At 32.2% G+C, this 125,475-nt stretch overlaps 10 protein-coding genes and 1 non-coding gene across 25 annotated transcripts; 5 read left to right on the top strand and 6 right to left on the bottom strand.

Moving 5' to 3' along the window:
- Positions 1–14,754: 14,754 nt before the first annotated feature.
- On the bottom strand, positions 14,755–17,052 carry LOC100500413 (uncharacterized). The gene is given in 2 exon segments (NM_001250745.2): positions 14,755–15,205; positions 16,798–17,052. Coding segments are annotated over 2 exon segments (510 nt in total). The 5' UTR covers positions 16,988–17,052; the 3' UTR covers positions 14,755–14,885.
- Positions 17,053–18,010: 958 nt separating this feature from the next.
- On the bottom strand, positions 18,011–18,083 carry TRNAR-UCU (transfer RNA arginine (anticodon UCU)). The gene has a single exon. It is a non-coding gene; the product is annotated as a tRNA-Arg (tRNA).
- A 41-nt stretch (positions 18,084–18,124) lies between these two features.
- On the top strand, positions 18,125–20,658 carry LOC100305889 (uncharacterized). 2 transcript variants are annotated; one of them, XM_041005585.1, is made up of 3 exons: positions 18,125–18,318; positions 18,892–19,199; positions 19,675–19,979. In XM_041005585.1, the coding sequence occupies exons 2-3, from the start codon at positions 18,922–18,924 to the stop codon at positions 19,739–19,741; spliced, it is 345 nt and encodes a 114-aa protein (XP_040861519.1). In that variant the 5' UTR covers positions 18,125–18,318; positions 18,892–18,921; the 3' UTR covers positions 19,742–19,979.
- Positions 20,659–27,033: 6,375 nt separating this feature from the next.
- LOC100817126 (pentatricopeptide repeat-containing protein At2g03880, mitochondrial) lies at positions 27,034–37,827 on the bottom strand. 11 transcript variants are annotated; one of them, XR_005889671.1, is made up of 5 exons: positions 37,549–37,817; positions 32,350–34,830; positions 31,052–31,157; positions 30,119–30,957; positions 27,034–27,446 (listed from the first exon to the last, which is right to left on the bottom strand). XR_005889671.1 is itself a non-coding variant. In XM_014766252.3 (4 exons), exons 2-3 carry the CDS (start codon positions 34,824–34,826, stop codon positions 31,070–31,072), a joined length of 2,565 nt encoding a protein of 854 aa, XP_014621738.1. In that variant the 5' UTR covers positions 34,827–34,830; positions 37,577–37,827; the 3' UTR covers positions 27,649–30,957; positions 31,052–31,069. The 11 variants fall into 11 exon arrangements, 6 of the variants coding, with proteins under 6 accessions (XP_014621738.1, XP_014621746.1, XP_040867896.1 ...); XR_005889672.1 differs by lacking the exon at positions 27,034–27,446 and having other exon boundaries at positions 27,649–30,223; positions 30,393–30,957; XR_005889674.1 differs by lacking the exon at positions 27,034–27,446 and having other exon boundaries at positions 27,649–30,975; positions 31,052–31,226.
- Positions 37,828–43,417: 5,590 nt separating this feature from the next.
- On the bottom strand, positions 43,418–47,282 carry LOC100808561 (piriformospora indica-insensitive protein 2). 3 transcript variants are annotated; one of them, XM_041011958.1, is made up of 3 exons: positions 47,095–47,282; positions 45,336–45,568; positions 43,418–44,719 (listed from the first exon to the last, which is right to left on the bottom strand). In XM_041011958.1, exons 2-3 carry the CDS (start codon positions 45,543–45,545, stop codon positions 43,529–43,531), a joined length of 1,401 nt encoding a protein of 466 aa, XP_040867892.1. In that variant the 5' UTR covers positions 45,546–45,568; positions 47,095–47,282; the 3' UTR covers positions 43,418–43,528. The 3 variants fall into 3 exon arrangements, with proteins under 3 accessions (XP_040867892.1, XP_006574887.1, XP_040867890.1); XM_006574824.4 differs by lacking the exon at positions 47,095–47,282 and adding an exon at positions 45,778–46,268; XM_041011956.1 differs by lacking the exon at positions 47,095–47,282 and having other exon boundaries at positions 45,336–46,268.
- Positions 47,283–49,283: 2,001 nt separating this feature from the next.
- LOC100816589 (protein CROWDED NUCLEI 3) lies at positions 49,284–57,801 on the bottom strand. Of its 2 annotated transcripts, none has more exons than XM_006574823.4 (8): positions 57,284–57,801; positions 55,763–55,972; positions 54,880–55,133; positions 54,506–54,776; positions 54,309–54,392; positions 51,312–53,422; positions 49,799–50,012; positions 49,284–49,715 (listed from the first exon to the last, which is right to left on the bottom strand). In XM_006574823.4, exons 1-8 carry the CDS (start codon positions 57,557–57,559, stop codon positions 49,500–49,502), a joined length of 3,636 nt encoding a protein of 1,211 aa, XP_006574886.1. In that variant the 5' UTR covers positions 57,560–57,801; the 3' UTR covers positions 49,284–49,499. The 2 variants fall into 2 exon arrangements, with proteins under 2 accessions (XP_006574886.1, XP_003520054.1); XM_003520006.5 differs by having other exon boundaries at positions 49,799–50,009.
- A 4,202-nt stretch (positions 57,802–62,003) lies between these two features.
- Positions 62,004–68,653, top strand: LOC100808030 (protein decapping 5). Its single transcript, XM_003518647.5, has 8 exons — positions 62,004–62,278; positions 64,590–64,690; positions 65,029–65,100; positions 65,179–66,174; positions 67,297–67,371; positions 67,746–67,940; positions 68,059–68,169; positions 68,242–68,653. The coding sequence occupies exons 1-8, from the start codon at positions 62,131–62,133 to the stop codon at positions 68,392–68,394; spliced, it is 1,851 nt and encodes a 616-aa protein (XP_003518695.1). The 5' UTR covers positions 62,004–62,130; the 3' UTR covers positions 68,395–68,653.
- Positions 68,654–77,078: 8,425 nt separating this feature from the next.
- LOC100815531 (uncharacterized) lies at positions 77,079–85,149 on the top strand. The gene is made up of 4 exons (XM_026126985.1): positions 77,079–77,144; positions 81,212–81,245; positions 83,492–83,794; positions 85,001–85,149. The coding sequence occupies exons 1-4, from the start codon at positions 77,079–77,081 to the stop codon at positions 85,147–85,149; spliced, it is 552 nt and encodes a 183-aa protein (XP_025982770.1).
- A 5,566-nt stretch (positions 85,150–90,715) lies between these two features.
- LOC113000391 (uncharacterized) lies at positions 90,716–91,063 on the top strand. Its single transcript, XM_026126983.1, has one exon. It carries the CDS (start codon positions 90,716–90,718, stop codon positions 91,061–91,063), a length of 348 nt encoding a protein of 115 aa, XP_025982768.1.
- A 3,574-nt stretch (positions 91,064–94,637) lies between these two features.
- LOC100806432 (protein decapping 5) lies at positions 94,638–100,916 on the top strand. Its single transcript, XM_003518644.5, has 8 exons — positions 94,638–95,132; positions 97,305–97,405; positions 97,744–97,815; positions 97,894–98,904; positions 99,573–99,644; positions 100,015–100,209; positions 100,320–100,430; positions 100,502–100,916. Exons 1-8 carry the CDS (start codon positions 94,985–94,987, stop codon positions 100,652–100,654), a joined length of 1,863 nt encoding a protein of 620 aa, XP_003518692.1. The 5' UTR covers positions 94,638–94,984; the 3' UTR covers positions 100,655–100,916.
- A 2,431-nt stretch (positions 100,917–103,347) lies between these two features.
- LOC100805904 (clavaminate synthase-like protein At3g21360) lies at positions 103,348–107,757 on the bottom strand. The gene is made up of 3 exons (XM_003518643.5): positions 107,372–107,757; positions 105,734–105,987; positions 103,348–103,868 (listed from the first exon to the last, which is right to left on the bottom strand). Exons 1-3 carry the CDS (start codon positions 107,735–107,737, stop codon positions 103,523–103,525), a joined length of 966 nt encoding a protein of 321 aa, XP_003518691.1. The 5' UTR covers positions 107,738–107,757; the 3' UTR covers positions 103,348–103,522.
- Between the last annotated feature and the right edge of the window lie 17,718 nt (positions 107,758–125,475).

The raw sequence follows: 125,475 nt of genomic DNA, 5'->3' as shown, positions 1-125,475 counted from the left end.
GACTGGGAGGTCTTGGTTGAGGGTTGTTATTGTCAAATTACTTGGACGAAAAATAGGGTTTAAAGCCAAGGTTAAAACAAAGCTAAGACTGGAGTTATAAGGTTGGTTGGTTAGATAGAAAAAAAAAGTGTAGTTTTATCTGCTAATAAAAAAAAACTACATTTAAGTGTCGATAAAAATAAAAACAAACAAAGCTAAGGCTAATCTATGACCATTATTTGGTGGCTCGGGAATGGAGTACAAATTTTCATCTGCCATGTGAAGCTATTGAAAGGGTGGTTGTTTGGATTAGGTTTTCTGGGTTGCCTATTGAGTACTATGATGTAGGGTTCTTTGTGCTGTGGGAGATCACAAAGGGATCGAGGAAGGCCAAGAAGACCTAGTAAGTTAAAAAAAATAATCAGATAATAAAAAAAATGAAACCTAGCTATCTGATGTAAGATATATTATTATTATTATTATATAAATAGATAATAAATATTATAGTTTATCAATTTTCTTTAATGTTACATTGCATTATGATAAATCATATTTGCTTTTTTAAATGTTTCAATATCGATATGAACAATGATACCTATTAAATAATTATATTTAATTTATGATAATGCCATCATTAATCAATAGTATACTATAATGTATTAGGATAATAGTTATTTTGTATAGATATTATATGTAATTAAAACTAATATTATATACTTATGTTGTTAAGAAACTAGTGTCTTTTCCTCCCGTTTAATTTTAAAATTTACAAGAATATAAGATTATATAAGATGAATTTAATTTATAAATAAATAATGACAGTAAAATTATATATTTCTGTTTTATACTTTTATTCTTATCAGTATATCTAATTAACATTAGTCGGCCTTAAACTAATGAGTAAGGAAAACAAAACAAAAAAAATTAATAACATTACTTGTTTAAATACTATTACATAAAGTTAAGCATTTTGTTTGGCACACAATTCATACCATCAGAGTTATTTTTTATATGCCTTTCGAAGTTCAATCTTGTGGAAGCATGACAACAAGGATTCCAATTTAAAAATTAGTATCATTTTCTTCTCAGACCATTTTGAAAAGGACTGTACAACAAGGTTTGAAACTTCACATAAAAAGTAATTAAATAAAGAGTATCTACTGAATGAATGAGTATATCAGGTACATAAATTTTGGCTTCAATCTTTTGGTCCACACATTTCAAACTTAATAAGATGTGTTGAAGATATTGAGTAATCATGAGACCAAAGATCCTCAATTGGTACAATTGTTCAAGAACAACTAGAAGGGTAAAATACATAGGCTGTCCTCTTTCAGTCTTGAAGCACTATGGAAAAAAGGACTAGCAGTTGATAGACCTCCTCTCTTCAAGGGTCAACACTCAACACTATGAGTAACAGAATTCTTTGATGCTTGTCATATAGACGTGTGGGATGTAGTGGAAAATGAGAACTACATTCCCATAGATAAGAAAGGTTAAGAGAACCCTCGATCTGCATGGACAAATTATCATTAGACCAAGTATCTTCTACACTCAAAGGCTAGGAACTCATTCATGTATGCTTTGTCTGAAGCGGAATATGGAAAGGTTCATAGTCCTAAATTTGCTAAGCAAATGTGGGACACCTTAACTCTTGCTTATGAAGAAACCTCATAAGTTAAAGACTCTAAGATATTCATGCTAATTCACCGATATGAATTGTATAAAAGGGAGGACCCTGAAACCATCGAACAATATTGTTTGGACAATTCCAAACCATTATGAACAATTTAAGGTCCTAAGTAAAACTTATGATAATCTTGATCATATAACAAAAATTTTGTGAAATTTGCTTAAGCAGTAAAAACCATAGGTGATAGCTCTATGTGCCTCAAATGATTTTAAGTCTGTACCTGTGGAAGAGCTTGTTGGAACTCTCAAAGTTCACGAGTTGGAGCTGATGGAGGATGAAGGACAAAGAAAAGGCAAGTTTATTTCCTCAAAGGTCCAAAAAGCTTTAAAAAGGTCCTTCTCCAAAGCAAATGGTTATTTTCAAGCAAAATAAATAATTTTTTATTCTACTTGCTTATTAATTGGGCAGGGGATTTCAAAGACCTTTGCTTGTAGAGATTTAATATATTAATTACATATTTATCCGTAATCATATATATGTAAATTTGTCCTTTTTTAAACTTTTGGTTGGTAAAGGAATTGAATTTTTTGGCTTTTGGATTGAGATTTTCCGATTAATGTATTGGTTCATGTCTTTCAACTTAGGGATATTTGATGAATGTATTTAAAGAAAAATATCATGTTATTGATGCTATAATTTTAAAAGTTTTGTTGTTTTTAAACTATGCAATTTAAAAGCCTGTGTTGTTCTGTACCTTAGTGTGAATCAAACGCATTCTTTAGTATTGGAGAGTAGCAACTACTGCTCAAATCAAGCAGCAAAAGATCATTCAAATTCACTGTGTCCGTGATACTCTTCGTGGCTGCAAAATGATATTTCATAAAAAAAAAAAAAAAAAAAAACAACAACAACAACAAATAGACTTAAGGCTGATCATTAGCGGTCTCGCGCTATTATGGAAGTATCTTAACAAAATATGTACAGTACTCAGTAATGTTCAATAGACTGATAAAGTCCTCAAAATTCAAGAGCAAATGTTTATACCCATTTCTGTATTGATCCACGTTTAGGAGTTCAACACCCTCTCATCTCTCAATGGCGGCCAAATTAAACTATATTAGCATGGTATCACATACAGTGTAACTGTAACATCTCCAGTCATTTTTGAAAAACAAAACCATTGGTACAGCCTTAATTTGCATTTCAGTGTCTGTGTTGAGAACATAGCACCGACTTTGCCCAGGGTGATCTGTTGCAATCTCATCAATTATGGTCAGAACATGGGTGCCTGAAGCCAAGGAGGAACGAAGGGCGGGAAAGGGGAGAGGGATGTCAATGAGAAAGAGTTGCAGAAGTAACTCCAACTAAGGTTATGTTTGGATTGAAGTTTGGAAAGTATTTTTGCGAACTTCAATGTAAAATAACGAAATGAAGAAAGAAAAAGTTGTTGCTTCTAGAGTAAAAATATTTTGAGCTCTCCCAACTATAATCCAGACATGTACTACATACAAGACAACAAAATAGGAGAAAATTGTTTGCTAGTAATAAACTAGTCAGGTGTTGAGAACAGGAAGCTAAGTAGACATCATTTACAAAATACTCAGCAACTCTAACTAGAAATCGATAGAATAATCAACTAGCCATCACGCAACTGCTTGGAGATTTAAATGAGCAAAGGACAAAACCATTAGAGGGATCCTGAGTTTTAGTTCTCCTAATTTGTAGTAACAAAAGTATATAATCAAGAAGGGACTTGTAAACTGGTTTTGTAGGTCTAAGCATCACAAATTTAGGTACCAAACCATACATAATTAGTAACCTGTCATTCCATTCATACGGTTGGTGTCATTTACAGTCAGCAGGGATCAAGTTTTGCATAATTTAGCCTCCAATTACCAAATCCTTGTTAACTGCAACTCCCATGCATTGTGTGTGCAGTCTGCAAAGCACAATTTCTCATATTGAAATTTACACATTCCATCAATCTCTACATCCATCATCCCACAGAAAACCCTGAAGAAATTAAGTAAAACCAAAACTAAGGGCAACACAAACAAGTTCAATTGTCTCTGCAATTTGTTGAAAATAAAAAAGATTTGTCACATGGCAATATCAAATGGTTGCAAAGCAATGATTAATGAATCGAGAATGCACTCTACAAGCAGTCGTGGTTTTTTCTTTTTATTCTTTCAAGCAGTAGTGGTTTGTCTAAATGCTAATGGGGCCAACAAAACTAAAAAACTACGGTCACAAAAGGTGAGAAACACTTTCACATAAGCCTAGTACACCAAAGTTGGGTGCACTGTGATTCCTTTTGACACAAATTACCAAATGGGCAAGACACAACTAAACAACAGAAAACTCTGAGTTTGATCACTACTCATCAACCAAAACCCAACATAAACGATTAAAACTATCCATATAAACACCATGTCCATGTAAATTGAACCCAAAGGTGTAAGTAAAATAAAAAATATAAATCAATGGCCTCAGACATTGTAGACGCGGATCAATTCACTGAACCAAAGAACAACAATTTCTCGAGTAATAATTAAACAAAAAACCAATGCTCAAGAGGCAGTGATATTTACACTCCCCACGTCCACTCTAACAACAAATTGAGCCCCAAAAAAATCGCATACACCTGGAAGCATCACCCATTCACCAATCTTTAAACCAATCAAGAATTCTTCGAATCGCGACAAAACTCCTTGGCCATGTTAGCCAAATTGTCACGCAAAGCCAAAGCCACGGAAGACACAGCCTCACCCTCAAATGCAGCAGCATTACAAAAACCTTGATTACAATCCTCAAACTCGGAAGCCAGAGCCGAAAAATCCTCCCTCATCAGCAAACTATTATGAAGAATGGAGCAGGCGCCAATGTAAGCCACAGCCATCTTAAGCTCCTCAGTCACGGGTTTCCTCAGCACCCCCCAATTCCTCAGACTGGCCGATGCCCTAAGCGCGGCAAGCCGCATAATTTGATGAGCAGAGTTGAAATTCTCTTCAGCAGAGCCAGGAGCAGGGTTTGTGTAAGGAACCATAAGCCAGGGAAGCAGAGGATACTGTGAATCGCCGATTAGATACTGATTAAACGGTGCGTTTGGGGCGTTCAGGAGGGTTCCTTGCTGGATGTCGTTGTAGAGAGAGGAGGCATGTAGAATTTGGGAATCAGATTTGTGTCCAAGGAAGCCAGCGACGATGGTGAGGATCCGCGAGGAGGAATCCACGACTATTTGCGCGGCTACTTGAGAAATCGAGACTTTGTTGTTAGGGATGTTGGCGTTGACTAAGATATTGAAGCGAGAGCAAAGAATGGAGCCACAGCAATTGGGGAGGCCGGAGAGGGTTTGGAAGGACTGCGAGACGGATGGGAGGTCCGAGGGAGAGGGAAAAGAGACCCAGAAGCGGAAGTTGGTGCAGAGGACGCGGCAGAGTTGTTTGACGCAGAATTTAGCGACGGGGACGGAGACGGAGAAGCGGGAGGAGATTTGGGGGTAGTCGGAGCCTTCGGCGAGGCGGGAGAGGCCGATGGCGAGGCGGGCGCCGGAGGAGAGGTTGAGGGAGTGGAAGAGGGCGGCGGGGTCGCGGCACTCGAGGAGGGGATCGAGGAGGCCGGAGAGCCACTGGAAGGAGGAGGAGGACATGAGGAAGGTGTTGCGGAAGGAGTCAGGGGTGCGGGTGAGGGGATTGGGGAGTTGGAAATGGCGTTGGCGTTTGCGTTTGCGTTTGCGTTGGAGGAATTTGTGGGGTTCGGGGGAGAGGGTGGCGGCGAGTTGGTGGGAGAAGAGGAGGAGGGGGAGGATGGAGTTGTGTGGAGGGAAAGGGAAAATGTTGTGGAGGAGTAAGAGGAGGAGTTGGGAGACAAGGGAGGAGAGTATGGCGGCTAATTTGCGAGATTCCATAATCAAGAAAAGGGAACGGGAATCGAGGTTGGAGTTGGAGTGGGAGTGGCTTTCTTAATGTTCTGACACAACTGCCCTTTCATTGGCTCCAAGCGTATCACGATGAACCTTCCATTTCGGCGCAGGTCTCAGCTTTTCGAACCTTCCATTTCTGCCGCACGTGCCACACCTACGATTCTCAATTCACTATACCCAGATAGATACATCATTTCCACAATGTCTGTGCTAGTTGTCTAACCATTATGTCAATCTGTCGGATTCTTGGTGGACAATGCTATTTTTTTTTAGAAAAATGTGTTTTATTTGCGAATTTTTTGTTCCACTTGAGGAATATTAGGCAGAAGAAATTATGTTGGAATCCAATATAATTACTGTATGCAGCAAATTTTTATTTTTAAATATTTAATATAATTATGTGTTTTGGACTTTAATTCAAAACATCTAATATGTGACTAAACTTCTTGAGAATGAGGATAGTCATCTTGCTCCCACAATTTTCTTGTTCCCTTTTAGTAAATATAGATTTTTTTTTTATAAATGCATTTATTAATATTATTTTTTAAGTATATTTTTTTAATCAATTCCCCACCCTCCTAATTTTTGGCCAAAATCCATCGGTGTCTTTGGATAAGCTTGAATAATTGCATGCCAGATAATCACGTGCTTAAAGGTAACTTTATTTTTTGTTCCTTATATTTTAATATTGATGATTTTAGTTTAACTTTTAAAAATATGTGAATTTAGTTCATCTTTTAATTTTATGATGCCAAAAAATAGCCACTAAATGCTGAGTTTTAATTAATATTATTTCTCTTATTTAAGTTCACTTGAATCTTAAAACTAATTTATTCATTTGAGTTATCATTAAAAGTTGAAATTAGACTAAAATTGTAAAAAAAATTAAATATGAGGGTCACTTGAACCCTATTGTACAATTAAATGTTAATTTAATCTTAAAAAATACAAATCAAATTGATCCTTGAATAGTATATCACATTAAAAAATGATCTTACAAAACTTAACAATATAATATAATTATCATACTTTTATATATTGAGTGACTAAATCAGAATTTTTATTGGAATCAAAATAGTTATTTTACCAATAATGAATACTTTCAAATCATAATACCATAAATATCAGTGCTACATGCCCTTCTGCCCTTACCGACATCGAATAGTTATGTACTTATTTTAGTCCTTTTATTATTTATTTATTTTTGAAAGAGAATTATATTAATAAGGGTCGAGAGACTTAGCCCGATCCAAAACATCTAGTATTTTCTTACTATATATAACAATATTTGTTTTTCAAGAAAAAGGAATAAACACGAGTAAGAATTCTGTCATCTAATCCGTAATATATTTATCTATTTATCTTTTTTTTACAACATCTATATATATATATATATATCATTCATATTAATAAATCTAACCATCTCCTGAATACCCCAAAAAAAAATCTAACCACCTCCTGCCACATGTCAACTTCTGGCTTTTTTTTGTCATTTCTCTATAAAAACAATGGCAATAACTTGAATGAATTTGTTTTGTTTTTTGCCTCGCACTTTTTAGACTAAACTATTAGCTAGTTATAATAAATATGTCCTAGTATTTGTTTGATACGCATCAATTTCCTTAATTCATCCAATTATGATCTATATGTAATTTATTGAAAAGTATTTTATGTATAATAAATATAACCATCCTCCTGCTAAATGTCAACTTTTGGCTACTTGATTTCCTGCCAATTGAATTTGTTGTCATTTCTCTATAAAAATAATGGTCATTACTTGATTGAATTGCTTTGTATTTTGCCTAATGTTTTTGCTAAGAACTAGTAATAACTAGTTATAATAAATATGTCCTAGTAGTTTTCATGCACCAACTTCCTTAACTTGTCCTTTAAAAAAAAAAAATTTCCTCCTTAACTTATACGAGTAACAATATCAATGTCATGTAGGGACAATTTATTTATATATATAATACTAATGTTTTATATATATTTATTAAATTCTTATCAAAATTTATGCTTGAATATCATAAAAATAATAATATAAATTTTATATTAATTAATAATATAAATTTGAATTCATTTAATAAAATCGTAAACATATTAATGGAAATAACTTTTTCTAATCGTAGACTATTAACTTTATAAATGATATAATATTTATGCAGCGCAGATCATAAATGACGTATTGGCATATCAAACAATTTTTTTTTTATCAAAATATATAAATCAATAATAAAGTTATTTATTCAATATTATAACAATTACAAATTTTCAATATTTAATTTATTTGGAAATTATTTTATTTGTAAGAATTAAAATACATTAAAACGTCACATAAAAACAATAGTATAAAAGAAAAGTTTCTGGTGTATTTAATTTTCATCCAAAATAATCTTTACTCAAAATCTCTCTCCCAACTTGGGATGAATATATGGGCTGACTCCATGGATCGACTCATCTGGCCTGTGCTTTGTGCAAATACAAGCCTAAAAAAATAAACTCATCTATTTAGAGAGGATTTCAAGCCCAAACTTGTTTAACCCGAAGACATTGTGGGCTTAATTCATGAAGCCTGCGAGCTGGCCCACCTTAACACTTACTCTAAAAAAAGTTATTTTTCTATACATAGCATTGATTACATATTAAATTATCATTAATATCCTTTACAAATTTGTAATTTCCAAACTCCAATTAATCCAAATCTTATCATAAATCGTTCTCTATAATTTTGTCTCACTACTAAAAGGTAATGAATAGTTTATCTTAAATTATTTTTTCCAACTAAAGCAAATTAATGCTTGAAATTAAAAATATTTTTCACCGTAGGTAATTTTAATTTCTTTGAAAGAGGTAGCTGAAATTTTTTTACATACCTAACAATCATGATTCCTAAGAAGGTATAAAATAGGTTTGGTTATTCAGAAATAAATATTTTTATATTTGGTTACATTATAACTTTTTTGGGTATATAAGATTTTTTGCAAATATACTCTTTATTAAAAAATGCATCTTAAAGATTGAATCATCTCCTCAATAACTTAGGACGTTTTTTATTGTATTTTTGGCTTTATATTATAGAAGTCAATGATTAACTTTTATCGTCAAAATTAGTATGACAATAGGAAAATAAACGCAAGTGATGTATATGGTATAATGCTTAACAAAGACAATGTCAAATATAAAAACTTTAGACAATGAGAAGTTTAGAAAAAAAAAATTAAAATACACATACCATAAACAAAGTGTAACAATAGTTAAAAACTGAAACTTTTGAATAAACAACATACCATGACAAATTCTAATGTAGTTATTTTGCATAATTAAAATTTTTCCTTCACTCAAGAACTTGGATTCTAGCCCCCTCCCTTGGGAATGTTTTTGTGGGAAGTGAGCTAAAATTGATTCCCAAGAATCATAATGTCTTGGAAACCTTTTTTATTAATTACATACCAAACTTGGGAATCATAATTTTTTAATGTAAGATTCCTAGAAAAGTATAAATTTCCCAACAACCAAATGCTTCCATTTAAAGTTTCAATTCTTACCAAAAATATAATCATGTACTTAATAGATTTTTCTTCCTTTTTTTATAATTTATTTTTAGGTATTAGTTTTGGGAATGTTCGATATTTTATTTAAAGTTAAATGTTTAATATTTAGGTCTTAAATGGGACAACCTGACCGGGAAACCCAAGCCTACCCATAACAATATTTTTTTTCTCATTCAAAATGTTCAAGATCATGGTTAAGGAGATCAAATTGAGTACTATTGGGATCAATAATTTATTGGTATTTATGATACTTTATTATTAATGTTATTGAAAATATTTTAATTATGAGCCATTAAATGTTGATTTAAAATACAAAATTGATTATGATTTACTATTTATTTAATAAACTTCAAAGTAACTACAAATTAATATATTAATCATTATATACTAAAATATTAATAATATATTCAGGTTGTTACGTTCCACCTTTGCTACATAACTTCTTTTTTTATCCGTACAAATCAAAGATATGTAGTAAGTAATTTTTAAACTCACATTTATTCAATCAAATAGGTTAAACTGCATTCGTTACATAATGAAGCTACAAAGTTTATTTTATTTAAAAACTCTCTAGGTATTACAATTGCATTTTTCTCAATTCCAAAGCTACAAGGTAAAATTAAAAACTTAAGATATAAACTACTCATACACAATTTAACTAATATTTGGTAATACAATGCACTTCATATATATAGCGCAACGTATTATATATCCATACATATTTTTACAAAGTAAATTCTTAATACTCTTAAGTTGGTTCATTCTATACATAAGACTAAACAAAGGAAAATATTATATCTTTAATTTCTACATGCTTCATCTATGATGTCTTTAAAAGGAAGATTCACCTAAAAACTATTTATTCCTCCAAACAAATAGGTCGAGATAATCACAATCACAATTCTATGTGACACATGCAAGGATAAACTTACTAAAACAAAATTATACCTATAATATAAACAGATTCAAGCACAAGAAAAAAAGGAATAAAAGTAAACTTAAAAAAATACTATGTATAATAACTAGAAATTCACAATAAAATTTAATTTATAAAAAGTCATCTCATGTATGTACATTTATAAACACAAACAAACAACATCATCCTAGTTCAATCACCAACTAATCACCATAAGACATCGTACATCTTGTTTTACATTTAAACATTAACTATAAAAAATCTTCATCAAAATTCATCACGACATAGTCTTAATTATCATCATCACATCTAACTAAGACAACATCATCCACAAAGACTCTATTCCATGGAATTTTCTACATTATATGGATGGTTCCTATAGATCCCATCCCTTACCATGGTCACACAATTCAAGGAGTCTCCTAAGCTAATCATATGGAGGAAAAGTGGTTGTATCAAAATAGACAAGCGTAAATATTTCACGATCTTATATCTATAAGAACTCACTGGCTCATCTATTTTATAAGTTCATTCCTATTAGCCATTACAAAAACTCATAATTCTAAGTTGAGAGCCCACCAAGCATTGTCAACTTATGTGTTCACCCATAATCAACACCAATTGTGCTCATACAACATACCAACAAAAAATCATATTCAGAATCTCCTATGACCATAGATACGATACTCTGTACCTGTCATCTCTAATGACTTGATTTAAGGGTCCAAATACATCTCACCAATAATTATCTCATTGCTCGCGCATTTAAATGAGTCAACTAAGCCTTTCATAATTTAATTTCATCACTTCGACACACTAATCAAAGTTAAAGACATAGGGGGTGAATACTTAGGATGATATTCACTGAGCAAAATCCCTAGGTCACTTGAGTGGATCAAAGTTTTTCATTTAACTCTCTCTCCCAAAGCAATATCTTATTAAAATCTTATAAAAGGGCAGAGTTAGCTCATTTTTACATGTACAAAATAGCTTTAACATCAAAGTTTATTCACAAATACATATATCATCAACTTCAACAAATAACAAATATATTTCCTCATGGACACATAAACATCTCAACAATAACTTAATCATCTTATAATTAAACATATTACATTTATAACATCATTGGTTGAATTCACAACTTATCTAGGTTCACCTTATCAATGAATGATATTTCAACAAATTATATCACCTCAACCACAAGTAGATATCTCATGGATAAACTTACTATATTTGTTTAAACATGTATAGGATTCCTAATTATATGGATTCATCTTTTCATGACAATACTTCAATTAAAAGAAATAATCCTCATTTAGAGGTTTGGTATGTGCAAATGTAAGCGTTACTTTTTGTGGTGCTTATACTCCCTCTATTACTTTTTAATTGTCAAATTTTTTAAGAATTTTTGTTTTTATTTATCTTTTAGTTGTAAAGATCAAAATCACATTCATTATTCTTTTATCATGTCTCCTAATCTTTAACTAATTTGCACATGCATATATGATGGAGTGGATAGAAAAGAGGGTAAAATAGGAAATTTCACAATTATTTTATTAGAATAAATAAAATTGATTGTACTTCTTTATTTTTACATAACAAACTTAAAAGACAGATAAAAAGGAACAGAAGTAGTATATAACATTTATGAGCTCCAACTCACTAAAACACTATTGCTTGATGTTCTTCGTTTTTCAATTGAATCACAAATTGATCATCAGTATTGGAAAGTATAGGAGTAAAAGGGGAAAAGAAACCTTTTGTTTAAGTTTAGCCACAACTAGCAGTGCTAAATCAAGCTTAAGGTTTTTCACGTTTAATAAGGGTATTGAACCAAGCATTATGGAAAACTTCAAAGCATGAAGTATGAAATTTCCTAATATAAAATGAACCGCCAAAAATTAGTTAGCAGAAAATAATATGGGTAAATATACAAGAATATGCAAATATTGATCATCTATTTAGATATTTTGTTATGTTACTCTTATTTCATTTCATTAGAGTTTGTCTTTCTCTCCATGTGCATGTGTGTGTGTGCATGCATTATTCATTTTTTAAAATTTTAGACAAGTTTGTTGAACATTTGTGTGTTTGATGTGTGAGTGTGTTGCATGTTATTCAATTTTTAACTTTGAAAAAGTTAGTTTATGTGTGTATTATGTTGGGATAAATGTATATACCTAAGATCCAATCTATCATGTTATCAATTTTAGTAAAGAATTATTTTTTATTTTACTATCATGTTTATTATTTTGTTAAATTATTAATTTGACAAGTTCTTGATTAAAATTAAAGATTTATTATCATGATAGAGATTATGATAATGAGAAAAAATCCTTTATAATTTTAATATAAATTATTTTTTATCGTAGGATTATTGTAAATATGATATCAATACTTTGGATAAAGTAATATATATGTAACATGTGCATGTGTGTGTGGTGTGCACATTTGTTATTCATTTTATTATTTATGTGTTGTGTATATGTGAATGCATGCATATGCCTATGTGATATTCATTTTTTAATTTTTTTGTATTAAAAATTGTGGAGAAGAAACTCTCTAGTCCATGGAGTTAGAACAACATGGATAAACTCTTTACCCAAAAAGAAATTTTTCGTAGGAATCGAGCCAAGGACCTTCTTGTGAAGTATTCTTGTAGACACTCTCAAGTCATGCATACCTAACATATTTCCACAAGACCAAAATGGGTTCATTTTTAAATCTTTAGAAATGTTAGCTATGTGTCAGTCATTTTCTAAACTTTAGAAAAAGTTAGCATAAAATATTATTTAACATTGTATTTTAAACTATGGAATTCATATGATAAATGTTTGTTTTATATGATTTTAATTTAAGATAAATAAATGTCGTTGAATATAAATATATTATAATTTAATCCATAATAAATAAATATATTTCAACATATAAATTATATTTTAAGTGATTAAAGGATCTTATTAGATGGGACTATGTTATTTTAATTATTTGATTCATTTATTTTAAAATAATAAAAAAACTGAAAAAGAATAAATAAAGAAAAATGGTTAGGATAGTTAATAAAAATGTTATTTTTCTTCCTATATAGAATAGAATAGAATAAAAAAAAACAAAAAAGTAAAAAAATAAGATAGAACGTTACAAAAGAAGACAATTTTTTTTATTAAAAACAAAAAAAATTATAAAAATATTAGAAAGAGTTCCATTAGTAATTGAGGATACAATTTAAATGAATTATCTCAATATTTTTCTTTTAACTTTTATATTTTCTAGGTTTAGGTTTTGAATTTTTACGATAGTTATAGTTCATGTCCTCTAATTCTTCACATGTTTTATTTAAATATGTTAAAGTAAAATGAACATTAAAATTTATTTAACAAAAAATAATATGGGTGAGGTTATGTTTAAAGTAGGCGTTGGATACTGAAATAAAATAAAATAGTAGATTATAGATTTGAAACCATGCTACCACTTTAGATTTGTGAAGATTTGTGAAGTGATCATTGAACATAAAAAGTTCGAATCGAAGGATAAAAATGTGTCATGCAAAAGTAAGATTAATGAAATTGATTAACATTGACATCAATCTCGTAGTTGGTGATTCTAAAATTTGGCATAATCATTCAATTACTTGAAAATCAATGATGCATGCTCAAAAGTTAAATTAATATTTTTCTTATACATGGGTTACTTTAATATGATGTAGTATTATTAGGATCACTTAAATTAATATAACATAAATACTCAAAATGATAATCTTAAGTTGAAAGAATTAGAAACGCTCTTAAGAAATAACTACTACAAATGTTAATGTCTTTCATTTTTTTAGAGACTCATTATCATAGAAAAAAACATAGAAAATTAGTTTAAGAAGATAAATATATCTTTTATTGAAAGATATAACTTTCTTAAAAAATTTTGGATTATTTTATAAAAAAACACTAAATATGAAAGAACATACAAACATTCTTTCATATGTGTAGTGTCTTGCTATCCTATATTATTAGTCGTGTTAAGAGTGTCATGTTAGAGTGGAGTCCTCCACTCATTTCTTTCATACACCTCTCAGCACCATACAACAAATATTTCAAGTTACCGAGCTTGCTTTATGAAATATTTTTTACCATTGCCTGCTGCCACTAACATAATTCTAGTCACTAATATTTTTTTACATACAAGTTCTACATTCATTTGTTAAGTCTTCCCTCGAGACGCCTAACACAACAACTTGAGTAGCTGAGTTTAAGTTAATCTAATTCAATTTCAATGTTAGGAATGCTATCAACACATAATACATAAATTATCCTCCATCAGAACTCAATCTAAGACCTTAAGTACAAGTCCGACTCAATGTTGAATAAGGCTTAGCAAACTATAAAAAAGACTTTTTTTTTTTTTTTTACTTATGTTGAGTCTTTTTGTTAACATGTGTAATCTTCAGCATGATATTTTTTTTTTATCTTTACTGCTCTTGTAGCACCATGATATTCAGCATTGGATATAGGCTCTACATGCACGTTATTCCTTAATTAAACAGGCGAATTTGAATATATACAGCTATTACTATATAGTCAAACACACTAGGCTGATCAACGGACATAGGTCACAAAAAATAGAACAACGGTTTAACAAGGGAAACAAGCACAAGGTAAATCAAATCTTAGCTTCCGAATAACAACTGTTCGAATCAAGTACCAAAGGAACACTTAAATTTCAACTATGATATTCTCTATAGCTGAAGAAGATTTTCCCTAGGAAATATAGCTATTGAAAGTGGAACATTCATTACGAAAGAAGCAGTCTCACTTGACCATGCCTATTATGGGAAAAAAGGAAACAAAATATGTACAAGAACTCATCAATGCCTGCACTGATCCATGACTAGGGCTTGAGCACCCCCTCTATAGCAGCCACATAAAACTCCTTTGGCATGGTACCAATTACAGAATCACATTTCTTGCCATTTTTAAACATCAAAACCACTGGTACAGCCTTAATTTCATAGTCCTCAGCAATTTGCATGTCAGTGTCTGTGTTGACTATAAAACATTTGAGTTTCCCAGCATACTCTGTTGCGATCTCATCTATTATCCGGTGAACCATCCTGCACGGGCCGCACCAATTTGCATAGAATATAACAAGGACTGGGATTTCACTTTTCAGAATTGAATTATCCCACAGGTCTTTGGTAACTGGAATAGCTGCCAAATAACAACTCCACATGATTAAAGGGAAATCCTATTGATTCAAGCCACAATAAACACTGGCATCCCATAAATGATGAAACTGAAACCAGGACCAGCTAAAAGTAAGAAATAAACAAACAAAAAAGCATGAGCCTTGAATCACTGAGTGAAATATTTCAACAGAAATTCCCTCCTTAGTCAGGAACATAGTTACATAGAGAGGAAAAACTTTCTACTCATTAATAAACGCAAATGATTTCAGACGCCTTCTACATGGTTGACTTATTCTTTTCTTTTTGTGTCAGAGGGGACATTATGTATCTTATTCCATAGGTTATTCCATCATCATTATTTAATTCAAACAAACTAGCAGTCTGAAAAGGAAACGATTTAAATATATTTTAATATACAGTAATGAGATCAGGTAGCCCAAGCAATAGCATCCAAGCCTATTGATAAAATAGCCATCAGAAGGGGAAAAACATGGGGGGACAAATGAACTTCTCAAGCTCTTCAGATGAGAAAACAAATATGACAAGTCAAAATTGTCAAATTGACCTCAAAGTCCTAAAAACGAGAAGAAAAAAATCAACTATTACAGTAATGCTAGCAACTCAAACTAGGAATCAATACAATGATGAATGATAAACTAGGCTACACAATTTCCTTTGAAATTTAAATAAGCAAGGATAAAAAGATCAAAAGGATACTGAGGCTTATAATGCTTCTGATCTGAAATTACAAAAATCATCATTGTGACAGGTCCTGTATGCTGGGTTTTCTAGTGGAAGAAAGATAATCACAGGTAACAAACCATATGTTACACGCCAATCCTTCCATCATTCCATGCCTCTGCAGGTTATTTGGGGCACAAATGATTTACAAGGAAAAGTTTTGCAAAACTTAACCACAATTCAAAAGAATGAATCTATTCCAACTGCAACTTATACTTTGTGAGTAGTTTGGACATTTTTGACATATGCATTCATTCTGAAAAAATAAGAGTAAGAGAATACAAAAGGAGAACTATATTCTTATTTTTAAGAAGATCCAAAATGACCGTTTCAACATTTCCAATGTTTCACAGAACTAACATTTTTTTCCAAAAGGTTTAATTAAACTTTCCCAGAAATACTTTTAAGGACATTGTTTGAGTTTATTTCTTCAAACTTGAAATGGGTACCAAAACAACACCTAAAATTGTTTTTTTCAGTCACTCCAAATCTATCATTCAGCTAAACTCACGAGGTAACATATTATACACACCTTAGTAAAAACCTAAGCTGGAAAATGCTAAAAAGTATGAAAGTTAAGCGACAAACAACACACTTTAAGTCTAAAATGATTAAAGGAAAAAAAAAATACATTAAAAAAAATCCCAAATGTTACCAACATAGACACCAAAACACAAAAGACAAAGCATCCAATCGATCAATAACAATCCAGAATTCCACAGCAAGAAAAACATTACCAATGAAAGATTGAAATCCAAATCAATAAATCACGAATGCGCTCTATAACACACACAAAACACAATCTTGGCCTCGATCTCAAGAGCTTAAAACAAGAAAACCCCAGAAGCGCAAAGAGGGAAAAAAAGAAAAAACCTCTAGTTTCGTTGCGCAAAGATTGAATCTTGGGCAAAACAAGAGGAGTTTGAGGGCGATGGGGTTGGTGGGGCATGCGTAAAACGAAGGGAGAACGGTGAGGGAAGGCGTGGGAAGAAGAAGAAGAAGGGTCGGTGATAGTGGCTTTGTGAAGGGTGGGAGGCGAGGAGGTGATAGAAAATGAAGCCATTAGAGAGAGAGAGAGAGAGTGACAAGTTAAAGAAGACAAATGCAAAACAAAGAATGGGACCGCACGCAACAACAGCAAAATGAAAACTCAGAAACAATAAAGGCACGAGGGAGAAAAAACGGTGGGTGGGTGGATGGATGGATTCTTGTGACTACTCACTACTCAACTTTTGAAGATTGGATTCTTTTTTTTCACTCTCAACAATCTCTATTATCCAAATGTTTAATAACTATGTTGCTATATTTGTCTTATATCAAATCAAAATACTAGTAGTATCAAATTATATTCATTTATTGCACCTGTACTAGTATTTAATTATAATTACATGATGATGCACTTCTAAGTCATAATAACTCCTGTTTTCTCCGTACATTTTTATCTTAAAACAAAGTCTCTATTTAAATCTTATTAATGAAAAAAAGTATAATTCAAAAGAAAAATCTCGTGATCATTTAATTTTTTTTTATAAAAATTAATCATTAATAATATTATGTAGCAGTAACATTTTTTATAATAATTTTAAGAATTTATAACATTGACACACATATTTAACCAATTTAATTTCATCTCTCAATTTTTTAACCAATAATGTGATAATCCAAAAATATATATTTCTAATTTAAAATATGCAAAGTGAAAGGTTGATGCGTAATGTGTTTTTTACTATTTTTTTAAAATACAAAAATACTAGTATTTTTGCATTGCATAAAATACATTTTTATTTTATAAAATTAAAATTTATAATAAGCAATTATTACTACTTTCTAAATATATAAATTATATCACAATTAAAATATGTAATAAATAAATGATTTATATTGTGATTTATTGTTAATTTTATTTAAAATATTGATACTTAAGTTAGAACTAAAGATATTAAAAATGTAGACCAAAAGATAAAATATTAAGTTAAATCATTTGAAGAAAAAATATATAGTTGAAATTAATTTCTGCTAGTCAATCACAAGTTTACAACTTGTTAAGCAAAGCTGGATATTAAAAAGTAATAACAAAATTTTAAAACACGCCCAGTGGGACTCGAACCCACAATCGCTTGATTAGAAGTCAAGCGCCTTATCCATTAGGCCATGGGCGCTTCTTAATATTCAATTCTTTAAAGTATTATAATAATGTTAAAACATTGCTCCCACAAAAATCCTTCTTGTTGTATTTGCGACCGAACAACATCATCCATTCAATTCTGATCTTGCAGTAACGAATAAACTGAAAAAGAGTGAAAACCATCGCACTGTACGTCTGTACCATAACTTCCACCACCGCCGCCGGCGCCGATCACCACCATTTCCGGCGACTCCACGCTACAACAACCGGTGACTCTCTCTCTCTTTTTCTTTTCTTCGCCTTCTATTTCGGAGGACTCTTTGTTTCCCTTCATACTTATTATTATTAGCGCGAACGTGTTTGTTTTCGGTTCTTCGCGTTTGCGTTTCTGCCGCAGAGAAAGAAATTCGTGTTGCGATTCCTCGAAACGGTGGCGTGTGGTTGCTTACTTGTTTGTGTTCTCAACAGTTTTTTTTTTTTTTTTTCTACTGAAATTGGTTACTTAGAATGGGACAGTGGCAAGCAAATATTCACGCGGAAGCATTGGATTTCTAGATTGTTTCTCTGTTAGGTTTTAGAAAAAGGTTAAAAAAATTTAATTGCTATGGCCTCAATTAGGACCTGTCGCATTTTAATTGCCGCGATATCAGCGAACGCAATAAAACCGAAATGTGACCGCGATCGATATTTAAAACCCTAGAATTTTATAATTGCAAATATCTGCTGTTTGTTTTATGACTCTTCTAATCTCTAGTAGGTTTCATAACTTTTTTAGTTTGAAAAGGATGAGGTGTTGATTGTTGAGGCAGAATTTTTAAAAAAGCCATTAATGAATTTTGCAGTGTTTGAAGGACTACAAAAGTGAGCATACCATGGCTTTGTCCCTTTCTTATGCAATCACAAAGCCATTTTTGAGGGTCCAAGACAGAAGCAGCATGAACTGTGAACTTCAGAGACCCAAAAATGGTGTTGTAGCTTTGATAAGGTGTGAATCAAAAGAGTCATCATCAGAGTTGCCAGAAAAACATTCCAAGTTGGAGATAGGGTCACCCATTATTTTCATTGAAGCTCCCAAGATGATCAAGACTGCAGCTACTATGCCCTGCCTCAGGGTCAATTCTGGTCTAGTCAAACCTGGTGATGTTGGAAGGTATTTTTTTCACCTCATCATCCACTTATCTCTTAATAGGAAAATTCAATTCTCCAAATATTGTGTCAATTTAATTCATGGAACTAATAATAATTGAATCAGTAAAGTCTAAAAGTATATCCAAATACTATTTGAGTTTAATTTTTATAGTGTTGTAGGTTTTTACATTGTCAATAAATTAAAAATTATGATAGGTATAAATTTTAAGTAACTTTTGTAAAGGTCAATGAAATTACTATATACGACGAGTATACATTATTTATTTACGTTATCAGTACGTTGACTAGTTTCTCATATCTATTAACAGTGTAAATCCAATTACAAACCCCTAAATTTATTGTTTTTTATAAATTAAAAGTAACTTTAAAATGTGTTTGGATAAAAAAAAATTAAAATTATGAGGGTGAAAGAAAATGAATGCAAAGAGAAGAAAGATATGTTTGGTGTGTTTCTAAAGAGAAAAATATTGATGCAGCATGAGGAGTCACATGAGAACTGGGACACGATGGTGTACATCACCATACCTCGACCACGACATTTAGTAACGATGCAAGACATGGTACAGGCTCTCTGCACCGACGAGCACTTTCATCGCGTGATAGGCAATGGCGACTGCTCCCTTGATCAACGGGTGCAGTTCTATGTGCCCTCCTACGCTCGCATTTGATCAACGTTCCGCGAGCTCAGACGGTGTTTCTTGAAGTAAAGGATCATCAGTGTAAAGGGAAAAGTCGCGAGTTCGAGAATGAGATTTCAAAAACTTATGAAAGAGAGGATGAAGGTTATAAAAGAAATACAGTAACGTTTTGGAATGATCTTTTATCAAGAAGAGAATTTCAATTTCTTACCTTTTAGAAGGAAATTAAAATTCCATATTTTTAGTTGTTTAAAATTCTGTTTTAAAATTCTAAAAATTTAAATTCTTCATAAAAAATATCCAAACAATGAATTTTAGATCAAAGAAATTTAAATTCTCTGATAAATTATTTTTCTCAGTTAAAATTCTCTATCCAAACACACTTTTAAACTTATATTTAAGGTTTCACTGACAGTATAGATTTTCTTACAACAATAGTGCGTAGAAATTAATCTGATAAGTTCATGTAAATTTAAATCATTGAGGTCCGAAATGTTAGTTTAATTCACTACTATTTGTTTAACTCTGGCATATAAATTTGTGAGCATCAAATGCTTATAATGGCAGTTGGTTTATTACTTGCTGCAGGATTGTTTCAAGAAAACCCAAAGACGTGTGGGCAGTGCGGCTAAGAATTGGAACTTATCTTGTAGATGGAAAATATTTCAAGCCCTTGGATTTGGCTGAGTATAGCTGAATAATGACTGAGAAATTGCTCCCAAAACACAAAGACTCAATGCCAACTTGTTAGATGACCCGTGGCATACCATATTTTGTATATTTTTACTGCATTGTGCAAATTAGTTGAGCAAACTACATGAAATTAATGTTTCTCGTATTTCTTTTAAATTTCCTTATTTTATTTATTTATTGGTAAAAATGTTTACGTAGAGAAGCTTAATAATGTGTATAATGTCTAAATGACCATATTAATATTAAGCTGTTTTTATTTGGGAGTTGGTTGTAGAAAACTAGAAATCATAGTATTCTAATATTCTTTGGCGAGATTATAAATTTTAGTAAACAGAATGTGACATCCCCTGCATTCTATTTAATAACTTGCAAAGTTAAGTAAAATGACATTTTATTTTGTGTGCTATTGTTCCAATTCTTACACAGTGAGTTTGCTTTGGAACGAATCCGCATGCAAGATTTTGTTGTGAATACAAAGTGACGTGCAAGAAACATTTTTATTATAAAAATATATGGTGCACCACTCAGCTTGTTCCCTTTCATATCGTTGTCTTGCCCTTCATTTCAACAACGCGCTCACCATTTTTCTTCTTATTAACAGTAGATAACCACATATTTTAGGGCAGAATAAATTTTGAGATATGGGGCTATACACCGAAGGCAGTCTACTCGGTAAAGAATGCGTAAAAAGTGATAATGAATTAGCTAGTGGATAATGAAAACCTAGCAATGACTATTGATTGGAGGTTGATTTGGAAAGTGAATGTTCCACCATGAGTAAGAAATTTGATGTGGATAGTATGTATAAGTCGTATTCCAACTAGAGAAACTTTGAATTCTATAGGGTTGTAGTGTTCCATTATTTATCTGCTATGTGAAGTTGAAGTTGAGGCAACTATTCATGTGTTTTTTACATGCACAAAGAATGAAGATTGTTGGCCAAAGTTCAACCTAAGTCATTGCCTGGAGGAGGTTGGTCTTGTTACAGACTGAATCATGCAAGGAATTCTTCTTCACATTGTGTTTGAAACTGCAAGAAGAAAGTAAAGATCAAATGGCTATCTTGTCATTGAGCATATGGAGGAGGAGGAATGACAAGGTCTGGGAAAACAAGGATGTCCCAAGTTAGTTTGTGGTTAGAAAAGGGGGGAGTTTTGCCAGAGTTGAAAGTGTGCAAAGACAAAAGATCAATCGGAGAGAATTGACACTTGAAACCACGTCATTGAAAGTTGACGAAAACCAGAACATGGATGACTCAAATGCAACGTGGATTCTAACTTTCGTATGATTTGCAATACCACTAGAATTGATTTGTGTGTTCGTGATGATCAAGGAAGATTGGTTTCAACAATGACATCATGGAGACAACCATGCATGAATGTTAAAGAAGGTGAAGCATGTGGTCTATTAACAACTTATTGTTTTGTAGCTACAATGAATTTTAATCATGTAGTGTTTGAATTAGATTGTAAAATAGTAATTGAAAAAATAAATACTACATGTTAGGACCTCACGGAATTGGAAAATATTGTTGTTGGGTATAGAAAGATTTTAGTTACTTATTCATACTATGCAATAGGATTTGTTAAGTCACAAACTAATGGAATTGCTCATAAGTTAGTAAGGTTGACTCCATTATTCCCTGGCCTCTACTCTATTGATAATACAATTCCTTGTATTGAGTATTTGATTCATAATGAAATGAGATAAGTACTATTAAGTAAAAAAAAAATCAAATCTAAAGAAGTTATATTTTTTTGTTACTTGTATTAAGAGGTAGTGTTTTTTTTTTTTTTAAATTATACTTACGTATTATATATATATATATATATTATGTTTTTAAAAAATTCTTATATTATAAATTAGAATACATAATATGGAAAGTGAGACTCCTTTTTTTTTTACTCTCTTAATTAGACATTATGAATATTCCCACTTTTCTTCCATTTAATTTTAATATTTAAAATAATAATTAAGTAAAAATAACATTATATTACAATTTAAACTTTTTATTGAAAATGTAAAATATAATTTATATATATATATATATATATATATATTCAAATATGTTTATCTATTATAAATTTTAATTACAATATGAGTTTAGTATACATGAATTATAAATATTATTTTTTGCACTACTAATAAAAATATTCTTAAAATTATTTTGAAGATAATTATTATAAAAACAATTAATTTATTATATTTGAAGTTTCCAACTGGACGATAGTATAAAGAGCTTTTATGTTATTAATACATATATTATTTATTTATCAATATAATGTATATGCTAAAAATATTTTCTAATAAATTTTAATCATATGAAATAAATATTTATTCTAAAAGTACTAATAATCTACTCATCAATATGATGTGAAGGATTTTGACATTTGTGATACACAAAGTAAAATGGAGTGTTTGAGAATGACTTTTCCTTATAATTATAATTATAACAATTTAATAATATTACATTTTTGTTATAATTATCTTTATATGCTCAACAATTTTGTACTTAAGTACTTCTTCTGATTTTAAATATAAGAAGAAGAAAAATATGTCATGTTAATTAAGAAAGTTAGTTAAATAATTTAATTACATTAATTTCAATTAGAAAATATTTTTTTTTTCAACTTATCTTTCTTTGAAACTTGGTATCAAGAAAGAGTCATTGAAACTAACAACTCAATTAAATGAAAGGTATTTTACATATAGTAACATTAAATAAGATAAACTTAATTGAAATTTTCTTATATTTAAAATCAAGAAAAAATGTATTTTTTCTTATATTTTAGACCAGAGGGATTAGTTAATAAAATGTTTAAATTTTACAAACCAAACAAAAACCATTGATATAGGTCTCCAAGGATGTTGGTGAGTGGATGATAATGTGAGAAAACTATAAGTGTAAGGTGGTTGTCAAGTAACAATTATCACAATTCAAATTGAAATTAAACTATTGGGAGAAGACTAAGATTTGATTTGGGAAAGATTTAAAAATTATGATTAAAAAGATAAAGATTAAACAAAAGATAGAGTAAATATTCAAAAAGGTTAAAATCAATAATAATAAAACTTTTAGGATTGAGTTTCACACCAAGACTTCCTATTGACTTCCTATTAACCTAAGCTAACACTTGTTCACTCATAGTATATAGAGATGTATCTACTTGAATTAACCTGTCCTCTTGTGTTAGTTATATTCAATTAAACTCATTAACTTCTTTGTCTATTCATTGATTCCTTGAAGGGTTAAACCTACTTTCCTGATTTAACTCCTAAGTTCCTCCTTGTGGGTCCAATTATTAGGTTTACTTTTCAGTTCTCCACTAAACGTCTATAATTATGAAACGTCTATAATTATGAAAACAATGGTCATACGCTTTGCACATATGGAATAATAGACGAGAAATCAAGAGGAGAATCCAAAGGAACACAAAGATAAATTAATTATGCACCATTAGTTGTTAAGTGCTAAGCCTCAATCCTAGAATAAAGAAGCTACCCACAAATAGTCATGCAAGCAAAATCAAGAAAAAGAAAGAACATCAAACCAAAATAAAGAGAGAAGAAATATGGTGAATCTTATGCTCTCACTCTATGCCGTCAATGCATAAAGATTTGGATTGTGGAACACTTTTCTAAAGTTCAGACGGGTTCTTGAAGATAATGGGCTAAAAGGTTCAGTCCCAATTAGGATGGAGGCGCTGGAGCTCCGAGTGGGAGGTGGTGATGTTGAGAGGGAGATCGAGAAGAAGAGTGTTAGGCATAGATATTTTTTCTTAATTTTAGTTTAAATCAGTTTTTAAAAATTAAAAAATATAATGATGTGAAAAATCATAAGAGAACAACTCATCATCCCAACTTGATGTTACAATGATGACATAACACTTCATCTATCATATCATTATTTAACATAATCAAATTAATGGTGGGTATCAAATGGAACAGATTAGAAATGTTAAGTACCAAAACCAAAAATATATTTTTTAGGTAGTAAATTGAAAAAAAGAATATTTTTCAAATATAAAAAATATTTAGAGAGAGAGAGTAGGAAAAACAACAATAAATACTAAAAACAAAACTTGAAAACTTTTACAAACTTTTTTTACTCTACTGACGCTGTATTGGAATAATATCAAGATTGTGGAGCAAACCACTTAAAAGAAAAACAAACAGACAGAAAAAATGGCATAGAATCTCTTAATAAAAAGGACATAGAAGAAGAGAATAATAAAACTTTAGGGTTTTGAGAAATAAAACCTTGCGTTTTTTTTGGGATGAAAATGAAAAACTTTTCAATCAGTAACTTAATTTATGAGTCCTATAACAAATTTTAAAGTAAAATAAAATATTATAAATTGGAATGAATCGTATAAGGATTATTAGTAGAAATCAATTTTATGATATTTTCCTTATTTCATTATATTATAAAGTATACACGCAAAAATCAATTTAAAAGCTTAATTGAATTTGTAAGCAAAATAAAATATTAAAATAATTGATTGGATGAATCGTACAAATATTATTAGTGGAAATTAATTTTTAGTTATTTTCCTTATTTTTTTATATTATATATTAAAAACTTGAGTGATTAAAAATTTATTCAATGAATAATTTTTTGAAACCATCACTTACTCCTTCAAACCGTCACGTTAGCACCAATTTATGCGCCAACTCCTTCATTAGGGGTGGTTTCAGATTCAAAATACCTATCCGACCAAAATCGAAAACTCTTATTCCAGAGCCCGCATCACACGAAATGGTCAGACACAGTGAAGCATTAGAGATGATAGAAGAAGGATGGCTTGTGGAGGAGAAGATGGAAAGCTTTGCAAACAAAGTGTATGACTTTTAACAGAAAAAAAAAAAAAAAAAACAAAGAAACCTCCACTCCTCTCGCCTCTGCTTCGTCCTTCACGAGCAACCAACAAGTTACACTAAAACACTAATAAACTCTGCAATGAAAATAAAAAATTTAGTCTTTAAAAATATAAAAATTATGATAAATATATTTGATTAATAAAATAGTCAAGATTCGAATAAGTGAAATATGAGATATATTTATCTTATATTTACAGTAGATTGTCACTCATTATTATAATTTAAAAAAAATTGTAATGATTAGTATACTATTATCATGTTTATTTTGGATAATTTTTATTATGACACACAAATTATGGTTGATAATCAATATTATCATTATTATTATTATGTTTGTTTTAAATTATGTTTGTCAATATATTTTTTTAAATGATTATTATAATGTTATATTTTTAACGATAAAAATAACAAAAATTTATCCTAAAATTATATTTTACCCTTAAATGAAACAAAATTTCAGGTCTAACAAATTAGTCTAATAGAAACATACGAATATTTAAGTCCAATAAAAAATTGCTGACATTTTTGTCCAATAATGGTAATTTATTGACATTTTGGTCTAATAGAACGTACTGACATTTAGTTATAAAAAAATTATTGACATTTTCCTCCAATAAAAAAATATTGACTTTTTTGTCTAATAAAAAATTACTAACATTTACGTCCAAAAATGAAATGGTATACTACTGACATTTTTGTCTAATCTACTCAGCATGATTATGTTGACAATCATTTCTATGACAAACTCGTTCCTATGTGTCACGTAGACTATTTTATTAACGGTGATAGACGAAAGTTAATGACTAGATATATATTGTTGCACTCTCTACACTTTCGGAAACTAAATTTTATATTTTCATCTTTCAGGTACACAATTGTCAACAAATTACACATTTAAGAACAAACGTGACTATTGAAATTTAAAACTAACTCCACAAATCAAAACCATAAAACCCTTGAAAAAAAAGTGTTCATTAAATTATTTTTTTTTAATGCATGCCCTTCAAGTTTTGTTCCTAACAAATGTTGTGCGATATTGTGTTAGAAGAAAAAAGAAGTCCTGGTATTTCTCTTGCAAATTAGGAGATGAGATTTCTTTTAAAAGTTTAATTAAAGCAAATGGACATGGATATTTTATAATAAATGAGGTTGACGAATGAGTTAGTTTTTTTTTTCAACTTAGATTACCTTCAACATAAGTACTGGAAGCTGAAAAGTCTTTTATGACTATATTCGACAGGAAATTTTAGTTAGTTTTTAGTTTTTTTTTACTAATTGAAAAACTCATTTAGTTGTTCGGTAAGCAAAGTTTTTTCAGTAACTTCTATCATTTTTTATATTTTTTTCCACTTTTATTCTCGATATATTTATTTATTTTTCTTATTACCTTTTTAAAACAAATCATTATATTATTATTTTTGTTATTTTACATTTTTCAGCTACTTCAAAAAAGGTAACAAAAAAAATATTGAGGATAAAAGTGAGAAAATATAAAAATTTTGAAGTTAGAAGCTAGTGTTTTAAAAAACGCTACTTCAAGTAGCGTTTCAAAAAATGTTAAAAGTTATTTAGAAGCTACTAAAAAATTTTATCTGATCCATATGACCTATACGAATCCGATGATTCGTATAAGTCATACGGATTACCTGATCCATATGAAGGACATTTTGAGAAATTTATTTTCTGTGCTGGATGCACAAACAATATGTCTGATGCACCTAACAACACCCCTATGTCAAACAAACAAAGGCTCTGCCACACTATCTGGGCTCTCTTTGTTCAAGATTGGTTTTATTCATTTCTTCATAGGGCATTAAACAATGTACAACTGTTCACTAGCCGGTGGAAATTTTAATGCTTCACATGATCTTCTAAGGATAAATTCCTTTCAATGTGTTGTCACCATATTTTCTAGTTACCGTTTTTGTGTTTTTTTTTTCTTCTTTCTTTCAGTGTGGGCAGAGTATTCCCCCACATGATTGGATATATAATTGTTGGGTGAGACTAATTCTTGGGCCATCAGCAATGATAAAAACCTACAATGGAGAACCCATATATTCTTAATTTACTTTTAATTTTACACTCTATAATATTTAAGAATTCTAACAAACATTATTCTAATAATAATCCTTACAACATTAAAATAGATCTTATATCTTTATCTTTTAGTTGGTTTAGATAAATAAAGCATTTTTTAAGTTAGAATTTAATTTTTATATTTTCTAGAATGGACAGACATTTTTCTTATCGACAAAAAAAAATTATATATATAAAGAGGATATAAGTGATACCCAACAACAAATACAAATTATAGAGTTTTGGAGAGAGAAAAATGGTTGCATTACATTTAGCATATTAAGTAACCAAAAACCATTCCCCACGTCTCGGCCTACTAGCAGTGTTATCCTCCCATTAAATTGAGCCTTCTCGCAACCAAGCTATACAAACTACTCACACAATCAACAAAATAATCCCATAATCCCACACCCATCATACAAGCAAATCCGCATGCAATTTCCAGTATATGATCTCCACTAGCTCCCGTGCTCAATTGCCATCCAAGCTACACCGAAACATCCCTCAAACAAGCATTGTGATTCATTGACCACATAACAAAAGAATAGTTAAAGGATTTAACTTTGCTTTTCCTCCGAGACCAAGCCATGAATTCTACATCATCATCACAGATTCTACCTCAAATGTCTTATTCCTGAAAATACATTCATTCCTTTTCTTCCATACAGACCATATAATGGCATAACCATAGAACATACTGCCTTTCTTGCTCCACTTCATCTTTGATTGAAGCCCCATGTTGCCACATATGATCCTCCACATTTCTTGGCAACACCGTCACAAGTTGTACCCACCTATAACAATGCTTCCAAATCAAATTCACTTTTGGACACATGAATAAAATGTGAGCAAGTTTCTACTTCAACATGACAAAGAGGACACAACAAATTGATCTTCAACAATGATACCGCCTCTTGTTAAGGTTGTCCCTTGTCGGAAGCCTATTCTTCAAAGGCCTGCAAACAAAACAAAATAACCTTTGTAGGCACCTTTAGATCCCAAATAAATGAGAACACATCTTGGGATTGTGAGATATAGTGTAGCTCATGTAGTGCTTTATAAGCCGAATTTTCCACCACCACTTGTCTTCCACTTCCACACATCTCCTTCCCACTGCCGCATATTTTTTTATAGACTCCTCATTTTGCTGAGTTTACAAAAAGCCTACCATGTGATGATGCTAAGGCACACCTCCTCCACCAAAGGTTCCCTCCAAAAGCTAATTTTCTCACCCACAACAACCTTCCAACTCACTAGTCCATCAAATCATCTAGTATTATCCTCACCACCACACACAGCACACCACCCTTAAATCACTCCACCAAATGGATGCCCCCTCACATGAGTTCTCTTATAATAAACCCCTCTAACCCCCATATTTTGCATTCAATATATCCCCCAACAAAGTGTCTTGTTGATGAAACAAGTTCCACCTCCATTTTGCTAATAAAGCTACATTGAATAACTTCAAGTCCTCAACTCCCAATCCTCCATGACTTCTAAGGCAACATACATTCCTCCAATTTACCCAATTTCCTATTATCCCCCCTTTTCCCCCACAAAAAATCCCTAAGAATAGACTTAATCTATAGAACAAAGGTAAGGATGTGAATACCGAATTGATGAGGCATACCCTCCCCACCAAGGATAATTGCCTATGCCTCCAAGATGATAGCTTCCCCATTGTGAGGAGGCACCCCTTCTCCCAAAGTTACGGAGTTATTTTGCCAAGTTCATAGCTCCTTTTCCCTTCTGTCAACATTGACTGGTCTGTCCTCATGAGAAAGTTCATGTTGACTTTCTCTTACCAAATTCAAAAATTTCCTTTTGAGATAGACCTGTTTCCGTTACCGGAACAATATCACCAACCGTCATACCACCATCATCTATAGAACATTCAGAGACACTATCACTTGCTAAGGATGAGCTTTCCACCATAGAAGGCTGAAAATTCCACTCAACACACTTCCACTTCCTTTCTTTATACCCCACCTCATCAACCATACGTACTTGGTAAAAAAACCCGTTGATCCTAACCTAGGAGCACAGAGAGAAAGGTTGAACAACTTAAGTTTTAACCAGAATACGGGCTTCATTGACTTTGTTCATCTTCATTGGGTCTTCATCTGTAGTTACCAGTGTTCCACAAGCTGCCACAACTCTCAAGGTCCCATGCGTGTAGTGGCAAACCTTTACACTTCAACCAGATTAGCCTATAACCAGGTTGTAGTTTAGGGCTCCACTTCTTAACACAATGAAACAAATAGAGAATATCATCTTCTTCCTCTTTTAACATCTCTAACATCTTACTATCCTCCACATCAGAAATTAAAACCAAATCATCCCCATGATACTTCAGCCTGCTCAACCCCATCCACCAAAAACATACGCCTCATTAACCTAGTCATATAGTGCTAAGGGATTGATCAGAAAAATGATTAGATGGTTACAACGGATAGAGTCATCTCTATATACAGAGAGACTAACTGTAAACAATTCTATTAGTTACTGTAACAACTAACTGACAGCTTACAGATAACAGAAAACAGAAGACACTAAGTAAAAAAGGCTTAGTGGAGTAAGTATACTCTAATACCTAGAGCTCTTGCTCTGAAGCATTATATGTGTTTACCTATAGCTGAAATTAGAAAGCCATCTCCCAGTCTGATTGTTATGATAAATAACAGTTGCATCCTCCAAGTTAACTCCGCCATAAATACCAATCGTGTTGTCCAAGCTGCATCAAGAGATTATATAAATCCCATCCAGTCAAAATCACAATAAGATAAAAACCAGGTCCAATGCAGTTGGATAACTAATAATGTTTTGGAATCAAGTTATCAAGCAATTCTATAATTGGTGAATAATGAAAATAAAAGACTACAGCACCACACAAATTAGCATACCCACAACAATCCACCTACAAGGGCCTCGTTAATGAAACCAATTTCTGTACTGCAGAATCAACACCCTCCTTATTAGTTTTCTCTTGTAGAATATGTTATTGGTTCACAAGATTCATCCAGCCTAATTATTTAGACAAAAACTAAGAAGAAAATTCAACAGCAAAGCCAAATAAATCCACAGAACAAAATGTAAAAGAGTATAGAGTGGAAATTGAGAAGGAGTCAAAAGAGAGTAAGAGAAAGAGAGGTACCTCATTGCTGAACAGAGTATTGAAACATAATTAAAGAAAACACTAACCAAATTGATTAAAAGGGAGGTAGCTCATTTGGTCAAGCACGCCCGCGTTTGTCAGATCTGGAAACAGGTTTAACGTTGTGACTGCGACCTCTGTGCATCACACCTTCAGCGCATCTTCACATGAAAAGGGGTTTCATATCTCAGATCTGAAAAGAGTTTGAGAGTTCTCAGATCTCATTTTGCACTTCTTATACCTTTAAACAGATTAAAAACCCTCAAATCTCAGATCCCATTTTGCACTTCTCATGGGACGGAAGGCGAAAAACCCTGCAGGGATCCAATTTGCTGGTTGAATGTTACTATCAACATTTGAAGCTCTGACTCTGAATCCAAGCCTGAGAAGCTAAAAGGGAAAGGGTACCTGCGACACAAAGTGCTGTCACGGAGAGGGCAGCAGGCGGAGTGGCAGACATGGTGGAGTTCGCAACAGTGGAGGCACGAGAGCGACAGTGAGGGTTCGAGGGTACCTGCGAATGGCCACAATGACGACGGTGGCGGCAACTTAGGTGACAGTGAGAACTACGAGGGTTTAAGGGCTTTGGGTGACAGAGATTGACATAAGATTGGGTATTAGAAACATAAGATTGACAACATCAGTTCAAAAAAAATGATGTTAAGGGAATACTGACATCGGTTTTATAAAAAATTGATGTTAACTTAGCATTCACAACATCGTTTCTAAAATAACCGATGTTAAGTGACACGATATTAACAATGACACTTTATTTACAAAAATGCTACCACTTTTTTTAAAATTGGCTTTCCTAGAACTGATGTTAAATGGACGATGTTGAATCCATATTTTCTAGTAGTGTGAGGATGAAAAACATATTTTAGCCTACCTAAAAATATCCAAGGACTATTTTCTTCTATTTAAGCACTTGGGATTAACCATTCTATTTTAGGAGTGGAAACAATAATTTTTTAAATCTTAAGAGGGAAGTTACTTTCACTTAATATAAAACATATTGATTTTTATAACCCATTTTAGTTGTAGTAAGCAGCCACAGACTAGATAAAAATAAATTAATTTTAGCAAGTTACCCTCTAAATGAACTACTAGGGTCGAACTAGTGGTAGGGATTGAGATAATATGTATGAGGTTATAGGTTCGAACCTTAATGTGATTATTGTACACCAAAAAGTTACTTTCTAAATAAAGAAAGGAATATCCTCATTGGATAGCGGAACACATTGTGTCAATGTGTCTTACATTGGCTAGATTCCTCGCTGTAAATATAAAATATTTAATGAAACAAACTATTAGTGGAGGAGGATATTGTCATTCATCATTTTGCAGCCCATAATGAACATACAGAGACAAGAAATTAGAAAAATAAAAATGCCTATCTTTTGTACAACTTGCTTCAAATTTTAATTTAATTAATTAATTAATAAAAATAAAAACTAGTTTTGCTTCCTCCGTCTCAAAATCCCTGACAGTATACATTTAGATCTTAATATTCTAGAACCAGGTTTATTTCTCCATGTAAAATTTCTAACTTCAACCATCATAAAAATGAATTTAAGCTTGATGCTAGTACAACAGAAACAGAGCAAATCTTGTGAAACACTGCCCTATAAACTTGAAACTGTCATGTATCAATTCTCTTTGAAATTGTATGAAAGACAAGTATTAAGATTAAAAAGAAATCTTACCAGTAATCCTCACATGAACATTCTCCTTCTTTAAAATGATGAAAACAGTTTGAATCCCTCAATATGATATGACGAGTGAAAACTCCTGATATATATTTCATGGCAGAATGACAATCTCCACAAACTCTAAGATTCTTAAATATCCGAATTGGTGCACCTGGTGGGGAAGCAAGTAATCCAAAAGCAACAGCCAGTTTCTCACTGTGATAAGCAAGACCAGCCTCCTTTCCCTCTCTATCCATGTCATGCAATGAAAAATTCATATCTGGAACATAACCAACTTCCTTAATTCTTCTTATAATTTCATCGATCTTGGAATAAATCTCAGCTTCCCTTGGATGTCCTCTATCTTCAGAAATGAATGTATGCAGTCTGCTGTTCATCTCAATCCAACTGCATCCAGGCTCCTTTGTTATGCCTTTTGATTTCATCAACCTTCGTATTTTCGCAGCATCATCCCATTTTCGAGCTGCCAAATACATGTTAGACAACATAACATAAGGCATAGCATTCATGGGTTCCAACTCAAAAAGATTTGTAGCTGCCCTCTCTCCCAATTCTAAGTTACCATGCACTCTACATGCAGCAAGGAGTGCCTTCCATACAGTTGCATCAGGTTTCACATCCATTTGATTTAGTATTTCTTTTGCCTCGTCAAGTTTTCCTAAGCGTCCAAACAGATCAATCATGCAGGCGTAGTGTTCAGGGCCAGGTTCTATTCCATAAATCTTTTTCATTTGTTGAAAATATGTACGACCTTCATCCACAAGACCAGCATGACTACAAGCAAATAATAATCCTATAAATGTAATAAAATCTGGTTTTGTGCCACTTGAAACCATAGCATCATAGAATTTTAAGGAGTCTCTTCCCTTGCCATTCCGTGCATAACCAACAATAAGAGCTGTCCAAGTAATTACATCCCGAACATGCATTGAAACAAAAATTGCATCAGCATCATCCAGGCATCCACATTTTGCATACATGGTTACAAGAGAATTATTCACCGACAGGGATGATCTTAGACCTAATTTAATGAAGTCAGAATGCACTTGTTTACCGAATTCCAGAAGAGTCAATTCTGCGCAAGCACTCAAAATGCTGGCAACAATAAATTGGTCTGGACTTACCCCGGAAATTCTCATGTCACAAAAAGTCTTCAGGGATTCTTCATGGGAGCCATTTTGTGTATAACCTGTGACAAGGGAGGTCCATGAGATGACATCTTTCTCAAACATCTTTTCAAACACAGCATATGCACAATTCAAGTCTTCAGTTTTGGCATACATATCAACAAGAGCATTGCTAACAAGCTTATAGTTCTCAAATCCAGTTTTGATTACCAAACAGTGAACAGATTTACCATCAATTCTACCTACTATGCAACAATTCAGAACAGATGGAAATGTATAATGATCAATCTTCATATTTCTTGCATGCATTTTTTTAAACAAGAGAATAGCTTCCTCTTCAAATCCATGTCTTACACACCCAACTATCATGGAGTTCCATGAAACAACATCATCATCCTCCATATTTTCTAATACCCTTTTTGCACTACCTAAATCTCCACATTTGGCATACATATCAACCAACGCACTCTGAACATATGCATTGCATCCAAAACCATTCCGTACAATGCAACCATGCACCTGTTCTCCAAAACAATGAGCTGAAACTGAAGAGCACGCTGTCAATATGCTAGGAAATGTAAACTGATTAGACTCAACCCCTTCTGTGTGCATGTAACGAAAAAACTCAATTGCCTTATGGTCATCACCATTTTGAGCATAACCAGTAACCATGGCGGTCCACAGGACATGATTTCCCTTGTTGAAGGCCAACCCCTTGAAGAGAATCTCAGCTTCCGAAATGTGCCTGCACTTTGCATACATATCAACAAGGCCAGCGACAACATACACATTTGATTCAAATCCATTCTTCACCACATACCCATGAATCATTTCCCCCTTTTGTATCAAACCCAACGCTGAACACCCCCTCAGGATACTTCCTAAAGTGTACTGACTAGGTTTCTGACCCTCCAACCTCATCCTCTTAAACAAATCAAAAGCCTCAGCTTGACGCCCAAATCTACAATACCCGGATATGAGGGAGGACCAAGTGATAGAACTTCTACTTGAAAACCCATTAAAAAGCTCTCTTGCTTCAACCAATCTTCCCACATTAGCATAACCAGATACCATGGTGTTCCATGTATACTCATCCCTTTGAAGCATTTTATCAAACAATTCTCGGGCATCGTCAATTTGGCCAGATTTTGACAACCCATTAAGAAGCTGATTGGAGTGAAATATAGATTGATAGGAATCAGCAATGCTGGTGTGGATAGAACGAAGAAATGACATAAGCTTAAATGGGTAACATGGGTTGTAAGAAAAGGCTACGACTTTTGACTTTTGAGTCCAACTTGTGCATAACCACTTGTTGCACCCCTGTATCATCAGAGTCTTCATTCAACTGCAAGAGATTGAAGCAGCAGATTAGCAGAAGCAAAGTAAGGAGAAAAGCTATAGGCAAGCCTGGGCATGAATTGGATTTTCAAAAATTCAATCCAAATGCAAATATATGGATTGGATTTAAATTTGGATTGAATTTAAAATCCAAAATGTAGTAAAAAAGATTCACAAAGAGGATGTTTTATTAGCATCAAACTTGACTGTTGAATCCCAAGTTGACAGAATCAAATTTTAAATCATTTGCATGTATGTTTTCAGAAATTCTCACCTACTTTCGAAAATAAAAAATATCTCTTATTTTGTGCTGATTGATATAAATTTTGTAGGTCATTGCTGTGTGCTTAATAAAATAGCAGGACAAGAACAACATGCCCTTTATGTATATATAAGAAACATTAAAATTAAAAAATACTAATAAAAAAATATATAAGAAAAATCAATTTTGGAGTTGATATATGCTTTAATATTTTTCAGTAGGTGATCATATATTTAGTTTTAAACATAAAATTAATAATAAATATTTTTGTTAAACTTATTATTTATTAAACAATTATTTATTAAAAATTAGATATTTAAATAATTGTGTGAAAAAAAAAATCGGTCCCTCTGAGACAATATTATTCAGTGAAGCTGCAAAGAAAACAGATTTCTCATCTGAGAGGACAAAAACAAAATCAGAATATCCAACCCATGATAGTAAACATGTTTAGGTGGTAAAATAAAAGCAGCAATATCCACATTGTTGCATGAAAATCTTGCACATATAAAAGCTAATGATCAACAATCTTGATCATTTGAACTGTAACCAAACAGCACAACATTTATTACTAACATACACCAAAATGTCATTTAGAAGGAATACCTTGGCATATAAATTTAATTTTCTCAAAACACCCGAAGTGTAACTTGTTAAGGTACTGGTACTCCTTCTAAAAAATAAGTTGTGCACATTAACATGTGTGTGCATGTGCATATATTGCTCAACTATAAAAAATGATTGTTATCAATCTCGAATAGTGGCATGGCGAGGAGTGACTGACTCCAATATCGCTATGCAGGATAGCGGGAAGACCACTATTCTGAAATTTTTTGTTACTATAATCAGTGTTGTTAAATGGCAGCCCTATGGCCACTTTGGCAGAATGGCACGACATTGTTTTTTGCCAATCGCCATAGGCAATTTGTGAAAGGATACCCACTACGGCGGTGCATAGGCCACAATGGTGTGTTTATATGACGGAATATTGGCCTTCCGCCATTGATAACACTGCTATTAATTTATTTTATTATGTTATATAGTGTTTTATTACTATGTTTAGTTTATTAATTATATTATATGTTATGCTTTAAATTTAAAAGAGATAATCTAAACTAGAGGCCCAAAAAAACAAAACAAAAAAAGGAGAAAAAACCGCTTTGGCACATTCCCCTAACCCTTTGTTTACCATAATCCTATGACCCCAGTAGCTATGCGCTGCCTCCCCCTTATCAGAGACTCAATTGTAAATGAATGAGAGCAAAACATAGAAAGAGAGATCACAGATGGAGAAGCGGACAACAGGACAGAAAGAGCTGTGCTGATATAATAGCCTAAAGGGATAAGGAACAGTGAGAGAGTGAACTGAATAGAAATGAATAGAAAAAGTAGAACAGAACATCAGATATAGTGCAGAGAACAGAGCAAGGCAAGGAAACACCAGGAAGGTGCCAAAAAACATCAGAAATTGCCGGAAATGTCACCAAAAAGTAGTGGGTCATGTTTCAGAGATACGAGGGTGGGTTACTGTTTCAAAATAGAGTTTTGATTTCAAATCTTGAAGAAGGGAGTGAAATAACTCAAATGCCTCCCAAAATAAACCTTACATGACACCATATTGTAGGGGTAAACAGGGGTTTCAACCATTAATCAAAGTTGCACCCACTAATGCCGCAAATGGCTGTGATTCATGATGCTCCAGGAACGACAGCGAACTGCAACGCACCACACTACATGGAGTGAACTGCAAAGCGACACGCTACAACAGTTCTAGAGCGCATGATTGCCAATCCGGGAAAACAGATATGAGATACGTATGCCAATTATTATTCTCTCACTGACATTAATATCCCAAACAGAATAGGGAAAATTATGAATTTCAATTCTTTAATTCAGTGTGGCCTTAGTGTTTGGAAGATTTGCCATTAATCCATCACCACTGTAGTATTTGAATTTTGCTTCTTTCAGTGTTGCACATGATTCTAACTGGCTAACGACTTAGGGACTTTCTAAGCTTTCAGGTTTGTTATTTGCTCCTTGTATTTATCGTTCACCAAGCTTTCCACTGATCCGGAATGAGACAACAGTACAATCCACAAAAGTAAACAGCGAATAACAAACTAATACAAGAATCAAACGCAAGTCATTGTCCAAGTGAGAATCACATGCTAACATAAAGAGCAAAATTCAGATACTCCAACAGATACAGATTAAAACAACATAACAAACTTGAGAGATATCAGTAAAAACATGTAACCCAGACGCTGCAGGGAGAAAAAAAAACATCAAGGCCCCAAAAACTATCACAAGTTAAAAAATTTCCTTGCCTGTGGCACGAATTAACACCCCTGTGACAAAACCCACTCTTCAGAATTAAATAATAAAAATAACAACAACATAGCAAAGGAGCCAAATTTTAATGAAAACGAACAAAACCAAGAAAGGATTGAGGGAAATTCATACGAAAAAGAAGTGGATAGCAGAAGAATACAGTTTCTGAGGGCAATACTGGACTCTTCGGTGTTGATGTTGTAGAGAATACCTTCGTATCTGATCTCACTCTTAAAGGTCAAGCTTATCAAGCTCCCAATGTACGAATCGGCCGCGGAACTCGATCGAGAAGCGCTCTCAGACGCCATAATCGCAAGTGAACCAGAATAGGGTTTGGGTTTTGGGGCCTCTTGTTTGAAGCCTCTAATCTAATCAGATGTTTGGTTTTGAGACTTGAGAGGGAGATAATCTAGTCCAAGGCTGGTCTTTGATTCAATAATATAAAGGTTAAATTATTATTTAGAATTTTTTAATTTATTTTTAATGTTTAATTAGGTATTTTAATTATTGAGTGATTTAATTAGATCATCTAATTATTTAAAATAATTTTATTGGATCATTTAAGTGTTAACATTATTAACTGGTCACTTAGATAGGATTCTACCATATACAATGACAAAAGATTCAACTAATGACTTATTAACAACTTAGATGACTCGTTAACGACATTAACACAAATAACTCAATTGAATCATTTTAAATAATTAGAGAATTCAACTGAAGCACTTAATAAATAAGAGTTTAATTATTATAATGTAAAATGATTTTATATTATTATTTAATTATAAATTATCATTTAAATTATTTTAAGACAATTATTTTAAAATTCAACTAACTTATCATATATGATGAAATATGATTAGATGACTATATAATTTTTTTTATACCATCAATTCATATCTCTTTTCTTTTTCATAAATAATTTGTAATTAATTAATACATATTTTTCTACTTTCATCTTCTAAACTTGGTTTGATAGGTAAAAGTTTTTTTATGGCATGATAAGTAAAAGATTTAGTTAAAAACTACTATTTGAAAATTATATTTAAAATATTGTTTAATTAATTGATAATGTAAAAGAAATACACAAAAATTTATTTAAATTAAACTAATGAGAAATCATTGCTTAAATATTATGTTTGATAATACAATTTTTTTTATTGTTAGAAGTCTATACAAATATTAAAATAACAACTTTTATTGTTTGAAATCCTAAAATTTTTCATTTGCTTAAATTAATTCTTTTAAGATATCAAATTTATAATCTATAATCTATTTATAGTTGCTTTTTTAAAAGGATAATTTATAATTTCTTTGTAGTAATATTAATATTTTGAAGCTTCATTGCTTACAATTTACACTTCTTCACATATGAAAACTTTATTCTAACTCTTTAATTGAATTTTAGCACATGGTATGAATTTTATAAAATTTTATAACTGAATAAATTAATTTTTTGTCTAACAATTGACATGATCACATATGCTAGATTTTTTGATAGTGTAATGTGTATACAAACAAGAGAAAAAAAAAATCAAATTGAGCATGAAGGAAAGTTATTTGGCTACTATCTACAAATAAGACGTTGCAAATTTCATGAGGTTGAATTGCAAGAATATGCATCATATCTTCCTGATTATTCTCATCTTTGGTGGAAATCAACACAGTAATTACTTTCTCTAAGTGTATGATCCAAGTTAACTTACCAATCTTGTTGTAACTTATCATGAATGATTTGTATAATTTAGGCATACACTTGATATGGTGGGAAAATGGGGGTGATCTTTGAATAGCAAGCTTCGAGTTCATGCATAATTCCACCTAAACAGTAAGAATTTCAAATTCTCTCCTCCCACACCGTAGGCGGCCCACGCACCCTAGCTCTCGTTCTCTCTCACACTTTTGTTCTGACCGTTCTCTCTCACTATGACTGCAGGTTTCTTAACTCCTTCAATCTAGATTCTAGGCTTTGGACCTCGAAAAACTAATCTCTCTTTTTGTTTATCTTCGTTCCCTTTCTCTAATGATTTCACCATTCAACAACAATTTCTCTCCATAACCATTGTTATAATCATCAACAATAGTGCTTCAATCATCAAAACCCTAGGTTGGTTTCTCTTTTTCTTTTTCTTCTTTTTTTCTCATTTAATCTCAAATTGCACGTACAATCTTCTATGCCCTCATTTTTTAGTGAGTGAGATATCAAGTGTTTGGTTTTACATTTTGTGCAATCGTGGAATTGGAATTCGATAATTAGAATTATGCATTTTTGCTTTCATGTGATTTGATAATTTTGGGTCGATTTGGATTGTTGAAGTATGAATAATTGAATAGAGGGATAGAGAGAGATTGCATTGAACAACTCAGGCTTAGTAAGAGTGCATCTTTTAACTTTTGTAGAATTTTACAAGAGAAAGGTGGATTAGTAAGAACAAGAAATGTTCTAACAACTGAAGAAGTAGCAATGTTTTTACATATCCTTGCTCACAACCTAAAGTATAGGGTAGTGCAATTTAGTTATTCTAGATCTAAAGAAACCATAAGTAGGCAATTCAATGATGTCTTGAAAGCGATAATGAAAGGAAGCAAAGATTATTTGAATTTTCAATCATGTACTTTAGAAGGTGTAGAATCAAACAAGTGGAGATGATTTGAGGTAAGTTCATCAATTGTTACGAGAGATTAGTAAATTATAAAATTTTCTTAGAATCTAAAAAAATTATCTTGTTTCTTGATGAGAGACCTAGATATCGTAATAGAAAGGGTGATGTTTCTACAAATATGTTAGCCAATAATAATCCGGATTTAAGGTTTATCTATGTGTTACCTAGGTGGGAAGGGTCTATAGGAGATTCTCGAGTATTATAAGATGCATTACATTGTCAAAACAAACTTGAAATTCCAATTAGTAATATCTTAGTAATATCTCTTGGAAATAGTTCTTTTTTTTATGACACTAAGCACATGATCACACTTGAGAATGAAAATTCTTGGAATGAATATTACATTATAAGTAATCTTTTATACATTGCTACTTGTTATTCAAAGTAGACTGGGCTTGAGTTTTTTTTTCTAGTCACATAAATCAGCTAAACCATTCCATTCAAGGTGTTTCAAAACTGGAATGATACTGTATTTGTGTACTAAAGATAGAGCCACTAATCATGGAGCTGAAAATGCTATGGATGCTGATGAAACGATGAGTAGAGAAACAAATGAAATAAAATTCATGGGTTTAGGTGTTACTGTTGCTATAGACTTAGAAGAACCAAGCTCTAATACAAAATAAAAAGGATAAGGTTTAACTTTTTTTGGCACATATTTTTCACAAGGAAAAGATTGGAGAAAAAAAAGTAATAACAATTTCTTTGGATAAAATGACCAACTCTTTTGACCAAATGGTAAGAAAGATGGATGATAAAGTCGATGATGAAAATATTCAAAAAAGTATTAAGTGAGACAACTTTGATACACCATCCAAAGCAATTGCTTGTGCACTAGCATTGCCCTCCACTTTAAACACCACCAAAGTCCATTAATAAAATCACTGTACCATTGCCTACCAACCTACCCATTTCATCATCAAGAACACAGGAATCCCTACACCCGTATAGGCTCATAGGGTTTACCTTCACATTTCACATGCACCCAATTAAAGTCATAATAAATAAATGTCTTTGCCTTGGAAATCAAAAGGTAGAAATGCCAAAGCCTCATTCCGGATTCTGTCTCCTAATTCCTCCTAACTTGCCAATTGCAAATGTTCATAAAATGAATAATTGTATAAGACACAACAAACATGAACCCAACAAAAGGACAGAAAAAAAAAATTAAGTACAAAATTGTAGAACTAACAACAGATAACCACATTCAATTTGAGTTATAACTAGACACTATATTTATCTCAACTCCAATAATATTAAATAAAATCAAGTCAATTTATTGACATAATATATCAATATTACCTTTATGTACATAACTAAATTGTAGAACAAGTATAAAACTAAAGTTAAGGTGTATTTCATAATGTTAACAGTAAAAAAATGTTATTCTCATAATCATAAAATCTCATTTGACTTGGAAGTCGAAGTCATAGGTTGTTTATAGACATTATATTCTCTTAATTCACCAAAATATTTTTAACTAGATAGAAAAATGTAATGATTCACCAAACAAATAAGCAGATGATGCCTCTAATTAAGAATCCTAACGACATATGTAAACTTGTCATCTAAACAAATGTTAACAACAATAAAACCAATATGCCTTTTTTAGTTTACATGTTTTGTTTCCAAGTTTGTCATTAAGCTACTACATCTGTAAGTTGAAAAAAAATCCTTTAACTGCTATTGCAATTTTTTAATTGTTTTTATAGACAACTGCTTTTGCAAATTACTGCCTCACTATTTTATTTCAACTATTTGAATTCTCAGTCTCGCACAATAGTTCATTGTAATTATAAAAAATATTTAAATATAAAACAAATTCAATTTCAAAAAAATAAAACATGAGGGTAGACATACATTTGTTCTTGTCTTTCCGCTAGTCAATAAAAATATAATATTGTGATATTCAAATTACAAAATATTATCCATTAAGTCTTATTATTAAGACATGATTAGTGAACAAAATATATTTTTTGAAAGAATAAAGAATATCAAACAAATTGCAACAACCCAAAATATAATATAAATTCAACTTCAAGATACACTAGATATAATTTCTAAAACTTAAATTTATCAAAATTAACTTGAGTTAAGTTGGTAGGACACATCACGAACGCAATGACTCATAAAAAATGAGTAAGTTTGTTTAAACTTATTTCTTGAAGAAAAAAAAACATTTATTTCAATAAAATAAACAAATTTTTTGTTTTCTTTGTATGTTTGTTTAAATTGTTTGTGCTTTAAAAAATTATTTTTTGTTTATTTTGATAAGCAAAGCAAATCCTATTTCCTTATTAAAAAAAATTAAAACATTTTAATTAATTATTTTTAATTTAAACAAACCAGTCCAGTACCGCTCCTCTAGGTTCCTTTCAAAATTCATTTTGTTCTTACATGATACACAAAGAAATCAATTCCTCTTAAAGCAACCCACATATTTTACTATTGACAGCAAAATTTTACCCGGAGCACAAATTAAATCAGCAAGGATAAGAAGATTAACAATTCCTACATAGTTAGTTACTACTCACACTTAAAATGTGACTATTCTTAGCGCACAAAATACAAATAGTGAAATCGAATGATAAGTTCAATTATTTGTACGATAAAAACACAAGTGTACCAAGTACCAACATACACTGTTAGGTTCTCGGCCATTAACAATCCCCTGTACAACTGTAAAAAGCTGTAACTTGGAGACTATAAATTACTGTTTTGTATTCCATTTGTAGAGGGCCCCCGCAATGGTTTCTTGTTTGAACATTGGAAAAGCACGTATTCAGTACTACTAGTAGCGGTGACAAATTGAGAATAAAAGATTTGATAAACAATATCATTTATTCATGCAATTGTGATCATATTCTTATGCCCTCAAATATAAGTAATATTTTTTTTCTCAAATATAAACAAATATCATTTATTTATGTCTTATTTAATAAAATTCTTTTTTAAATATTTTTCATTTAATAAGGTTAAAGATTTTTTTTATGATTGATATCAAATTTCAATGAAGGATAATTTAAGAAAAATATTTATTTTTTAATTAAAAATAATACAATATAATAAAATTAATTAATTTTCTTAATATGCGTGAAATATGTGTTTTTCTAGCTTATAATCAAGAATGGAAGAAATATTGGATAGTGGTTACTAGAAACTAATATGTACAAAATATTAAATAAATCAAATTGGTCCAATTAGTAAAAATAACTCTAGTGACATTAAACTCAAAACTTAATTCACCAAAATTTTGTTCAACAAAACATAAAATATGTACAAACATTAAATAAGCAAATTAAATTAGCTGAAGTAAAGTAAGATCAGGCCAACTAGCAAATTGAAAAAGACTGTTAACTTATATCACAACAAAATACAAAAGTACAATAGAGGTTGCTGTAATTAATACCCCTACTAAAAAGTTAAAGCCAAAGTTTCACTACTCTTGATTAAAGACCTAAATAAGAATTTAAGAGAACTAGAAAAATCCACCAGAAGCCATTAGGAGCATGGCTCAAAGAGGCCAGGGAATGGAAAGTCCTCTTCACATACCCATCATTTGTATTAGATTCTAGCAATTTGATCTCTTGCTGGCATGGTTTTACCCCATATGGAACATGACTTGTTGACATTACTCCAAGATGGTAGCAAAGGCTAGGGTTGTTCCAGGCCCCAAAACGTGTTCCCATTTTTCCATAAAACTCCATAGAGAATTTAAGCTCTCCTACCAAATTGTTGCCACTAACATATAGTGCATTGAGACAAGGAAGAGTAGATAGTTTTGGTGAAAGGTTGCCTGTGAGGTTGTTGTCACTAAGGCCTAAAAACCTCAACCTCTTTAATTCTGACATAGACTCAGGAATTTCCCCTTTCAACCCCATGTTAGATAGGTCCAAAATGACTAAGTTATGAAGGTTTTCCCACTTCAGGGTCCTGATATCTCCACCTATTCCATTGTTGGACAGAACCATTTCCTCTAAAGAATACATATCTTGAATACTCAATGTCAACCCTCCAGAGAATCTGTTATTCCTAAGATCCATAAGGGTCAGATTCTTAAGATCAGCAAGTTCTTTCAGCAGATTCCCCTCCAAATGGTTATGGCTCACATCAAGCTTCAAAAGGGAAGTTAAGCTTCCAAGTGTCGAAGGTAAAGTCCCAGATAGTGAATTTCTACTTAAATCAAGAATTAATAAGTCACTTAGTGCACTAAAAATATCTGGAATGTGTCCACTAAAATAGTTTCCAGCAAGAACAAGCCTCTTCAACTTGTTGAGGTTACCAATGTCTGGTGGAATTTCACCTGTTAAACCATTTTCTAATACTACTAGTGACTGAAGGTTCTTGAGGGCACCAAAACTTGAAGGAATTTTTCCAATGAGACCTCTATTTGATCTATACTCAAGTGATTCTAAGCTGCCAGCAAGCTTTTCCCAGTGAGCATTGGGGATGGTAGCTTGATGATGCTTGTGTTGTGATTCAAAGCACTTGAAGAGGGATAGAGCTTTAAGGTGCTTCAGCTCAAACAACTGTGGTCTGAATTCCAAATTTTTGGCACAACTTAGAGAATTGTCGTGGATTGGTCCAATGTTCAAGACAGTAACATACCAAAATCCATTAAACAGATCACAAGACACCCCCTGCAGCAGAAAACAATAATAAATACGAATTTAACAATATTTTAAGATCAAACTGTTTTGGAAATTTTATAATTCTTGGTTTAATAGTAAAGATTTTGATTACATGGCTTAATATGCAACAAATACAATGGCTACTTAACTTAATGCATGCAACATTTTTCAAGGACCAGTTTCATTTATGGGGAAAAAAAGATAAAATAACTGATACTCATACTTTTGGAAAGTATCATTCATCATTGTGTAAAAGAAGCTTTAAACAAGAATAATTTTTTAACTGTAGATTTGGCAAAATTAAGCCAAATGATTTTCTTTTCCTTTGGCTTGCTGCAGAATGCACAGAAGCTAAAGTTCATCTAACAATTAATTTATAAAATTTTCAAAGCCTCATTTACTTCCATAATGATAATAATAATGACTAATTGATTACCCTGGAATCTTTAAGGCAAAAAATAATAATAATTTGAAATGTTCTCAAGCAAGGATGGTTTCATAACTTAAATCAGAAATAATTTAAAATATCCAAGCATTATCCATAGCACAATATAAAGGTAGTTTCTTGGAAATTTTACAATATGATGATTCTACTGTCTAGTCATTCAGAAGGGTCAAAAAGTACCTGAATAGGAGTCCAACCACAAGGATCTGGATAGAGATCTGAGCCATTCCACCAATTACCAACAAAGCCTTGAATGGTGGAGTATAGAGCATCCCTCTCTGCCTTCTCCATTGGAGCCATGTCAAGTTCTACTTGTCCATAACACCATGCACTCAGAAAGATGATGAAGAGAGCAATGATGGCTTGACAAAAAGCCTTGAAGTTCCTCATGAGGTTATTGAGTCAAAGCAGCCCTATCAGGCACAGAATAAACTCAAGATGGATGGAGCAAAATTGATGAAACAAACACAACAACAGAAGGAGCAAACTTGGCTAGAACTCTAGTGCGCAATTTGCATTATGGTTTTCATAGACATATTCACTTTTTTTTTCAAAGAAACAACATCCAGCTAAATTACAAGAAAAAGGACAGACAAAGGAGGAGGAAGAACAAGTGACTTACTCCCTCAACAGTAAAGAGCATACCAAGACAAAACAAATACCAACATGGGTCCCTACAGAAAAACTAGTGATATTTTTAACTGGTGATACTTCGGTGCAACAAATGGAACAGATTCTAGCATCAAGAAAGGAAGAACAGGATCCTGAAATTGTGGTCAAAGTTAACAGAAAAAAGAGAGTAATGCTAGAGGAAAAACAAAAGCATAACAAGAAACCTGAACTCTTTTCTTCCTTGTGTTTATGGAAAAGCTAAGGAAGTAGTATATATCAGATATAAGAGAACAACACGAGATGTTATTATGCTAGCACAGTTCTCAAAGCTTAAAGTCATAATATTAATGAGTCTAATATGGCCAGAGCTGTAGCAAGTGACTGAAAGCCTATATATAAGATGAAAGCGAAATCAGGTCTGCAAATTGCTCACTCTTTCTGATTCTATTATTGAATTCTCATTATTATTAGTATTATTATCATTATTGTTGAGGGTAATGCTAACCTGTGCCAAAGACACTGGTTAAGAAAATAATAAATAAAAAGTTTTCATTAAAAGTTTACTTATGATGGGGTTGTATTAAAAATCACAGAAGAGTGCACTAATATATTTTTCGATACAAACTTTCTACTTTGATTCTTTAACCAATATCCCTAAATACTGATTAACATTTTCCTATTGTTAAAATTTAATTTCTATGTCTTGTCAATATAAACACTCTCAAGTAGTCCAAAATAGATATGACTTTTAAAGTAGATACTAGATACTATAAAAGTCAATAAACATACCATAAAACAATTCATAATTGAGAAACAGCATAAAAATCATTTACATTGTGTTTACTTTTATTATTATTAGATAGATGCAAATATAATAAGCCATATTAAGGTGCGTTTGGATTTCCACCAAAAGTACATGTTTGAGAGTAAAATCAGTTTAAGATCATGTTTAGTTACCACCAAAATTATGTTTGAGAGTAAAACTTTGTTGGGATATCCAATTCAGGAAAAGTAAGTCTTGTGATACTTTTGCAAACTTTAATCCAAACATGTACTAAAAAGTTAAGATAATTATGAAAAGTTTATGATTTTGGGAGAGGGGGGGATAGATGAAGATAAACGGTATTAGTAGGGGACCATGATGCATGCAAAAAAAATAAATGAAAGGTGCATGTAAGTGCATGCAAGACAAACTAGGCTTTTATCTGTTATTATTGCCTTGTTGTCTTGTTTGGTGGTGGTGACCTGGGGGGTTTTTAACAGCCCTCTGAAACTGCAGAGGAAAAAAGGACAACATACAACAGTGGCTTTGAAAATAGAAGCTAACCATATTGCTTGATTGCAGTTGGGTCGTGAGGAGGACCACACTTTGTACCCAAAAACAACCTGAGTCTTTGCTGATCCTCAAAATTTGTAGCCTGGGGTATGAATTGAATTCGTGTCTCAGCAAAAAGCAAAAAGAGAAGAAAATTGGCAATTGTGAATTCATTTCTTCCCCTGCTTTTTCTGCAGCGTATGATTACAAATAAATTAAAATAATCATTAAGTGCATGTTTGTTTCTTTCTTATGTGTTTATGTGAACGGAAGAATTTTTGCTTTGGCTTCACATTATTAGAGTTTCACGTAAAAAGTATATTTTTCTTGCTTTTATTCAACGTCCTTTGGAGCCTCTTTAAGTTCCAAAACAAACATTCCAAGTAGTTTGTGCACAATTTGTAAGGATCAACTTGTGTTGGTCATAATTTAATTTTTAAGTTTTGCATTAAACATTCCGAGAGGAAATTTTATCCAGCTAAAACAAAATTGATTCCAATGTTTAATTACTCATTTGTTCCTTATAATTTTACTATTCGTACATTGTAATTTATAATTTGAAAGTATTTTTTTAGTTTCTATAATTTATATTTTAATTTCCTTTTAATCCTTATCGTTTGTATTTTAATTCTCTTTTAGTTCCTATAATTTGATTGTGGTCTTTTTAGTTTTTTATCATTTATATTTTAATTAGCTTTTAGTTCTTGGTACAAATATATATATATATATATATATATATATATATATATATATAATTAGTTATAAATTATCTCATGATAAATTTATGCTTATTAATATTTTTGTATTTAATTCTCATTGAGAATATTACACTCCTAAGAACTAAAAAAAAATTAAAATATAAATTATAGGACTTAAAAAAATTACTTTCAACCTATAACATTAAAAAAGAATTAAAATATAAATTATATATACGAAAAAGATCACTTATAAATCATAAGGATTAAAAGAGAATTAAAATATAAATAATAAGGACTAAAAAAATCCTTCAAACTAAAATTAAAAAATATGAATAATGGAACTAATAACCAAATGAATAATCAAACCCCAATAAAACATGACTGTGGTTCAGAAAAATATTGAAAGTGTTTTTTTTCCTCTGGTAACTGAACGGATATGCAACTACTTAATTGACTCATTTTAAATTCGTGTGCATCGGTAGTTTTCGTACTCTCTTAAAAAAAAGGTAGTTTTCGTACAAATTAGCAATCCTGCATTATACCATAGGTTGCATGTTTGGTACTAAGCAATAACTCTTTCTTAATAATAGTTTTTTATAATTATTTAAGAAATTATTAAAAAATTGTTTCCAATAGAATTTAATTTTTAACTGATTTCAATAATGTGTGATGGCATGTCCCTTACCATGCAAATGAGATTTTTGTTATTAAAAAAAGTTATTTTAAAATAAACTGATTCCGACACGCTTTTAATATTAAGCTTTAACGCTTGACTAATCTCATTAATAAGGCTTCACCATCAACAACGATACATCCACCATGCAAATGAGATGTGATGAGATAATGAGATAATAAACGAACTAAGTAGTCTATATGTACATTCCACTAATGAAGGGAAAGAGGGGAAAGAGCAAAGAGAATGAAAACAATGATTAAATATATAATATTGGTAATAGTAATTTATTTTATTTTTAGTAAGTTCCCATTAGAGAGCATTGTAATATTCTCCAATTGTAGGAAGAATGGAAAGGATATGCTAAAATCACAAAAGGCTAAAGAATCCTAGCCAAGCCTACAGCCAACAGGCTTAAAGTTAGGCCTAACGTAGGCTCGTAAGTCTTTTTCTCCCCTATGTTTCCTCTGGCTACCCTCTAGCTAGCAAGTAATTTAGGATAGCACCATGCAGAAAAAGTCATTAATAAGTACTTATTTAGGATAGTAATTATTTTATTTTTATTTTTCCCAGAAGCATGCGATTTTATGCAGACTAGGGTCTAGGTGTTCACAATTTGTATTCAAGAGAAATATATCTTTATTTAATTTATATCGCATTTATAGGAAGCCTTTTGTTTAGATATGAACTTCCATTAATCACTGGCTCACTGCACATGCTCCAAATAAAGTTTTGAAACATCGAAGTACTTGCTTAATTTTATCAATTAATGCAAACATTAATACTGAAGTTTAATACGTGATACAGATGGATTCACCCCTTTAGTTCAATTTTGGGAAGAAGCAAGCACCATCCTTTCTTAAGCAGCAAATCTTTTCGCAAGAGAACAGTTATTGAGAACACAGGCAGCAGAACAATGCTTCTCATCTGCCAGTAATAAATGCCAAAACAAACATGGAAGTTACTCCGAAGTAATATTACATGCCTAATCTCCTAAATAAGGAATGATGACATATGTATATCTATTTGTGATATAACTACTTCCATCACGTTGTAAAAAATCTGAAGATCTTCTTTCCAATGGACACCTCACCCGGATGTTCCTCCTCTTCCTCCTCCTCCTCATCATCATCATCATTTTCAACTTCATGGATTGTGCTTCCATCTTCATCTTGATATTCTGGTGTACCATTTTCCTCCACACGATTCAGAGTCTCAGTTGCAGCAGCATTGTCATCAACAACATCTTTTGGTAGTTCAAACTGTAGAGGAAAAAATCTGTAAAAATAAAATAGAACATATAAAAATTTCAAAGAAATCAATCATCAAAACAAGGCTGTGTTACCCTAACAGCTCTATGATCTGAGAACTCCACAGTCTTTACTGTCGAGACCTGCACCAGGTTTGTGTCTTGTACATTGTCATCATCTACTGCTAATGAAGTTTCAACAACTTCAGGGGTGTTTTTATCACCCTCCAGTTTACCAGCAGCAGCTTCTTTCTCCACACTCTTTGTTGCATTTGATATGTTCTGTGTTGATGAATCTTTGCCTGCACTGCTAAAGAAAATGGGTGAAGTCAAACACTCAAGAAAATTATGACCACTGCACCAAACATTAACAGACATGATGCATGATGGTTTTGCTGCTAAATATACTTACCAGCCACATGCAAGACCTTGAAATAAAACCCTTAAGATCCTCTCACATAAATTCAAATAGCATTAAACAGTAGCTCAATCGAGCAATTCACTTTCCTACTATTTATACACACGTAAAATAATATTTACTATTGGGAAAGTATCCACCACACACTACAGCTGGACAGCCAAGATTGCTAAGCAAATGAGCAAACCAAGATTGTGTGGCTTCAATAAGGATCTTTCTCATTTCAGTTAAACATTCTGAATAATAAAAAAAACTTTATCTCACTATGTAAGGTCTGCTACATGGATCACAATACACCATTATGCAAGGTCTGCTACTCAGTTACAAACCAAATTCTTATCAACTTGAGGTCATATAAACAAATCAGGGTCAGTTAGTTTAAACTTTAAAAATCAATTTTTAAAAAGTGTTTTTTATATAAGTGCTTTTTAAGAAGCAAATAGGATTTGCTTCTTAAAAAAAGCATAAAACTGTTTATTTTAAATAAAAACAGTTTAGACAAACACATCATAAAACCATATAGCTGCTTATTTTATTTAAAAAGCACTTATTTCAAAAAAATAAGCTTAAACAAACTAGCCCAAGAAGTCTCTAACCTTTCATCATTAGTAAAAGAGAATTTATTTTAATAAACATACTACAGAACAGAAACTTCCATCTCAATAATATTTTTTTAGTATCTGAAAAATAGTAATTCTGTCCATATATTAAATAATCTAGCCACTTGAGTGGTTTACGCCGAAAGAGTTCATTTCCCACCACAGTTTAACAAAGACAATATAATAAGTACCATTCTTACTAATGCTGAAATCTAAAGATCACAATGACTAAGCAATAAACAGTTAGAAAGATCGATTGACATTATGATCTATTATTACCAAACGAAGCAATCTTCGAAATCACAATGATAAAATCAAGCCAATCAGTGCAACAGATTGGAACAACACATTCTTTCTTTATTCCTTTTTAGGAAGGGGGCAAGGGGAGGAGAAAAAAATGACAGATTAGTCCTTCAGAGTAAAAATTAACCATGAATTTATTTCAAACATATCATTAATCCAAACAGCAATACCCACATATATTCAATTTACACCTCATCCTAGATAATTATCCCCAAAAAATAAACGCAATCAGTATAACATATAATGTAAACTGCTATTGATCCCAGATGAGGCCTGAGACTAAACTTACATCTTATGCCGCCTGAGATTGTATCGCTTCTCCCCAGTAACTTGCGTCAGTGGAGCAACTGTTTGCCTCTTCTTCCTGCGCCCACCAGCTGTAATACTATCTGATTGTCCTTCACTATCACCAGCATTCTGCTCACTTTCTGTAATCCTAGAAGTTTGTGCCCGTTGCCGTTTCCTTCTAGTGTTACCAATGGCTTTCTCAGTGTGACTGGAGTCTTCTCGACTGTCTTCTCTGATATGATCAGTATTGAGAGACTGCAAGCTTGCATTTTCTATTTTCTTTGGGGCTTTTCCTAGGAACTCCTTGGCCTCTTCAACAACAGCCTTCACTGAGCGTGTTCTAGCAATTCCAGATTTGCTTTTCCTCCCAGGTTTGCGCCGACCAAGCTTTGGAACAGACTGCTGCGAATCACCTGGATCTCCATCTACAAAACTATCCACGCGGCTGTGATCACCCACGGATAGAGAGTATTCATCACCAACCTCTTTACCAATGTTATCAGATTGGAGGTGTGGTGTATCTGAAGAGTGATGTGCCATCCCACCTGCTGGTTGACGTTCGTCAAAAATAACTCTAGCTCCTATATTAGGAAGAGATGTAGGCAGCTCCTCATCTATGTTCTCTACACTAAAATTGACATCTGACAGTGGTGATGTCCCAGGCATGTCTAAAGCACCAACAGCATCAGCTCTTTTACTTGGGGACAGATTGAAAATCTTGGTTGTGCATTTACGGAGCCAAGACACAGGCTTTACAGATCCAGAGATGTTAAACTCAGAAGCAGCTATATTGTCCTGGGAGTTCTTAGGAGGATTGTCATTCAGAACAGGGGAGATAGGTGAGGGAATGGCCACTCTTTCCTTAAAGTCAGGTAACTGAATATCAGATACAACAAAATCCCTAACAACTTCACCACAGCCCTTGCAACTCCTTAGCTTCTCAACAAGTTCAAGAAAATGTTTTCTTTCAGCAACAAGGCGCTCACGTTCCTTCTTAACCTTCCGGCTGAGATTCATAAGCATTTCAGAATCTTCATGCATCTCATGTTGGCCTGACTTCAGTTGCTGCTTGTTCGACTCAAGTACCTTCCTCTCATTTTCTAACCTAATCCCCTCAGCCTTCACTTCTTCCCATTCCTTCTCAGTAACATCCTTCAAGTTATTAATATTATCAAGCTCTCTTTGCATCTCCTCCTGAAAGTTTCTCTCCCTTTCCTGCAAGTCTTTCTCCATTTCCTCCTGTCTTTTCTGGATTTCATTCTCAAGATTCCTCATCTTCAATTCAAAATCTTGAAGCATTTGTGCCTTTTCATTTTTCACCTTTTCAGACAAAAGATGTTTCTCTTGCTTCATTGAATCTCTAAATGATTCCTTCTCCGATTCAAGCATCTCCAGTTCTTTCTTTATATGATCTTGCATATGTTGTTTCTCACTTTTCAACCTTTCTTCTTCACTGTTCTGAAATTTTCTTAAACTTTCTTTCTCCATATCAATACCATGCTGCTTATTAGTAATTTCTGCTCTTTTTTCATCCAGCACTTCCCACTCTTTCTCAAACCTCTGTCTCTCCTCCCTTAAGTTTTCAGCTTCCTTCATAATAAAGTCCTTCTGCAATCTGGTATGCTCTATCTCCTGTTTTAGTTCCAATTGCAAACGAGAATGCTCTGCCCTATCATCTTCAGTAAGCTTCAAATTCTCAGTCTCTTGGCATATTTGCAACTCCTTCTGAGAAATCTCAGCTTTCATCTTCTCAAGTTCAGCATTTAAATTCTCCAGGCTCTCCCGGTCAGCAAGCAGTTGTTGTTTTTCCTTCTCCAACTCTTTCTCTTTAATTATCATAGTCTTTTCTTTCTCCTTTAAGGATTTCAACTTTGCTTCAATCTCCTTATTTTGCTCCTTTATTCTCTCAGCCTTCTTATTCAAGGCCTGCTCTTCTTTTCCAACCTTTTTTTCCCTATGGTTGACTTCGACCTCCCTCTGCTCCAAGGCTTCCTCCTTGCTGCTAAACTCCTCAACGAGGGATTTCTGCTTTTGTTCCATTTCAAGTTCAACCTGCTGCAACTTTAAATCCAGAGTAGCCTTTTGTTCACCAAGGAGCTTCTCGATCCCCTCCTGTAGGAAACACAGGTTCAACAGTCAGAATGCAATACAATCATGTAAGTTACTCAAGACATACATGTTCTGCTCACAAAAAACATTATATTTAGATGTCACAAGACTATGGGTTTATATAGTGAATTCGCATTTTCAATTTATTTCCCTACTTGGCAAAAGTTGTGTAAAGTTGTCATTCCCATATTGACCATATAGGCATTCAGTTAAGCAAATGATTCTTTAAACTATCATTAATGTATAATGCCTTCAGTGTTTGATCTCTCCCTATGATGCAAACTTTATCCTTAACAAAGTAGTAAGTTCTAATTAGTTAAAAGTTACTCTGATATTTCCTTTTCCTGTAAAAAAGTTAAAAGAAATAAACGAACTGATAACACGTATGTAAGTATTTAGTATGCTATTTAAAATATTAAAATTCTTCGATTTTACTATGAAATACATAAATGAAATTTGAAAAGCAGATGTCAAGATAGCAAAGCATTTCTAATATTACAGCCAGAGTTTTTAATTGTGAATTGTGGAATAATGTCTGCGTGGGACACTGTAGGATGCAGAAACTAAAAAAAACGTCTTAGCCCTAGAAGCATTCATTCATTCAAAATGGAGTTTACTCTGTTCTCTTAGAAATGATTAAAAGATCAAGTCATCTCACTTTACATCACAATATCACTCTTGCATCTCAGCAAGGCCAAAAGCAGATGCATCATGTTAAGCATCTTTGAAATCTAAATATTTCAAAAAGATACACGTGTATCTCAACAATATCTTTCTTGGATTTCATTTCTAGGCAGCATGTATTAAGCAATTATAAATTGATGTATCATGCAAACAACTTTGCACAACATTTTATTCTATTGTAAAGTCACCAGGTTCCCAGACTCACTCTTTCTCTAGCACTAAGCTTTAGTTCCAGTGCAAGCAATTCTTTCTCTTTCATCTCCAGCATGCTCTTTAAAGAATTCACTTTCTGCAACCAGAATCACAACACATAAATAATGGAAAGGATCAGGAAATACATGTTTGCATAAAAAAACAGAACACACAAGTCATTGATACACAATGAAAATGCACAAAATGCACCTTCTCTTCCACATCTAAATCTGCTACTCTTTGGATTATCTCAGCTTCCTTTTCTTTCACTAAAGAATTAGATGAATCAATTTTCTTCTCCAACACTTCAAGGTCTCTTTCTTTCTGCTTAAGGTTCTTCTCAGTTTCAACTATCTTTTCTTCTTTCTCACCAAGATTTTGCCTACCATCACATAGCATATCTTCTCTTTGCTTTAGCTTCCTTTCCCAGTCCTTCAAATCTTCCCTTTGTTTGTAGAATGTTGCCTCAAATGATTCTCGACTGCAACGTACAATACCAACTTAATGAATTAAGCCACAATGCAAAAGAGCTGAAATAACATGATGTATAGAAACATCCATAAAATGTAGTGCATAGAGCATACTCAGTAGCTAAAGACAAACGCTCCTTTTGAAGCAAACTTTCACGAACATCCACCTGTCGCAATTTCATATCCAGCTCTGCATTTTTTCTGTTTATCTCAGCAAGCTTAGCTTCTGCATCAAGCAGTTTCTTGTCAACCACCGAAGACTTCTCTTCAATTCCATCAACCAATGCGTTAGCTTTAGCTAGCTTTGTATGAGAGGAAGACTTGACTTGGGCATGCTCTTCTTGCATTGCACGCAGAGCTCTCTCAAGCTGCAATTGATTGATTACCAAAACATCAACATCAAATCAAGGACCATCTACACAGACATCTCAAGCGACAACCCAAACAAATCCAAAAATGTCGTACAAATCTTGTCATAAAATTGAAATAGAAATAAATTGATGAGGTATTGAACAACATGAAGATCCATAAGGAAAGAGAACATGTATCATGGCGAATAATTTAAGGCCTACTTGGTTTGAGAAAATCATTTTTATTTTCACTACTCCTGTTTTTTGTTGTTTTCACCATTTCTTATACAAATCTTCGAAAACAAGAAACCTAGTGAATATAAAGTGACATTTTTGTAATAATTAGTATAGGAAGGAAACAAAAACAGATAAAATTATGGTTTTAAGCACGCCATAATTTTTATCCAATATCAATTGTGGTTTTTATGGAAGGGTAATGCCTAAATACTGCATAATGAAGCTCAAGGTAAGGGGGAAAGTGCAGAAGAGAGGAAAAATTTAAATCCCAATCACCTATGATTAGCTCTTCCAACACTGACCAAAGTAAAAATGAAGACAAGATCAACAGAAGAAAGGAGCAAATAGCAATGCACGCAAGTAGACAAATCTAACAATCATATATATAATTGATGATAAAAAAAACATACATCAGCCCCACATTGCCTCTCTGTGCTTAATGCTTTCTTCAAATTTTCCTCTCGCTTCTCAACTTCAAATAATGCAATTAAATGTGCTGACTGTTCTCGTTTTAGAATCTCTTCAGTTTCAGCTAGTTCTTGCCTCAGCTGATCAAACTTTGAATTCCATTCTTTCTTCTCAATCAATAGGAGGCCCATGTTGTATTGGTAGTCAAAAAGCTATAAAAAATGAAAGGAACCAAATAGTTCATCAATGATCAATCATCAGAGATAAATGATTTCCACAAGAACATGCTTTTGCAATAAAATTCAATGATGGGAAAGTTAGCAACCATAAAATATTTCATAAATTGTAATGCAAAGGCCACCAAAGAATTTGTTTGGTTACACACATAGATATGTTCATGTATTGGTTACAAATGTAGATATGTTCATGTATTAGTTACAAGCGTAGATATGTTCATGTATTGGATGCTTCACCAGTACATATCATGTGTTAGAAACCACTAATTACAATGAATCTTAATTTTAAAGTGGGTCAAATTATTTTCTTTTCTCAGTGTTTTGCTACCAGTGGGCAATAGGCAGTGGTTTATGTTAACAAGAAGATGTCCAAGAAGTGTGCACTTAGTTTGAGTTTGAAGAATTACAATTACATATTTATTATGTTTTATATATTAATATGTATATTATATTATTCACATATCTATATACGTATCTTCCCCCATATCATTTTCTATATACCATAAGAATAGTTGAATTGCATCACCATAGAAAACTTGAATCGTATTCAATGGCATATATACACATATCAGTATCTGTTTATCATACTTTCATTCCTGTAAAAGTCCTTTTACACATTTCCTACAATATATATATATATATATATATATATATATATATATATATATATATATATATATATTTGCTTTATAAAGTACTGGAAAGCAACTGACAAGGATTTGAAATTTATTGCAGTAAGGAAACTTTTATATGGTCCTCTTCTACCCACTGTTGGCCCATCCAAATTCAAAACCATGTTATAGTTTCAACCCCTGAATCACCCATTTAGATACAATAGCATAAAATACTTTGCCTTCATTACTCTACCAACTACAACGCTTCTTTCACAGCCACATTTGCCAGTAATTTCAGCAACAAATAATGGCTGCATTTTTGGGGAAATGGGGGATCCAAACTCATGTACTTGCTCTCAAGTTCACAGTAGAATCAATCAAAATAGTTCCTTTCTCTAAACCATATCAGCATCGATAGTGACATCAATAACAATATTCAAAACATTGGCGACCAACTGCAACTATAGATTCAAATTGATCAATCATAAATACCAAATACCAAATGCCAAGTACCAATCAATCATAAATTTAAACCACAAAATGTATCTTAATAAGAAAAAAAAAATCATAAAATAACAAACTAAGCAAAAACGCATTAAATCAAACGAGTCAAACCCTAAAAAAGGGTCTCAAACCAATAACGATGAAAATTTGAAAAATTATTGAAACCAACCTCTCTTTCGAGCCTAGAAACCTTCTCCACGAGCGCTTCGTGGTCCTTCCGCTGCATCACAGCCTCGTCCAGCAACCCTAACTTGGTGAACCGTTTCCAGTCCTCGGCGTCCCCCGCGGCGTCAAGCCCCACCGCAACGGTGGTTTCCGTCAGAGACCCCAACGGCGGCGGCGGAGGACCCTCGGCGACGGCCTTGCCCTTCGCGGAGGCGGAACCGCCCCGAAGGGGAGTGAACGCCGCCGCGGCCGGCCACGCCTTTCTCTGCGGCGTGAACATTGCGCCCTCGATGCAACGAAAAAAATCGCCGGAAAAGTGAGAGAAAACGAAACCACGGTGAGGGTTTCGCCGGAAAAGAAATAAGGGAGGGATTGATTTGCGTTTTGGTGAAGTGTGTGAAATTTTTTGAAAAGGGTAATAAAAAGGGTTTTAAAGGTTTTTTGCGAAGAGAAACTCTCGTCCTTTTAGGCTGTAGCAGAGTCTGTATTTTGTACTACTACACCAATTTGGATCTCAATAATTTGAGATTTTTTGTGCGACAAATGAGGATATTAAATTGGGGAAATTAAACGGTCCATTTTTGTGCGACAATATTGTTTGAAGACACTTTTCTAATCTAAATGTTATCATTTAATAGTTCATTGAAAAGTCTTTTTTCAAATACATAATTTTTTTTTATTTAAATTTTTTTTATTTTGTAAATATTTTGTTTACATGAAATAATTTAATTTTTTATATTTGAATTTTTTTATTAGAATAAAAGTAATTTAATCTCAATGAAATTAAATTTTTCATTTTTAAATATTTATTTTAAAATTAAAATTTCAATATTGAATAAAAATAAATATTAGTCATTTTTTAAATACTTAAATATTTAAAATAATTTTATTTTAATATTTAATAATTAAAAACATAAAAATAAATAAATAATAATAATTGGATTAAACAATTTTAAATCTTACATAATATTCTTGTATTAACGTTAAAAAAACTAGGATTAAATAATATTGTAAAATTAAAGATGAATGATATCTAATTTCTTGTTCAATCTAATTCCTTGTAAAAACAATTCAATTATGCAGTCTCCCAATAATTTTTAAAAATATATTGAAAATAAACAATTATATAATTTAAGGACAATCATCTCATACAAAATTCAAATATTAATATTAATTTCATTCTTAATAAGAGAAGAAAATACTTCAATACATATCAAGACCTAAAATCATATATTAGAGGATTCAAAACAAATAACATAGTTAAACATTGTTTGAAGGATCAACTTTTTTTCTTGTTTTGTAAGAATGTAATTCCTCTATTCCTTGTGCACGATAACCTGACATAGAATAAACAAAATAATATAAACCACAACAGGAAGGATAAATAACTTAGTATGACATATGATTCCATTCAATAAAAAAATTAATTGAAATGGGAGTGCAAATTATACCAAGGAAATCACTAATAAGATCTAAATATCTAATCATCTACAATTTCTAGAATATGACAATTCATTCCATTTTGTAAGAGAATGCTTATGTCTAATATGTTCATAATGTTGTTAGTTTAAGCATAAAATTTAAGTTACTCGTATTATGTTGGATATTTCATCATTTCTAAATGCTTTCCATAGGACTTGTAAATGATTTTTCAAAGTGAATTCATTCTCAATTTTGAAGTTGAAGTATTTAAAACACTGCATGTGATTTGGTATTTCATGCTTGCAAATGAGTTGAAGTTGAATGAAAGAGATGTGTCGTTCTCTTTAGCAAGCAAGAGAGGACTAAAAATGGATGAGAACATAAATCTGAGGAACAACTTGCTTTGCAACAAAACTTCCTTGTTAAAATTATCTGACATAATATCTAAGTATTAAATTAGAGTATGGCCGTTTCTATCCAAATAATGAGGCATGATGATGAAATAAAATTCAATAATACAAGCAAGAGTGCATGAATGTAAATAACCAACTATGAGAAGCACATAACAAAAACACATTGCTGTCAAGTGTTGCTAAAATTTTATCACACCTAAAACCCCCCTGCACCTATTCTCACTCTTTCAAATAGATCCCTAACAAAGTGATCTTTCATTACAGAAAATACAGTAAAATCATCATAAATAAAATTTTTACAAGAGTGAAAATATCACTTCAATTAGGCATAAAAAGACACAATTTTTTTATTTGAAAGTGAAATCCTTTAAAAATGACCTAAAGTAAAATTTCAATTCCTACGATTTTAAGTTGGGCCGCCTACGGTGTGAGAGTAGAAAATTTGAAATTCTTACCGTTTAAGTGGAATTTCAATTCCTACGATTTTAGTCTATTAAAATCCTTTAAAAATGACGTAAATTTAAATTTTTTGAAATCTCGTATCCAAACAACTAAATTATAATAGGGATATTTCAAATTCACTAAAAAAATGAATTGTCTTATTTAAATACCCCATCCAAACCTGATGAATTCCAAAGAATTGTTTTCAAGCAATATTGGCAAGGTTAGGATGAACATTATGAATGATACCAAAAGGATGTGGATTTGGAATATAAAAGCTAAAAAATAATTATATCTTTAACTAGCTACCTACAATGTTGCTTAAATCATGTAAGGTTTTTACCATCAAGGTTTAGTCTTCAATAACATTTGTTAATGTTGTTACTAAGTTGATTAAATATTGTAGATATTATATGTGACTGTAGTCTATCAAGAAGACTATAAATTTTGTTGGTGCTTGATTCTTATGATTTCTTCCATCAAATGGATAATATACATAGGTTAAGATGATATTCGGGATCCAAAACAAGGAATTTTCCTTGTTGGTCCTTGGTAGGCACAAAAGATACACAACTTGCAAAGCATGACGAACAAAAATTATATGTCTTCTAAGCATCTAAAATAAGTTTGTTGTCTCAATTGCTTGTAATATATTTTCACTCATTTCAAATGTGTTTCCACTTAGGAGGATGAGTCTCATAGCACCCTTCTTGTGAAACCATTGTAGTGATCATGTAGATCATAATAATTTTGGGAATCCTAACCATGTTGGCTTGGGAGAACTCATTTGAATTGCAAGTGGCCGTTGATTATGAGATTCATTGGTTTCAATACTAACTTACAAGTTGAACTCCTCTCCATATTGCAAAGGCTTAATTTGACTTAGGATTAAGGGTTTTAATATGTGCAATTATACATAAACTCAAAGCTTGCTATTCAAAGATCACCCACATTTTCCCACCATACCATGTGTATGCCTAAATTATACAAATCATTCATGATAAGTTACAACAAGATTGGTAAGTTAACTTTGATCATACACTTAGAGAAAGTAATTACTGTGTTGATTTCCACCAAAGATGAGAATAATAAGAAAGATATGATGCGTATTCTTGTAATTCAACCTCATGGAATTTGCAACGTCTTATTTGCATATAGTAGTGAAATAACTTTCCTTCATGCTCAATTTGATTTTTTTTTTCTCTTGGTTGTATACAGGTTACAATACAAAAAAAATATAGCATATGTGATCATGCTAATTGTTAGACAAAAAAATAATTTATTCAGTTATAAAATTCATACCATATGCTAAAATTTAATTAAACAGTTGAATAAAGTTTTCATATGTGAAGAAGTGTAAATAGTAAGCAATGAAGCTTCAAAATATTAATATTACTACAAAGAAATTATACATTATCCTTAAAAAAAGCAACTATAAGTAGATTATAGATTATAAATTTGATATCTTAAAAGAATTAATTTAAAAAAATGAAAACTTTTAGGATTTCAAACAATAAAAGTTGTTATTTTATTATTTGTATAGACTTCTAACAATAAAAAAACTGTATTATAAAACATAATATTTAAGCAATGATTTCTCATTAGTTTAATTAAAATAAATTTTAGTGTATTTCTTTTACATTATCAATTAATTAAACAATATTTTAAATATAATTTTCAAATAGAAATTTTTAACTAAATCTTTTACCTATCATATCATAAAAAAATCTTTTACCTATCAAAACACGTTTATAAGATGAAAGGAGAAAAAAATGTATTAATTAACTACAAATTATTTATAGAAAAAAAAGGAAATATACACTACCAGTATAATTTTTTTTTTATAAAGTTATCTAATCATATCTCATCATATGTGATAAGTTACTTGAATTTTAAAATAATTATCTTAAAGTAATTTAAATGATAATTTAAAATTAAATAAGAGTATAAAATCATTTTACATAATAATTTTTAAACTCTTATTTATATTACGGTTAAAGTAATGTTTAGGTCTTCTAATTTATTTTTAATGTTCAATTAGATCATCTAATTATTAAGTGATTCAAAATTCTCTAATTATTAAAATGATTCAATTAAATTATTTTTGTCTATTAGGTGTTAACGTCGTTAACAAATCAATTAGTTAAACCTCTATTATTATTCATGATAAAATCTAATGTAAATGACCTGTTAATAATGTTAACACCTAAATGATTCAATTAAATTATTTTAAATAATTAGATAATCCAATTAAACCACCTAATAATTAAAATACCTAATTAAACATTACAAACAAATTAAAAGACATAAATACTAATTTAACCTTTATATTATTGAATCAAAGACAAACCTTGGACTAGATTTTCTCCCTCTCAAGTCTCAAAACCCAAACATCCGCTTATCTCTAATTTCCATGTAAGGCAAAATCATATGCTATATATATATACTAAATAAATATTACATCATCTCATTCACATTGTATCACCCCAGTTCAAAGAAACTTGACACCGATTAGATTAGGGGCTTCGAACAAGGAGCCCCGAAACCCAAACCCTAATCTGATTCGCTTTCGATTATGGCGTCTGAGAGCGCTTCTCGATCGAGTTCCGCGGCCGATTCGTACATTGGGAGCTTGATAAGCTTGACCTCTAAGAGTGAGATCAGATACGAAGGTATTCTCTACAACATCAACACCGAAGAGTCCAGTATTGGCCTCAGAAACGGTATTCTTCTGCTACCCACTTCTTTTTTCGTATGAATTTCCCTCAATCCTTTCTTGGTTTTGTTCTTTTTCAGTTTAATTTGGCTCCTTTGGTTTCAGATCTCTGAATTCGCTGACAAAATTTGATCTTTGTTATGTTGTTGTTATTTTTATTATTTAATTCTGAAGAGTGGGTTTTGTCACAGGGGTGTTAATTCGTGCCACAGGCAAGGAAATTTTTTAACTTGTGATAGTTTTTGGGGCCTTGATGTTTTTTTTTCTCCCTGCAGCATCTGGGTTACATGTTTTTACTGATATCTCTCAAGTTTGTTATGTTGTTTTAATCTGTATCTGTTTGAGTTTCTGAATTTTGCTCTTTATGTTAGCATGTGATTCTCACTTGGACAATGACTTGCGTTTGATTCTTGTATTAGTTTGTTATTCGCTGTTTACTTTTGTGGATTGTACAGTCATCTCATTCCGGATCAGTGGAAAGCTTGGTGAACGATAAATACAAGGAGCAAATAACAAACCTGAAAGCTTAGAAAGTCCCTAAGTCGTTAGCCAGTTAGAATCATGTGCAACACTGAAAGAAGCAAAATTCAAATACTACAGTGGTGATGGATTAATGGCAAATCTTCCAAACACTAAGGCCACACTGAATTAAAGAATGGAAATTCATAATTTTCCCTATTCTGTTTGGGATATTAATGTCAGTGAGAGAATAATAATTGGCATACGTATCTCATATCTGTTTTCCAGGATTGGCAATCATGCACTCTAGAACTGTTGTAGTGTGTCGCTTTGCAGTTCACTCCATGTAGTGTGGTGCGTTGCAGTTTGCTGTCATTCCTGGAGCGTCATGAATTACAACCATTTGTGGCAGTAGTGGGTGCAACTTTGATTAATGGTTGAAACCCGTTTACCCCCACAATATGGTGTCATGTAAGGTTTATTTTGGGAGGCATTTGAGTTATTTCACTCCCTTCTTCAAGATTTGAAATCAAAACTCTATTTTGAAACAGTAACCCACCCTCGTATCTCTGAAACATGACCCACTACTTTTTGGTGACATTCCCGGCAATTTCTGATGTTTTTTGGCACCTTCCTGGTGTTTCCTTGCCTTGCTCTGTTCTCTGCACTACATCTGATGTTCTGTTCTACTTTTTCTATTCATTTCTATTCAGTTCACTCTCTCACTGTTCCCTGCTCTCCCTCAGAGATTGTTCTGCCCTTTCATTTTGTTATACACAGCGCTCAGTGTTGTGAACGCCATGGATGCTTTTCCTGCTGGAATAGCAGGAATCATGGCATAATAGAGCAGCTTCCATGAGTGCTGCGCCTTATCCCTTTAGGCTATTATGTCAGCACAGCTCTTTCTGACCTGTTGTCCCCTTCTCCATCTGTGATCTCTCTCTCTCTCTCTCTCTCTCTCTCTCTGTTTTGCTCTCTTTCATTTACAATTGAATCTCTAATAAGGGGGAGGCAACACATAGCTACTGGGGTCATAGGATTATGGTAAACAAAGGGTTAGGGGAATGTGCCAAAGCGGTTTTTTCTCCTTTTTTTGTTTTGGTTTTTTGGGCCTCTATTTGAATCCAGTTTAGATTCTCTCTTTTAAATTTAAAGCGTAACATATAATATAATTAATAAACTAAACATAGTAAGAAAACACTAAATAACATAATAAAATAAATTAATAGCAGTGTTATCAATGGTAGAAGGCCAATATTCCGTCATATAAACACACCATTGAGGCCTATGCACCGCCATAGTGGGCATCCCTTCACAAATTGCCTATGGCGATTGGCAAAAAAACAATGTCGTGCCATTCGGCCAAAGTGGTCATAGGGCTGCCATTTAACAACACTGATTATAGTAACAAATTTTTTTTAGAATAGTTGGCTTCCCGCTATCCTGCATAGTGATATTGGAGTCAGTCACTCCTTGCCATGCCACTATTCGAGATTGATAACAATCATTTTTTTATAGTTGAGCAATATATGCACACACGCACACACATGTTAATGTACACAACTTATTTTTTAGAAGGAGTACCGGTACCTTAACAAGTTACACTTTGGGTGTGTTTTAAGAAAATTAAATTTATATGCCCAGGTATTCCTTCTAAATGACATTTTGGTGTATGTTAGTAATAAATGTTGTGCTGTTTGGTTACAGTTCAAATGATCAAGATTGTTGATTGTTAGCTTTCATATGTGCAAGATTTTCATGCAACAATGTGGATATTGCTGCTTTGATTTTACCACCTAAACATGTTTACTATCATGGGCTGGATTGGTGGAGTGATGCTTTTGTTTTTTGTGTTGTAGTGCGGTCTTTTGGAACAGAAGGAAGGAAAAAGGATGGCCCACAAATCCCTCCCAGTGACAAGGTTTATGAGTATATACTTTTCCGTGGGACTGACATCAAGGTATCATGCATGGAATATATACAAGTGCTTTTTCTAAATAGTTAATGTATTTGCACCTGATTTGGTTGAGTGTACATTAGAAACAATAGCATGCCACTTGTGTGACATTTTGTAAAGAAACTTTTTTGGTTCAACTTGGTTCTAGAATCTTTGAATACAAATACTGGGAGATGGAACATTAGGAGGATGATTCAGATTTTCTTGTATGTTTTACGAGTTAATTTAATAGCTCAATAAAATCTTGTTTAGATGTTACTGTGTGTAAATGTTTTCTGATTTATGTCCATATTATACAAGAATCAGATCAGCTGAGACATCTGTCTTAATTTTTTCTGCAGGATTTACAGGTTAAATCTTCTCCACCTGTCCAGCCTACTCCACAAGTCAACAATGACCCAGCTATTATTCAGGTGGATGAGAAAATTGTTGTCTGAATTAAGAACCAGTTAAATTAATCACATCCTAATTATATGAAATTGCATATGCAGTCTCACTATCCTTTCCCGGTGACCACATCTACAAGTTTGCCTTCTGCTGTAAGTGGGTCTTTGACTGATCCTAGCTCTCATACCACACAACTTGGACTTCCCGGGTCAAATTTTCAAGGGCCCTTACCTTTGTATCAACCTGGAGGGAACATAGGATCGTGGGGAGCTTCTCCACCTGCTCCTAATGCAAATGGTGGTCGGCTTGCTATGCCACCAATGTATTGGCAAGGATATTATGGTGCCCCAAATGGGCTTCCTCAATTACACCAACAATCTTTGCTTCAACCGCCACCTGGTTTATCAATGCCTTCATCTATGCAGCAGCCAATGCAGTATCCCAATTTTACCCCCCCTTTACCTACTGTATCTTCTAATTTGCCTGAATTGCCATCATCTTTGCTGCCTGTGAGTGCTAGTACCCCTAGTGTAACATCTGCTTCCTTGCCTCCTAATTTGCCTCCAGCACCTTCTGCTTTGCCTCCTGCTCCTTCAGCCTTGCCTCCTGCTCCTTCTGCTTTATCTCCCGTTCCTTCTGCAACGCTTGCTTCTGAAATTTTTCCAGTATCAGTAGCAAATAAGGCACCCAATGTTTCAACTTCCGCAGCCATGTTAGCTTCTAACTTACCATCACTGGCTTTGCTGACCAATCCTGCTCGAGATATCAATGCTATAGTGCCACCCATTTCCAGCAAATCGAATGCAATTTCAGGTTCAAGCTTGCCCTACCAATCTGTATCCCAGTTGTCTCCTGCAGTTGTTGAATCATCGACTTCTATCCACACAGAAACATCAGCACCTTCTTTGGTAACCCCAGGACAATTATTGAAGCCTGGACCAATTATAGTTTCTTCGGCTCAGCCTTCACAAGCACCTCATAAGGATGTTGAAGTTGTTCAGGTATCATCAACATCATCTCCTGAGCCATCTGTACCAGTTTCTGTGGAAACTCAACCACCAATACTGCCATTGCCAGTAACTTCACGGCCCAATCACAGGGTATCCTTCTTTCTCTTGATCTATCAGTTTGTTTCATGCAGACACACACACACACACCCACTTGTTATGGTTTTGCATGTGCTTGTATGTTTTTATACAATATGTTAACATGGTGGAGATCAGAGCCTCGTAAATTAACTAGAATAATTTCATCATCCAAAGGTATTTAGTGAGTTTGGATGAGCATTTTTTGCAAAATTGATTTTGGTTAGAAGTAATGGTTAGAAGTAAGTTTGTTTGGACGAGCATTTACAAAATTGATTTTGAATGAAATTAATTTTGTATAATTGATTTTGAAGGAAAGTTATTCATGATTGGATGTTTTTATCTTGAAAGCAAGTTTGATGTAAAACATTGTCTAAATTTTTCCACTAAACCCAAAAGTTATGTTTTATCACTAATAGTTAAACTTAAGTTTTGCAGCAAAATCACTTTTTCCTTAACAAATAACTAAACATCTAAATTTCTACTAAAATCATGTACTGGAAGGAAAATCAATTCTAAAGCTTTCGATCATGAAACCAAATGCACTAAATTCCAAGGGACTTGTATTTGAAAACACTTATCTAAAAAGCAAGTTTGTAGTGAAAGTTGATATAAAATTTTCAACTCAATGCATGAGTTATATATTTTCATTTTAGTCCAAGTTGGATGTGCATTTGACGTGTTCTAATGTTGTTGCAAACATGGCAATTATATGACACTTTCACTTTAATCTTCCATGGCAAGTTGCACCCTTCCCATCCTGTAAGCTAGGCTATGATCTATTCTGGTGGAATATGGGGAAGTTGTGTTATGTAATTTAGATTGTTTACAAACTCTTCCCTCTTGATCAACTTTTCTGTTTTCTTTCCGTTTCTTTTTGCAGAGTATTAGTGTTGGATTTGTTTTGGTTTGTCTATGGTTTTAATTGGTGACTTCCATACTTGAATTATGATGATCGATGAACCTTTCTTAATTTGTTTGCTTTGTGCTTTTATCGAATAAAATTTGCACCAAGTGATTAATACCTAATACCATAAGTATGAATGTTTAATTATATTATGATTATTATCTTATTTTGTTTACCATCTATTCTGATTGAGATCAACTTCTGACACTACTTGGTTGCATTTTTTTAAGCCTGGTGGAGCTCCTACCCAAACTCATCATCATGGCTATAGTTATAGAGGACGTGGAAGAGGAAGAGGAACTGGGGTAACTTTCAATTTACTGTTTCATTTATATTTGTAGGCATTTTTAGAATCACTTGTACCGATAGAAATCGAGAATGTATTGAATGAATAATGATTTGGAGTTTTAAAGGCTTTCTTGTTTTGAGGGGAAGGGGGTGGATGGGCTTGGGGTTGTTACTTTCGAGTTTTCAAACTTCAATCATCACTTATTATAAATATCTACAATGAAATATGCTCTATTTTATGTTTTTTTTTATAGTAAATGTTGGATCATTAAGATTAGCTAAATGAATCTGCCAGAAAATTGTCAATATTTTGATTTTGTTTTCTTCTATTGATAAGATTATAATTGTAATATTCAGTTGAGTTCATGAAAAATTTGATTAATGTTTGCAGGGTTTCCGCTCAGTCACAAAATTCACTGAAGATTTTGATTTCACAGCAATGAATGAGAAGTTCAAAAAGGATGAAGTATGGGGTCATCTTGGTAAAAGTAAGTCTCATTCAAAAGACAATAACGGGGAAGAAAATGCCTTTGATGAAGATTACCAAGATGAAGACAATGACGATGTATCAAACATTGAGGTTAAGGTAATGTTATCTAATGTGCAGCTTTATATGCATCCAGTTTTTACCGACATGTATTTCTGTAATTTGTTTTCTTGTCTTCCTATCGTGTTTGTTTCTCTGTTTTTCATGGTTTTTGCAGCCTGTTTATAACAAGGACGACTTCTTTGACTCGCTCTCTTCCAACATGCATGGTAATGCTTCACAGAATGGAAGGACTCGATACTCCGAACAAATCAAGATTGATACTGAGGTAATTTCTCTCGTTCTTAGATTTCATATTTTGGGGTGACAATGTTAATACTTTTGGTGATTTGTGGTTCAGACGTTTGGCGATTATGTGAGGTACCATGGTGGTCGTGGGGGCCGTGGCCCTGGCCGTGGTGGACGTACTCGAGGTGGTTATTATGGAAGAGGAGGAGGGTATGGCTACTCTGGACGAGGGAGGGGACGCGGCATGCCAAGTCGCACTTTGTAGGTGGCAGTTAATGTTTAGTCATGAACATGGTGGAGAACAAGAGCCTAGGTAGCCTTCCATTAAAGAACCATAAGTATGTTAGAGATTATGCTTCATTGTTGTGTTGCCTGTTATGTGTTTGTTTCACAGAATAAGTAGGACATTTTTTTTTCTCTCGTCATATTACCCTCTTGTTACTCCTCTACCACTTGGTTTGATGGAAAGATGTTTGTACAACATATTATTTTAGCTTATATCAACAGGCAGAAGTTTAGACTAATTTATTGCAGGATTGTTGTTTATGCATGTAATTATTAGCTAGTTATTATTCGCTCATCCATTTCTCTGTTGGTCATTTGGCTTTAATGCCTTTTATTTGGTAATAATGGTTGTAAGTTTTTAGTTTTCAAATATAAATTTCGAAAATCTGTTTGGTTAAATAAAGACAATTGGTTTTAATTTATTTCAGACTTTTTAATTTAATTTTAAAATAAAAAATTAGTCTTGGATCTTAGTTGCAAAGATAATTTTTATCGAAAGACTTGTAAGTTGCAAAGATAATTTTTATCGAAAGACTTGTAAGTTGTAACATTACTATCATTATTGTTATTGTTATTGTCTTTGTTATTTAATTGTTATTGTCATTGTTATGTTTGTTGTCACAATTTGTTATAAATGTAAGAATTAAAAATAGAAAAAAAGGTTATGTACTAAATTGTAAAAGATTTTACAGACATTTAATTATAATTTATCATATATAATAAGTTTAATAATTATCTTAAAATAATTTAAATAGTATGTGACTTAATGGTAATATAAAATTGTTTTATATTTTGATTATATAAATATTAAACTCTTAAAATATATATAAAAAATCATATATCATTGTTGATTGATTTTTATAATAAAAATAGATTTATATTTAATTGGGAAATTATTTAACTCTTGTGCAATATTTAACAATAAAGTGTTTACTACACAATTGTAAAAACGATAACTCTTGCGCAATATATTATAATTAAAAATATTTTTCTTAAATTTATAACATTTAAGTTTATAAACAATATTTTGAATAAATTACGATATTTAACAGGGTCTACAATGATGCAGGTTAATTATTTTTTTCAAAGATCAATTAGAAGAAATTTTAAGATATAATAAATATTTTTTGAGAGAATATAATAATTTTAAGATATAATAAAATAATTAATCAGCCCAAAAGTGTTCATATTTCATATGCTAAAATTTGGTGAAGGATATATTCTATTAAATAAAAGACCACCCACGTGGCTAGTGAGAATAACAAAAGTGATAGTGCAAATAGCAACTCTCCGTCCAAAATTCTCAAAATGTAAAATGAACTGTTGTGTTGTGTGCGCGGATCCGTTACACTACGCTTCACTCACATTGTGGCGCAACTTTTTGTGACGACGGCACCATTAACTCAACCGGCGATTCCAACGACCTTCTCTGGTGAGTTTAAAAGGATTTTCTCGTTTCCGTGTTGCGACTTGCGATCTATCATCATCAACGTTATTATTATCTTTTTTCATTTTTATCACCAGTATAATATTTACGCAATTATCTCAAAATGTAAATAAAAGACCACCCACGTGGCTAGTGAGAATAACAAAAGTGGTAGTGCAAATAGCAACTTTCCATCCAAAATTCTCAAAATGTAAAATGAACTGTTGTGTTGTGTGTGCGGATCCGTTACACTACGCTTCACTCACATTGTGGCGCAACTTTTTGTGACGACGACACCATTAACTCAACCGGCGATTCCAACGACCTTCTCTGGTGAGTTTAAAAGGATTTTCTCGTTTCCGTGTTGCGACTTGCGATCTATCATCATCAACGTTATTATTATCTTTTTTCATTTTTATCACCAGTATAATATTTACGCAATTATCTCAAAATGTAAATAAAAGACCACCCACGTGGCTAGTGAGAATAACAAAAGTGGTAGTGCAAATAGCAACTTTCCATCCAAAATTCTCAAAATGTAAAATGAACTGTTGTGTTGTGTGTGCGGATCCGTTACACTACGCTTCACTCACATTGTGGCGCAACTTTTTGTGACGACGACACCATTAACTCAACCGGCGATTCCAACGACCTTCTCTGGTGAGTTTAAAAGGATTTTCTCGTTTCCGTGTTGCGACTTGCGATCTATCATCATCAACGTTATTATTATCTTTTTTCATTTTTATCACCAGTATAATATTTACGCAATTATTTCAACTATTATATTTAATAAAACTAAGGCCTCCTTTGGGTTGGTTTTTCGTTTTCCGTTATGAAATATTTGAAAATCAAATCTAGTTTTCGTTTTGAATTTTTAATTTCAAAACCATTCCCAAATTTCTCGCATGTATCTTTAATATCAAAATTTTGTAATCCAAAAAAAGGTCAATAGAATGTATCGATGACCAACAACCCTTGATCATGTTAGAACCAGAGGAAAGAATTTTTTGTAATGTGCAAAAAATACTGTGCACCAAATGTAATGTATTATTGAGAAGTTATTTCAATTACAACATGTATTGAGTCTATTTATAGGCAATAGTAACCATGCCTATTTACAAGGTTAACCAGTAAACCTCTTGGTTATAGACTAGAGGTATTGAATTACCCGTTTAACACCCCCCTATAATTCAAAAGCTCTAGACTTATACAATACTGAACACTGCTAAAAAAAAACATCAGAAACACACAATGTTCAGCATCTTTCTCAGCATCAAAAACCTCTGAGTCTTCAATCCTTTGGTCAAAATATCAGCCACTTGAACTTCTATTGGACAATGATGCAAACCTATCCTTCCTCTGCACACTTGATCCCTGAGAAAATGAAACTTAGTCTCTAGACTTATACAATACTGAACACTGCTAAAAAAAAACATCAGAAACACACAATGTTCAGCATCTTTCTCAGCATCAAAAACCTCTGAGTCTTCAATCCTTTGGTCAAAATATCAGCCACTTGAACTTCTATTGGACAATGATGCAAACCTATCCTTCCTCTGCACACTTGATCCCTGAGAAAATGAAACTTAGTCTCTATATGTTTGCTTTTCCCATGGCTCACAGGATTCTTGGCCAAATCTATGGCAGATTTACTGTTAATTTGCAGCTCAATCTTCTCAAAACTGCCACACTTCAACTCAGCTAGTAAGGACAATAGCTAGAGACCTTGACACGATGCATTGCATGCAGCTACGTACTCGACCTCACAGGTTGACAAAGCAACAATATCTTGCTTTCTTGAACTCTAGGATATTGGAGCACCTGATAACAAGAACACAAAACCAGAAATGCTTCTTCTATCTACTTTATCTCCACACCAGTCTGAGTCTGTATAACCCACGAGATGTAGATCACCATTCTCTTTCTGATTTGGAAACAAAATACCACAGTTTTTTGTCCCCTTTAGGCACCTCATGATCCTTTTGGCTGCTGCTAGATGAGATTGCTTTGGACGAGTCATAAATTTGCTAATCACTCCAACACCATAAGAAATATCTGGTCTACTATGACAAATGAACCTCAAACACCCAACAATTTGTCTATACAAAGTTGCATCTACATTCTGTTCACTTTCAGAGTTGTCAATCTTCAAATTGGCCTATACTGGAATTGCTACTAAGTTGCAGTTTTGCATGTGAAACCTCTTCAAAGTTTCAGTGATGTGTTTCCTCTGATGCATTATAATGCCTCTGCTAGTCTTCATGAACTCAATGCCCAAGAAGTAAGAAAGTTATCCAAGGTCAGTCATCTCAAATTTTGACCCTAGCTGTGTCTTCAAGTTCTCAATTTCCCCATGTTGCTTCCTGTAATTACCAAGTCATCTACATAAAGGCATAGCAATAGAACTTCATCATTCTTTAGAAATTTCACATAGAGACCATGCTCTACAACGCATTTCTTGAATCCACTATTAGTTAGGAATGAGTCAATTCTCTTATTCCATGCTCTAGGTGCTTGTTTGAGCCTATATAGTGCTTTCTTCAACTTCAACACTTTATCTTCTTGTCCTACAGTCTCAAATCCAGGAGGTTGTTGTACATATACTTTTTCTTCTAGGGGTCCATTTAGGAAGGCAGACTTTACATCCATTTGCCATAGTTTTCATCCTTTCCAACTTGCCAAAGCAACTATCAACCTCACAGTCTCAAACCTCGCCACTGGTGCAAAGACTTCTTTGTAATCATAGCCTTCTTTCTGCATAAAGCCCTTTGCCACTAGCCTGACTTTGTGTTTAGCAATACTCCCATCTGGTTTGAGCTTGTTCTTGAAAACCCATTTGACCTTTATAGTTGTTTTGCCATTTGATAGACTAGCCAACTCCCATGTCTTGTTCCTCTATATGGCTTTCAACTCTTCTCTCATAGCATCTAACCATACTTCCTTTTTAATTGCTTCTTGGAAGGTGACAGGTTCTACTTCTCCCATTATTGCTAGATGAACCAATTGACCATCATCATCAATTGCACTATCAAGAAACATCTCATAGTCTTCTAGTCTTGTTGGCAAACTTCTAGTCCTTGTGGATCTTCTTCCCTCTACTTCTTGAACTGCACCTGTAGGTTTAGCTTGAACTTCACCTGTTATATCATCAAGTTCTGGTTCACTCAATGTTTTTATGTTAATATGCATCATTGGCTTCTTGCCTGGATCATGCTTGTCCTTTATCCATGTGTTCAACTCATCAAATTACACATCCCTATTGAAAACTATTTGATTCGTTCTTGGATTTAAGAGTTTGTATGACCTTGTGCGATTGTAGCCAACGAAGATCATGTGTTCACTCTTGTCATCCAATTTCTTCCTTGTTTGATCAGGAATATGTCTGTAACATGTTGAGGCAAAAAATCTCATATGCTTCACAGATGGTGTTTTCCCTAACCATACAGATTCTAATACTTGATTTTTAAGTTGTTGTATGAGGCACCTATTCAGTACATATGTTGCTGTGACAACTGCTTCTCCCCATAGGGCTTTAGGTAGGTTCTTTCCTTTCAACATGCTCCTCACCATGTTCATAATGGTCCTGTTTCTTCTCTCTACCACACCATTGTGTTGTGGTGTGTAGGGGGCTGTTACTTCATGTAGGATGCCTTTGTCTATGCAAAAGGCTTCAATTTCTCTAGAGTTGAACTCTCCTCCTCCATTTGTTCTAAGGATGTTCAACTTCTTCCCTGATTGTTTTTCAGTCATGGCTGTGAATTTCTTTAGGTTCTCAAATACTTCACTCTTAACCTTGAGTAAGTATGTCCATATTTTCCTGCTAAATTCATCAACAAAAGACACAAAGAACCTGTTCCCACCTAGAGAGGGAACCTCAAATGGTCCACAAACATCAGAGTACACTACATGTAGTAAATCATTGGCTATAATGGGTGTGCGTAGTTGCTAAAGGATGCTCTTGTTTGTTTGCTAATCATGCAATGGTCACAAATAGATTTCGGGATTCTAACTTGTGACAAACCAGTCACTATATCTTTTACATGTAAAAGGTTTACATCTTTGAAATTGAGATGTCCATACCTCATGTGCCAAAGCCAAGACTCATCTAATTTGGTTTCTGCATTTAGGCACTGAGAATCAAATGCTCCTAGCTTCACTTGGAAGGTCCTATTCTCTGAGATTTTGGCCTTTAGTATTTTCTTCTGCATTCTGTCAAAGATCTCCATTGTGCCATCATGGAGGTTCATGCTGAATCCTTTCTACAGTAACTAATCAATGCTTAACAGATTGTTCTTCATTGTGGGAATATACAAAACCTCTGTTATCAAGGCTTGGCCTCCATCTTTCCTTTGGATAAGCACATCACCAGTTCCTTCTACTTCAATGACTCTATTGTCTGTGAATTTGACCTTGCTTCTCTTCTTCATATCAAAATTCACCAGCCATTCTTTATGTCCAGTCATATGATTGGAGCATCCTGAGTCAAGATACCGAGTATCATCGTTTCCAGCCTCTGTATTTGTTGTCATCATCAATAACAAGGGGTTGTCTTCTACATCAACATCTTCACCTTTTGCCAAGTTTGCTTCTGGATCTTGTCTCCCCCTGTACTGATTCTGAGTTGGTGCATGGCATTCTGCAGAGAAATGCCCAATTTTACCACAATTGAAGCATTTAAGCCTCTTTCTATCAAATCTTTTCTTTCCTCGTCTATATTGCCTATATCCTCCTCTACCATTGGACGATTCAGGTTGTTTTGAGTTATGTTTTTCAGGTTCTTGCTGTTGAGGAGCCTTTCCAGCATTTGATCTTGGATCTCTACCCCTACCTCGTGTTTTTGTAGAAGCAAAGACTTTGCCTTTGATGTTTTGATGATGCCATATGATCGTGATGTTTTGATGCCTTATGAAAATGTGCTTTTCAAGTTTAATTTAAGACAAAAATCCAAGAATACAAGATACAACATCAAGAAGATCTCTAGTGTTTTAGGAAGGGAATTCCAAATTGAAACTGCAAAAGGTTTGGCCAAGAAATTTAAGCAAAAATGTCTTTTTCAAGAGATTTACTCTCTGGTAAACGATTATCAGAGGATGTAATTGATTACCAGTGACCAAAATGACTTATAACACATGAATGGTAATCGATTACCAGTAGTTACTAAACGTTTTGATTCAAATTTTAAAGCCTGTAATCGATTACACAAGTCTTGTAATCGATTACCAGAGGAGATTTTCAGAAAATTATTTCCAAGGGTCACAACTTTTCAAATGGTTTTTACATGGCCATCAAAGGTCAATTTATATGTGACTTGGAATACGAATTTGCTCAGAGTTTTTCAGAACAAAAAGTCTTATCCTCTCAAAAAGCAAAATTATTTTATCCTCTTAAGAATTCCTTGGCCAATACACTTGCAATTCAATAAGGAATTAATTGAGTGCTCAATTGTAACATCTATCTCTTTCAAGAGAGATTTCTTCTTCTCTTCATTATATTTCTCAAAAGGGATTAAGAGACCGAGGGTCTCTTGTTGTAAAGAAATCTGAACACAAAGGAAGGGTTGCCCTTGTGTGGTTTAGAACTTGTAAAGGGATTTTGCAAGATAGTGGAACTCTCAAGCGGGTTGCTTGGGAACTGGACGTAGCCACAAGGGTGTGGTCGAACCAGTATAAATCTGAGTTTGCATTTTCTCTTCCCTTAAACTCCTTTATTGTTTATTGTGTATTGCTTATTATTTCTATTTAGTAAGATTAATTTGCATTATTATTTAGGAGCTCATTTTTAAAAGGAATCTTTGGTTATTGGGATAAAATCAAAATAAAATTTTTGATTAGGAAAAGATTGTGATATCTTAATTCAACCCCCCTTCTTAAGATATTTGAGGCCACTTGTCCAACAGTTTTGTTGTAGCTTTTACCACTGCTTCCTCCTCTTTTGTGAGTTTGTGTCTCTCAGTGGTTCTTTCATTGAGCCATTGCTCATGGGCTTCAAGCGATCCTTGAAGTTCTTCGATCTACAGAGACTCTATCTTTCCGGATTCCTCCATCGCTACAACGATATGATCGAATCTTAGGGTTAGAGTTTGCGATATTTTTTCAACAATTATGGATTCTGTGATCGTTTCGCCACACGATTTCATCAAATTCGTCAGCTTGATAATTCAATTGAAGAAATCTGCAATCTTTTCTGTATCCTCCATTTGCATTAGCTCATATTGACGTCTCATGGTTTGCAACCTTACTTTCTTCAATTGATTTGCACCGACATTTCCCTTTTCCAGAATGTCCCATGCTTCTTTGGAAGTTGCAGCTCCTGCAATCTTCTCAAAACGGGGAATATCCACACATTGGTGAAGAAGACACATTGCCTTGCAGTCTTTCTTCTTGTTCTCCTTGTGGATAGCTTTCTGCGCCTCCCTAGCCCCTTCAGGAAGGCTTTGGTAGCCTTCTTCCATGATGTCCATGACATCTTGATAGCCAAGGATCGCCTTCATCTGGATGCACCATCTTTCCCAATTCTTGCTATCGAGGATGGGGAGGACGGTGGCAAAGCTTCCGGTGTTAAGAGCCATTCTTGCAGCAGAGTTTCCCTAGAATTCCTCGCTCTTGATACCAAATGTTAGAACCAGAGGAAAGAACTTTCTGTAATGTGCAAACAATACTGTGCAAAACTGTGCACCAAATGTAATGTATTATTGAGAAGTTATTTCAATTACAACATGTATTGAGTCTATTTATAGGCAACAATAACTATGCCTATTTAAAAGGTTAACCAATAAACCTCTTGGTTACAGACTAGAGCTATTGAATCACCCTTCTAACAGATCAGTGACTGCAACTGGCTATTGGGACAGTTACCAGCAAACGACGATCGTGACCCGCGATTGGCGATCGGCGATCGCGATCGATGAAGTGAGAGAGAGTAGCTTGAGGGACAAGGGCTAGAGGATTAGAGTAAAACCAACAATAAAAACCCACAAACCTATTTTTATAGTTTTTGAAATGGGGTAAAACCTCTGTTTTGAAAAGAAGCAAAAAACCAACTAAACTCCATTTTTTGCCGAACACATTTCCGTTTTGAAATTGCATTTTAAAACAGAAAACTGGAAACTGACAACCACCCCAAACACGACCTTAAGCAAATATCATTATTTTTCCATTTGGATTCAACTGAATGCTTGTTGTTGCTGACAATAAATTTCTCTAGATAATATTTTCTTTATAACTTTCCAGGATTCAAATATGGATGAAACTATGAAACAATTCCAAAAGAAATTAATAGAACTGGAAGTGGAAGTTGTAACAGCCGTAACTTTTAATAAGTAAATAAGAAATTAATAAATAAGTAAAAAAAATAGGTCATAAATTCCCACTATATAAGCCAAATGTTAACCTAGAGCAACTTTTTAGAAAACACATTCTGTTCCTTTCTTCTTTTCTGACGCACAAGAACCCTAATAGAGCAACCAGAGGAGGAGCTCTAGAGAGCACCAGAGACACCACAATTGCTAACAGAGAACATTTAAGTGACTACATCGAGGTAAGGGATGAGTTACTCACGCTTGGGAATTAGAATGAACATGTGTAGGGATCCCTAGATGATCAATTTTTGGGTTATTTTGGGGTGTTTATGAAGTTTAATTATGTTTTCATGTTTAATCGCGGACTGAGTGTGTTTGATGAATCAATTGGTGTTCTGTTGCGAGTTTGTTGTAGAATTGATGTGTTCCTGTGTTAGGTGTGTACCTTAGGAATTAGAATTCTTTATAATTAGCATAAATATTATGTGGTGGTGATTTTGTTTGTACCAGATATGTTGGCTTTTCAATCTTGTTCTTTTTTTTTTCCGCACCGCAGTGTATACATGTACATATATATTGATACCTTTGTGGAAGCAAAGCTTCATGATGAATCAAAAATGATTCAAAGGTGTTTTGATGATAACAATGATGACAACAAAAGATGATGAACAAAAAGCTCAAAAGATCAAAGAACAACTCAAGTGAATCAAAGAACATTTCAAGTGAATCAAGAACAAGTCAAGAGTTCAAGAATCAAGAAGAATTCAAGACTCAAGAAGAAAGTATACAATCAAGAATCAAGATTCAAGATTCAAGATCTCAAGAATCAAGATCAAGATTCAAGACTCAAGATTCAAGAATGAAGAAAAAACTCAATCAAGATAAGTATTAAAAAGTTTTTTTTTCAAAACTTTGAATAGCACATGAGTTTTTGACAAAACCTTTACCAAAGAGTTTTTACTCTATGGTAATCGATTACCATATTGTTGTAATCGATTACCAGTAGCAAAATGAGTTTGAAAAAGTTTTCAAACTGAATTTACAACGTTCCAAATATTTTCAAAAGGCTGTAATCGATTACAATGTTTTGGTAATCGATTACCAGTGTCCTTGAACGTTGAAATTCAAATTTAAATGTGAAGAGTCACATTGTTTCACTCAAAAGCTTTGTGTAATCGATTACACTTATTTGGTAATCGATTACCAGTGTTTGTTTCTGAAAAATCTAAAGATGTAACTCTTCAAAAAGGTTTTGACTTTTTCAAATGGTTTTTAAGTTTTTCTAAAAGTTATAACTCTTCTGAATGGCCTTCTTGACCATACATGAAGAGTCTATAAAAGCAAGACTTTGTTTTTCATTTTCAATCAATCTTTCTAACAACAATCTTGAACACTTATTTCATACAATCCTTTACAAGCCTTGAATCTCTTTGAACTTCTTCTTCTTCTTTGTACCAAAAGCTTTCTGAAGTTTTCTGTTTTTCCAAACCTTGAAAACTTGTGCTATTCATCTTTTCATTCTCTTCTCCCTTTGCCAAAAAGAATTCGCCAAGGACTAACCGCCTGAATTCTTTTTGTGTCTCTCTTCTCCCTTTTCCAAAAGAACAAAGGACTAACCACCTGAATTCTTTTGTGTCTCCCTTCTCCTTTGTCAAAGAATTCAAAACGACACAGTCTGAGAATTCTTTTGATTCTTCCCATTCCCTAATACAAAAGTGTTCAAAGGACTAACCTCCTGAGAATTCTTTTGTATCCCCATTCACAAAGTATCAAAGATTTAATAGCCTGAGATCTTTGTCTCAACACATTGGAGGATACATCCTTTGTGGTACAAGTAGCGGGTACATCTACTTGAGTTTGACTGAGAACAAGAGATGGTACATCTCTTGTGGATCAATTCTAGTGGAGGGTACATCCACTAGGTTCAAAGAGAACAAGGGAGGGTACATCCCTTGTGGATCTTTGCTTGTAAATGGATTTTTACAAGGTTGAAAGAAACCTCAAGGACCGCAGGTCGCTTGGGGACTGGATGTAGGCACGGGTTGTTGCTGAACCAGTATAAAAACTCTTGTGTGTTTGTTTCCTTCTTCCCTACTCTTTTACTTTCCGCTGTGCATTTAATTTCCGCTTTTACTTTCTGTTAAGTTTTCTCTTCTACTCCTCATTCTCTTAACAATTTAGTAAAAGCCTTAAAAGAGTAATTTTTAATTAGTAAAGGTTTAGGAATAATTAATTCAACCCCCCTTCTTAATTATTCTAAGGCCACTCGATCCAACAACCTTTTTTTTCTTTTCGTTTTTTTACAAACTTTATATTTTATTTCACGTGAGTGATTTTTCGTCATGAAATTCATATGTGTAGGGATTGTTGGATAATTGAATTGGCTAAAATCATTTAAAGAAATTAACTAAAGTTGTATTCACATTGTAATTAGGCATTTTCTTGATGTTGGTAACTTAGTTGAAAAATGTTTAGAATATAGGTATACATGTTGTTCATATAAATCAATATGAGTATATATTTTATTGTTATGTATAATTTGTATTTACTTAATGATATGTTTGATATTATTGTGATTATTTTATATTAATATATACTTAATACTTTTGATATATATATATATATATATATATATATATATATATATATATATATATATATATATATTGAATATAATATATTTATATATATGTGTTTCATGTGTATTTTTACAATTATTTGTTTATAAGTCTTGAAGCTAATATATTGTATGTTATTAGTATTATGATACATTGTTATTTAATTGTTGAGTATATATTTGTAATTAGTTAAAGTGTGAAATGTTAAACTGTAGACATGAAATATGGTTGTGAATGAGTGTGTGATTGATATTTGTAGTGATATTACTTGTCTTGTGAGTTATGAGTTATACAATAATCCGACCAGTGTTTATCTTGAGAGAACTTTTATGCGCAGTGTTAAAGGAAATTATAGGATTCCTAGTTAGGATCCTGAAGGGTAAAACTGTAGCGCAATTTGTTAAATATCTTTGAAATATAATAGTGAGATCGTGGGTATTATATAACTCATAAACAGTGTCTGCGTGCAAAAAAAAATATTTTAGGGGTTTGACCTGAATCAGGAAGGTGAGGCCCAAACGGATTCTTCGGAGTCTAGGCTTTGGGGGTAAAGATACTCGATTTGAGTGCTCCTTTAAGCCCATGTTGATCCCATGTGGTTGGGGCATTCTCGCAAAACAGAGTAACCCTGACTGGTCACCTTATGATGTTACTTAGTGAGAGTGGCCGAGTATACCCATTGTGTGGTGTGTTTTGTCATGTACTCCTAAGTGCCCAGTGTTATTTTTCACTGACATGGTACCACATTGCATGTAGGCTTGAGTCTTAGTATAATTGTTGCATAACGCTTGTGTTTGAATTTCATTGATTTAACAAATGTGGTTGATGTTATTTTATGGAGTATGTGAACTTGAGTGGGTGTGAATAATGTGTGCGATGTTGTGTGGTAATGTTATTTATATAAATTCAGCTTTAAGTATTATATGTTTCACATGCTCTAATATTTTATTATATACGAATGTGATAACTTACTCCTGGTGTGTGTGTGTTTGGGTTGATTGCCACTTTGTTTCAGGTGAGCCTTCATATGATGAGCCACATGCTAGAGATGGAGAGACTTAGTCTGTGATAGGGATATGCTCTAATAAATGTGACATTGGGGCATAGGATTTTACTTCGCTTATTATGATTTTTGCATGTTATGATTTACTGAATGATATAATTGCATTATACTTTTCTATTTTAGTTTTTTTTATTATTTATTTAGAGTGGACGACCTTGTTTTGAGCCGGGATAATTTTATATTTTATTTTAAAAAATTTCTATTATGTTTTCAGTAAGTGGATGTGAACCTTTTATCCTTTTGAATTGATTTAAATTAAACGTGTTTAAAAACAAAATTATTAATTAATTTTGCATGTTTTTTTTTCTCCTTCTTGTATTATTATGTGTTTATAAACTTAATAATAAATTTTGTATGATCTATTTAGTTACTTATTTATATTTGTGAGGATAGAGGGTGTCACAGAATCTTCTTTTAGCCCAACATGGTAATTCAAATTGATGGAGATTAACATTATTACAAAGACTTGGAAACAAAGTAAGTAATAAAATTCTTTAAAGAGTAAATTCTAGCTTCTATTGCCATATTGAGGACAATAACTTGATGCCTTAACTAGAAAGCACAGGGTAAAGTTAATAATTGTTATTTTGTTTAGCTGTAACTTTTTTCTTGGCTGGTAGAATCTATTGCCGCATTCAAATATTCTCTTGGAAACATGATAAGGCTGAATTTGAGACACCTTCCTCACATCTAGTATCTCCACTTTTCCTTTCCTTATTAGCTTCTTCTTTCCAATATATTTCCTTTACACCAGTTTTTATGGTGAAAATATCCTGCACATTTCATTAGTGAATCAATATAACTAGAGACTGTTACACAGATCTTCATATTTCAATGATATTTCTTCAAGATGAAACAGTTTTGTAGCATATTAATCAAAGAAAAGTTTAAATTAGCACCTTGAGATTTGTGTCATGTACAACTTGGTCTCTAAACTTTAAAAAGGTGTATTTTGATCCTTATAGTTTTCAAGTGTGCAAAACAGCCTCTGTTAATTTTCCTATTAAGATTTGATAAACTCGATCACATGATTAACATGTGACTAATTTGTTTTCAAAATCCACCCCTAAGGAAAAATTGAAATTGGCACCTTGAAGTCTGAATCGTTTGCAACTTAATCTTAATCATATATGACTTTAAAATGGTGTATTTCTTCCAAGTTGCACATGATTCAAACTTTAGAGTGCTAATTTGTATTTTTTAGGGGTAATTTTGGAAACAAATTAGTCACATCACATGCTATTCATGTGACTGTATCTGTCAAATTTTGATGGAAAAATTAATAGTTATTCTGCATATGTTGAAAACTTTTAAGGGTTGAAATACACCTTTTTAAAGCTTAGGGACTGAGTCGCACATGAGCCAAAGTTCCAAACCTTATGTTAATTTGAATTTTTCCCTTTTAATCATTCAATTTAAGTTTATAAACTTGAATGAACTAAATCGAAATCCTGTGAAAACATCTACTTCTACTATAGAAAAACACCAATGTTTCTTAACATTTTAAAATGTCAATATAACCTCCTAAGTATGCTAAATCCATTCACAAATCATTGTAATGTGTCACAAAACTAGTGTGTTGAGTGTTGTCACCTTTCTTGAAAGACAAGATTTTTAGGGAGAGATAGCTGGGGAAGGGGGGGAGGAGAGGGACTAAACAAATTACCAAGAAATAAGAATGGTTCACTTGCATTGTTGCACAAGAATCTTATCTTATGCCCTTCAACTCGAATTATATGTACTTAATTACATGACCTGGTAGTACTTTTCTTATAATTCATATCCTCCCCCCTCCCCCCTCCATGTTGAAAGCTTGCTAAGCTTTTAGCTTGTTTGAAAAGGAAACGCAAATTTACACCCCATTCATTTGTACTCTTTTAAAGAAAATGGTGCTTTTTAAATTTAAAAATGTTTTGTAAATTTAAAATATGACATGTATGTGGTTTGGGTATGTATGGAAAAGATCTATAGGACCCTCTCTTAAGTAGAGTAAATCAGATGGAAGGTAGCCTAAGCACTAGAGGCAGAGGGAGGCAGAAAAACTATAGGCAAAACAATTTAGGAAGATTTAAAGGTCAATTGTTTGTCTATATCAACATGATTTAGGGCTAAACATGGCATTGTTTGATCGATGTATGTAGCCAACCCCAAAAAGTGGGAAAAAGCTGAATTGTTGTTTAAAGATTTTAAGATAATTATAAGTTTTTTTTAAAGAAAAACTAGTCTAAAATATGGCAGTTCTCGTGCCTCTCTACAAGTTAGAAAGAGTAGCTTTTGGAAAACTATATTTTAATAGTGGTTTTTTCTTCAAAAAAGCATATTTAAACTCACCCTTAAATGACATAAAAACTATTTAACCGTGGCCTACTAACCAAAGTAGTTGGGCAACTAGCATTCCTAAATTGTGAAACCATATGCTATGTCCTTAACAGCAATCAATTCAATATCAATCAATGAAGAAATCTTTTGTGTATTAAATGACTTATGGCGTTCAGTTTGGATGCACAAAGTAACTAATTACTTAATCCCAAAGTAATTTCCATATTACTGTGCTATGTCCTTAACAGCAATCAATTCAATACCAATCAATTCAGAAATCTTTTGTGTATTATGCCAATAAAGTGTATTATTTTTCCTACTGGATCTCTTTAATAGCTTTTCTTTGAAATTAAGTGGCTATGCATTTGTTCCTTTTGGTAAAAGTAAAGCTGGTTGAGAATGATAGATTGAGAAATGGGAATAGAGAAGCACTTACTGCATTAAGGAAGAGGGCTCGGACAACCAAGAGTAGTGTTCCATCTCCTTTTGAATCAATAATGAAAGGAGTAGCAGGGACCAGCTCGAGACCTTTGGTGCAAGAGGTTTGCACCACCTGTGGCAAACATGACTCTTCTGAGCAGACATGGATGATGTTTCCAGGAACTGATCTGTTTGCCAGAATTCCATTTCATGCGGCTCATACTATATTGGAAACAGGTGCTTTCATTGCTGCCCGTCCTAACCTCTAACCATTAAAAAGAAAAAGGCTTAAATACATTTTTGGTCTCTATAATTTAGCGTTTTTCTCATTTTTATTCCTTTAATTTTTTTTTTGTTTTAGTTCTTGCAAAATGTGTTTGTTTTGTTTTTCTTCCTTAAAGTGTTATAATGCTTTTTTTACTGTTCAAAACACTTTTTTTATCATTCAAAACGCTATCTAAAACACTTTAAGGATGAAAAATAAAACAATTTTTTTGTAAGGACTAAAACAAATTATTTTTACAAGGATGAAAATGAGAAAAATGCTAAATTATAGGGACCAAAAATGTATTTTAAAAAAACACTAATGTGAAAAAAAGAAGCAAGAAAATGTATTTAAATGTTTACCCATGTTTTTTTTTCATGTGCTGGGGTATAATTCTTGCTTATGACTTCTGTGTCTGTGGGAGCATTCTTTGGTTTATGTTTGGCCATAACTCGTAAATCCTATTATATTTTCTTCAGTTTAATGGGAATACATGTGAGATAAATCTTTTCCACCTCATTATATGTTTTTTCATATTATAGTGGATGAAATGAAAAGCTGGGTTTTATGCATTAGTTTGGAGTCTGGGTTATAAAATTTTTTCCTATTTGATGTGAGAAATGATATTCAGATGCAATGCAATCATGTCTCACTGGTGTTTTGACTGTTTCTCTTTTCTTGTTCGTACATTTTTTTTTAAGATGTTTAAATTGCCTGTCATACTATTTATTGGATCATCCTGATTATGGTAAGCAATTTCTTTATGTGATTGAAAAATACTGCTACACTGAAATGAATTTAATTTTAACTAAAAGTGGCCTTGTCTAATACACTGTTTAGGTTTTCAAATGCCACTTAATAGAGTGATTCTTTTGTCTATAACTAAATCTGAATTGTTGACATAGCCACATAGGAACTTTCTGATTATTTTTATATTAATTTATGTTTCATCCCGGAACATAAAATATGTACTTTGATAAGCAAATGATTTAGCATGGATGATCATTAATATGCATCAACTTTATAGTTTGGGTAGAAGTTCTGATGAGACTGACTATCTGCACTCCTATTCTTTTAATGAGTTCTTGCTTTATTGAAGTCCTTCTTGTATTGAAAAACAGTTTTCTAATAATAATTGCTTGATATCTCTTTTTTACTGACCACGTAATTATTTACAGATCAAACACAGCTTGACTTTGAGGCGAAGAGACTACAGAGCCTTGTGAAGGAAAAATCTTACCTTACATCAGAGGCAGGTGTTCTTTCTCACAAGGTAAGTCCTGGAGTGCTCAAATCACTTGTAACCTTAAATAACAAGCCAAAGTAAGATGCTTTGACCTGACTATATAATGAGAATTGAGGGTGGAAAATGACAATATTTTTTGGAAGAGTCTTTATAACACCCTAAATTTCGAGCACTAGGAATATACTTTAAGAAGAATTTTTATTAGGACCCTTCTGTTATATTTTCTGTAAATTTTTATTGTTGTTGTTGTTATTACATTACATTATATTATATTATATTATGTTTGGTGTTATTTTTATACAATTATGTTAATGTTGTAGTTATTATATTTGGTGTTAGAGGAGTGTTAGATTAACTTTTTATAACTATAATGCTTGAAAAACTGAGTTTTAGTTTTATGACAAAAATCCTAGAAAGAGTTTGTGATATCTTGAGTTATATTTGTCCGTTTGAGGTGTTGTTTACTCGTTTCCTTTCTTTCCCTATATATAGAGAAGACCACCAAGCCTTAGGAACACCACACAATAGAGTGGGATTAGCGTTAAGCGTGAAGTCTCTCATAGTTAATATTTTTATCTTTCTCTTGAGTTTTTAAACTTGGGGTATATCCGCAGTGTGAGGTTGTGTTTTAAGTGACACCCATGTTTCAGCCATAGTAATAGTTGATGGTGTAAGTAATTTAACTCATCTTAAGAATTAGATATTTTATCTTGAATTAGGAGAATGAAATGGAAATCAAGAGATGTGAATAGAGTAACCAGAAATGTGAATTTAATGTGAAAAATAAACTATGAATCTGGTCAAATTGGGCTTAGGTGTCTTCATAAGAAATGTAGCCCTAGATTTTAGTAACTATTGGCTTTAGTTTCACCTAATTTGGACTTTTGGAACTCAATATATAGAACAATTTGTGAGCAAAGGTCAAGCTGTCAGGATTGTGCAATTAGTTTGTGTTCTTCCTAATTTTAGGCATAGTAGATGATTGGACTAGATTTCAAGGTAAACATAGAAGTTGTAGATAATTGTGTTAGCTTTAAAACAAGATACAATGCAATTTAATAGGATTAGTAGAACCATAGATATGGTGGTTACACCTCGGAGATGTCATAGATACATATCGAAAAATGATAGAAGTAATACTCAAAATTTTAAGGATGTTATACCAATCTTAATAAAAAGTAGATAAATGTTATAATTGATGTATGACATAGACTTAAGATGTACATGACTTGATTGAATGATGATATTGAATAATGTGTTGATGCTATAACTTGAATGGTGATTTATGAGTGTTGTGTAATCATTGAATGTTTTGTTTTATCTCTAAAGTGTGAATTGTAATGTATGATGTTCATATGTACATGGTGTCAACTAACACCATGACAATGTTTTTGAAAATTTGTATGCGGCCTGAGTTCATGTGGAGCAAGGATCATCATGTTATGATGAGTTATGGTTAGATGTCATTGAGATGAGTGACCTAGCCTATGTAGGGCGAGAATGGGTTCAGGTGGTATTTTTTGTTGGATCAAATGACCTCGAAATAATTAAGAAGGGGGGGGGTTGAATTAATTATTAATGTGTCTTGACTAATTAAAATTTATCCTTCTTAATATTACTAGATTCAATTAGGCTTTACTACTAAGTTATTAGAAAGTAAAGAACAGAAACAATAACTTAGACAAAAGTAAAGCAGAAATAAAAAGTACACAGCGAAAATTAAAGAGTGTAGGGAAGAAGAAGACAAACATAAGATTTATACTGGTTCGGCCACAACCCGTGCCTACATCAAGTCCCCAAGCAACCATCGGTTCTTGAGATTTCCCATAACCTTGTAAAATCCTTTACAAGCAAAGATCCACAAGGGATGTACCCTCCCTTATTCTCTTTGAACAACCAAGTGGATGTACCCTCCACTTGAACTGATCCACAAGAGATGTACTCACTCTTGTTCTCAGTATAACAACCCAAGTAGATGTACCCTCTACTTGTACCACAAAGGATGTACCCTCCAATGTGTTAACACAAAGAATTCTTAGACGGTTAGTCCCTTGAATTCTTTGTGATAGGGATACAAAAGATATCTCAGGCGGTTAGTCCTTTGAAATATTTTGTATAAAGGGAAAGGGAAAAAGATATCTCAGGTGGTTGGTGCTTTGAAATCTTTAGTAAGAAACAGAAGATATCTCAAGCGGTTAGTCCTTTGAAATCTTTTGTCAAGAGGGAGAAGGGGGAATCAAAAGAATTCTTAGGCGGTTAGTCCTTTGAATCTTTTGGCAAGAGAGAAGGAAGAAACAAAAGAATTCTCAAGCGATTAGTCCTTTGAATCTTTTGGCAAGAGAGAGAAAGAATGAAGAAAAAGAATAGCACAAGTTTTTGGCCAATGAACTTTTCTTGAATAAAGAAAGTTCTGAACAAAAACTCTTAGAAAGATGTTAAGAAATGAATCAGAAAGTTCTGTAAAACACAATTTTAGAAATTCATGCCATGGTCACATATTTATAGTCATTTGATGACTCAAGTTAAAGTTTGTGACTCTTGGCAATTTCTTTAAAACTAGTCACTTTAAAAGTTGTGACTCTTTTGAAAACTAGTCACTTTAAAAGTTGTGACTTTTTTGAAAACTAGTCACTTAAAGGTTGTGACTTTTGAAAAAATCTTCAGAAACAAGTCACTTTAAGAATTGTGACTTTTGGTTATTTATTTTTCAAAACAAGTCACTGGTAATCGATTACCATCATAGTGTAATCGATTACACATCAACAGATGTGACTCTTCATGTTTAAATTTGAAAATCAAAATGTTTAGAAACACTGATAATCGATTACAAGTATTGTGTAATCGATTACACAAGTTTGAAATGATTTGAAAATGTTTTATCACAAGTTGTGACTCTTGAAATTTGAAATCTAACGTTTTAAAACATTGGTAATCGATTACATGATTATGGTAATCGATTACAGCTTTGTAAATCAGTTTGAAAAGAAAGTTGGCTACTGGTAATCGATTACTTCCTTCTGGTAATCGATTACCAGAGAGTAAAACTCTTTGGTAAAAAAAATTTCTCTTTGAAAAATTCTCTTGAACAAAATTGTGCTATTCAATAGTTTTTGAAAAAATCTTTTAATACTTATCTTGATTGAGTCTTCTCTTGATTCTTAAATCTTGAGTCTTGATTCTTTACTTGAATCTTGAATCTTGAATCTTGATCATGATTATTCTTGAATCTTGAATCTTGATCTTGATTCTTGAAACTTGTTTGACTCTTGATTCTTTGGCATCATCAAAATAATCTTAAAAGGCATTGCTTCCACATTTTTTACTATGAGTTACCTATCCTATGTGGGGCGAGATTGATTAATTATGTTTGATGTGAGGTTGGATGGAGCCACTTGTGTATGAATGTTTGAGACATTCATCATAAATGTGCAAATGATTTTAAGACGGAGGATGTGGTCAAGCTTATTGGGGAGGGCATGAATGAGTTGAAGTACTCTGTCCTTGGAGGTATCCAATTTGAACTATTTATGTGCCTCATGTTGATCCCATGGGCTAGAGTATCCTTGCAAGAATGTGTAGCCTGATGTGCCATTGACAATTTTGTCTCGATGAGAGTGTAATGATGGAATTGTGGAGGTTCGTTTCTACATGTCCACTCGAGTTTCTTTCGCAAATGTTTTTCTAGTACCACATGCATATAAGAAAAGAGAAAGCAACATCGCATTGCATATGTACATTTTTGTGAATTGTCTAACTTGTGTGGTTTATGAAGTGGATGCCAAGTGTGACTTGTGTTATACTTATGTTATATGTGAATGATTTTATCCATAGTTCTAATGATACATATGTCTATATGTTAAACTGTTGTAGTGACTTGCAATAAGATGAGGTGTAGCTCTTTAAGGGCATGATGAGAATAAGCTAGGATTCCAAGTTGGTCGAGATCTGAAATTACTTGACAACAATTAAACTTGCACTGGTTGTGCTACCCTAATGTATTCAACAAATTTATGACCTTGGTCAACGAGCTTGGGTAATCTTTGAAACTTCATTGTGATGGGGATAGATCATTGCAATTTTTGGTTTTCAACGAGGAATTCCTAGTTAGCACGAGTCATAAGCTTGAGTTGATTGTGTCCTTGCCCTTTGTACACACCACTTATCGCTTCTACCGATTGAATGATTTGGTGAAGTGTTCGGATTGCAACGACATGGGCCGTTCGTTGCCTGGGAAGTTATAAGAAGTCCACTAAACCTTATCATTTAGACTTTAAAATGATATGATTTTTAACAACTCAACAAGCTTCATGTAAAACATTATAGAAAATTTTCAACTCAATGCAAAAATTACCACATTGTATAAATTTTTCAACTCAATGCAAAAGCTATCACATTGTATAAATACTTTCATGATGGAGAATTAGGGTTCAATTCCAAAGAGAAAGCTTGAGAAACGACTACCACATTCAAGGAAGGCAAAAGGCATGAAAATTTCCCAATCTTGAAATGAGGAGGTAGTGATAAAAAATAACAATACTTGACTTATTGGATTTGGTAATTGGAATGAGCACAATCTAAATCCCTTAAAAAGGATCCATTGGAGGGCAAACAGTTGTGGTAATTCCAGCTCCAATAGCTTATATTTAAGTTGTTGCAGTTAAAAATCTTGTAGTATGACCTTTGGTTGGGTCGATTGGTCAGTCGCAGGTGTGCACCAGTTGACTCATTCCTTCTGCCAGCGATATGCTCCTGGTCTTAATTAATCGGGTCGTGCCTCTAGTGCTATTACTTTGAAGAAATCAGAATGCTCAAAGTAAGTCTATGTTCTTTAACACCACATGATTTTGATCATATTGTATTGGTCTTCTGAATCAGAGTAATGATTAACATGGACAATCAATGGATGTAGTAAATTAACTCAGGAAAAAAAAAGTCAAGATTGTGCCTTGGTGATGCTTTCAAAGTAGTTTTAATTTGAATGAGTCAAAATTATCATTTTGTTGTTATGGATTAGTTAGTTTTTTTATTCAAGTTTTTGATTTTATTTTCAAACTATCAGTAGCATCTCCTAAAACCAAGGGGCATTATCTTTTATTCAGTTATCTCAATGTATTTAAATATGAGTTTCACTCAATAAAAATATAAGCTCTAGCTCCTGTAGTTCCCAAATAGATTCCTAAAAATATATGTTTCTTTATCCTAAAACTAAACCAATAATTGGTATCTAAAGTCTTTTTTCTTACGAGACCTGTAGAATGGAAGGTGAAACAAGTTTTTCCAAGCTAACTCTTTTCCTCTTTCATGGGGAGAGTTATGACCATTGGGAAGTGAAATGCAATCTTACCTAGAGTCGTTGGATTTGTGGGATGCTATGGAAGAGGATTATGAATTACATCCGTTGCCTGAAAATCCCACCATAGCCCAAATAAAGAATCATAAGGAGAGAAAAACCAAGAAGGCAAAGGCGAGGTCATGTTTGTTTGTTGGTGTTTCACAAATGATCTTAACAAGAATCATGACCCTCAAGATACCCAAAGAAATTTGAGACTATTTGAAGGAAGAATATGAAAGAGACGAGAGAACTCGGGGCATGCAAGTGTTGAACTTGATGAGGGAATTTGAGCTGCAAAAAATGAAAGAGTCTAAGATGATTAAAGGTTACTCATATAGACTACTTGACATTGCTAACAAGGTTAGATTGTTGGGCACTAAATTTGCAGATTCCAGAATTGTTGAGAAAATTATGGTTACGATACCATTGAGATATGAAGCATCAATAACCACTTTAGAGAACACAAATGATTTGTCTAAGATCACTTTGTCAGAAGTATTGCATGATTTGCAAGCCCATGAGCAACAAAGGCTTATGAGGCAAGATCATATTGTTGAAGGAGCTTTACTAGCCAAGCAACAAAATATGTCCAAATCCAAGAAAAACAAGGATTTTGATGCAATTAGAGCGAGTTCAACATCAACTAGTGCAAAAGGAAATTGAAAGAAATCTTATCCACCTTGTCAATACTGCGGAAAGAAAGGTCATCCTCCATTTAAATGCTGGAGAATACTTGATGCTAAGTGCACTGAGTGTAATCAAATGGGGCATGAAGCTATTATTTGCAAATTGATGAATCAACCACATGGAGAAGTTGCAAAGGTTGCTGATCAATAGGAAGAGGTAGAAAAGGAGGAGTACCTGTTTACTGCTACATGTTTCTCTAGCATTGAATCAAATCAAAATTGGCTTATTGACATATGTACTAACCACATGACAAACAAGAAAGATCTATTCAAGGAACTAAACAATGCAAGCACATTGAAGCTTAAAGTTGGAAATGGCAAGTACATCACTATTAATGGAAAAGAAACAATAACAATCTCAACCAATAGAGATACAAAGCTTATTTCTGATGTGTTGTATGTTCCTGAAATTGTTAAAAATTTGTTGAGTGTTGAGTAACTAGTTGGGAAAGGTTTTAAAGTATTGTTTGAAAACAAAAGTTGTTTGATTAAAGATGCAGATGATACAAATATTCTCAAATTAAAAATGAGAGAAAAAAGTTTTGCTTTAAATCCATTGGAGGAGGAGCAAATTGCATTTCCAATAAAAAAAAGAGAATGTCAATGTATCAACTATTTCTGAAATAAGCGCTTCCAAGTCTCAAAGTGATGCTACTAAAGAAAAATATGAAGCTACTATGCAAGAGCTCACAAACAAGCTGATACAATTGAGTGAATACGCTTTAAGAGAAAAATTTTATGGGACTTTGATTAAAAAGGAAGATGAAATAAAGAAGAAAGATGCAAAAATTGAGCTTAAGAAGTCCTTGACTAAGAACTTGAAAGTTGAAAATGCCAAGACCGAATCATATGGGAAGGAAGCAATAGTATTTCAAGAGGAAAATTCTCATCTAAAACAGAAGATCAAATTGTTGATGTCTTCTCCAAGGCACTATAAATCAATAAGTTGATTTTGCAGCCTCCAAGGCAAAAAAGAGTGTTGAGCCTTTGTGATGCTTCCAAAGAAATTTTAATTTGAATAAGTCAAAATTATCATTTTGTTGTTATGAATAAGTTAGTTTATGATTTTATTTTCAAGTTATCAGTAATATCTCCTAAAATCAAGAGACATTATCTTTTATTCAGTCATCTCAATGTATTTAAATATTAGTTTCATTTAATAAAAATATAAGTTCATGCAGTTCCCAACTAGACTCTTACCTTATCTCTTTTGCTACTTTTCTTTTCTACAAGTCTTCTTTATCCTAAAACTAAAACCAACGAGTCACACTAAAGGTCCATCGCCCAAATCTAGTATTTATTAAAGTATGAAAGAAGATAAAATTTCATATTTTTTAAATATAGGATAAAATCTTATCTAGTTATCAATTTGATAAAAATACATACCAGTATTTAAAATATAAAAGTAGATAAATTTTTTTAATAAGATAAAGATTATTATTATTATTATTTGACAATAACATAAGATTGTCTGGTTGCTTACTATTACTGTGTAGCTCGTATTTAACACTTGCTATATTTAAAGTTGATGAAGTTTATCTTATCTTCTTCTTCTATTATTTTTAACGTTGGTTAAATCTCATCCATTAAAAAAATATAATAATTGGTTGAAGAAAATCAACTAAAAAATATTACATAATTATCCAAAATCCGAGCAAGGAAAGGCCATATCAAAGAAAGACTTGGCCTCATTTGCAGCATTCCTAAAAACCTCAAAGTTCCAGTTATCTCTAACACTAGCATTTGGAGATTTATGATCTCTGTTTTATCACTTTTAGTTAAACCTAGGTTTGGAGGCAAAATCAATTTTTCCTAACAATAAACAAGCATCAATTTTTTTTAATATCAAAACATATCAATTTTAACTAAAATCATGTTGGACAGGAAGGAAAATCAATTCTAAAGCTTTCGATTGTGAAACCAAACACACTAAATTTTAAGGGATTTAAATTTGTAAACTCTTATCTAAAAAGCAAGTTTATAATGAAAGTTGATATAAAATTTCCAGCTTAATGCAGAAGTTATATATTTTCATTTTAGTCAAACATGTTTTTAAAAATATATAATAAAGCAAAGTCGTGTTTGCCATTTGCCAAAGTTGAATGTGCATTTGCCATGTTCAAGTTTGTTGCAAACATGGCAATTGTATGACACTTCCACTTTCATCTTTTTGAACATTTTTTGAAGAATTTATACTTTGTTGGAAAGATGTTTCGGTTAGCTTAAAACTAAAACTGTAAAAATTAGCACTCAAATTGGTTTTGGGAAGAGGAATAAATTTATACATCTTCGGACTATGTCAAAATTGGAAAACACTTTGTCTTGTTGCCTTGAGAAATTTGTAGGAGTTTCTTATAGATTTTTGCTAATCAATTGGATTACCTTGTTAGAAAACTAAGAAAATTATCTACAAAAAGCTTTACTTGAAAAAATGATAGAATATTTCACACAAGATTAATTCGAATTTGTTCTTCAAAGTTTCTTCTATTTATAGTCTTTATCTTCAAGTGTTTGTTATTTCTTAATAGATTGATTCTTCATTCAAACGCACATCCCTTCTTCATGCAGAAAGTCCATGCTGATAGGTTGGCGTGACAAACACTTCAAGAAAAAGTCATTTCTTCCATCAAAGTAGGTCTACACAGTAGAACACATTTTTTAATGAAGATCAACACTTTTATACCTTGGACTTCATTTATTCTTCATTGGACTTTGATAGATCCTAGGAGAATGTTTTCTGCAAAACACAATCTCAGATGCATAATATTAAATGAAAGTCTTAAATGCAACACTTAAATGTTATGCCAGATTGTGTTAAAGAGAGATATCGTCGAAAACATCAAACGCTGAAATACAAATCATAATGCAATAACACATCAAATACAACTTTTATCATTTGTATTTATTTGCATGTAAATCAAAATATTTAGGAGTCATGATTCATCTTTAAGACACAAATGTATTTTGACTTAACAATTGAATTGCAAGTTGAAAAGAGTCGTGTGGGGGCGTCATGCTAGAAAGTTATCAATACTTGCAAGGCGACGATCGAATGATGATTTTCACACCACGAAGGGGGGGGGGGGGGGGGGATGAGGTCCTTACCTATTGATATATACCTATGTTGTTGGAGTCGGGATTGGATCTTGGACTTGGTTAGCCGTTCACTGATGTTCAGTACCGTGTGCAGTAGGACCCTGCTATGACCAAGAAAGAATGCTTCGAGTAAGGAGGCTCATTGAGATAATCCCCACACCCTCTCGTGGTGTGACTCTCCAATAGTCATGCTCTATTGCGATGGGTAATCACGACAATAGAGAAAGGACAACGAAGGCATGAGGTGTAGTGATTTAGGGAAAAGTGTTGGCGAAGAAAGGAAGAACAAATATAGAGAGGGTTGGTGACTTGGTGTCATTGATTAAAGAGAGGGGTAGGTTTTAAAATGTGTCAACGTGTAATTGACTGATAGATTAACTTACACAATAATCATACAAATAAGTTCGAATTCGTCCAAACTTAATTGTGAGCTAACAAGTAATACAATGTAATTATTTTGTGAGGACAAAAAAAAAAAAGATAAAAGATCGAAAAACATATTTTAACTTTAATATTAATAAGATCAAAGAATGAAATCCAAACCCTAATACAACATCGGATTCACATCCCATCACTCCAATTGAAACCTGAAACCTGAAACCTGAAACCGAATAGATTTAGTGGCCTTGGGAATTTATTTTAAAAGGTACGATCAAAGAATGAAACTCATACCCTAATAGTACATAATAATCTCTCATTTACATCCCGTCACTCCAGTTGAAAGAAACTCGAAACCGATTAGATTAGAGGCTTCAAACAAGAGGCCCCAAAACCCAAACCCTATTCTGGTTCACTTGCGATTATGGCGTCTGAGAGCGCTTCTCGATCGAGTTCCGCGGCCGATTCGTACATTGGGAGCTTGATAAGCTTGACCTCTAAGAGTGAGATCAGATACGAAGGCATACTCTACAACATCAACACCGAAGAGTCCAGTATTGGCCTCAGAAACGGTATTCTTCTGCTACCCACTTGTATTTTTTCCATGAATTTCCCTTAATCCTTTCTGGGTTTTGTTCTTTTTCAGTTTAATTTGGTTGCTTTGGTTTCAGATCTCTGAATTCACTGACGAAATTTGATCTTTGTTATTGATGTTGTTGTTTTTATTATTTAATACTGAAGATTGGGTTTGTCTCAGGGATGTGAATTCCTGCCATAGGGAAGGAATTTTGTGAACTTGTGATAGTTTTTGGGGACTTGATGTTTTTTTTCTCTCCCTACAGCGTCTGGGTTGCATGTTTTACTGATATCTCTAAGTATGCTATGTGGTTTTAATCTGTATCTGTTGGGAGTATCTGAATTTTGCTCTTTTCAATGTTGGAATGTGATTCTCACTTGGACAATGACATGCGTTTGATTCTTGTAATTTTTTTAGTTTGCTATTCGCTGCTTGCTTTTGTGAACTGTACAGTTGTCTCATTCCGGATTAGTGGAAAGCTTCATGATCAATAAATGCAAGGAGCAAATAACAAACCTGAAAGCTTAGAAAGTCCCTAAGGCGATAGGCTGTGAGAATCATGTGCAACACTAAAAGAAGCAAAATTCAAATACTCCAGTGGTGATAGATTAATGGAAAAGCTTCCAAACACTAAGGCCACATTGAATAAAGAATGGAAATTCATGATTTTTCCTACTATGTTTGGGATATTAATGTTAGTGAGAGAATAATAATTGGCATACATATCTGTATTCCAGGATTGGCAATCATGCGCTCTAGAACCGCTGTCGCGTGTAACACACTCTAGAACAGTTGTAGTGTGTCGCTTCGCAGTTCGCTCCATGTAGTGTGTCGCATAGTTCACTCCATGTAGATTGCTGTTGTAGTTCGCTGTCATGCCTGGAGCATCATGAATCGCAGCCGTTTGCAGCATTAGTGGGTGCAACGTTGATTAGTGGTTGGAACCTTTGTTTACCCCCACAATACAGTGTCGTGTAAGGTTTATTTTGGGAGACATTTGCGTGATTTCACTTCCCTTATTCAAGGTTTGAAATCAAAACCCTATTTTGAAATGGTAACCCTAGTGTCTCGCAATTTTTGAAACATGACCCACTACTTTTTTGGTGACATCTCTGGCAATTTCTGATGTTTTTTGGCACCTTCCTGGTGTTTCTTGCCTTGCTCTGTTCTCTGCACTATATCCGATGCTATGTTCTACTTTTTCTATTCAGTTCACTCTCTCACTGTTCCCTGGTCTCCCTCAGAGATTGTTCTGCCCTTTCATTTTGTTATAGAAAGCGCTCAGTGTTGTGACTGTCACGGATGCTTTTCTTGCTGGAATAGCAGGAATCATGGCATAATAGTGCAGCTCCCATGATGCTGCACTGCCACTACAGCCCCTTCTGACCTGGTGTCCCCTTCTGCATCTGTGATCTCTGCTGTCTCTTTCTCTGAAAACCTGTCTGCATTTTGCTCTCTTCCATTTACAATTGAATCTCTAATAAGGTGGCGGCAGCACATAGCTGCTGGGTTCTTAGGATTATGGTAAACAAAGGGTTAGGGGAATTGGGCCAATGTGCCCAAGTGATTTTTCTCCTTTTTTTTGTTTTGGTTTTTTGGGCCTCTATTTGAATCCAGTTTAGACTCTCTCTCTTTTATATTTAAAGCATAACATATAATATAATAAACTAAACATAGTAATAAAAAACTAAATAACAAATAACATATAATAAAATGAATTAATAGGAACAAAAAATTTCAGAATAGTGGTCCTCCTGCTATCCGCTATCCTGCATAGTGGTATTGGAGTCAGTCGCCACGCCACTATCCAAGATTGATAACTATCATTTTTTATAGTTGAGCAATATATGCACACCCACACACCTTAATGTACACAACTTATTTTCTAGAAGGAGTACACTAACAAGTTACACTTTGGGTGTGTTTTAAGAAAATTAAATTTATATGCCAAGGTATTCCTTCTAAATGACATTTTGGTGTATGTTAGTAATAAATGTTGTGCTGTTTGGTTACAGTTCAAATGATCAAGATTGTTGATCGTTAGCTTTCATATGTGCAAGAGTTTCATGCAACAATGTGGATATTGTTGCCTTGATTTTACCACCTAAACATGTTTACTATCATGGGTTGGATTTGTGGAGTGATGCTTTTGTTTTTTTTGTTGTAGTGCGATCTTTTGGAACAGAAGGAAGGAAAAAGGATGGCCCACAAATCCCTCCAGGTGACAAGGTTTATGAGTATATACTTTTCCGTGGGACTGACATCAAGGTATCACGCATTGAATATATACAAGTGCTTTTTCTAAATAGTTAATGTATTTGTACCTGATTTGGTTGAGTGTACATTAGAAACAATAGCATGCCACTTGTGTGACATTTTGTAAAGAAACTTTTTTGGTACAACTTGGTTCTAGAATCTTTGAATACAAATACTGGGAGATGGAACATTAGGAGGATGATTCAGATTTTCTTGTATGTTTTACGAGTTAATTTAATAGCTCAATAAAATCTTGTTTAGATGTTACTGTGTGTAAATGTTTTATGATTTATGTCCATATTATACAAGAATCAGATCAGCTGAGACATCTGTCTTAATTTTTTCTGCAGGATTTACAGGTTAAATCTTCTCCACCTGTCCAGCCTACTCCACAAGTCAACAATGACCCAGCTATTATTCAGGTGGATGAGAAAATATTTATCTGAATTATGAATCAGTTAAATTAACCACATCCTAATTATATGGAATTGCATATGCAGTCTCACTATCCTTACCCGGTGACCACATCTACAAGTTTGCCTTCTGCTGTAAGTGGGTCTTTGACTGATCCTAGCTCTCATACCACACAGCTTGGACTTCCTGGGTCAAATTTTCTGGGGCCCTTGCCTTTGTATCAACCTGGAGGGAACATAGGATCGTGGGGAGCTTCTCCACCTGCTCCTAATGCAAATGGTGGTAGGCTTGCTATGCCACCAATGTATTGGCAAGGGTATTATGGTGCCCCAAACGGGCTTCCTCAATTACAACAACAATCTTTGCTTCAGCCGCCACCTGGTTTATCAATGCCTTCATCGATGCAGCACCCAATGCAGTATCCCAATTTTACCCCTCCTTTACCTACTGTATCTTCTAATTTGCCTGAATTACCATCATCTTTGCTGCCTGTGAGTGCTGGTACCCCTAGTATACCATCTGCTTCCTTGCCTCCATCTAATTTGCCTCCAGCACCTTCTGCTTTACCTCCTGCTCCATCAGCTTTGCCTCCTGCACCGTCTGCTCTATCTCCTGCATCTTCTGCTTTATCTCCCGTACCTTCTGCAACACTTGCTTCTGAAAATTTGCCAGTATCAGTAACAAATAAGGCACCCAATGTTTCAACTTCAGCAGCTATGTTAGCTGCTAACTTGCCATCACTGACCATTTCTGGTCCAGATATAAATGCTATAGTGCCACCCATCTCCAGCAAACCGCATGCAATTTCAGGTTCAAGCTTGCCCTATCAAACTGTATCCCAGTTTTCTCCTGCAGTTGTGGGATCATCAACTTCTATCCATACAGAAACATCAGCACCTTCTCTCCTAACCCCAGGTCAATTATTGCAGCCTGGACCAAGTATAGTTTCTTCAGCTCAGCCTTCACAAGCACCTCATAAGGATGTTGAAGTGGTTCAGGTATCGTCAACATCATCTCCTGAGCCATCTGTGCCAGTTTCTGCTGAAACTCAACCACCAATACTGCCATTGCCAGTAACTTCACGGCCCAGTTACAGAGTATTCTTCTTCTCTTGATCTATCAGTTTGTTGCATGCAGACACACGCACAATTGAAATGGTTTTGCTTGTAATTGTATGTTTTTATACAATATGGTAACATGTTGGAGATCAGATTCTCATAAATTAAATGGATTAATCTCATTATCTAGAGATATTTAGTGTGTTTGGACGAGCGTTTGTAAACTTGATTTTAGATGATCTTTGATTTTGCAAAATTGATTTTGGTTAGATTTAAGTTGGTTTTGATGAGTGTTTACTGTTTTAAAAATTTGATTTTGAATGAATTAATTTTGTAAAATTGATCATGAAGTAACGAGATTTATTTCGATGTTTTTATCTTGATAACAAGTTTGATGTAATTTAGATAGTCTACAAACTCTTCCCTTCTGATCAGCTTCTCTGTTTTTTTTTTTTTGTAGAGAATTAAAGTAGGATTTGGTCTGGCTTGTGCATGATTTTAATTGGCAACTTCCATACATGAATTGTGATGATTGATAAGCCTTTCTTAATTTGTTTGCTTGGTGCTTTTATGATATAAAAAAAAATTAGCACTAAGTGGTTAATAATACCGAAGACCATAAGTATGGATGTTTTATTATATTAACTTGTTTACCATTTATTCTTTTGATTGAGAAGGATTTCTGACGTTTGTTTCCATTTTTTAAGCCCGGTGTAGCTCCTATCCAAATTCATCATGGCTATAATTATAGAGGACGTGGAAGAGGAAGGGGAACTGGGGTAATGTTCAGTTTACTGTTCAGTTATGTAGGCATTTTTAGTGTGGCTTATACTGAGTTACCAATAGAATTTGAAAACGTATTGGATAATTTGGAGTTTTAAATCTTTTCTTTTTTGGAGAGGGGGTTGGTGGTTTGGACTTTTGGATGAGCAGGGGGTTGTTTTGTTTCATAATTCACTTTTCACTTATTATAAATATATCTGTAAATATGCTTTAATTTTTGCCTTTCTAATAATTGTTGGGTGGACCATTAAGACACTTATTATAAATATATATGTAAATATACTTTTATGTTTTTCCTTCTATTGATGGGATTATGATTGTAACATTCAGTTGAGTTCATGAAAAATTCAATTAATGCTTTTGCAGGGTTTGCACCCAGTCACAAAATTCACTGAGGATTTTGATTTCACAGCAATGAATGAGAAGTTCAAAAAGGATGAAGTATGGGGTCATCTTGGTAAAAGTAAGTCTCATTCAAAAGAAAAAGATGGGGAAGAAAATGCCTTTGATGAAGATTACCAAGATGAAGACAATGACGATGTATCAAACTTTGAGGTTAAGGTAATGTTATCTAGTCTGCAGCTTGATATGCATTCAGTTTTTCCCTAAATGTGTTTTTGTTTTTGGTCTTTCTGTCGTGTTTATGACTCTGGTTTTCATGGTTTTTGCAGCCTATTTACAACAAGGATGACTTCTTTGATTCGCTCTCATCCAACGTGCATGGTAATACTTCACAGAATGGAAGGACCAGATACTCTGAACAAATCAAGATTGATACTGAGGTAATTCCTATCTTTCGTAGATCTCATATTTGGGGGACAATGTTCAATTCTTTTGCTGATTTGTGGTACAGACGTTTGGTGATTTTGTGAGGCACCGTGGTGGTCGTGGGGGCCGTGGCCCTGGCCGTGGTGGACGTACCCGAGGTGGTTATTATGGAAGAGGAGGAGGGTACGGCTATAATGGACGAGGGAGGGGACGTGGCATGCCCAGTCGCACTTTGTAGGTGGCAGTTAATGTTTAGTCATGGACATGGTGGAGAACAAGAGCCTAGGTAGCCTCCCCTAAAAGCATCGTAACTATGTTAGAGATAATGCTTCATTGTTGTGTTGCCTGTTATATGTTTTGCTTCGCAGAATAAGTAGGACACTTTTTTCCTGTTATGCTACCCTCTTGTTACTCCTCTACCAAAGTCACTTGGTTTGGTGTAAAGATGTTTGTACACCATTTTATATCAGCATATATCACCAGGCAGAAGTTTAGACTAATTTATTGCCGGATTTTTTTTATGCATGTTAGCTACTAGTTGCTCATTCATTTCTGTTATTCATTTGTGCTGGGGTGGGAAATGATTGATATTCCTCCAATTATATATTTATTTTTAGGTTTAAATGTAATTTTGGTCTTTCTATTTTTTTCAATCTATAATTTTGGTCCCTTCATTTTAAAATTGAGACATTTGGTCATTTTATTTTATAAAATCTGTGATTTTAGTCATCCTATTTCAAAATAAAGACATGTAGTGTTCATATTTTAGAAAATTCTCAATTTTATCTATATTTTTTTTTGGTCCAATTGAACCTTAAACTTAATATATTAAGATACCATCAAGATATAATTTAATTAATTACAAAGCTAGAAATAAAAGAAATAAAATGTAAACAAAATTAAAGATTTAACAAATATTGTGGATGTTTTAAAGTATGAGAATTATAATTGTGGATTTTCTAAAATGAGGATTAAATATTTGTATTTTGAAATAAGAGGATCGAAATTGTGGATTTTTAAAAATAAGAGAATTAAATGCCTCAATTTTAAAATAAATAGATAAAAATTGTGAATTAAAAAAAAAGAAAAATCAATGAGATAAATTCATTATTACTATGCTTGTAGTTGCAACAAACTTTTGGTAAAACTCTTTTTTAGGGGTAAGCAGGACCCGGTCCGGCCCATGAGTCTGGCCTGATCCAAGGTTGATTTAGTTTAGTACAAGTTTTAAAATTAGATTCAGTGTATTGTTTAGAACATCTTTGAGTTAATTATATTTTTATTTAATAGATAATATTTTGTTAAACATGATGTTATATTTATAATGAATATATTATAAAATGGGATTTGTTAATGTATACCACTTCAACTAAAAAAATAAGTGTATCTTAACAAAACTTCCAAGTTCCAAACATTTGTTAATATACATATTTTTTTTAGCTGAAGTACGTAAATAAATTACATTGTAAGTGTATTTTAAAATATTTTTTTATTATAATTTATTAACATATTCTAACTAAAATGAACAAGTGTACGTGAACAAATTCCTTATAAAATATACCATAGTTTTAAGTTTGCACTTTTATTCTACAATTCTCCATACATGATGTTGATATAATAATAATAACAATGATGGTGTTAAAACTTGTCGTTGACATGGTTTCATCTCACATATTTTAGATCTCTGTTGGGTTGGATTTAGGTTCAAATAGATGCCCCGGAAATTGGGTCGGGACAAAGACTAATTTGCCTCAACTTGCTCCATGCTCATCCTAACTTTTACTATAATAACAAGACAAGCGGACAATAAAACCAGCGCTTAGATATTTTTTTTAGATTCTTATCAACAATTATTCAATCTTAAATTATCATTTTAATTATTTTAAAATAATTATTTTTAAAATTAACAAATTTATCATAAATAATAGGTTGTGATTGAATGTGTATATAAACTTTGTTACACTGTAGTATATATTTTTTTCTTTTTTATTTCTGTTATTTAGTGTTTTATTCGTTTTTATCTTTGTATTTTTTTTTTTGTTTTAATAGTTACAAAATGCATTTGTTTTATTTTTTCTTTTCTTAAAGCACTTAAACAGGTAAAAAGTATTTTGAATAGTAATTTTTTTTTATCTAAAACACTTTTAAAGATGAAAAAAATAAAGATAACTTACAAAGACTAAAACGGAAAAGAAATAATTACAAGGATAAAAATAAAAAAATGGCTAAAATTGCAGGTACGAAAAAAGATTTAAACATAAAACGAGTGCATCACAAATAATTGTTACTATTAACTTTATGTACGTTATTGGGTTTGATGCCATGTATTTATAATCCATTTGGAATGGTCGTAAGATTTTTAATTTAGTTTTCAAAAGCAAATTTTAAAATAAAACGTGTTTGAAATAAAGGTGAATTGATTTTTAATTTAATCTTAAATTATCTTTAACTAATTTTAAAATAAAAAATAGTTTTAGATTCTAGTCGTAAAATTGCCAAAGAAAAACACGATTCTAGTCGTAAAGATATCTTTTTGTTTATTTTTTGAAAGACTGGTAACAATAATTTTTACTATTATTATGGCTGGCATTATTATTATTAATTACTTCCCAAAATAATTATCATCCTAATTTATACAAACCAAAATCAGGCTTATATAATCATTAGCTCATTTAGAAATGTTATTATTTATCATTAATACAAGAGATATAAATGGAAAAAAATTAATATTATATTAAAAACCTAAAATAACAATTATTTTAGAATTTTTTTTTCTTACACAAAATTCTCGCTGCTGCCATAGTAGCAGCGCTAAATGTATAATTTATTTAGAAGCAAGTTTTAGTACAATTTTGTTATCACTTTTTAATTTTCACATATAATTTAGTTTCAAAATGATGGGTCCTTCATATATAAGTAGGTTCAGCGGACATAGAACAATTTTATTCCATAAATGATGCAATCTATAAAAGTGACAATACATTGCCTTTTCCTTGTCATATAATGGTGAAATGACACACTTATTCAGAAATAGCTTTTATAGATATATCCTCAATACCCTTTCTCTCTTAGTATATATAATTTGAATAGTATCATCTCAAATCACTCACTTGCATGTAGCAACAAGGACTTTCCTTGGAGGAAGTGAAGGCCTTCTGCCATGAAGCAAAGCATAGTTATCAAAGAAGAGAACATCCCCTTTCTCCCACTTGAACTGTATGCTCTCTTCTTCAATGATCTCTTCACACCTTTTCACTACATGTTCTGGAATCTCTGTTCCATCTGCCATTATGGCCGAGCTAATCTCTTTTCCATGCATCCCTACTACTGTGTTGAACCACATTTTTCTTCCTTTCCTTCCTTCAAATACCTTGGTTAAACATCGTGGTCCAAGTATTGTCTTGATCCCACCATTTGGAAGCCACTCCACGTCCATTCCTAGAGCTTTTGCCCTGCAACAATTTTTCAATCAAAACATGTAAGGTTCAATAAACCAAGCCACACATGATGGCATAGAGATTTTCACTAAATTCTCTATGTATAGCTAGCTGTTAGGACTTAGGACAACTTCATATATAGAACAACTCATTAAAAATAATTTTATATTATTCCTTATATTTTTTTAATCATAGTATTAGTACGAAGTTATTCCTCTTAAAAACGAATTAAACCAATTTTCATTGAAGACTTTAAACACACAGAATATATATATTTTCTTTCTAACACAATTTATTTTATATTTAAAAATCAATGATAATTCGAATCTTCAATTGCATATTATTCCTTACATTTTCTCATATTAACATATTACTTTAGTTTTTTTTTTATAAAATTTGAAGTAATCTAATTAATTTTTCACTCCAAAAGAAATTTCTTAAGTAGATGCCACTAGTTATTCCACACAGCCAAAAATTTGTAGGGCCGCTCTTTCCCAGTTGCTTTTATATGACAAAATAGGGTGTTTTCCAATATTTGTTATATTGCTCTAAGAAGTTCTAATAGAAGAGCAAATATATAGTTCACTTATTAGATTTATTAGTATTTTAGTTTGTGCAATGCAAATATGTGTATATTTTTGTATAATTAAAATTATAATAAATATTTAAATATATAAATTATATTTTTGATTTATAATAAATAATTTATATTTTCATACAAGATTACTTTAACTATTTGATAATATCTTTTAAAAGAATATTAAAATTTAATTAGGAAATAAATGTGAAAATTATAGATTGAAAAAAATATATGGTTAAGAATATCAAATATGCAACTAATTAAAGATAAAAGAGTGGTTTAAGATAGCCAAGAAATAGTTTTTTTGAGCTAGTTGTTAAACTTAATTTGAAATTAAAATTATAAGACATGTCAATGAAAGTGATAATATTTCTTAAAAACACTTTCATTTTAAAATAAATCCTACAAATATTCTCTTTAAAGAATAGTTTCTAAAAAATCTCTCATTCGAGGTAATTATTCTAATTCTTCATAGAAGAGATTATTATTGATTCAATTAAATTCATGCTGCTACTATAATTATATGAAAATAATAGAAGAAGTAAAGCCAATTTAAAACTCGTAAGCATACCAATTTATATTAGAAAATACTAACTTCATTTCTTAAACTATAAATTTGGAGACCTGAAATGAATAGAGGAATGAGAAATAATAAATACTCTTTCTCTAACATGTTTTGAACACATTCTTTATAAGAAAGAAAAAAAAATACTTTTTTCCTTAAAAAAATAAAGACCAAATAAAGTGTATGTTCCCTAGTTAGTAGGTTCCACTCTTTGTGTAGTGACTCTTGGGACTTTTATTTTTCAGTTAACAACAAAAAAAGTGTCTTTAAGTAAAAAAATTATCACACAATCCAAAACTATCATGACTCGGACGATCTCCATTTAACACATAATTTAATCTTATTAACTTCTATTTATAAATAAAAAAATTATTACACTTCACATGTACAAATTAACCAGAATTATAGATACTAGATGATTTTTAATCATGTAATATTTTTTTTTAGAGTGTGTTATTAATATTTCAATAAATGATTGAACACAAATAATTAATGTTGAAATTTAGGTTAAATCATTCCAATATTATCTAAGTTTCATCTTTGATAAATAATTCTTAGTCAAATTTTATTTATCTCTTAATTAAGCTCTAAATGAGTCAGACCCTTTTTCCTTTATGAACTAGATTGTTAAGAGGAAAAAACAAAAAACATTCCTACACATTTTGTAGCCCTCAAACAACATGCATCAACAAAATTAGTGGGTGTTGTGTATATGCATTTGAAAGAAACAAATACCTTTTCTCGGCTTCTTTGCGATCTGAGGTCCCAAAGGTATCTTCCCACCCTCTACCTCTCATGGAGGAGACATTATTAGCACTAGGAGCTGTAAATGTATACTTCAACCCTTTCTCTTCAATTTCCTTCACCTCTTCTGGGAACTCCTCCATCATCTTTTCTGTCACTTTGAAGCTTGGAACAAAAGGGGTCTCTCCACCTTCAGGGGGAGGTATCTCACAAAAGAGTATCACTTTCTTGGGATATTCCTTGATCTGGTAATTAAATCACCCATGTTAAAAAAATGCACAAGGAAAAAAGTTGTTAAGCAAGGGTAGCCCTGGCATTGTTTAGAGGTGTAATGGCCCAAGGTCATGGTTACCACGGTTAGAAGGGGCCCAATTTTTTTTTAAAGTATATAATTGTACATTGATTATTTTATTCTATTTTTTATAAATAGATTGATTTTTTTTCTCGTTTCATGTACTTTTTAGCCAAATTAAAATGTGACAGATAATTAGAGCAATATATATAATCCTCTTACTCTCTTATATATCAATATCTAGTGTATAATATATATATATATATATATGGGATGACCTTTTGTGTGTGTAATTTTTTCTTTGGTTTAATTATATTTTTTATCTTCAATTTTTTTAATTTTTGGCGAATTTTATTCTTATTATTTTTTTTCATTTTGGGAGAGGAGTGAGTGATAGAAGATAATATAAGAGAAAATTAAGCAAAAATGGGATAACCCTTTTTAAGTTTGGTTAAAATTATGTTATTAACTTAATGTAATAAAATATATCATTTTTAATGAAATTATGTATAGTATTTTTTATACCATTTATATAGATTTTTTTAATATTTATATATAAGAGAGTCCTTATCAATTATTTTCCTCTAGCCCATATAATTCCAAGAACGGCATCAAGTTAAGCTCCATATGAAATGCAAATAATCAACCAAATTTTACTAGTAACCTTTTTCATTTAAATTATAGTTTTGATTGATTAGGAAATATATGCAAGTTGCTAGATCGTGTAAGAAGCTGAATTGAAAAAAATATATATTGACAAATGTTGTTGCAGGATACAATACCAGTTCAAACATTTATATTAAATAATCAGTGTGAAATCAAATCATCACTTTCTGCTCCAATTAGTGTGTGCAAGCGTTCAAAGGATATGACATAATCAAACTATTTTAATATCATGAAATAGAAAGCATATACAAAGAATATTGTCAAACATTGTCTATTAGTGAAATTAATTATACACATATTTTATGCCTATGCTACCTTTGTTTCTATTTGGTCAAACAGATTGTGATCAAACAGATATTGATAATCAGATTAACTCATGGAATTCATTCCCTGAAAGGTTCTCTGTAATGCATATAGATAAATAAAAAATCTGTTGGTTTTATCCTTCTTTGTTGTCAAACAGGACCTCATAGTTTTTTAATTAGAATTTCCAAGTAACTAACTGAAATGAGACTTAATTACCAAGATTACATGAAAGAAAAACAAAAAAACTGTTTGAAAATACTTATTTGAAATGATTATGTGATCCTTGGAATATGAAGATATTAGTAAAGTGTATGGACATATATCATGGTGCTAATGTGAATCATGTATATACAGTTTGGACTTACCAAAACCATTTCATGGTGATAGTAGATGAACTCTGAGAGGGGTCCTTCATTGGCAGTCCACACCCTTTTGTGAATATGTGTGCGAGGTGCTGGTCCAACATAACGAATGTCTTCCCACTCAAAGGTTTCTACAATCTCATTGAAGTCCTCAGCATTCTTGACATCAAAGCCTCTAAGCAGAACAGCACTGTTCTTGATGATCATTTGCTCAAACCATTCTTTGTTGTTCTTCAGAGCCAATAGCAAGGATTCCAAGTCACTCTTGTTAGGCACTGGAGGTTGTAGCACCAAGGGCATGGTTTCACCATCTACTACTTTTTCTCCCTCACATTTTCCCACCTTGAAGTCCTTGCAAGAAAACTCCATCTTAATATCAAATATTTGTATGTTAGATAGTTTAACTTGTGTGGTTTTTTTACCTTCAATAGGCTATATAATATAGTAGTGGTTGGTTGGTGTTGACAATTGCTATACTAAAATGACAAGAGGCTGGCTTTGTCATTGGTCTATAGGGATTCTTGTTGTCCTTATCTAGCTGTTCATCTGTTATGCAAGGAATTTGAGCTGATCAATTTTTTAACTTAATGCAAATTGTAAAACCATCATTACTTGATTAACATTTTCTTTGATGACATTTTAGGGTGGGGGGGGGGGGGATTAAAGTTATCTTGTTCCAATGCTATACTACTATGCCAAAACAGCCTGCTAAACTGCTAATGGCACAACGAATTTATAAACTGTTTGAATGGTAGTGACAAAATTGTGGTAGAGCCAAAAAAAGTGATATGATCAATTATAATCCCCAAACACAACACGCAAAGTTCTTAGTATTTATCTCTGATCATTGCTTAAGATACTCAAATTGTGGTTGTAACTTGTAGAAGTCACGTAATCTTGTAATTTGATTGGTAGAACTTTTTTTAACTTAATCTAGAAAAATTGTTATCAACAGCTATTCGTTGGATTTTGGAAGCTCCAAGGTTAGTGAGATGCATTATAAAATGAAGTTTGTTGTTCTACAACAAGAAGGTATCTTCCCACCAAGCAGACCTATGACAAAGCAGCCTTTTATTTACTTGGGTGTTGACTGATTGGGTTGGATTTAGTGAAAATTTAGGATTTTATATATATATATATATATATATAACTGGAGCATATCAGATATATATGAAATATTAAAATCTTATATCCGATCTGACAAAACCAAATGGGTTATTACAATTTTAACCTAAAAAAAAGAGGTTGGAAATAAGAGTGAAAATAAATCAAGTTGAAAAAAACTTTACTTAAGTAGACCTAATATATTTAAAAAATGAGCAAATAGTTAATTTATTCTCTGAATTTGTATCTCATTGTTTCCTTGAATTTGTATTTGGCTGTTATTATAGTTTTTGAGACTAAGAAAAATTTAAATAAGTTTTAGGAGTTCATTTAAGTCCTAAAATTAACTCATTTTTTCATTTTGATCCCTAGTCGAGAAACTTAAGTGGTAATAATAGCATAAGTTTAGAAACTAAAATGAGTTAATTTTAAAAACTTAAATGAAATCCTAAAAAATATCAGAAACTTATTTGAATTTCTTTTATATTCAGATTCCAAAATACTAGTTCCTTGAGCTTGGGGATCTAGTCTCAGTCCCACTTCAAGCCTGTCCTCATTTCCTTTCACATAGATAGAAGATAAAATCAATCCCATCATTTCTCCCCTACAATAAGGAAGGTGCGTGGATGGCGGCTTAAGATTAGTCTCATGAAAACCTTATATTTCCTGAGGAGGGACTACCACCTGGAAACGCTCCTTAATGAAACTTTAGCTTTAACTACTAGGAGAGCAATTAGAATGACGCCTAAATATATTAACTAACATATTAAATAGGTCTAGTTTATATTAAATTATTTTATATAAATATATATCACGTATCCTTAAATAAAATAATCGATTAATAGGCCAATGAGATTTTTTAAGTAAGACAAATTATACACTTTTTTTTAACTACTACTAATTAAGGCATGGCATGGAAAGTTGGGAAATTAAGTAGGTTAGACTTTATAAGAATCTAATCTAACTTATCTATGATAACTTATTTTTAAGGCCTAGGTTTAATATACATTCGTGATAAATTGTTTAAAAGTCCATTTTTTAATAAAGCCTTTAAATAGGGAATAAATTCATCCTATAATAAGTTTATGAACTAGATTTTTATTTATGTCAACATACTTAATATTTTTAAAAAAAATATAGAATGTTAATATAGTAAAAATATTAATATGATAATAATACCCAACAAATTAATATGCCCATTAATTAGGGTTAAAAAATATTAAATGACCTGAAATTTGTCCTGTACCATTATAAAAACTTTATCTGTTTTATTTTTAAAAGGCCTAGCTTAATGTAAGCCAAGCCAAAAACTTATGTCAAATAACCTGACCTATTTTTAACGTTAAGTTATATTAATCATTATCATCGTAGGGGAAGAAGTCTCTCACAAATTATAATGAGGTCAGATATAATAATTAAAAATAGTATACCTATATTTGACTGCTAAACTTTTGAACTCTATAAAATATGCAATGCTACCGTCTAATTAGTTTGAATGTTTCATTAATTTGTCACCATTTGACAACTAAACTTTCCATCACTCATTTGAAGTCACAACTTCACATTCACTGATTCACTTACACTTGTCATGCTAAAACGTAAAAAAAGAGTTTGACCACTCTATCTAATATATATATAATTTTAAAAAGTTATTTTTTATAAGAACAAGATGATTAAATATGAATTGTTATAATTAAATATAGATAGTGAAAATTTAATATCGTGTGACCAAATAAAAAGTCTTGTGAATTTTTTAAAAAATCATTTAATTTTTTGACATTGAATCTCAATCCATGCAAAGTCTAAATAAGCTCAGAAACTTAAAAAGCCAAAAGCACGAGAGAGAGACAATTGAATATGGACAACTTGTAATATGTGCATATTTTAAATTCAGGAAAAAGACCAGATAAACAAAAGATAATAAATAATGAATAATAATAGACACCAGATACACAAAAGGTAATAAATAATGAATAATAATAGACACCGCAAATCATTTAAGGACAAAAATTCTTATGTGAGAAGCAATTATTGGGCTCGGAAAGTGAAGTAATTATTGGGCTCGGAAAGTGCAATTTTAAGCTACGTTAAGCCTCATAAAGTAGTGCATTAAATTCGTTGTTTAACTTTGTGCGCAAAAGTTTTGTTTTGTATAGTATTATAATATAAAAATTATAATTCCGAGAGAAATTTTTAGTAATTAAACATTATAAGAGTGTAATTATATATTCTCATAAATTATAATTTATAATGATAATTGTAATGTTGCATTACATTCACCTTCAATTATATCATTGCTAGGCTTCCATAACCTACAAGTGGCACTTTGGTAGAGCTATAAAGAAAGATAACTAGTTTGGTACTAGTGTATTCGTATGAGCAAACTGAAAATTAAAAATTACAATATAGGTGTGGACTATATAGTTATATTATTGTTATTTTTTAAATTTAAAAGTAAGTGAATGAGCTAAAAAGTAATATAAGATAAAAAAGCGAATCATCGATACGTACAAATTAAATTTCATGATGCAAAAGAGAAGTAGATATTATATACCAAAACGGAAATAACAAAGTCATAATGTTAAAGACATAGTTTGTGGCAAAAGCTTGAGAACCAAATAAGTGTGCAATTTATAAATGTTACTTCGATATTGTAGTAAATTTATAAATATGATCAAACCAAAACATAGTTGACATTTGGATCAGGAAATTTGAAGACTCTTTCCATGCCAGTCGTGAAGCTCAGGGCTTTGGAAAAATCTCTTCATCTAGATCTAATTTTTGCTATCTTTTGCCAGTCATTTTAAATAATGTGGCATTCGACACAGTCTTCTATAATCAAATGATGGAACCTTTTATTTTTCATAAAGTAATACATACTACTTGGAACACCCTGACATAACCAATAACTTAGTTTGAGATAACAGATCATAAAAAAAATTGACAGATAAAGGTGCTTCTGAATTAATTAAGTATATAGCTAAGTAACTTACCAAGTTGTTGCACATGACCTTGTATTCATTCAGAAGCACCTTGAAAATCATTGAAATCGGCACTTGATGGTATAATGAGTGTCATTTTGGAAAAGTTTTTGTATCATTGCTGGTTTTTAATATGGTTAGCAAAAAGAGACACTGACCATAATAGGTTAATGTGACATGGTGATCTCCCTCGAACCCATAGAAAGTCCTTATTGTTGTCCATCCATGCACAATGGTTGGGCTGACCAAATCTTTGTTGTAGATAACATCATGCATATTGTCATGTTTGTCTACCAAATGTTAGTGATGATCTAACAAGTCTTTCCATCTAACAGCGAACGACCTACTCACTTCACCATACATCTACGTTTGAAATAGTGTAACATTAAAATGAGGCTAATTGGTTGGTTAGTTGTAGCAAAATGATTCAAAAATCAATATGGTAACTGGAAATGATAGTCATATCATAACAAATGGTTGACCTAATCCTTTGCAAGAACGGTCTGGAACATTTCCTCTTCAGTTCTTGTAATCTGCATCATTATTTTTGCCAATTGATAATAATTTGTCTTCATATCATTCACCAATTATGAACTCCATATGGAGTTAAAAAGTTGGCATTATTAAATCTTGATACAAACATAATACGATTACACAATGCTATAACAAAATTGATATTAATGTTGTACCTAATACTATTATAGAATGTTATACATAAATCAGTGGTTCCTTCTTAAGTTCACATAAAAATTCAGATGACCCAGCTATTTTCCATGTGCAATGCGGCCACCATTATGTATATTAACCATTGAAACAGAAGAACTAATCAATACACAAGTGTAATCACATTAATAAAATTGCATCAGACATAATTTGTAGAAAATAGCATGATGTTGTCGTTGATACAACATCACAAGTCACAAATAGCAAAAAATAGTTTGTGCCTGAGAAAACTTGTAGTGGTTGCCTTATGCATTGAGATACTATTCTGTTTTTTGGAAAATAGGACTTTAACCAAGATTGCACTCAAAATGTCATGATTTTGTTCTCTTCTTTGGACCTTGATATACATATTTGCTTGTCTATGATTTATAAGGGTGTTCTATCATATATTAGTGAGACTCTTTCTAAGAGTTTTATACAAGCAGTGTCATCATTTCAGGATACTAATGTAGCCTCAAAAGAGTATTGTTTGGCACTTCATAGCATATACCAATTTGAACATCCACAAAATAGTACAAATATTTTTGAAGTAAGTAGACAAATCACTGATCATAGAGAAAAGGCAAGCAAGAGCACAAATAGGACAGAAAAGATGAAAAGTTTGTCTAATAATAGTGATATGTGATGGAAGTTGAGAATGACCTTTGAACACAAGAAAAGGTGTAGAAGAAGTGTAGACTGGAAATATTGGAAAAGCATTGACCATGAATTAGAAAGGGCAAGAAATAATATTGACAAGGTGGACAGAATAAGCACTAAACAAACCTGATATATTAAATTGACAGGTACTCTTTCATAATACAATACATGTGTATAAATGAGATCAAATGGAGTACATGAACGAACCAATGTTATAACAACACAAGATTGATATGGTTTTCTTTTAATATATCATTCGGTGTTGACAACAGGCAGAGCTATATTTATGTTGCTGATATAAATGAAATTGGTAAAATATAAATCATTTTCTGATAGTTATAATATAAATGCTTATACGAATTATAAAATGACTTAACAGCCATGTATTTTGAAGAATGAATATTGAGTAGAGAAAATGAGGTTTAACACTCAATACTTCGTGTTTTATCACATACATAACACTAATTTTTTTCCACTCGCTATACACATTGATTAATTAAGACTAAGTGTCCATTTTTGTCTTTTGTGTTCCATAGTGGCATGATTATCAAAAAATGAATATACTCTGTTAACCAAGAAAAGAAATGCAAAGAATCATAAGGGTAACATCATGTTAGCTTCGTGAGAGACAATAGAAAAATCTAAGTACAGTGTATGGGTACCAACAATCTTACTAGGCACGTGGTTGTACACGTGTTAGTTGTTCGATTGATAGTGGAAAAGCAACGGCATTGGTGGAGCAGGGCATTGTCATCGCGCATGAGACGAACCATCTTCATCTTCTAAGCCAAACTTTGTCTTCATTTTTGGCAAATTATCGATGTGTTTTCCACTATTCAGTGAAAAAGGCACATAAGGTCTTGAAATTAAAAGCAAATCCATGAAATCGTGTTTGGGGTTTAAAAAATGAATCATGTTTCAGCAGTGCCACTTATGCATCCTGCACCCACCAATATAGTTGCACACCCACACCATTTTAGATAATTTGAAAATTTTTCTTTCGTGAATCTATTATGAATTACGAATGTATAAAATCATTACGGATTTGACATTTGTATGCGTCAATATCATTTTTTTGTTTATTCCTTCTAATTTGAGTGTGTATAAAAATAATTTGTTCTCATGTGGTATATAATATTAATTTTCATCCAATGCATGACATTAATATGACACTTAAAAATACATTTTTGAATTAATTAAAAATAATTGTCATGATATCATATATTATAGAAAATGTGATGATTAAGGTCTATTAGATTGTTAGTAACTATTGACAGTTGAATGAAGAAAATATGGGTTCGTAGCCATTAGACATTCATTTTTTGAAAATGTAATTAATCAACTTTTGACTATTGAACAAAAGACAAATATGGCTTATGGTAGTTCAAGATGCAAATTATAGTAATTGTGTTTCTTACTTTCTTTATAAATCATTTAATTATGTAGTTCTTGTTGTGTGTCCGCACCGTAAGAGGAATAATAAAAATTATTATACACGTGTCGACTGTACAATCATAATGTTGTACAATGTTGTTATTTATTAAATTTGAAAGCAAGTGAATGCTTAAAATATAATATAAGTAAAAAAGGAATAAATATTATGTATAAACTAATTTGGATATGAAGCAAAAGGAAAATAAATATTATATACAAATCCTTTGTCTTGCATGAAATAATACATATTGCTCGATACATCCTGATATTAAAAACAAATTTATGTGAGAAAATGAAAAAATTAGAAATTTGACAGATAAAGGTTAATTGAATAATTGAGTTTTGTGTTAAGTAACTTACCAAGCTGCTGCAAGTAATTTTGTATTCATTGAGAAGCACCGGGAAAGTCACCGAATTCGGCACTTGATGGTATAATGAGTGCCACTTTGGAAACGATTTCGAATGGCTGCTAGTTTTGTATATGGTCAGCAAGAATACACTTTGACCATGGTGGGTTAACGTCACCTGATGATCTCTGGTCAACTAATAGAAATCTCTTAGTGTTGTCCACCCTAAGACAATGGTTGGGTTTTGCAAATCTTGGTTATACACAACAATATATTCTCATCTTTGTCAACCAAATGTCAGTAACGTTCAAGCACGTTCTTCCATCTCATGATAAACGACCTACTAATTTCTCCATAAGTCTACATTTGAAATGGGTGTCACATTAGAATAAGAAAAATTCATTGGTCAGTTGTAAAAATTAATTGAGAAAAATGATATGCTAAATCAAAATGAAAAAGACAATAACATCATAATAAAAGGTTGATCTGCTTCTTAGCATGAACGATGTTTAAAATCTCCTCTAATGTTCTTGTGACCTGCAACATCATGTTGGTCATCTCATAGCACTTTTTGTGGTCTTCACTCATCAATTCTAAAGTCCATATACAGTTCAAAAGTTGGGATGATTAAATGTTGACACCAATGTTGGAAAATAATAGATATGCAATTTTGAAGTCCATATATAGTCCAAGATATTACTATACAATCCTAAGACAAAACTAACACTAATGTTGTGTCACGATGAAAGCCACATCATACTATGCCTCACATAAAGATGTACATGACATACCTATTATGAAGTGATAAAACTACAGCACTCATAAGTTGCATATCATGAATTGATAAAATTGCAGCACTGATGAGTTGCATATCATGAATTCATAATCCTGCAACACTCATAAATTGCACATTATGTACATCTAGATTATGCATATTATGAATTGAAATAGAACAACCAACCAATACATAAGTCTAATAACATACAAAAACTACAACACTCATAAACTACTAGAAAGCCAATTACGAAATGCAACAGAGCAAAGTTGTTTGTCCAAATTCAAAAGTACAAATACAAACCAATGTCGCAATACTACATGATGCATATGATTTTTTTCAATGTATAATTTTGTGTTGACAGTTGCCATTGCTATGAATACAGTGTTCATATAAATGAAATTGGTAAAATAGAAATGAATTTCAGAGAGTTTGTCCCAAAATGATCATTTATTAAGAAAGTTCATGAATTTTGTTGATTCCTGAACATCTTAACCTTTAATGCAATAAGAGTTAAACTCATTCAATTAGCATGCCTAATATAATTTGTTGTTGGCCACTCCTAATGCAGTTTCATAAATAAAAAGTAAATGCATAGGTCTATCTTTTCCTGTTCCACAATGTACAAAACAATTCATTTATGGATTAACTCAATTTCAGAAGGGCTAACATGATGTTGGCTGCGTGAAAGACAATAGAAAACCCTAAACACAGTTTATCGATACGTAAAATTTTACCTAGCATGGTGTTTCCAAGCGTGTTAGGTGGCCGATTGACAGTGGTAGGCAACGGTGATGTTGCAGGAAGGCTCTATCGTTGCAGTTTAGATGGACCACCTTCATCTTCCAAGCCAGCCTTCATCTTCAGTTTTGGGAGAAACTCGAAATTGTTTCCGGTTGTTAGTTAAGAAGGCAAGGCAAGCTTTGGAAATGCAAAGCATGAACTAAATCTGTGTTTGCGGTTTTTAAAATGAACAACCTTGCCACCTTTGCTTCCTGCACCCACCAATATACTTTCACACCCACACCATTTTGGATAACTCAAAAATTATCCTTTGGTGAATCTGTTAAGTATTACAAATACATAAACTCGTTATGAATTTTAAATTTATATCGATCAATAGCGATGATTTGTTATTTGCTACTATTTTGAGTGTGTACAATTTTTTTTTGCAAATTTATTTAAAAAAAAATTGGCTAATGAATGACATTAATATGACAATTTAAAATTAAGTTTCAAATTAATTAAACAACATTTTCATGAGATTGTATAATATTCACAAACAGATAATTAAGGCATAGTAGATCCGTTAGTAACTATTGACATGTTCATGAAGAAAATCTCGGTTTATAAACATTATTATAATAGTCAAATTCATTTTTGGGATTATGTAATTAAGTTATTTTTGACTATTTCAATAATTGGTTAATATAAAACTTTGATATTGAAAAAGACAAATTACAATTTATTTGAAGTGGTCATTGAAAAAATATGTCTCAAGGTAGCATGAGAGGATGGAAGTTATATTTGTTGTGTTAGTTCCTTCTTTATAAATTACTCAATTCTATAATTCTTATTGCCTTTGAAATCAATTGATATCAACATGAATGGTAATCATATATGCAGTACAAGTATGGCTAAATGCTAATTCACTGCATTACATCAAAATGCAGATGATAAATGAGGTCAATTTTAGCTTTGGTGTATTGAGAAACATGAAGGAATTGGTTATCATAACTATATTTTTCCAATCATCATACGTTGCAGCTTAAACTCTTACAAAGTAATGCTTATGATTCAAAAATAACAGTTGTACCAATAGACTGATACAATTTATCCACAACATAGTATCATATGCAGAATGTTGTTAATGCATCACTTGGCTTACATGACATATGATGCAGACAACAATGTTACACATTACATTCAGTATATATGCATTCAACCTCGAACTAAAACCTGATGGTCCATATAAGACTGATGTTTTTATTCAATGACTAAGGCCAAACCATTACACTGTAAATTTAATATAATACCTTATCCCACAATTACAATCACATGTAATCAATAAACCATTCACTATAAACACATGTTAAAATCTTAGGTGTAACAGAGGTAATTAATGGCCCATATTCAAAGAACTGAGAGACACAAAGAAGTGTATTTCAAGTGCCTTTGCCTGCAAATAATGGTTGTTGTGTTAAAAAATTTCAAAGATTGTTACAACAATTTGGCTTGCATCAAATCCAGCAAGATGTTGATGTGCTCAAACAAATTCTGCAAAAACTTCATGTCATGAAGGAGTTACAACATACACTATAGTAAACAGCCTTACATTGAAAAGATTCATGATCAATATCAAGAACATACTACAGATTTTGAAGATAAATTATAATTTATTTGAAGTGGTTATCAACAAAATAAGGCTCAAGATAGCATTAGAGGATGCAAATTATAGATATTGTGTTAGTTCTTTCTTTATAAATTACTCAATCCTATAATTCTTATTGCCTTTGAAATCAATTGATATCAGCAGGAATGATAATCATATACGCATTACATATATGGCTAAATGCTAATTTGCTACATTACATCAAAAGGCACATGATAAGTGATGTCAATTTTAGCTATGGTGTATTGAGATACATGCAGGAACTGATTATGATAACTATATTTTTCCAATCATGATACCTATTAGCTAAAATTCTGACAAAATGATGTTTATGATTAAAAAATAATAGCTGCACCATTACACTGTGATAAAATTTATCCACTTTTTGACAATCTCTTCGGGCAAATTATCTTAATTAATGACTCATATTCAAAGAACTGAGAAGCACAAAGAAGTGTATTTCAAGTGTCTTGCCTGCAGATAATGTTAGTTGTGTTAATCAATGTCAAACATTGTTACAACAATTTGGCTTGTATGAATTCCAGCAACATGTTCGTGTCATCAAACAAATGTTGCAAGAACTTGGTGTTTTGAAGGTGTTCCAACATACAATGCAATAAACAACCCTGTATGGAAAAGGTTAATAATGAATATCAATAGCTTTCAATGTCATCAGTATTTATTTAATTAGTTTTAGAACATACTACAAATAGTATTATAATATAAAAATTATAATTCTGAGAGACATTTTTAGTAATTAAATATTATAAATGTGTAATTGTATATTCTCATAAGTTATAATTTATAATCATAATTGTAATGTTGCATCACATTCACCTTTAATTATATAATTGCTAGGCTTCCATAACCTACAAGTGGCACATTGGTTGAGCTATAAAGAAAGATAATGTCTTACCCTTTTTCTAACTTTTAACTACTATTATTTTGATGTTAACGATGATAATGCAAACAAACACAAAACACCTGTGATGCATTTTTTATTTTATTTCAATGAAAGACGCAATAAATAGTACTTTGCAAATACTGGTGTCAACAAGATCAACTCTAAAAGTCTTTTCTGTAATTACCCAATAATATTATCTGATTTATTTCTTATATTTATTTCATTAATATATCAAATCTTTTATTGCTTAGACTCTCAGCTAGTACTTTCACTCTTAATTTCTTTGTCTTTTAATTTAATCATAAGATAAAATTCAATTATGATTTTATATTAATTTGATCTGTGCACTAAAAAATGAAAAGATTAAACTAATGAAAAAACTAAAATATAACAAATTAATGATAAAAGAAAAAGAAATTGAAATGAAAAGGAGTAATTAAACATTCTATTGGGGGGTTGATATTTTAAATTCAAAGAAACAATTAAAAATTTCTTTGGTTTAGACTACAAGTCTTCCTCATGAGAAATAATTGTATTGGTACTAAGGCTAGTATAGGGTTTTAATTATAAACTATTTTATGCTTTATGTTATGTTGGACCTTTGTTATTGGGTTTTTATTTTGTACCCTTATCCTTAGTATAGAGATAATCTTCCTACACCCAACATATTTATAAAATTTCCAACTTTATCCTTTTTTACTTCTTCTTCCATAAGGTCAATCCGTAATTTGAATGGGTCATTCGGATTTCCAATCCGTATAGCCTTATACGGATTGCCAATTTTTATGGACCCATATGAGTTGCTCTTATGGATGGGCAATCCATACGGGGCTTATGGATTGGTAATCTGTAAGTCTCTTACGGATCCATATGAGTTATTTGTAAGGGTATTTTTTATTTTTTTCCTCTTATTGTTGAGTGTATTGGAAAAAATGTTGAGTGCATGAAGAAAATCCCCCTAATATATCATTAATTCCTTGAGGAAGCTAGGGTAAGCAAAACTTAAATGAAGCAGTTTATTTCCTCTTTTCCCCTTGTGTTCTTTATGGATTTCCATATCTTTCTCAATCTAATTAGTAATAGAATCTATCAATTACCCCGCACAGAACCATATTTCATGTTAGGATGATCTCTCCAACCATAATTATATTATACCTCTCATAAAATGGATCATATTTTTTCTAATGTGGTGGAGGTCCATATTATATTGTTGGCTAGTGATGATTCCAACTTCTACAATTGGTTCAATCTCTTGGAGAGTGTGGTAAGCATCACAAGGATGTTTTGCACAAGTGTATATGCCAGATGCTCTCGGGGTGGAACATTTGCTTCTTGAACTTGCTGGTGTTGGTCAATAGCTATAGTTGTTTTTAACAAGGGAACTCAACTTTGTTATCTGGTTTTCTAACCCATGATTATTAGCAACAATAATCTCCTCATGGACTCTTCTTGATGGTAAAAGCTTTGGTACTTAAATGTTGATAATTATGTGTCGCGTTGAAGAACAATTAATTGTTTGGCAGAAGTTGTTGTTTTGTCCATTAATGCTCCACCACTGGTTGCATCAACCATGCGTCTTTCCATTGGAAGCAACCTTTCATAAAATACTAGATGAGAAATTGTTCGCTAATGTGATTAGGACAACTTGCACACTATTTGTTGAACCTCTCCCGATACTCATGCATAGTCTCTCCAAAAAGTTGCCTTATACCACTAATGTCTTTTTTGATGGTTGTTGTTCTAGAAGTAAGGAAGAATTTCTCTAGAAACTTCCTCTTCATATCATTCAAGTTGAACTGGATTAAAGTACAACCAATCTTTTATTGTGTCAACTAAGGAAAAAGGAAATGTTTTCATCTTGATGTAATCCTTAGGAGCATTATGAGGCCGCACGATGGAACAAATCACATAAAACTCCTTGAGGTGCCTATGAGGATGTTCACCCGCAAAACCATGATAATTAGGCAAAAAGAAAATTACCATCATACTCTTGTGCCCAAAACTCCTTAGAGACAAAATTTGTTTAATTTGGACCTCAAACAATCCTATAGAAGTTATTTTTTCTCAAAATGAGGGATAAACTTTGAACACAAAGTTGTGCAGCCTAAACTCAGTGATATCACTTGGTGTCACAACTTCCTACAAAACTAAAAAACAACACAAAACACTAAAACACTACACAAAAAAGGGTTAGTGTCAATTAGATATATTCACAAATACTTTATGTACACGAATTAAAATCAAGACACAAATGAATTGTGTCTCCCATAACAACGTTAGTTTTCACACCAATGTTGGGTTGGCATAAAAAAACTCAAAAACATTGAATTCTCCAAAAATAATGCTATATAGGGCCAAAAATATATATTAAATACAAAAAAAATCTAAATATAATTATAAAAAATATTGTAGCAGTGAGCACAATACCCATTATTCCACTTCTCATGAGACCAAAAAACAATGATTGAGCTACATTGAAAAATAAATAATTATTAAAAACTAAAAAAAATTAAAAATAACTAATTTTTTGTTCAAATTTTACTATTTTTAAAATAAGTATTTTTAACAATTTAATAAAACTTTATTTTATAATAATTATAAACTATTTACCTTAAATCACCTTAAAATTTAAATTTACAAGACTATATATAAAATAAAACATAAGGGAATAATTCTTTTCTTTCATAAAAGCAAGTAGGAAAATTTTTACTTATTTCATCGGGATAAACATTTTGCTTGAACATAAATATCTAAATTTTTAAGGTAAAATTATAATTTTTAATTCAAATACTTTTTTTCATTTTCTCTTTTATGATTTAAATATTTATCGAGTAATTTCTTGGGTATTAACCATTTACCATTTTACCTAAATTCACATTAAATTGGAATTTAGACTTAACTTATAGCATAAATTTTATTTTTTTTTACCTCAAATTACCTTAAAAATCAAATTTCTAGGAAGAAAATATACCCTATTATAACTTTTTAGAGTTTTTAATTATTGTTGTAATAATTTAATATAAAATAATATAAAATATAACATATAGAGCATTTACAATACATGATTTCTTAAATGAGGTTCTTATCTAAAATTTGTGAGTCCTACAATGTCACATAATTTTAAAAACTTTACCTAAAAATTTACTTTAATGCTAAAGTTGATAAAGTTAGTGCTTAACTTGAGCCACATTAAATTTTATAATTAAAAAATAATTCTTCAATTGGTAAGAATGAATTAAGTAACAATTGCTTATACAGACAACTCACTTAAGCAATGTTTAAGTCATTTGTTACGATGGTAAAAATTAGATGATCTTAAATGATTTCTTTTTTTCATAAAAGCAAGTTTAAAATTTTTCACTTAATTCATAGGATAAATAATTTACTTCAAACCACATTAATATCTAAATTATTAAGATGACACTATTTTTTTAATTCATTGTTGAAATAATTTAAATTTAAATATTTTTTTTATCGTTTTCTCTTTTATGATTTCCATAATTTATTGACTAATTTCATGGTTATGAAAAATTTTGACCTAAATTTACATTAAAATCTAATTATTATGAAAAAAATTAAAACCAATGGGTATTGATATTTTTTAAATAAATATGAAGAGAAATTTAGACTATACTTATATGATAAACTGTTTACCTTATATCACCTTAACATTTAAATTTCTAAAACTATACATGAAATAAAACACACGGGGAATATTTTTTTCTTTCATAAAAGCAAGTACAATTTTTTTTTTACTTGAACATTAATATCTAAATTATTAGGGTTAAATTCTATTTTTTAATTCATTGTTATAATAATTTCGATTTAAATATATTTGTATCCCTTTCCCCTTTACGATTTAAATAATTTGTTGAGAAATTTTACGGGTATTAACAATTTCCCTAAATTCATATTAACATCTAATTATTATGAAAAATATAATCAATGAGAATGAACATTTTTCCCTAAAGTATGAAAAAAATTTAGACTTAACTTATTGGAGAAACTTTTTTTTACCTTAAATCACCTTACAATTCAAATTTCTAGGAAGAAAATATATTCTATTATTAAATTTAATATTTTAAAATTATTTTTATAAAAATTCAATATGATATAATATAATATAATAAATAATGATGATTTTTTTTCATAAGAGCAAGTTTGGAATTTTAACATGAATATAATAGATATTTGTAATGCTTATACTAATGCTAATGCTAGTAGTTTTTTATGATTAATATTAGGTTAGTTTTTTGTCTTCTAATTTTTTTTTAAAGTTCAATGTAGTCCTAACTCTCTATTTTGTGTAACACAATTAAGTTATTGTCGACTTAACAAATGTGGTTGTTAAGTTGGCTATGTTAAGAGACATTTTTCCCCAAATCTGAAAATTTAGGATGTAGTTATTCTTTGTACGGTTTTAACTACTAAGAATGTTGGGAGGAAATTTTGGATCTGTCCTAACTACAAGGTGTTGTAACAATAATATATGACAAACCGAAAAAATTATTAGCTGAGTCGCGGACAATGTCGCTTTCTTTAAGACGTTTCGTGGTACTGTAAAAAATTGTACAAGCAGACTATCAACCACGAAATCTCTAAGATAAAACAGCCCAGATCACTATATAAGATTCCCACTGCACTGAGGGAACCTTTCTAGAATTACACCCTCTTGTATGACATGAAAAGTCACTCTAAAGCCACCCGAAAATATGACTTGAAAAGTCACTCTAATAGCCAACCGAAAATATGACTTGAAAAGTCATTATTATAGCCAACCGAAATTTTAGAGCGACAGAAAGAAAAAGGGAGAAGTTTGCCGGAAATGCATCGGCTGAAATATGGAAGGGAGAAAGAAAATTTGAGGAAATGTTTCTCAACTGGGACAAGAAAAAATGAAGAAAGGGGCTCTCTATATATAGGGAGTGAAACACTATTCAAGTGTTTATCCTGAGCGATGTAAAACTTGAAGTTTTTTTTTTTCCTTTTTTTTTTCAAACTTTCACCCATTTTCTCCTTTGTTCTAACACAAGGTTATTGTTGCATCATGTTTGTTTATTTTTTTAGTTAACGTTCATGTATTTTTGTAAGTGATGTGTCATATTTCCTTCTTTATTGAATATAGTGGTGAAGAGGAAGAGGTTGGATGAAATTTCTTTAAGTGGGCAAGGCGAAACAGAGAAGAATGATTTTGAATTTGCAAGGTACTTTGAAGTAAAAAAAAAAAAAAATCCATTTTGAGAAGAATGTTGATGACAAAGATTGTGGTCATTGCAAAACAGAGAAGAATGATTCCAAATTTGCAAAGTTCTTTGAAGTAAAAAAAAAAGTGCTTCTAGTTCTTTGTAGTTGTTTGTTTTGTTCTTGTTTGGCTGGATGTAATTTTTGTCACAATAATGTTGAAATGGCAGTGGTATATGTGAATCAAATAATGGTCAAGGAATATGTTACCTTATTGCAATGAAATAGTCACAATTTGAGTGTCCTTTCACTCTAATATCCTCATGATTTAACCTCCAACCTTCTAAGGTTAGCACTGCACTAATTGCCAATGAAAATCCCCTAACCCTATATGGTTTTTTTTTTTTTTTGTGTTATTAACATTAAATTTCTCTTAATTTCCAACTGATGTTGTTTTCGGTGTTATTAGATACTAATTGTCATGACCTCTTAACACACGGATACCTCAATTACCACGTGTCAATGAACTTAAACTAAAATAGTAAATTAAAGAATAAAAAACTAATTTAACCTTAATATTAATATAATATTTATAATGCTAATTAATACTAACACTAGTAACACTTTAATTTGTACTTATTGAAATTGATATATCTCTTTCCATCCCGACAAAAATATAGTTAGGATAATTATTACACAAACTTAAACTTTTGAGCAATTATTACACAGTTTTATACCTTTGTTCTATATATCAATTTTTTTCCAAAAAAAATAAACAATATGTTTTTTAAGAAAATATTTATTTTAAATTTAAACAAACTCATCCAATTAAAATGATGAGAGTTCGAGGTGTGATGATTTTGTTTAAGCATTTTTTTTCAAGAATTTTTTAGCCGTGAGACTTGTTTTGAAAAAATTATTAGATTTTCCGCAATTATTATAATCCTGACTAATTTCTCGTTATTGTTATAAGTGTGAGATATATTTGCTAGTTTTGTTGGAAGCAAATTTCTGTAGAAAAATTTCGTTGGTATTGACTTGCAAAGTTCAAGATGAAGACTTTACTCAAGCATTTGAGTTCAATTATTAAGTTCAATTATATTCCAACAAATAAAATGTTTGACTGAATGTGGTCCAGTCCTATCTAATTTTTATATGACATATAATTAAATATTATTAATACTTTCTTATAAATGAAAAAAATGAATATATGTAAAAGAGTGACTAGAAGATAAACATACCATGATCCCAAAAAATGTTTAATAATGTTTATCTATTTTAAGTCCGATGAACTCAGGTGATCCAAGAAGAATAATTCGTACTTCTTTCGGACTGAAATATAAAAATAAAATAATAATTTACGTTATTTAAGAAAATAAATTTAAAATATTTAATTTTGATAGTTTCATTTTAAAAAAAATAATTCATTTTTAAAAGTATCATTTAAATTTAATAGCATATAAAAATAAAATTTTAATTAAATAACGAATATTTTAGGGATAATATAATTAAATATGAAAAAAATAAGTTAAAAAATTTATTTATATTTTATTTCATCACATGTAGATTTTTTTGTTTAAATATATTTTTGGTCCATACAATTTAGTATTTTTTTGTCATTTTTATT

This window comes from Glycine max, chromosome 2 (genome assembly GCF_000004515.6).
Source record: "Glycine max cultivar Williams 82 chromosome 2, Glycine_max_v4.0, whole genome shotgun sequence".
Lineage (NCBI taxonomy): Eukaryota > Viridiplantae > Streptophyta > Magnoliopsida > Fabales > Fabaceae > Glycine > Glycine max.
The sequence above is the reverse complement of the archived record's forward strand: the minus strand, read 5'-3'. Positions and strand labels throughout refer to the sequence as shown.

Coding starts and splice junctions, on each gene's coding strand:
- LOC100805904 (XM_003518643.5), bottom strand. CDS start 107,737: ATGGAGTTTTCTTGCAAGGACTTCAAGGTGGGAAAATGTGAGGGAGAA. Junction 105,988..107,371: donor ATCACCATGAAATGGTTTTG/GTAAGTCCAAAC, acceptor TTTAATTACCAG/ATCAAGGAATATCCCAAGAA. Junction 103,869..105,733: donor CGCAAAGAAGCCGAGAAAAG/GTATTTGTTTCT, acceptor AAATTGTTGCAG/GGCAAAAGCTCTAGGAATGG.
- LOC100816589 (XM_006574823.4), bottom strand. CDS start 57,559: ATGTTCACGCCGCAGAGAAAGGCGTGGCCGGCCGCGGCGGCGTTCACT. Junction 55,134..55,762: donor AGAGGCAATGTGGGGCTGAT/GTATGTTTTTTT, acceptor AATCAATTGCAG/CTTGAGAGAGCTCTGCGTGC. Junction 54,393..54,505: donor ATTTAGATGTGGAAGAGAAG/GTGCATTTTGTG, acceptor TTCTGGTTGCAG/AAAGTGAATTCTTTAAAGAG.
- LOC100806432 (XM_003518644.5), top strand. CDS start 94,985: ATGGCGTCTGAGAGCGCTTCTCGATCGAGTTCCGCGGCCGATTCGTAC. Junction 95,133..97,304: donor CAGTATTGGCCTCAGAAACG/GTATTCTTCTGC, acceptor TTTTTGTTGTAG/TGCGATCTTTTGGAACAGAA. Junction 100,210..100,319: donor TATCAAACTTTGAGGTTAAG/GTAATGTTATCT, acceptor TGGTTTTTGCAG/CCTATTTACAACAAGGATGA.
- LOC100808030 (XM_003518647.5), top strand. CDS start 62,131: ATGGCGTCTGAGAGCGCTTCTCGATCGAGTTCCGCGGCCGATTCGTAC. Junction 65,101..65,178: donor ATGACCCAGCTATTATTCAG/GTGGATGAGAAA, acceptor TTGCATATGCAG/TCTCACTATCCTTTCCCGGT. Junction 67,372..67,745: donor GAAGAGGAAGAGGAACTGGG/GTAACTTTCAAT, acceptor TAATGTTTGCAG/GGTTTCCGCTCAGTCACAAA.
- LOC100808561 (XM_041011958.1), bottom strand. CDS start 45,545: ATGAGGAACTTCAAGGCTTTTTGTCAAGCCATCATTGCTCTCTTCATC. Junction 44,720..45,335: donor GTGGTTGGACTCCTATTCAG/GTACTTTTTGAC, acceptor TTTCTGCTGCAG/GGGGTGTCTTGTGATCTGTT.
- LOC113000391 (XM_026126983.1), top strand. CDS start 90,716: ATGATTAAAGGTTACTCATATAGACTACTTGACATTGCTAACAAGGTT.
- LOC100817126 (XM_014766252.3), bottom strand. CDS start 34,826: ATGAAGACTCTGATGATACAGGGGTGCAACAAGTGGTTATGCACAAGT. Junction 31,158..32,349: donor TGTTCATGTGAGGATTACTG/GTAAGATTTCTT, acceptor GGCCATTCGCAG/GTACCCTCGAACCCTCACTG.
- LOC100815531 (XM_026126985.1), top strand. CDS start 77,079: ATGGATGAAACTATGAAACAATTCCAAAAGAAATTAATAGAACTGGAA. Junction 77,145..81,211: donor AAGTGGAAGTTGTAACAGCC/GTAACTTTTAAT, acceptor TTGTGAGGATAG/AGGGTGTCACAGAATCTTCT. Junction 81,246..83,491: donor TCTTCTTTTAGCCCAACATG/GTAATTCAAATT, acceptor TTTGAAATTAAG/TGGCTATGCATTTGTTCCTT.
- LOC100305889 (XM_041005585.1), top strand. CDS start 18,922: ATGGCTTTGTCCCTTTCTTATGCAATCACAAAGCCATTTTTGAGGGTC. Junction 19,200..19,674: donor AAACCTGGTGATGTTGGAAG/GTATTTTTTTCA, acceptor ATATTGATGCAG/CATGAGGAGTCACATGAGAA.